General features: G+C 38.9%; 1 protein-coding gene across 1 annotated transcript; it reads right to left on the bottom strand.

Moving 5' to 3' along the window:
- Positions 1-52,165: 52,165 nt before the first annotated feature.
- Positions 52,166-140,454, bottom strand: ENPP3 (ectonucleotide pyrophosphatase/phosphodiesterase 3). The gene is made up of 25 exons (XM_061428000.1): positions 140,301-140,454; positions 134,126-134,201; positions 119,417-119,539; positions 117,529-117,654; positions 113,837-113,897; positions 108,662-108,759; positions 102,884-102,963; positions 100,976-101,095; positions 100,324-100,433; positions 98,799-98,864; positions 98,080-98,152; positions 86,936-87,044; positions 85,483-85,611; positions 85,073-85,104; positions 83,875-84,002; positions 77,691-77,757; positions 76,497-76,584; positions 74,504-74,682; positions 72,553-72,604; positions 70,709-70,863; positions 63,978-64,113; positions 61,464-61,541; positions 60,705-60,837; positions 58,892-59,048; positions 52,166-52,452 (listed from the first exon to the last, which is right to left on the bottom strand). Exons 1-25 carry the CDS (start codon positions 140,376-140,378, stop codon positions 52,282-52,284), a joined length of 2,625 nt encoding a protein of 874 aa, XP_061283984.1. The 5' UTR covers positions 140,379-140,454; the 3' UTR covers positions 52,166-52,281.
- Positions 140,455-144,179: the final 3,725 nt, after the last annotated feature.

The raw sequence follows: 144,179 nt of genomic DNA, 5'->3' as shown, positions 1-144,179 counted from the left end.
CCATCCACATGAAACCCACAGGCACAAGAAAGCGTACTTGCAATGCAAGCTCTGGAGTATGTACTGAAGCCCATGGCAGCGAAAGAGAAAGAGACCAGGGATGTACAGCTGGCTTCTAGGAACTGAATAAACAAAGTGATGGGGTGAAATAAAAGTCCAGCCATATCTTCAAACTGTATTTCTGCAACTCAAAGAATGCTAAATAAGCGTACTGGAAAGTTTAACAAGCCAATTAAAAGACAGAATGAACTGTGACATTATGGTTCCAATAGAAAAATTTGTAAAAGCATTGTTGTGTGTAAATATTCTGTTTAGAAAATTATTTCAATGGGGAAAGGGTGCTTTCAAAATCTTCATTGTCCAAATTCATTTTAAGAAATTAAATGTAACAATGGAATGGTATTCAGTCACAAATCTCAAACTTTCTATGCGGATCTAATATCAAGTAATTCTGAGTCCTTGCGGTTACCAAATTGAGAATCAAAATGGAAATCAACTTTACTCTAGCAGAAAAATAATTATCCAGAGATCCCTATATTATTGAGATTATCATACTTTATTCTAAAGAAAAATGAAAGCCTTGAACTTGCAATTTCTATTAAAGTGTTCAAATTAAAAAGAACAAAATCAAACTTTTCCCCAAAAATGTATGAATAATTAACTTTGCTTACTTCTAGTCATATATTCTTAATTTTGGAAACCCTGATAAGAACTGGTAAAATTTATTCTAAAATTTTATTAATAAAATCAAAGTGAATATATGTTTAATATGCATGATTACTAACTAGAAAGATTATTTACATATTTTTGCATCTGAAAATTTGTTGATTTATTCTTTATTGATACACATTCACATGTCCACATACACACATGTATCTTTATATCTTCATATTTGTATATTGCACAACTATAGGCAAGAATTCAACTATAAGAAAGAACATATTTGAAGGAGCAAGTAACTTTTAACTTCTTAAGTCACAATCAAGTTTGCAACAAACTGGAAATAATCAGCAAATAGATCTGCTCTGGAATGGAAACCAGCAATAATAATGTTAACTATCATTTTATTAAATGCTGTCACATACTGGTCACAGTTCTGGAGACTTTAGTCATTCATTCACTTTTTTACCTATTTATTCATTTACCCACAGAATATTTGTTGAATCTCTCTGAGTCAAGAGTTATTCTAGGCTCAGGATATACGGGGAAGAGTCTATCAGCCTTCTCAAAGAATTTGAGTCTAGAGAAGGGAGATAGATATTAATCAAGTTAGTGCTGAGAACTGGAAGAAAAAATGATAATAAACACTGTGGTAAAAAAATATATATAGTATAAGAGGGCAGAATATATAACTGGAATGTCTGACTCAGTCTGCAGTAGGAATGGATCAATCTGTAGCAGCTTGTAGTCAGCAAAGGATTCCCTGAGGAAGAAATGCTTGCACCAAGGTTTGAAAGATAAGGAAGAGGTATTAATAGAGAGGAGACCACAGATCTAGATGACTTTGAAACATGGCTTTTGTTGGTTGTGTAAGATCTGTGTATAGGAAAAAATGAGATAGATTGACTATGAGTCATAAACTGGAAACTATTTGGACATCAGTTCCTAATCCACCAGTTTTGTGGATTCTCTTCTATACATGAGAATAAACCAAGATCCCCCAATATTGCCAGAAACTTTTTGGGAAGCACTGGAATTGACAAGGTTAAAAAAAAAAGCTTAAAAGGGATAATAACAATAATATACATTTGAAATGTAATTCAGGTATGTACATTTTGAACATAGGAAATGGTAAATTAGGAAATAGATTCAATGTATTTTTTGAAAATAAGGGATATCCCATTATATATGAAGGAATACATCTGAAAGGATAGCCAAGAAGAAAGCAAGTCACAGAATGATGCTGAGGAAGGATATTTTTTGTTTTAACTTCTGAGACACTGTAAATAGCAAGTGATCTATAATAGCTTATGAATGTCATGTCTTTTCTCCTCAATCATATACAGTTACACTTGCAAAGATATTTTGTCAGAATGCAAGTTGACAAAACGAAAAAATACTGCATAAATATTCATCCTGGTTATTTTTACACTTTCTTCAGAGTAGAGATATTTGAACCTTTTAAGTCACAAATTATAAAATGTGTCATAATTTTATGTCCGTAAATGTTATGTCTTTCAAGACGGGGTACGAGGACTCTGTGGGTCACAAGGTTAGCCTTGGTCTGTCTATACACAGGGAAGCTTGGAGCAGAGGCTGCCAGGTGAGCAGAATGGATGGCCCTGTGCTCTAGCAGGTGCTGTTCTGGAAACACGGGATAGTACTCGCAAGCAGAGATGAAAAGAACTTTAAGGATTCACTCAAGCATGCTCTCCCACTCCCTGGCTGTAAGCCATGACTGGGACTGGCTGGGAAACAGCTGCTGGTAACAGACCTGTCTGGCAAACAGTTGAGAGATGCTTTGTTTGAGCAAAAGCTTCAAGCTACTGATATCCCTAATAGACATAGATACAAGTCCAGTGTTATTTGCTCAGTTGTGTCTGACTCTTTGCAATCTCATGGACTGTAGCCCACCAGGTTCCTCTGTCCATGGAATTCTCCAGGCAAGAATACCAGAGTGGGTAGCCATTCCCTTCTCCAGGGGATCTTCCCAACCCAGGGATCAAACCAAGGTCTCCTGCATTGCAGGCAGATTCTTTACCATCTGAGACACCAGGGAAGCTCTTTAGTTTCTAAAAGTCCTGGCAAACGGAACTTTACCTAGAGTAAATGAATCTGCTCTGACTTAAGCAGTACATAAGTGTCCCAGTTCCCAACCCTAGCCTCTCAATTTAACAGTAATAATAGCCTACTATAATTCTGGACACTGTCATAAATGGCTTCAGTTCAGTTCAGTCGCTTAGTCGTGTCCGACTCTTTGCAACCCTATGAATAGCAGCACGACAGGCCTCCCTGTCCATCACCATCTCCCGGAGTTCACTCAAACTCACGTCCATTGAGTTGGTGATGCCATCCAGCCATCTCATCCTCTGTCGTCCCCTTTTCCTCCTGCCCCCAATCCCTCCCAGCATCAGAGTTTTTTCCAATGAGTCAACATTTCGCATGAGGTGGCCAAAGTACTGGAGTTTCAGCTTTAGCATCATTCCTTCCAAAGAACACCCAGGACTGATCTCCTTTAGAATGGACTGGTTGGATCTCCTGGCAGTCCAAGGGACTCTCAAGAGTCTTCTCCAACACCACAGTTCAAAAACATCAATTATTTGGTGCTCAGCTTTCTTTACAGTCCAACTCTCGCACCCATACATGACCACTGGAAAAACCATAGCCTTGACTAGACGGACCTTTGTTGGCAGAGTAATGTCTCTGCTTTTGAATATGCTGTCTAGGTTGGTCATAACCTTCCTTCCAAGGAGTAAGTGTCTTTTAATTTCATGGCTGCAGTCACAATCTGCAGTGATTTTGGAGCCCCAAAAAATGAAGTCTGACACTGTTTCCACTGTTTCCCCATCTATTTCCCATGAAGTGATGGGACCAGATGCCATGATCTTCGTTTTCTGAATGTTGAGCTTTAAGCCAACTTTTTCACTCTCCTCTTTCACTTTCATCAAGAGGCTATTTAGTTCCTCTTCACTTTCTGCCATAAGGGTGGTGTCATCTGCATATCTGAGGTTATTGATATTTCTCCCGACAATCTTGATTCCAGCTTGTGTTTCTTCCAGTCCAGCGTTTCTCATGATGTACTCTGCATAGAAGTTAAATAAGCAGGGTGACAATATACAGCCTTGATGTACTCCTTTTCCTATTTGGAACCAGTCTGTTGTTCCATGTCCAGTTCTAACTGTTGCTTCCTGACCTGCATACATGTTTCTCAAGAGGCAGATTAGGTGGTCTGGTATTCCCATCTCTTTCAGAATTTTCCACAGTTTATTGTGATCCACACATCAAAGGCTTTAGCATAGTCAATAAAGCAGAAATAGATGCTTTTCTGGAACTCTCTTGCTTTTTCCATGATCCTGCGGATGTTGTCAATTTGATCTCTGGTTCCTCTGCCTTTTCTAAAACCAGCTTGAACATCAGGAAGTTCACGGTTCACGTATTGCTGAAGCCTGGCTTGGAGAATTTTGAGCATTACTTTACTAGCGTGTGAGATGAGTGCAATTGTGCGGTAGTTTGAGCATTCTTTGGCATTGCCTTTCTTTGGGATTGGAATGAGAACTGACCTTTTCCAGTCCTGTGGCCACTGCTGAGTTTTCCAAATGTGCTGGCATATTGAGTGCAGCACTTTCACAGCATCATCTTTCAGGATTTGAAAGAGCTTAACTGGAATTCCATCACCTCCACTAGCTTTGTTCATAGTGATGCTTTCTAAGGCCCACTTGACTTCACATTCCAGGATGTCTGGCTCTAGGTGAGTGATCATACCATCGTGATTATCTTGGTCATGAAGATCTTTTCATACAGTTCTTCTGTGTATTCTTGGCACCTCTTCTTAATATCTTCTGCTGCTGTTAGGTCCATACCATTTCTGTCCTTTATCGAGCCCATCTTTGCATGAAATGTTCCCTTGGTATCTCCAATTTTCTTGAAGACATCTCCCGTCTTTCCCATTCTGCTATTTTCCTCTATTTCTTTGCATTGATCGCTGAGGAAGGCTTTCTTATCTCTACTTGCTAGTCTTTGAAACTCTGCATTCAGATGCTTATATCTTTCCTTTTCTCCTTTGCTTTTTGCTTCTCTTCTTTTCACAGCTATTTGTAAGGCCTCCCCAGACAGCCATTTTGCTTTTTTGCATTTCTTTTCCATGGGGATGGTGTTGATCTCTGTCTCCTGTACAATGTCACAAACCTCATTCCATAGTTCATCAGGCACTCTATCTATCAGATCTAGTCCCTTAAATCTATTTCTCACTTCCACTGTATAATCATAAGGGATTTGATTTAGGTCAGACCTGAATAATCTAGTGGTTTTCCCTACTTTCTTCAATTTAAGTCTGAATTTGGCAATAAGGAGCTCATGACATGAGCCACAGTCAGCTCCCGGTCTTGTTTTTGCTGACTGTATAGAGCTTCTCCATCTTTGGCTGCAAAGAATGTAATCAATCTGATTTCAGTGTTGACCATCTGGTGATATCCATGTGTAGAGTCTTCTCTTGTGTTGTTGGAAGAGGGTGTTTGCTATGACCAGTGTGTTCTCTTGGCAAAACTTTATTAGTCTTTGCCCTGCTTCATTCCGTACTCCAAGGCCAAATTTGCCTTTACTCCAGGTGTTTCTTGACTTCCTACTTTTGCATTCCAGTCCCCTATAATGAAAAGGACATCTTTTTTGAGTGTTAGTTCTACAAGGTCTTATAGATTTTCATAGAACCGTTCAACTTCAGCTTCCTCAACATTACCGGTTGGGGCATAGACTTGGATTACTGTGATATTGAATGGTTTGCCTTGGAAATGAACAGAGATCATAAATGGCTTACATACATTAAATCACTTAATCCTCACAAACCATGAGTTATAAGTATGTTTGTTATCATAACCATTTTATAGATAAGGAAACTGAGGCAGGGAAAAATTAACAAATTTGCCCAAGGTCAGTCAGTCAGCTTTGATTTCTAGGACCCATACTTTTAATTCCCACATTTCGTGATTCAGGTTTCTTATGCCTATTTGTTGGGTGAAAAGGGGTACCTCATTGTAGTGTTTGTTTGCATTTCTAGATAATGAGTAAGATTGACATTCTTTATATAAGAGTTTGCAGTTCTTTTTCTCTGCAAATTGACCATTCTTTTCATTAGTCCCCTTTTCTACTGGGTTGTCCTTACTGACCCATCATATAGTCAAGATTGTTTGACTTTACTTATGACTCTTGATTATGATTTTTTCTCAAGAACATATTATTTTATGTAGTCATATTTATTAATCTTTCATAATTTCAGAATTTTATATCACACTTTGACAAATCTTCCTTCTAAGCTTTCTTTTTTTAATTCTCCAATGGTATCCTAGTGATGTTTTCATTTAAGTTTTTGCATTTCACTTTTTGACCCATCTGAAATTTATTTTGGTATGAGATATGGATTCTGTTTTTCTAATGTCTACCTACTTTTTTTCCAGAACCATTTATTGAATACTCTATTTTCCCCCTATCTATTCTAGGTACCATTGCTGCTTAATAAACCACCCCCAAATTAGTAGTGCAACTAAAAAGCTTGCTATACTGTGCTCACAATTCTTTAAGTTAGGAATTCAGAAACGTCAGAGCAAGAAAGGCTAATCTTTGCTCCATAGTGTTTGAGGCCTCAGCTGGAAAGACATGAGGGCTGGGGTGACTAGACAGCTGGGGCCTGGAATCATCTGAAAGTACTTTCACACATCAGTTATTAGCTGGCGGTTAGCTGGGACATCAGCTGAGCTACTGGCCAAAATGCATGTTTGTGCTCTGTCCACGTGGGGACCTGGGCTTCTTCAGAATACTGTGTCTGAGTTCTGAGAACAAACTTCCCGGAAAAGCCAGCTGGCAGTTACTGAATTGTATGACCTGGCTTCTAAATCATGTAATGTCACTTCGACATTAGGCACAAAGCCTACTCCATGTACTGCCTAAGAAGTCAGTACAAAGTTGCCCCTCTGTCTAATACAAAAGGTGCATTCCTAGAGGAAACAACCCCCAAATGAAACAGGGAGTGGCAAAAACAGACCTTTGTAAAACTGTCAGTGTTCCAAAGCAGAATGAATGAAATCTAATGGATAATAATAATAAAAAAAAAAAAGCTTCAAGGAACAGAAACACAGACTTCACCTCAGAAGTAAAGTGTCAGTCACATTATACACACACACACACACACAAACACACCTGCTCCCAGTTCCTAGTGATAAGAGCACTAAGAGTATCTCTTGTTTTAATATTTGGTCTTTGACCCTGGGCCAGAGACAGGGTTCCTAAAACCCTCGTAAATTCCAAAGGGATAAGAATACTAGGAGCGTCTTTTGTTCTAAACAGTTAACTCTGAGTGAGCTCCTGGATGGGGGCTTATCATCAGAAGGACCAAGCTGTGATTAGAAGCTCGAAATTTTCAGCCCTCCCCTCGTCACTTCTTCAGAAGGGAAAAGAGCTAGAGATGAAGTTAATAATTGATCATGCCTAATGTGAGGAAGCTGCCATAAAAATCCCAATAGTACAAAGTTTAGGGAGCTTCTAGGTTAGTGAACTCATCCATTTTTCAGATGGCACCCCACCTCTGTGGGGACAGAAGTGCTCAGGATCCTCTCAGACCCTGCCTTATGTATTGCTTCATCTGGTTGGCTACCTGTACCTTTTATCCTATTTTTGATTAACTGGAAAACCTAAGTAAATGTTTTCCCGAGTTCTGTGAACTGATGTAGCAAATTAATCTAACCCGAGAAGGGGGCCGTGGAATCTCCAGTTCATAGCTAAGTCAGACAGAGTTTGTGGATAACCTGGGGACCAATTACTTGCAATTGACATCAAAAGTGGGGGGATTGAGTCTTGTGGGACTCAGTCCTTAACCTGTGGGACCTGACATGGTCTCCAAATAGATAATGTCAAAAGTGAGTTAAATTGTAGGAGACCCAGCTGGTGTCACAGAATTGTATGATACAAGAAAACCCCATACACAACTGGTGTCATAAGTCTTGTGAGTGCAGTAGTGTGAGTGTAGAGGAAAACCCTAGGAGGATAAGTGTAGGCTTTTCCTACATGAACATACAACAGAGAAGAAGACACAGTGGGGAGACCATCATGTAAAGATGGAGGTTGGGGTTACACAACTGGAAGCCAAGAAACACCAGCAATTGCCAGGAGCCACCAGAAGGTTGGAAGAGGCAAGGAGCATCCTCCTTTAGAGCTTTCAAAGAGAGCATAGAGCTGCTGACACTGATTGCAGATTTATAGCCTCCCAGAGCCACAAGAACGCACATTCTTATTGTTTTACATGCTAAGTAGCTTCAGTAGTCATGTCCAAGTCTTTGAAACCCCATGGACTATAACCTGTCAGGTGCCTCTGTCTATTGGATTCTCCAGGCAAAGAATACTGGAGTGGGTTGCCATTCCCTTCTCCAGATCTTCCAACCCAGGGATTGAACCCACATCTCTTATGCCTCCTGCATTGGCAGGTGGTATTCTTTACCACTAGCGCCACCTGGGAATCTCCCAAACTATCTAGTTTATGGAACTTTGTTACAGCAGCCCAGGAAACAAACACAGCAGTTTAGACCCTATATTTAGGTTTCTGAGCATTAAAGCTCACAACATCAGAGGAAAAATACAATTATTCATCCACCACCTTCAACTTTAGCTGGATCCTTAACATCAGTCAATGTACTTGAAGACATCTCTGGTGTATCAACTCCCTGCAGACCTCCTAAAGCAGCCCCCACTGCTCACTACCACATATAAACAGCAGCTGCAGTTGTAGTTATATAGTTATGACTTGTTTATGTTTGCAGTTGCCCAACCTCATCTGCCAGGCTCTTTCTGGCTTATGTAGGGGCCATCCTTTTAATTGGTCAGTAAATTAAATGTAGGCATGATAGAGACCACTACCTAGGAATCCTTTACGTCTTTAAGGGTCACACAAATTTCTGCCATTTCTCTAGCAATGTGAAATTGTTCTAGGTTCACTGTTTTGGCCAGCAGAGGCACTTTTAGAGGCTTGGACTGAGCCTTCCCACTATGCGATAGCTCTTACCAACGGGCCAAGGAATCCAAAGGAGCATTTGGATAAATGCCAAATCTGTCCACCCCAATTATACTTTCAGGGCCCGAGGGACTAAGCACTTGTCAATCCATGGGGTCCACACAAGACAGACATGAGCCAGAACTCTGTTTACCGCTAAGCCAACATGTGCCCCTAATTTAACTAGAGAGATCAGGATGAGGCCTCAGGTCTTTGACTTCAATATCAAGTCAGGTATTAGATTCAACAGTTCACAGAATGTCTGGGTGTATCCTTTTTCCAAGAGTATAATTACCTAGTAAATGGCTATAGACCCCTTTTGGAAAAGAACTGGAAAGAATCATCAATGCCTCTACCTGCTTTGGTATGGCAATGGTCCATCCTCATGGGGACACAGCCTGCCCTTGACTCAGTATGGTACAGGTCTGAAAATCAGCTCAGTTCTAGAAACTAGGTTAAGGATTGTGACATTTTATTGGGCTGTTGGCCCTCACCCTCCTAATTATCTATCCTGATTTTTTTTGTAGGTTACGTCGGACAATGCCCTTGTTGTCTGCCCAGCTGTCTTCCCCTAGGAACATCATGCTCCATTAACCTTCTTCATAGCTCTTGGTGGTTCAGGCTCTTCTACTTGCTACTCCTACAATGCTCTTCATTATGATAATCACATCTCCTTCGCTTCGGAAGGTTAAATTCCATCACATGGCTTCTGTTATCTCCATGACTTTCAGGGAGTCTAGTTCTGTAGAGCTACTCCTAACCTCTAGCCCTGGCCTTCAGAAGACAACATCACTGAGCCCCACAATAACACTGGTGCCCCCTCATCAAGTGCACCTATTGTGGGCTTGGTAAACTGCATTGTTTTGGGCCCTCCCACAGCTGGTAGGCTTTCTGGCCTTATATAGCATATCCATTCTGGCATGCCCTCTTCTGTGAGCCTCTTGACCCCCTGCTCAACCACTTACCAGGGAGTTTTGGAATTTCTACTTCAATAAGAGTGAGCCATTATTTCCCCAAAGTTTCTGAAGTCAATCCAGCAATATATTAGCATCATCCTCAGTGGACCTTCAGTTCAGTTCAGTTCAGTCGCTCAGTCGTGTCTGACCCTTTGTGACCCCATGAATTGCAGCACGCCAGACCTCCCTGTCCATCACCAATTCCCGGAGTCCACCCAAACCCATGTCCATTGAGTCAGTGATGCCATCCAGCCATCTCATCCTCTGTCATCCCCTTTTCCTCCTGCCCCCAATCCCTCCCAGCATCAGAGTCTTTTCCAATGAGTCAACTCTTCGCATGAGGTGGCCAGAGTACTGAAGTTTCAGCTTTAGCATCATTCCTTCCAAAGAACACCCAGGACTGATCTCCTTTAGGATGGACTGGTTGGATCTCCTGGCAGTCCAAGGGACTCTCAAGAGTCTTCTCCAACACCACAGTTCAAAAGCATCAATTCTTCAGCACTCAGCTTTCTTCACAGTCCAACTCTCACATCCATACATGACCACAGGAAAAACCATAGCCTTGACTAGACGGACCTTTGTTGGCAAAGTAATGTCTCTGCTTTTGAATATGCTGTCTAGGTTGGTCATAACTTTCCTTCCAAGGAGTAAGCGTCTTTTAATTTCATGGCTGCAGTCACCATCTGCAGTGATTTTGGACCAGCATTAAATCCTGTGTCAAGAGAGCAGGATCCCTGTATTGATAAACTTATATTTTATTATATCAAATATCATGCATTATATTCCATTTCACTTGATCTGGCATACTCCCAACAGTTCTCTCCTAGAGACTGCCTGCATACATTGACTAGATTCTATATTTCATCTGTTCAGTCCCTGTCCTTCCTTAGTGGGTCCAGCACCTCCCCAGCTGGATATCATGTCCCCAAGTCATGACTAGTTATCGGTCTCGCAGGCAGATAGCAAAGGAAGTGACTTCCTGGGGTGGACTTGTGTTTTCTCCCAAGGCCCTGATCAGCATCATCCTCAAGGTGGGAGTACTAGCCTTTAAAAAGAAAGAGTAAGGTGAATGTGATAGGGAGTTTGGGAAGGTCATGTGCACACTACTATATTTAAAATGGATAACTAACAAGGACCTACTGGATAGCACATGGAACTCTACTCAATGTTATGTGCCAACCTGGAAGGACATAAGGTTTGAGGGGAGAAGGGATTCATGTATATGTATGGTCAAGTCACTTTCCTGTTCACCTGAAACTATCACGACATTGTTAACTGGCTATACCCCAATACAAAATAAAAAGTCCAAGGTTTGCCAAAAAAAAAGGAAGAGTGAGATCATTCTGTAGTCCTGTTTTCCATCAGAGAACAGGTAGTTTTGAAAGGTAGAAAGACAAATTCTTTTGGAGTGGCAGGCATGGACCCAAAGCAGAATGTAGACATATCATATCAAAAAATTGTTATTTAATCATTCTGATCATCTCTGCGAAGAGGATGAAACTACACATCACATTTTGAAGAAACAGAAGGAAAAGTCATTGCTGAGTCAGGATGCTTGTACTGTTGTCTAATTGCTAAGTCTCCTTAGCTGTTGTCTGACTCTTTTGCAACCCCATGGACAGCCCACCAGGCTCCTCTGTCCATGGAATTTTCCAGGCAAGAATACTGGAGTGGGTTGCCATTTCCTTCTCCAGGGGATCTTCCTGACCCAGAGATTGAACACCGGTCTCCTGCATTGGCAGGCAGATTCTTTACCACTGAGTCACCAGAGAAACCCATGCCTATATTACTGCTTCAGTATTTCACATACTTTTTCATGATACCATTTCTACAATATGCTAAAGACATGCTAAGTACTTAGTTGTCCATCTGTTTATGTGGAGCCCAGAGTAGACACAAAAGCTATTAAAAATAGTTGTTTCTCAGGATTTAACCTGTTTGGAAAATCTGCTTCCTAAATATATTTACTCATACAACTTCCTCTGTTAGTTGCAGATATTTTATTAAAAGATTTTTGTCTAGAGAAAGGGAAGGGGACATGTATGATTAGGTTGTGCCCAATATCCATGGATCTCAAGCAGACTGCACTCAAATATGATTGTTTTGAAGAGTCTGCAGCTGTTTTTAAAGGTGGTTAACATCATTTCGTGGTGAGAAAAGGCTTTGGAAATCAGAATATCTTTGTTGAAGTCCTCATTTCTCTAATGACTGGATGACCCTAGCGAAGTTATTTAACTTCTATCTGTTCTGGCTTCCACATTTTAAGAATGAGGGTAATAATACTATCTGATAACCTCAAAAAATGCTGTTTGAAATATTAATTAAGATTCTGAACCTGAAACACTTTGTAAATTTTAAGGGACCTCTAGGGCCGGTGATACTGTTTCTGTTGTAATTACTATGGAGTAGTTACAAACCAAAGGTGAACTATTTATTCCTAAAGGGTGAATTTGTCTCTTTAGGGTTGGCAGTTTGTATCCTCTAAAATTCCTAAGATTTTACTTTTTTAGTTTCAAACTAAATAAGTATTGGCAAACATAACTTGTAAATATTGTATGTTTTAAATTAATGTTCATTTCTAATTTCATACCATGACTGTTTGAAAACAGGCTTTTTTTACTCTGAAAAAATATCTATGGGTTATAACCCCAGAGAAGGCAAACTGGTTTTTCTTAATTGTTTCAAAGGACATTCTATCCCGAGGTGATAAAGTGTAAATTTGTAGACATGTTTGAGGATCCAAAGTAAATTTCTAAATATATAGAACTCTATGCAAAAAAACTATCCTTTTATTTCAAAGTAAAATTTGAGTTTAAATGTAAAAGTCACTGTGATTTAAAAAAAATAAAGTCTGTAGTGAGATAAATAGACATGCCTTTCCTCTGCCCTCCCCCAATTATAAAGAACTTCACTTCTAAAGACTTGTTTGCTGGTTAATATTACTTCTTTTTGACCCATCATGGACTATTCTTACTCCCTTGAGTCTGTAATTCCAAGATGACAGCAGTTTTCAGGTAATAAGCAACATGCAAATATCCTTTCATAAGGAAGATTGTGGATATTCCCTGATCCTCTTTCCCCTAACTTGATATCCCTTGTTGCCTTCTTTCCAAGGATGTTTTATTATTTAATTATATATATATATAAAATTAGACATAATAATACAAAGATATTATTATCATGAAAACCTAAAGATTTTGCTGACTTTCAGCTATTCTTTGGCTGAAAGAAGTAGTAGAAAAAAGTCTCTGAGAGCTATCATCCTGTTAAAGAAACAGCATTTTGAAATGATTCTCCTACGTGTATAATCAGCTTACAATGGGAAATAAGCTCATTAAAAAATAATCACCTGGCTTGCAAAGCGTTCTGTTTCTAAATTTTCCACCAGTATTAGAACCGATCTATGCACAAGCTTCAAATTTGGAAACCATCCACTTTATTCCTTAAATAGCAGGCAAACTAGAATGGAAGAAAGAAAATATGCTTATCAAATGGAATTATTCCAATTGACTGTTCCCCTTAATCAAGTCATTGGGATAACTGCCAAATTCATTCCCTTGGATGGATCTCACACACTCCTAATAGAACCAAAATGTCAGGAGGTTTTATAAAGTTGAACCCTCTGTAGAGAAGGAAAGTGGACAATTCCAGTAAGTCTCTACCTGCCAATCCCCACCTCCAAGCCTCAGGATAACCCCTGGCAAGATCACCCATACTTCAGACCAGAAATCTTCCATGGATTATATAAGACTACTTAAATATAATTTTACACTTGGAAAATCAAATAAAAATGATTATTCTGAAATATTAAGTTATGTTTTGTTCATTTTATTCATTGGAAGGACTGATGCTGAAGCTGAAGCTCCGATACTTTGGCCACCTGATGTGAACAGACTCATAGGAAAAGACCCTGACGCTAGGAAGGATTGAAGGCAGAAGGAGAAGGGAATGACAGAGGATGAGTTGGTTGGATGGCATCACCGACTCAATGGACATGACTTTGAGCAAACTCCAGGAGATGGTGATGGACAGGGAAGCCTGGTGTGCTGCAGTCCGTGGGGTCTCAAAGAGTCAGACACGACTGAGTGACTGAACAACAACAGTTGTTTACTTAAGGGTTTCCCTGGTGTCTCAGTGGTAAAGTATCTGCCTGCCAATAAATGCAAGAAACGCAGTTTCGATCCCTGGAGTAGGAAATGGCAGTGCACTCCAGTATACTTGACTGGGAAATCCCATGCATGATAAGTCTGGAAAGCTACAGTCCATGGAGTCACAAGAGACCACTTAGCGACTAAACAACGACAACTTTGTTCATTTGTTTTTCAAGGGGGGCACAAATTTTAAAATGTTGGAACACTGTCCAGACATTTTCCTCTTTTCTGCTCTTTGTGAAAATTTGCATGACTCTCATGCCAGAGCTAAGATTTGTACTGACAGTAGGTGTCAAGGAGACCACTAGCTTCCCAGAGGGCAGAAAAGAGAAATCCAGCCTCCACCACTGCCCTAGCCCAAGGCACAAATGCCTGTGTCTGTTCTCAGCCTCACCTTCCTCAGTCAGCCTTCCTGTAGAAACTGTAAACCCAATACCCAAGGATCACAGATGAAGCTTGAGTTGTGTGCCTGGAGAGTGAGCTGATGGAGCTCTGTGTGAGAGTTTGAACACAAGGAAGGTTGCTATCCCGGGTAGAGCAATTTTCTCCACACCAGTCTCCTGGGAGAGAAGTAGGGTGGAAGAAGAGAAGGGGAAGCCTGCCCCACATTTATCAATATAGGCTTGCTTATTGCTTTTTGCTAAGTAACCAAAGAAACCAGACTTCATTACTACAACTGGAAAGTATTTTTCATGATTAATGCTTGTTAGTCTCCAACTCTTGGAATACAGCTCTGTTGGTGAGAGTGCACTAATAGTTCTCAGAAAAGCCATGAGCAAATTTGAAATCACATGTACTGGAACAATCAAGAAATGTTGTGATGCTTACATTTTCTTATGGAGAAATAAAGATGAAAGTCAGAAAAAAAAAAAAAGAAAGTTTACCAGAGTAACCAATGGGAACTGGCCCCCAAAATGATGAATTGGCTAGCTTTCTATACCTAAGATTTACTAAATATTTATATTTCTTCTTGATCAGTGGTAATTCCAGAAAAGTGAAATCTCAAGCTTGTATGGTCTCTATATTCTCTAATTAAAAGTGTAATACCTACTCTACATGGATCAATCTTTCCAGGACCCTGAGGGTCCTCAGCCTTAGGAAGCAAAGATCTGGAGGTGTAAGCAAGGCTGACTGCATCTTATCTTTGTGTTCACTGACAAAGACTGTGATTTCAGAAACCAAAGCCTCCAGGTGCCAGCATCCACTACCAACCAGAAATGCTGAATTACATATCGTGTTAGGAATGCCTTTGATTGGTTTTTATTTACCTATGTGTGCGCATGCATGCATGCATAGTTGCTTCATTCATATCCAACTCGTTGAGACCCTATGAACTGTAGCCTGTCAGGCTCGTCTGTCCATGGAATTTTCCAAGCAAGAATGCTGGAATGTGTTGCCATGCCCTCCTCCAGGGGATCTTACTGACCCAGGGATCGAACCTGCACCTCCTGTGTCTCCTGTATTCCAGCTCAGTTCAGTTCAGTTCAGTCGCTCAGTCGTGTCCAACTCTGTGACCCGGTGAACCGGGAAGTCCTTATTTACCTATATCTGTACTTTATTTATCAAAATGAAAATATAATTGAGAAGGATAAAAGAATATGTTTTATTTAGCTTTTATATCTTAATGGAGAAAGATCTATGACACTTCGGGAACTAGTTCTGATAGAAAAGGAAGCAAAAGAAGATGAGGGCTGCTGCGTCTAAGTTGCTTCAGTCATGTCTGACTCTGCGACCCCATGGACTGCAGCCTACCAGGCTCCTCCGTCCATGGGATTTTCCAGGCAAGAGTACTGGAGTGGGGTGCCATTGCCTTCTCCAAGATGAGGGCACTGAGCATCTAAAATTACTGTGGCAAATGAGGGTGCACACAGAGGGCACTATGGCCTCTGAAATCAGTTTGTGTATTTATTTGCAAGCCTCATTCTATTGAACCTATCCCTGCCAGCATTCTCCCTTTAGGATAGCATTATCCTAGATATCCAGATATTATCTGGATAAAAAAAAGATAGAAACTAGTAAGTAGATAAACCAAATTCCTGCATCTGATGAGGCAAGTGGAACAATTTCAAACATCCCTAGGTCAACAGGAACAAAAAACTCCAGGGTAAGTAGCCAGGCACCCCTGGAAAAGGTGTTACGGAGTGCACACATGGAAAAGCTCTAAGAATACACACAGCTTTGGCTTAAAATGATGATTATAATACAAAAGTACACAGGTTGCCCTGGTTTCTGCTGCCTTTTAATGTTCTCTCTGCTCTCCCGAGGGCTTCCCTGGTGGCTCAGATGGTAAAGTGTCTGTCTGCAATGCCGGAGACCGGGGTTCGATCCTTGGGTTGGGAAGATCCCCTGAAGAAGGAAATGGCAGCCCACTCCAGTATTCTTGCCTAGAAAATCCCATAAACGGCAGAGCCTGGTAGACTACTGTCCATGGGGTCACAAAGAGTCGGACACGACTGAGCGACTTCACTTCACTTCTGCTCTCCTACCATCCTAGGTTATCATGTCCACACTCTGACAGCCTGTCATATCCTCCAACCCCATGACCCTTGGGTTCCTGGATTGTTTTCAGGGTTCTGTTTTCAAAAAACTGTTCTCTTACTTAATATCAGTGACAAGTTGGCCCAGGAGTTGTCAGTAGACATCTAATCTACTTCTAATGTAGAGTTAGGAGGTCAGAAATGTGTTTAATCTCACCAGGCCCATCAGATCATCTCAGGCCCTTATTCTTCCCACCTCATGGTCAATCTTCCCACTTTGCTACCTATTTGAATCTCTCTGAATCTCTACTTTTACCATCACCACCACCATCAAGATCCTTACACCCTTTTTTATGGACACCCATCCATGTATAAGAGATATTGGGGGCCTGCTACATGGCCGGCACTGGGAATGTAGCAGTGACTTTAAGTGAGACAAATCCCTGCCTTCCTGTCACTTACAGTTTCATGGGGGGAGGCAGGCAGCACAGAAAATAAATACAATATCTAGTATACTAGTAAGTGGTCAAAACTATAGATAAAAATAAGCAAGGAGAGAGATGTGGCTGAAGTTTTAACCATAGTGGCCAGGAAAGTCCACACAGAGAAGGTGACAATTCAGTAAAGACTTGAAGGAGGAGAGGAAGAATACTTGGGGATGATTGTTGAAGGAAGCCACATGGCTACAGAAGTTGGTGGGGATTTGTTTGCTGTGGAGTTTTTAGTCAATTAATTCAAGATCAAAGGAAGTATACCGGAGGGCTCACAATCAGAGGCAGAGGCATTTTTCAGCCATGTCACTAAAAATATTGAGGTGAGATAATGACCCACAGAATATGGGAAAGGCAATGATGAATTCTGAAAGGACACAACCGGCTCTCATCCACTGCGAGGTGTCCCCAGTGTCTAAATCCCATCACAGTAATATTGCATACAATTTCTCTGTATTAAAAGCAACTATTTAGAATACTTCCTCTTTAATGAGATGCTGTGACAAGTATATATTCTTTATATGTATTACTCCATAAAAATGTCTGATATAATCTAGTATTATGCCATTTATAGATGAAAAAATTGATGCTTAGAAAGTTTCACTGTGTTGTTATGTGTCACTGCCAAAGGCACATATTTTCACTCACTCTGCAGAGGAAAGCATGGAGAACTAGTAAAATATACTCAGATCTTAGGAAGCAATATGTAGACTAGTGTCATTAGATCTATCTGTGATATTTAATCTAGTTTATTCCCTGATAGATATCTCTGATGGATGAGGGATATACTCCTTTAAGAGCTGGGTGTAGCTCAGGAAAACTTAGGAAATCTTGGGCTGTTCAAATTTTACAGCCCCACTGATTGGCCTGAAATCCTTTAAAAATAGATACAGACAGGCTATCTCACTTTTTCCATATCTGACTCCAGTTTCAACCAAGAATGTCAGAATGGTGTGCTCCAGGAAAAATCATGGAAATAAGCTAAACGAACTGGGATACTCCCAGGTACCCGGTTGTCCTGCTGGAGCTCACGCAGCCCTGCTCCTCTGGGATTTAACTTCATCTTCCTCATCTAAGGATGAGAAATTCAGAAAGGTCTCCAAGAGATGGGGCAACTAGGAGAAATTCCTTTCTGCAACCTCAACAGAGAGAAGAGTGGCTCTGAGACTCCAGAAAAAGCTCCCCCGAGGACACTGGTGAATCCAAGGACACATTGTTTACTTTCCTCATGGCTGGGTCCCTCAGGAGCACAGAGTGCCAAGTATCCAAACTCCCATGGTTTCTGCATAAAGATTCTCCACCTATTTCTCCCCTACTGTTTCCCTATTCTCTTATTTCATGGCCAACTACTTGAATCCATCACATTTACATAAAGTAAATCTTTACAAGCTTGTACATTCTAGAATACTTCTGATTTACTTATTTGCAATTTCTGTGAATCTTATTAATGTTTTTCCTTGAAATACACTGTCATTTCAGACATGTCATCTCACTTGAAGAGAACAATTGATCATATACATGTATTTTTTAAATTATATACTTAGATATGTAAGCATTTAATATACATGTATTATTGTATAAACTATAATAGTCACATAGCCTGATGCCTCAAACTGTTTGAAATCTCACATTTAAGACAAATACAGTTTCTGATAAGATTATTTTTTTATTCTTGAATGAAAGTTGTAGATACAGCTAGTAAAATAGCACAGTAGTAAGATTTGAAATTTTTTTTTAATTTTTTTTTCTCTTATTTCCAAATATTTGCAGATCAAAATCCCTCTCCTAAATTCATTCTTTTAACAAATATCAATTCATTCAACAAATACTGGGTGGTTGAAATTTGCCTTGAAACCTATCACCTGCCAGGCACTAGGCTAAGCTATGGAAATAGCATGACTAAATGAGCATCAACAAAGGTGATCCCTGCCCTCCTGGAGTTTAGAGTCTAATGAAGGTGCTAATCAATTAATCACACCAATGGCATAAGTAAAAGCACATAAGGATTATGAGGGAAAGATATCCAGAGTTCACCAACAATTCAAATCATTTATGTGGTAAATAACTTTTATCAATGAACTGTGCTGTGATGTGTATAAAGTGACAGAGAAGTACCCAAAGAGTTACTCGACTACTGCGTTTAGCTGTCTAATCAACGTCTGAAACTCAAGGTCAAAACTAGGCTCCTGTTTACTCCCTAACCTTTTCTGTTTTAGTTAATGTCAACTTGATCCTTTCAGTTGCTTGGGACAAATACTTTGGTGTCGTCTTGACTTTTCTTTCTACTTCAATCCTTGTGTCTAACCCTTTAGCAGATCTGTGCCTCCATTTTCAGAATATTAATACATGCAAAATCTGACCACTTATTCCCTCAACTGATCCCACTGACATCTGGACTGTCAGAATACAAGTGATAGTAAATCCAGCAACACCTCCTAAATGGCCTGCCTTCTATATTTTCCCCATAAACAGTCTATTCTCAATATGGATGATGTAATGACCCTGATCAAAGTTAAGGCAGAATGTACCCTGCTTCTGCTTAAAACATTCCAGTGCCTCCTACTCACCCATTAAATTCACAGCCCTACATGGATCCTTGTCTCCCCTCTGACCTAACCTCCTGCGCCTCTGTTCCTCACTCCCTACACTTGAACATCCTGACCTCCTCGCCAGTCCTCAGATGGCCAGACTCATCCCTCTTCTCTCACTGCTCCCCCTGCCTGGAAATCCTCTCCTTGGAGATTTGCATGGCTCCCTCATCCCTCACCTTCAAATCTTGGCTCAAATGCAACCTTTCCAGTGAGATTCACTCTCTATTCACTCTCTGTTTTACATGGCAACCTGCCCTGGCCCACACTGCCTGGAATTCCTGATTCCTCTGACTCTGACTCCTTTTTTTTTTTTTTTGTCCCAGATCTTAGCACTTGTTAACATGGATATAACTTTATTTGAAATTAATACTGTTTCTTTTGTCTGTCTCTCCCATTGGAATCCAAAACTCAAAAGGGAAGGAAGTTTTGTCTTTATTCACTGATATATCCTAAGTGGTGCTTCCCAGGTAAGCTCAGTGGTAAAGAAACCTCTAATGCAAGAGACTTAAGAGACATGGGTTCCATCCTGGGTCAGGAAGATCCCCTGGAGGAGGGCATGGCAACTCACTCCAGTATTTTTGCCTGGAGAATCCCATGAACAGAGGAGCCTGGCAGGCTACAGTCCATAGGGTCGCAAAGAGTTGGATGCGACTGAGTAACTGAGCATACACATATCCTAAGCATTTGGAACTGTGCCTGGCATTTGGTATACACACTCAATAAATATTTTTCAAATAGATAAATGGAAGTCAGTAGGCAAGGTCATGTAGTTGAAGAGTGGAGGCACTGAGGAAGCAAATCTGAGTTCTAACGCTGACTGCATTTCCTGGTTAGATGAGTTACTACTTACTCTGAAGTTTCAGTTCCTCTTACTATAATAATGTAAAAACAGTGTCAATATAAAAATTATGTATGAAGCACTCAGCGTGACATGGGTTTTATAGGTATAGTAATGACCCAGATGTTCAAGCTGGATTTAGAAAAGGCAGAGGAACCAGAGATCAAATTGCCAACATCTGTGGATCATTGAAAAAGCAGGAGTTCTAGAAAAATATCTACTTCTGCTTTATTGACTAAGCCAAAGCCTTTGACTGTGTGGATCACAATAAACTGTGGAAAATTCTTAAAGAGATGAGAACACCAAACCACCTGACCTGCCTCTTGAGAAATCTGTATGCAGGTCAGGAAGCAACAGTTAGAACTGGACATGGAACAACAGACTGTTCAACAGTCTGTTGAACAACAGACAATAGGTTCCAAACAACGACAACAGGTTCCAAATAGGGAAAGGAGTACGTCAAGGCTGTATATTGTCACCCTGCTTATTTAACTTCTATGCAGAATACATCATGAGAACATTGGGCTGGAGGAAGCACAAACTGGAGTCAAGATTGCTGGGAGAAATATCAATAACCTCAGACATGCAGATGACACCACCCTTATATCAGAAAGTGAAGAACTAGAAAGCCTCTTGATGAAAGAGGAGAGTGAAAAAGTTGGCTTAAAACTCAACGTTCAGAAAACTAAGATCATGGCATCTGGCCCCATCTCTTTAGGGCAAATAGATGGGGAAACAGTGGAGAAACAATGACAGACTTTATTTTGGGGGGCTTCAAAATCACTGCAGATGGTGACTGCAGCCATGAAATTAAAAGACATTTAGTCCTTGGAAGAAAAGTTATGACCAACCTAGACAATACATTAAAAAAGTAGAGACATTACTTTGCCAACAAAGGTCCATCTATGGTCAAAGCTATGGTTTTTCCTGTGGTCATGTATGGATGTGAGAGTTGGACTGTGAAGAAGGCTGAGCGCCGAAGAATTGATGCTTTTGAACTGTGGTGTTGGAGAAGACTCTTGAAAGTCCCTTGCACTGCAAGGAGATCCAACAAGTCCATCCTAAAGGAAATCAGTTCTGAATATTCATTGGAAGGACTGATGCTGAAGCTGAAACTCCAATACTTTTGCCACCTGATGCGAAGAGCTGACTCATTTGAAAAGACCCTGATGCTGGGAAAGATTGAAGGCAAGAGGAGAAGGGGATGCCAGAGGATGAGATGGTTGGATGGCATCACTGACTTGATGGACATGAGTTTGAGCAAACTCCAGGAGTTGGTGATGCACAGGGAGGCCTGGTGTGCTGCAGTCCATGAGGTAGCAAAGAGTTGGACACAACTGAGTAACTGAACTGACTAACTGAATGAATGACTGATTACAATATTTTTATTTGAAAACAATCAAGGCCCAAAAGACTTAGGAAAAAACTCTGACTTTCCCCCAACTGCCTAATGTAGCTAGAGGACCTATTCCAGGAAGGGGGCTGTCACCATGGTAATACTGTAGTCTGAACCAGGTGTGGTAGACATGGAAGATGTAATGAAGATGTAATGAAGCCTGTTTGTTAAATCTCTCTCTGTGGCTTATTGTCTCTGTAGGCCCAGCAAACATTTGTTTACCAAACATTTACTTCTCTATCTCTATGTGAATTTCCTTCTTCCCCTTTAAGGCCCCAAAACACTATCCCAGTATCCTCTTTTGTCTTTAGCTGAAGGCTTTCCTGGTGGCTCAGATGGCAAAGAATCTACCTATAATGCAGAAGACCTGGGTTCAATCCCTGGGTCGGGAAGATCCCTTGGAGAATGAAGTGGCAACCCACTTCAGTATTCTTACCTGGAGAATTCCATGGACAGAGGAGCCTGATGGGTTACAGTCCATGGGGTCACAAAGAGTTGGACACAACTGAGTGACTAACACACACACATGTATTACGGGGATTTACCATTCTGGCAAACAAATTTGGTGGGTTTTTTTTGTTTTTTCTCTCCCAATACTGCATGTTATTAAACTTTTGTTTGATTTTCTCCTGTTAATCTGTCTCATATCAATTTAATTCTTAGAGCAGCCAGAAGAAACTAGAAGGGTAGAGGAAAGTTTTTTCCATCCCAACCTAGGTAACAACAGCAGAAAGACACACAGTATTTCTTAAGCCATAGGCACCTAAGGACAATATAATAGTCTCATGAATAGTATTCAAAGTTAAAAAACTAGAGAAAACATGCTTGTTTCTCATGGCACATAGTGAAATGTTAACGAATTATAGAGAGAAAGCAGGAACAAAAATTTTTTTGATTTTGTTTTTTGGCTTTTTTTTGGCCGGCGGGGGGAAAGAATGAAATTCAGACCAAGTTGTGGAACAGTGGGAAGACATAGACGCCTAAGACACGTGAGATTGTGAGATAAAAAGGAATGGTGCCCTGAACCAGTTTATCCCCAAAGTAAAGTTTCTCCAGGGAAACTGCTTTTAAGATTTCTGAGCCACTTCAAACAAGTTGAAATATATTTTCTGAGAGACAGAAGAGGACAATAAAGCTGCTTTAGTTGTGTGCATGCTCAGTTGCTCTGTTGTGTCTAAATTTGTGACCCCTTGGACTATAGCCTGCCAGGCTCCTCTCTCCATGGGATTCTCCAGGCAAGAATACTGGAATGGGTTGCCATTTCCTTCTCCAGGGGATCTCCCCAATCCAGGAATTGAACCCGTGTCTCCTGCACTGGCAGGCAAATTCTTTACCACTGTGCCACCTGGGAGTAAATCGCATAAGTTTGACTTGAAAACATATACGTTAAAAATCAGTCTGAAGGAGTAACAGAAGCCAAAATAATTCATGAAGTGCAAATTCATTAATTCATTCTAAAGTCACTTACTGAGTGTTTATCATGGTCTGGGCACTCAATAAATGTCTTTTTTTTTTTTTTCAGATTTAAAAGTTATTTCATTTATTTGAAAAAGAGTTAAATTTTACTTATTAACAGACTTTAGGTAATCACTTATGGGTTTAGTTCATAGATCTATGAACTAAATGATCATCTATCTGTAAGAAATGAGTAGAGATGGAAGTTCATGTGTATATCAGAAAATCAACTTAAAGGCAAAGTCGGGATGAAGCGTTTCTATAGCACCCAAACCCATAAGTGAATAAATGTCTTTTGAATGAAAAAAAGAAAAATCCCCACCCTCATAAATAATTCTTTTTTTGGAAGCTGCTGAGTAAAGGCAATGCCATAATCAGAGCACAGCTGGATCTCCAAAAAGCATTTGACAAAGTCTTGCACAGGACACTAATAGTGGACTGAAGGGTGGAGTGTGTAGGGAGACTGTGACACGATGCAGTTCAGTAGCACCCTGAGTGAACCAGGAAACTGACTTTGATCTGTCTTGTGAAAGAAATTGTGCTCAGAGAGGATAGAAAGGCCACCTCCTGTGGAGGTCACCTCAGCTGGGTAGTGAGTTCATTTTAAGCCACCACAACTGAAATGGAAGGAAATTGTTAATCCAAGGAAACTACAAAGATACTGAGGCAGGGGTGTGTGTGCTGTGCTTAGTCACTCAGTCACGTTCAACTCTTTGAGACCCCATGGATTATAGCCCGCCAGGCTCCCTTGTCCATGGGGATTCTCCAGGCAAGAATACTGGAGAGGATTGCCATGCCCTCCTCCAGGGGATCTTCTCGAGCCAGGGATCTAACCCAGGTTTCCTGCATTTCAGGCGGATTCTTTACTGTCTGAGCCACCAGGAAAGCCCCAAAATACTGGAGTGCATAGCCTGTCCCTTCTCCAGGGGAACTTCCTGACCCAGGAATCCAACCGGGGCCTCCTGCTTTGCAGGTGGATTCTTTACCAGCTGAGCTACCAGGGCACAGCAACTCATATCTATAGGAGCAATTGAAAAGAAAATTTCAGGTGTTTGCCCTGAGAGAAAAGAGTGTTCAGGCACACATAATAGCTGCTTTATACTAGGGAGGGTGCTGCAGGGTGAATGGAATTGGAGGGGAAAAGCAGAACATTTGTGGCCCATCTCTGAGTCAGGCATTTCCCCGGGGCCTTATTCACTTAATCTTCATATTTAGCATTAAAGTGCCTGATCCCCGAGGCACACATGCAACTAACATCTCTTCCCAAGCATGTTGGGAATACTGAAAGTCATCACTTCTGTACATCCAGTCTCATCTTCCAGGGCTTTGAGTTACTGCTTTTGTAGTAACAGATTCTCATCGTCTGTAAAAGTTCCAAGCAGCTAAAGTCAGTGAAGATTCTAAACAGGGGAAAAAAGCAAACAAAAATAGCATTTTAGCCTGAAGGGCAAATGCTTAACCGAGAAGAGCTTCCCTGGTGGCTCAGTGGTAAAGAATCTGCTTGCCAAAGCAGGAGACCTAGGTGTGATCCCCAGGTGGGGAACATCCCCTGGAGTAGGTAATGGCAACCCACTCCAGTATTTTTGCCTGGGAAATCCCATGGACAGAGGAGCTTGGTGGGCTACAGTCCATGGGGTAGCAAAGAATTGGACATGACTGAGCTATTAAACAAAACCAACAAAGGTAGAGAAACCACTCCAGCCATCAGAAGTGACTTTGGAATCTGAAAGGACAGAGCTTTTGTGTGCAGCCTAAAACATAACAGTAGCAGCCCAATCTCACAGAAAACTATAGACAGGTAGCCATGAGCCTGTGCCCAAGGCACTGTTGGCAGATTTCCTAAATGGGACTTTAAAACATGGAATCTGCTTTGAAAATGAGAAAAATCAGTATGCCTGGATGGGAAAGTCAGCTGAATTTCTCCAGTTCAATAAATATTTATTTCTCAATCAGGCTTCTATTCCTTTAAAAACCTTGCTTACCTTCAAATTCATTTTTGTTTATAGAAACCCTCCTAAATAGCAATGTTCACAGAAAAAGGAATCCTTTCAGGGAAAGCTCAAAATATATGAAAAGGTTCTTTGAAAGCTATCACATTTTGAAACTGACTTGCAATGAACTGCTGCCAGCTGCAGCGATCAGTTTAAGTAGATTCAATGGTTTTTCTTTATTTTTAGTATTTAATAGCTCATTTTTTCCTGCTATCTCAAATAACCTAAATATTCTGAGCTTTCTGGTATTCCCTTTACCAGGAAACTGACAGCATTAGAAGAAATATTCTTTTTCTCTGGTAATGTTCCCAGCAGATTTCTGCACCTCTGAAGTTCTGTGGTTAAAGAACATAGATTTATAAGCATACATTTTAAGAACTAGTCAGGAAAACAGACACCCAAAACATCACCTTCAGGCAATAGTAGTGCTGTTTGAAAGAGGATGCTTTGGGAATTTGGGGTTTGGGAATAGAAAGAAGTACTTTTACCTGAAGAAATAACTGCCTAGAAGGCTCCACCGGAGGAGGTGGGATGGTCACGTTCCCCAGTGGGAAGGATTCCGGTCATAAACTCACTCCAGTCTGACCTTCTATCACCTCTCAAACCAGAATCAGGACAATCCTGAACTCCCTCACAGCTATTCTTTGCTAATGCTGAGTTTATTAAATCCTCATTATATGCCAGGCATTTAAGGACACAATTAAATTTAATCCTCTTGGTCTTCCCTGGTGGCTCAGATGGTAAAGAATCTGTCTGCATTGCAGGAGACCCTGGTAGGATTCCTGGATCAGGAAGATCCCCTGAAGAAGGGATAGGCTACCCACTCCAGTATTCTTGGGCTTCCCTGGTGGTTCAGATGGTAAAGAATTTGCCTGCAATGTGGAAGACCTGGGTTCGATCCCTGGGTTGGGAAGATCCCCTGGAGAAGGGCATGGCAACTCACTCCAGTATTCTTGCATGGAGAATCCCCGTGGACAGAGGAGCCTGGTGGGTTCGACAGTGTATGAGGTCGAAAAGAGTCCAACTGAGTGACTAAGTACAGCACAGTGACCTCTTGAAATAAGTTCTGTTTTTACTCCCATTTCACAGAGAATGAGGCTTTGAAACTCTGCTTAAACAACTGGCTGGTCAGTGGTAACAGGCTCAGAGCCCTAATCCTTGACTGTTGCCCTAAAATGCCTCTCTCTGCCTAGTTTCTTCCACGTAGGCTGGGTCTTTGGACGCCTGAATCTAATCAGCAGTGTACTAATGAAAAGGAAAATCCCAGCCAGGCAGTGAGTTAGTGGAGCCTAGAATCTCTGACCATTAGAATCAAAAAGAACCCCTTGGCAAGAGGACCAGAGAATATCACATGTATGATCAGTCATTCCAGTGGGTTCACCCCCAGCCTTGGCTTGGGAGAAGAGTTCCAGGCTGGCTGCCTAAGCCCCGAGAAAAAGAATCAAATCTTCTTCTGTTCATTTTTATTTTTACTTTTTAGGTTTCTAGGCTTTGGGAATCTGCCAGAAAAAGCCTGTGAACAGCCTTAGGAGACCTGTTTGCAGCTCCCCCTGGGAGTTGTTAGCCAAGTTTCCAAATCCGCTCCTCATCAGTGAGACCTGTCCATTGGGAGTAGCTCAAAGATACTCTTTCAACCAAGATAATTAGCTTAGCAAAAGGGAGGCATTGTGGCTTGGAGAGCTCACCATTGATTACAGGTTAAGATAAAGATTGTTCTTTCCTTTTTCCCTCCTGAGACCTTGGATGGTAAAGCACTTTTGACCTTGTGCAATAGCGATCATCTTTCCCATTGAGAATACTGTGGGGAGGAATGACAGGGAGGTGGGGAGGAGTGCGTGTCCATTGTACCACTTCTTGGCTCTCCTGTTTTCCCCATCAGCCTTCACATAACCCACAGGCATGTGGCCCTCAACAGTCACATCAGGGGAAAAATATGGCCTTCCTAAGGCCAATGACGGCCCTGAAGGGGTTCAGAATATGCCACCTCAAGGTATGCCTCTTTGACATACTGATGATTTTGAATTGAAAGTACTTGAGAAGCAGCAGGTACAGATGAGGCCCTCTGATCTTCTCTTTCTGTCTAAAAGCACAGCATAAAATTTCCCATGATGGAGGTGCCCACCCTGCACCAGGAGGAGAACACGCTCATCATCAGAGACTGATGTATCAACCAAATCTACTGAATTTTCTATTACAGGCTTCCTTGGTGGCTCAGACAGCAAAGAATCTGCCTGCAGTGCAGGAGACCCGGGTATGACCTCCGGGTCGGGAAGATCCCCTGAAGAAGGAAATGGCAACTTTACTCCAGTATTATTGCCTGGGGAATCCCATGGACAGAAGAGCCTAGTGGGCTACAGTCCATAGGGTCACAGAGTCAGACACAACTGTGTGAATAACACTTTCACTTCCATATTTTTTAACGGTCTCACAATTTGATGCCCTCCCCCAAATCCCTTTGTCTTACCACATTCCCACAATTTATCATTATTTATTTATTTTTTTGGCCATACCCCAAAGCATGAAACATTTTACTTCCCTGATCAGGGATTGAACCTGCATCTCCTGCTGTAGAAGTGCAGAGTCTTAACTGCTGGACTGCCAGGGAAGTCCCTGTCATTTTCCTTTTGAAGACACTCATGAACACATGAAAATATTAAATAAAATTTTTCTGCTTTTCTCCTGTGACTCTTTTATCAGTTTCAGTCCACAGACCCTAGGATGATAGAATAAAGCTTTTCTTCCCCTATAGCCCTCATGGAATGCATGGAAACATTTTCCCCCAAATAATTTGATGATATAAGCTAATCAAAGTGATAAAATGCCTCTTTGAAGTATTTTTATCCTTTTTTGCCTTTATGCATTCTATTTGTGATCAGTGAAGAAAGTTTAGATATATAGGTCAACAAAAAGAAAATAAGTAAAGTAACTCAAAATACCACTATCCAGAGATAATTATCATTAATAATTTTGTGCTGATTCTTCCAAGCCTTTTCTATTCAATATAGACATATATAAGTCAACTTTTTAAGAAAAGTGCGTCAAATTCTGCACATGGTTTTATAACTTGCTTTTAATTTAGCAATAGATCATTTCATATAAAAATTAAAATTTCTCTTATTTTACTGTCCTCCATATAGTTGAATAGACTTCCCAGGTGGCTCAGTGGTAAAGAATCTGCCTGCCAGTGCAAGAGACTCAGGAGACACAGGTTTGATCCCTGAGTTGGGAAGAACCCCTGGAGGAGGAAATACTCCAGTATTCTTGCCTGGAGAATCCCATGGACAGAGGAGCCTGGTGGGCTACAGTCCATGGAGTTGCAAAGAGTCTGATGTGACTAAGCAACTAACACTTTCACACTTCACAGTCCCAAGACAACCCCTTAGGAAGGTGCTGAGGCTTAGAAAGGCTAAGTGGCTTTTTGTGGGTACTCAGCTAGATAAACAGCAGAGGCAGGGCATAGTGCATGGCTTCTACCTTCCTCCTCCATCCTAGCCATGTGCCCCCAGACACTGGCAGCAGACATTGAATCTAAGGAAGATGTAAGGGAGTGTGCTGCTACGTTAAAAGTTACAGATTGTTATATAGATATATAAACATTTAGATACACACAAACACAGGCACAGACCACAATATTTAATGTATTTTTAATTCAACCATCTGGTGAACTCACCTTTGAAACTCAAAACCTGCCTCCCTATGTGTCTATCTATCCATCTATTTGGTCTCTGCCACTCAGATCTATTTTTTAAATTTCACCACATCACAAATCTTCTGGCTTCTTTTCTCTCTGTAGCTGACAGCGAAAGCTAAGGCCACCTTTCATTCATTTATATGTATATTCACCTATGTAAGTGAACCCGCTTGATGCCTTATACATGACGTACCAAAACGCCCGCAGTGTGCATACACGCACACACCTGCACTCTGAGATCGTTTTCATTCCCTCTGGCTTCTCCAGCTTACAGAGGATATCTCAATTTTTTCACTTACTCACTAACACATTATATTAAGACATTTCAAGCATACACCAGGCCCCATATCCTAACCACCTAGCTTTCACAAATCTTAACAACTTTACCTTATTTTTTTCACTTTATTAAAGAAATACAACACTAAAAATACCATGGAAGCTCTCACATACCTCTCCTTGACCCTTTCTCTTTCCCTCACTAGAAGTAACCACTAACATGGACTACATTAAATGTGAATTACTGCTTTTATTACTTATATCAATGCTCTTTAATCTTTTGTATTCTTAAAATTTCCTTTAAATGGAATTCTGGAGTATTATTCTGAAGCATTCTTTGTTCTTTCAACATTGCTTTTGAGATTTTTCTATGCTGATCGTGTAGTCATAGCTCACTGTAACTGCATTTTAGTAGGATTGTTGTATTGTACACATGTTACTATTTGTTTATACTTGCCTTTTTATGACTATCTATGTCATTTAAAAAAATTTTAACTACAAGATCTCATCTCCTGCTCCTTCAGGAAAGCTAAGCCCCTCACTCTAAGATGGGTAAACCCACCCAGGGCTGCTGCAGCACCAGCTCACACCTTCACCACTCAGGTGTTGAGTTGTCTCTTATGTTTGGACCCTAGGGATACACCTCTTAATTTTTGCAAGTTTGGCTACATATTTAAAGCATGTTTAGGGAATTTCCTGGCAATCCAGTGGCTAGGAGTCCACACTTTCACTGCTTAGAGCCAAGGTTCAATCACTGGTCAAGGAACTAAGAACATGCAAGCTTCACGGCATGACTAAAAAAAAACAGACTAAAACAAAGCATGCTTGTTGTAACTTATTCAACATATCTAGGTGTTACTTAGCAATGATGTTGTCTGGTTAGCTTGTCCTTCTTATTGCCTAAAAGGAGAAGTCACATTTTTTCTCTTTAAAGTTCCCTTCTCTTTGATTCTCCACATTCTATTGCATGTCTTCCTCTCTGCTCCTCTTCCCCTTAAACATTCTGACCCCTTTATCACTCTAATGCGTGATCATTTCCACAGATAAAACTGAAAACAATGGGCTGATGACTCACAAATCAGGAACCTAGAGTTCTCTTCTTGAGTTACAGATCTTTATATCCAGTTTTGCTTTTGTTCATTCACTCAGTCGTGTCCAACTCTTTGCAACCCCATGGACTGCAGCAAGCCAGGCTTCCCTATCCAAAGAATTCCATGTCCCATGTACATTTTGTAAAGAAATGCTTCAAGTATGATTGTGTGTGTTAGTTGCTCAGTCACGTCCGATTCTCTTTGCCACCCCATGGACTGTAGCCCGCCAGGCTTCTCTGTCTATAGAATTCTCCAGGCCATAAAACTGGAGTGGGTAGCCATTCCCTTCTTCTTCAGGGGATCTTCCTGACCCAGGGATCCAATTCAGGTCTCCTGCATTGCAGGCAGATTCTTAACTGTCTGAGGCACCAGGGAAGCCCTTCAGGTATGGTTCAGTTCAGTTCAGTCGCTCATTCGTGTCCAACTCTTTGCGACCCCATGAATCACAGCACTCCAGGCCTCCCTGTCCATCACCAACTCCCAAAGTTCACTCAGACTCACGTCCATCGAGTCAGTGATGCCATCCAACCATCTCATCCTCTGTCATCCCCTTCTCCTCCTGCCCCCAATCCCTCCCAGCATCAGAGTCTTTTCCAATGAGTCAACTCTTCACATGAGGTGGCCAAAGTACTGGAGTTTCAGCTTTAGCATCATTCCTTCCAAAGAAATCCCAGGGCTGATCTCCTTCAGAATGGACTGGTTGGATCTCCTTGCAGTCCAAGGGACTCTCAAGAGTCTTCTCCAACACCACAGTTCAAAAGCATCAATCCTGTATGGTTAAGTGGTTTTAAATAGTGCTTCTTAAAGGCAAACTTCCAGGCACCTGAAAAGAAAAAATTAGCCACGTAAAAAGATTCAGCCCCTCAGTGATCCCATTGTTTTTGATAACCTCCATCTCGAAGTAAATTATCACAGATCATAGAGCAGAAATGAAAAAAAGCAAAATATTTTAAAAATGGGTGAAGATACCAAGAATATACATTCAGAGGAGAAACCCATATGTATAAAATAAGACCCATTCTACTCTTTAATTGTTATTCTTGCTCTTAGCTTCTCTTTTTTGCCACCCACCTTCTAGAACATCTGCTTGAATATCCTGGAAGAGTGAATCACCACGTGTATAGAAACCCAGGAGTGTTAGTTTCTTGGAAGTCTGGAAGGTGACTCATATTTCATAGAGTTTGCTTTAACAATTTCATTTGCAAAAAAGTTTTCATGTTTACCCAATGTACAGACTGTTTGTTATAAAATTTAAACATAGTAAAAGAATGCATTGCTTGCTAAAGCTAAAAAGTGTTATATACTTTTTGTAGCATGAGATATTTTCCCATCACCATGTTATCTCTATATTCATCATGAAGTTGTCGCTATGTTCATTTCTTAACCATAACTATCTCAGCATTGATTATGGCAATGCTGTGTTAACAAATATCTCGAAACATACAAGGTTCAAACACACCGACTTGAGTATTTGGGATGGACACGACTGAGCGACTTCACTTTCACTTTTCACTTTTATGTGTTGGAGAAGGAAATGGCAACCCACTCCAGTGTTCTTGCCTGGAGAATCCCAGGGACGGGGGAGCCTGGTGGGCTGCCGTCTGTGGGGTCGCACAGAGTCAGACACGACTGAAGCGACTTAGCGCAGCAGCAAGCTCCTCCTTTGGAAATTCTAACACTTTCATATTTGAAAATGAATCAAGTATGAGGCAAGGAGATATAAAAAAGCCCTCCTCAGTGTTCAATGCAAAGAAATAGAGGAAAACAATAGAATGGGAAAGACTAGAGATCTTGTCAAGAAAATTAGAGATACCAAGGGAACATTTCATGCAAAGATGGGCTCAATAAAGGACAGAAATGGTAGGGACCCAACAGAAGCAGAAGATATTAAGAAGAGGGGGCAAGAATACAGAGAAGAACTGTACAAAAAAGATCTTCATGACACAGATAATCACAATGGTGTGATCATTCACCTAGAGCCAGACATCCTGGAATGTGAAGTCAAGTGGGCCTTAGGAAGCATCATTATGAACAAAGCTAGTGGAGGTGATGAAATTCCAGCTGAGCTATTTCAAATCCTGAAAGATGATGCCATGAAAGTGCTACACTCAATATGCCAGCACATTTGGAAAACTCAGCAGTGGCCACAGGACTGGAAAAGGTCACTTTTCATTCCAATCCCAAAGAAAGGCAATGCCGAAGAATGCTCAAACTACCGCACAATTGCACTCATCTCACGCGCTAGTAAAGTAATGCTCAAAATTCTCCAAGCCAGGCTTCAGCAATATGTGAACCGTGAACTTCCTGATGTTCAAGCTGGTTTTAGAAAAGGCAGAGGAACCAGAGATCAAATTGCCAACATCCGCTGGATCATGGAAAAAGCAAGAGAGTTCCAGAAAAACATCTATTTCTGCTTTATTGACTATGCCAAAGCCTTTGACTGTGTGGATCACAAGAAACTGTGGAAAATTGTGGAAGAGATGGGAATACCAGACCACCTGATCTGCCTCTTGAGAAACCTGTATGCAGGTCAGGAAGCAACAGTTATTACTGGACTTGGAACAACAGACTGGTTCCAAACAGGAAAAGGAGTTCATCAAGGCTGTATATTGTCACCCTGCTTATTTAACTTCTATGCAGAGTACATCATGAGAAACACTGGGCTGGAGGGAGCACAAGCTGGAATCAAGATTGCTGGGAGAAATATCAATAACCTCAGATATGCAGATGACACCACCCTATGGCAGAAAGTGAAGAAGAACTAGAGAGCCTCTTGATGAAAGTGAAAGAGGAGAGTGAAAAAGTTGGCTTAAAACTCAACAGTCAGAAAACGAAGATCATGGCAACTGGTCCCATCACTTCATGGCAAATAGGTGGGGAAACAGTGGAAATAGTGGCAGACTTTATTTTTGGGGGCTCCAAAATCAGTGCAGATGGTGATTGCAGACATGAAGTTGAAAGACACTTACTCCTTGGAAGGAAAGTTATGACCAACCTAGAAAGCATATTGAAAGGCAGAGACATTACTTTGCCAACAAAAGTCCATCTAGTCAAGGCTATGGTTTTTCCAGTAGTCATGTATGGATGTGAGAGTTGGACTGTGAAGAAAGCTGAGCACCGAAGAATTGATGCTTTTGAACTGTGGTGTTTAAGAAGACTCTTGAGAGTCCCTTGGACTACAAGGAGATCCAACCATTCCATCCTAAAGGAAATCAGTCCTGGGTGTTCATTGGTAGGACTGATGTTGAAGCTGAAACTCCAGTACTTTGGCCACCTGATGCGAAGAGCTGACTCATTTGAAAAGATCCTGATGCTGGGAAAGATTGAGGGCAGGAGGAGAAGGAGATGATAGAGGATTAGATGGTTGGATGGCATCACTGACTCAATGGACATGGGTTTGGGTGGTCTCCGGGAGTTGGTGATGGACAGGGAGACCTGGCGTGCTATAGTTCATGGGGTCACAAAGAGTCGGACACGACTGAGTGACTGAACTGAATGAAGATATTATCATATATTACAGTCCCAATTAACAAAGAGAGAATTCTTTGTATGTTGAATACTCCTGAATTCTCAGTGAATTAGGAGGTTTGGTTTTGTCTGAATTTCTTTGTATTCCTGAAGTCTCCTAGTGGAATTCTTCGACTTAGGCCATTTTCTGGGCAGCGAGGGTTATGGTGAGCACTACAACACAAGTGACAAGTAAGCTTACCTATTTAGTGTGCCGTAGGCCATAAATAGGAGAAGGCGATGGCACCCCACTCCAGTACTCTTGCCTGGCAAATCCCATGACGGAGGAGCCTGGTAGGCTGCAGTCCATGGGGTCGCTAAGAGTTGGACACGACTGAGTGACTTCACTTTCACTTTTCACTTTCATGCATTGGAGAAGGAAGTGGCAACCCACTCCAGTGTTCTTGCCTGGAGAATCCAAGGGACGGGGGAGCCTGGTGGGCTGCCGTCTATGTGGTCGCACAGAGTCGAACATGACTGAAGCAACACAGCAACAGCAGAAGCAGCAGACCATAAAGAATTAGACTGCTCTTTGGAAAACTTCCAAAAGGGTTGCTTTCTACCCCTGAGAAGAGTCAAATGTTTCCACTTGTGTAAAATCACATTTATTTCATAGTATAGAAAGAGAAGTAATAAAACATTGTATGTAGAGCACTCAGCTCACATACAATGGGAGACAAATAATAATCAATATACAGAATACAGCCTAATACAAGCAGCACTAGAAGGATATGCAACCAGATATTAGCAGCCATTTGCTCTGCTTGGTAAAATTGCATGTATTATCTCTTTTACAGTATTTATTTTGTATTGGAGTATAGCTGATTAACAATGTTGTGATAGTTTCAGGTGAACAGCAAAGGGACTCAGCCCTACGTATACATGGATCCACTCTCCCCCAAACTTCCCTCCCATCCAAGCTGCCACATAACACTGAGCAGAGTTCCCTGTGCTATACGTAGGTTCTTGGTGGTTATCTTTTCTAAATATGGCAGAATCATGCATTATTTCTTTTGCTTGTCTGTATTTCTTTGTTTACATTTATAGATTTATAGACTTATAGGAGAAGGCAATGGCACCCCACTCCAGTACTCTTGCCTGGAAAATCCTATGGACAGAAGAGCCTGGTAGGCTGCAGTCCATGGGGTCGCTTAGAGTCGGACACGACTGAAGTGACTTAGCATTAGACATAACATTTATAGCATTTATAGATTTATAACAAGTAAAATTAAAGTCATTTTTAGTTTTTAAGATAATATTAAATTCAATGAAAGTGTTTATTAATTCATGTCCCTTTACACCTGGGGTCGCACAGAGTCAGACACGACTGAAGTGACTTAGCACCAGCAGCAGCAGCATTACACCTGAAGTTTCCCTGTTAACTGGATGGTCCAAAATACCCATTTGCAAAATGGCTCCTAATTCTCCACTCAGAGTTTAACAAGTGTTTACATTTTTATTAGCAACATGCAGATAGATTCATAAAGCATCTATGAAAGAATGTACTTTCTCACCTAAGAAAGTAGTCCTTCTTTGCTTCAATATTTTAAGTTTAAGGAAAAGTATTAATAGCAGATAACCTAATAGTCATAATAACATTTTCAATAAAGAGATGAATCACTGCCTGAAAGTCTAAGTAACCCAGATATGCCTCAAATTCTGTGGTGGCTTCTGTTCTTACCCTGGGCCTACTCTGAAACTAAACTCAACTCTTTACTGCATTCCCCCAAAAATTCAACACGAAATTTCAATCATAAGTAATATTAATTTTACTGAAGATTTCTAGGGGAAATGAAGAAAGGAAATCACATATCAAAAAAAACTTGGCAAAATTTCATCTTCACTGCTTGCCCCCAACACTCCCTTCGGTTGTCTGTCGGTCAAAAAAATCTACTCTACTGTCTTAAATCCAGCTTTTGGGTTGTTCCAAGCAATATCCTCCACCATCAAAAGCCCTTCCCACTGAAATAAAAAAAAACAGAACAATAACTACTTAGCACCAATTAAGTCCAGTTTGTGAGTGTTTTACGTTCCATTTCAGGCAGTTTATCAAAATATTCACCCAATAAACAGGTATGTATGTGTAGTGGTGGTGAAGGTAGTGAAATTTCGTAGCTAAGAGAATATTTCCACCAGATGGATAAATATACAAAATCTTCATATATTCATAAACATATATGAATAAGTATACAATATGAAAGTCAATTCATATTGACTGCTCTCAGTCTGCTCTCAGTCTGTCCTTGTTCCAAGCTTTGGCTTCTGACAAGAAAGAGCCAGCCAACCCTGGAGCCCTTGGTGACAGGACTGGGGCCCCTTGACTTAAGTTCCCTCTACGTGAGAGCCTTCTGTGTACCCTCTCAGAAAGCACATTCAAGTGGTTTCTGAGAACACATGGAGTCTCCCAATGTGAAGTGTTTTGTAAGAAAACTATCTTAGAAACCTAAAAAAGTTTTTTTGTCTATACTTGTACAACACACTTGGCTAATCAAGATGCATTTTTCATTGGAAAAACACAGCAAACTTTGACTTTCCTTTGACATTCACGTGTCCTATTAGTGTATAAACTATATATAACATGAAGTTAGGCCAACCTACCTTGATAGCTGTCATAAATCCAAATTCAAACTTTTTCCAACTATTTACACCATCACTCAGCAACCATTTAGTAATCGCCCAGTTACTGTTTCCAAGTATGTGGGCTCTGGCTTGTAAAGTCAGAGTGGGGAAAGAGGAAAACGCAGCCTACGAAGTTTCCATCAAAGAAGTCTAAACTCCAGACATGTCTTGAGTCACTCTGACTCTACTTAGTTAATGAAATTCTATGGAAACATTTTCTACTCGTTGGCAATACTAAAACCTCCAGACCACTGGTTTCCAGCCTTATGGTACGCTGTGCTGTTTTTCCCTAATTGCTTTTTGAAACATAAGCTTGTAATTCTTCCACTTTGATCCTTGCTGTTTTGGGTGGTTTCAAGTTTTATGCTCACATATTATGTAAGTTATTCTTATTTTCAAATAAAGACAATTACAATTTTAGATTTTAATAGCTGACTTTATCATTTGCTGCTGAGTCTCAAAATCTATGTTACTCACCCTGTCTGTGGTGGCCACAGTCCATGGTTACTCCAGACATACCTAATGAATATAACTTTCCTGTAACATATCTGTGAAGGAGGAGAGTATCTTAGCCCTGGATAGCCCCCAACTCCCTCTTTGCTTGTCCTCCCCCATCCCTGTTATCATCAACATCTTATCCTCCAAACTTTACCCACATCTCAATCATCTATCATTTCTTGAGATCCTAGAAAAAATAAAGAATTGAGTGAGCTAATCTCTTAAGAATACATACAATTCAAAAGGGGCACAAAGATTCAGGTGAATTTAGCAAATCTCTGATTGGACTAGTTCAGATTCCAGAAGGAAAACATTTCCGGGCAGGGCCCTTAAAACCAGTTGGTTTCATCCTGTTGGCTACCATATGCTCTTCCGAGGGGACATCACACTGGACTGAGGGCAGCATCTAAATTCTCTGAACCTCACTTGCTTCATCTGCACCTTCTCTCAGGGTTAAATAGAAGAATGGGATTGTGTAAACATAAATAAGTAATGTTTTAAGAATACATGTGAGAACTGGTGAAATCTGAATAAGATTGGGCTAGTTAACAGTATCATACAATGGCATTTCCTGGTTTTGATATTTCACCCTAGTCGTGTAAGATGTTACCACTGGGAGAAGCTGGGTAAAGAATATACTGGACTCCTGTACTATTTTTTTAACTTCTTGTGAGTCTATAATTATTTCAAAATTAGTTTTTTTGTGTGTGAAAAAAAGTGAGAAAAGATTTTAAAGTCTTCCTAGAAAGGTACAATACATTCAAGGAATATTTAACTTTTACTTGTCTCATTTCCAGTATCTTTTATGTCCCTAAGTGCTGTGTGCATCATTTTAAAGTAATAACTACCTCCCCCATAAAACTCATTTAGCAAGAAATATCTTTAATTCCCCCCAAATTTTTTTTTTAACAAGCATGTGATTTTTCTCTTTTGCTTATTCTGAGCACAAGCCATGATCCTGATTTGCCCAAATGTGGATACAGATGAAGTGGAGAAACCAATGTTTTGCATTTTTTTATCAAATACCAAAAGAAAGACTGGTGTTTTGATGTTCAAATATAGGACTTTGCACAAAGACAACTAAACTTTTACCACAGGTTATTATTTGAGGAAACAATTATCTAAATTCTTTGATCTCCCCTTTAACATATTCAGGGACTGGTTTGACTGCCAAAACATAGAGTTTTCACTGAGGAAGTTTCAAAAGGAGAGAAGATGCTCCTTCTTGGTCTCAGTGGAATGCAGAAAGGAGGAGAAAAAGAAAGAGTGGAAGGAGCAGATGTATCAGTTTTTATATCTCTGACAGCCCAAAACATATTAGGTTCATGAGGAAATAACATGGGGTAAAGGGGGATGGTCTTGCATTTGGAACTTGGGGAGGAAGCTATCCTGAGCCAATGTGGGGCTCAGTATAGACACTGAGCAGAGTGGTAGGCAGATGCAACCCCTGAAGTTAGCTTTTCTGAACTACTCAATTTCCCCGTGGCCTGAATCCTGAGCTCAGGGCTAGCCATGTAGGAGAGGAAATCCCACAATGGGGTAGAAGACGATTTCAGGGCCAGCCAGATAGAAGGAGGATGTGGTGAGAGACTCAGAGGCTGAGGTGGCTAAGCCAAATGAATGGACCTTGAGTTCACCACTGGTAGATTTCAAGTTTGGAGATGAATAGGTCAGTTTCGTGAAAGGCAGAAAAGAATTTACTGCCAAGGCCAGAAGTTGCCAGGCAGCATACACTCTTACAGAAATAGGAGGTCAGGAATCTCTTCCCACAAGGTCACAAACTCCACTTCTTCTTTCAAACCTGGACATCAACCAAGAGAGAAAAAGAGGGAAGATGCTATATGAGAGCTAAATATTTTCATCCTAGAGTTTCTGAACACTGTGTTTCCCAGATGGGCCTAGTGGTGAAGAATCTGCCTGCCAATGCAGGAGACACAAGGGACATAGGTTCGATCTCTGGGTAGGAAGATCCCCTGGAGTAGGAAAAGGCTACCCACTCCAGTATTTTTGTCTGGAAAATTTCATGGACACAGGAGCCTGGCAGGTTACAGTCCATGGGACTGCAAAGAGCTGGACATTACTGAGCACACCGGCTTTAAACAGGATTAGACTTTGGGTTACCCACTCCAGTGTTCTTGCCTGGAGAATTCCAGGGACGGGCGAGCCTGGTGGGCTGCTGTCTATGGGGTTGCACAGAGTCGGACACGACTGAAGCGACTTAGCAGCAGCAGCAGCAGACTTTGGGTTAATTTTTTTTCCCCCTATCAGCCAGGATATGATGACTCGTCTGCACACCCGAATATAATATAGTTAGTTGTGAGTTAAATTTTTTTTAGTCTACTGTCCATGTGTCTTGTAAACTACAGACACTTTACAGGGTACCTGGGAAGCTAGAGAAAAGAAGAAAGATTAAAAGTGAGCAGAATTTGTTCTCTCTCAGATTCAAATATATGGCAGGACAAATCATATTATTACACCCTTACTTCTAAAGTCTAAGCATAGTTTAGTGTAGCCAAAGCTCTTAGCATTTTTCTAACACCAGCTTAAAAGGGCCAGAGAAGTTTAACTTAGCATTGATTGAGTCCTTATAAATAAAACATTGGTTGTTTGATGAGTAAGATTCATTTTCTTAAATTGCTAACAAGCATATAAGTAAATCATTGTGATAAATATATACACTAAAATTGCCTTAAAGACGATGCCAACAGAAGTTTTGAAGTTAAGATCCATCAGAACGGAACAAAGATCCTTTAGCCAGTCTTTCACCAACACTCTAGTTGACAGTGTAACTGAATCTTAATAATGTGTTTAATGCTACCATCTATAGTGGTTAAAAGAATTATATTTTAAAATCTGCCATTGTTTTTCATGGTCATTAAAATGCATTTTTTTCCCTACAGTCTCATTTTTAAGACTAAATTCTTTCACATTGGGATCCATAGGCTTGCTATAATTTTCAGAGCAAATATCAACCTATAAAAGAATCACTTTTCTAAGCATATTTCATGTGTTATATCATTTAATCCTTACAACAGGCATTAAATTATCCCATGTTATCAATAAAAATGAAGCACAGAGGTCTCACAATATGATACAAGAGTCCACTTTTAACGACTGTGCTGCACTTTTTCTTCCCTGTTCTTTTCCTAAAGCACTTGGCAGGTCTTTCCATGTAGTACCAGTTAATACAAATTGTCTTTGTTGTTCCACATTTACTAAAGTGTGTTCTTTAAAAAACTAGAACTATATACATAGGCTGCTGGCACTTTTTATTTTCATTACAGTTAAAGTCTCTGTTTTAAATAAAACAAATCCTTGGAGCTTTGGTGTACTAATGGGAACTGTATATATTTCCAATGAACATAGCAGTGTTTAGTGCTTTCTAAACATATAGACCATGTTATAATGGAGCTTCCCAGGTCTATTAGTTTTCTCTAGAGAAATAGAACTATTGAGATATAAAATATATATATAATATATATGTAACATATATAATAAGATTTATTGATTTTAAGGATTCAGGTCACACAATTATAGAGGCTGGCAAGTCTAAAATCTGCAGAATGAGCCAATACCTGTGGAAGAACCAATATAGAGTTCAAGTCTGAAGAGCTGATATTGTGGATGAAGTCTTAAGGCAGTCTTCTAAATTCCCTCTTGCTTGAGGACATTAGACTTTTGTACTATTCAGTCCATCAACTGATTGGATGAGGCCCACCACATTATGAAGAGTAGTCTGCTTTTCTCAAAGTCCATTGATTTAAATGGGTCAAAAACACCTTTACAGAAATACCCAGAATAGACTCAGGAAAGCTAATGCATAAAACTAACTGTCACACTTGCAGATTAGGATTCCACAGAAGTCACTTTAGAAAACATTGTCCTGGCTGGATTATCAACTCCTTAAAGGTAAGATGTGGGTCTTTAAATTTTTATAACCTTCAATTTCTTGATTAATTGATAGCAAAATATTGTAATAATGGTAAACGGAATGAACACTGTGCTTAGAATAAAAAAACACAGAGTCCAGTCTGACTCAGCATTCTAGTAACTGTGGTCTTGAGGAAACAATTCAACTTCTGCTCCCACCAGGCTTGTTATATGTGAACTGTAAGTAATCATAACTGTGAGAAGATATGTGAAAGTGTTTGGAACATACACTTATGAATTTAAAAATGTTTCATAAATTAAACAATTAAAACTCCATGACAAATGATAACTACATGACAATACCAAATTATATCTCTGAAAATCAATATACTTTATGGTTTTTTTTTTTGTTATTAATATTTATTCATCTTGCTTTTTAGCCAAAAATGAAACACTTCATGTTATTTTAGTGTTACCAAAAAGGGGTATGGGTTAAACCATATAAAATTGTCAATGTTTAGCAATTTTTGAGTTAAAAGAATGGCAATTTCCTTTGGTTTATCCTAATACCCAGGTGGGCTTCCCAGATGGCACTAGTGGCAAAGAACTGCCTGCCAATGTAAGAGACATACATCTTCCTGGGTTGGGAAGAGCCCCTGGAAGAGGAAATGGCAACCCACTGCAGTATTCTTGCCTGGAAGAATTTCATGGACAAAGGAGCCTGGTGGGCTACTGTCCATGGCGTCGCAGTGAGTCAGACACCACTGAGCAACTCAGTATAGCACAGCACAATACTGTAATATGAATAGGTGGTAAATGCAGGTTATACTTGACGTTTGGCTCACAGACTTGTTATTGCTAACTGGAACTTGATAGACCCCATTCATTATTGTCTCTGCTTACAAGACGGTTTTGTTCTGAGACAGAATGACTCAGATTATCAAAAAGAACCACAAGAAAAAAATTTTGATCACTTTTTTGAATTGGCTGCAACTTAAAAAAAAATCTCCTTTATCTAGTTTTTTATTCTTTTGTGTTATCTCAGAAAACAGTTTGAGAGGCCTGAGGGAATAAGAAATCTTTCTTAATAGTCATGCTGGCTTCCCATTGTTAATTGAAAAAGAAAAATTATTGGAGTATAGTTGCTTTACAATGTTGTGTTACCTACTGCTCCTTGAACACACCAGGCACATGACTTCACAGCTTCCCCCATCTATCTGCCTGCCTAATACCTCATCTCCCCCAAATCTCTATTAGATATCACTTTCTCAAGGAGGCTTACCCTAACCACCCTATTTATTACTTTTAGCAAACTATCCTCCACATTTTCACAACACATTGTCCTGGTCCTTTTTTATTCTGCTTTATTTTTTTCTTTTTATCTATAGCATTTATCTAACATATAATTTTTTTTCATTTAATTTTCTCATTTGTTGTATCTATTTTTTATTGTTTTTCTTCCTCTCTATAAACTTCTCAAGAGTAGGAATTTGTCGATTTTGTTCACTGATTATCTAAAGCCATGGAACAATGTCTGGAACCTAGCAGGAGCTCAATTAACATTAGTTGAATAAATAGGTTTGATGAGAAGACCCGAAATAGGCAGGACATGTGGTTAATGAATAGGAAAAAGTAGTTGTTTCCAGAATCAAGAGACAACAAGAGAGGAAGACATTTAGTATCAAAGTCATTGAATAAAGATTTGAGTCTAAATTTTTGTTCTTAATTTGTGGAAAACTCTGCTTACATGCTATAAGAGCATGAAGTCACAATCTGAGGGGATAATTGATGATGAAATCATCAGAATAAGCCCATTTTCTGAAATGAGATCCAGACAGATCAGGAGGTAATATATGAATCTATTGCCAAAGTCAGTTGACTGGAGTCACTGTGGACAATATTTCCGGTTTTTTCTGTATCCCAGAGTAACAGGATTAACCGTGCCATCTTCCTTTTCTTTTGCCCTTAAATTGCTAATGTGGCCATAACTTATAAAAATATTCTTGGGCCTAACGGGTGAATAAGGACTGTAATAGAGGCAGACCAAATTTAAAGATCAGGGCAACCACAAACCATGATGGAGATGCTATGAATGTGACTAACTCATTCTGGCAGGAAATATAGGAGTCAGCCCTCCAAATCACAGGGCAAAGGTCAACCTGGACACCAATTCACAAATTTGAGTCACTGAAATTGTACCTAACCCTAAGTGAAGCAGAAGCAATTGCCTGGTTCATTCAAAAAGAGTGTTTTCTGTACAATTGAGAGAGGGTGATGCTACCATGGTACAGCCTCAGTTGCATGTATTCTAGATCTGGAAACATATTAAACCCCTACAATGACTCTATGAGGTAGGTACTAAAAACTCCCCTTTTACAGAAGAGAAAACTAAGAAAGCTTTTCTTAGTTTAAGAAAGTTGTAGGTTTAAGAAAACTGCTCCAGGTCACACAACTGGGAAACCAAAATTTAAACCTTGATGTCTGTAAATTAGGAACGCATGGTCTGTTATCAACTCAATACCACCTCATAACACAACGGACAAGAGATTATTCCTTGGAAGACTATTATAAACAAACTTTGCAATAACACATTAAATAGAGAAGACACTGCAAATCATTAGGCAAAATATCTTAATTTTAGAAATAGGAAAAATTGTTTAAGGTCTTTGTTTATTCCTTGGAGATATAGAACATTATTTTTTATTGGGTCCCTGATGGTTCAGACAGTAAGGAATCTGCCTGCAATGCAGGAGACTCAGGTTCAATCCCTGGAGAAGGGAATGGCTACCCACTCAAGTATTCTTGCCTGGAGAACCCCATGGACAGAGGAGCCTGGTGGGCTACAGTCCACGGGATCACAAAAAGTCAGACACCACTAGCAAAGCACACACATTCTTTAGTGGAGTGAGCCATGTAAGATGGACTAGCTGGCCTCTTTAGATTTCTTCTACACCTATACATCTTTAATTTACACAGTGAGAAACATAGTATCCTAGAATAACAGAACCAGCCTAAGTCTGGTGTGGTAATTTACTAGTTGTTATTCAGCTATGTTTATAATGTGGATTTGGGACAATTCAGAATTACACGAATCTTCTGTCATTGGAAGGCTGAGGTTTGTTCCCGTCTGGAAGTTTGTGCGAGCGTGAGTCCACTGATTGAGGGAGTGATTGTGGTCTGCCAAGAGTCCTGTGTAAAAAGGAAGTAGTTTCTTCTAACAGCCTTGTTTGTGTTTTTGAGAACTGTTTCAGTTTATGTCCTGTCTCCATTCCCAGGCCCAGCCCTCTCAAAGTAAACAGATGACAAGCCCTGGTGGTAGAGAGTGGTGATGCAGGGGTGGAGATGGAGGTGGAGGAAGGAAAGAGATTTCCCTAGGGCAAGAAGATTTTAAAGGAACCCATATGTAGTTGGGAAATAACCTCAAGTGCCAAAACCAGATGGGATTTAAAAAATCAAGATCAGTCAAATCTGTAAGTGTAAATATAGGCTGCTAGAAACTTCACGTATTTATTCTAAATGATCAAACACCGGATATTCTTATACTAAACTCCAGCTAAACTAATGGCTAAAGATGAATTCTTGGCACATACGTAGGTGCACCACCTCATCCTGTTTATCTCCACCCCTCTGTTTCTACTTGCCCAGAAAACTCATTTGTTTCTGATGCTTTATGGAAGAATAGACCCTGAGCTCCCTTAATTCAAACTATATCACTAAAAACTCTGAGAGGTTACAAAGAAGGAAAGAAAGAGAGAGAGAGGAAGGGAGAAAGAAAGAAACAAAAATAAGGAGGAAGAGAGAAAGGCACTGAGAAAATAAATTTCCAGAATCTTAACTAAATCTGGAAAATTAGCCAAACTTTAAAATTTCCCTTCTTTCCAAGTCTGCTCCCAAGACCTTAGCTGACCCCACTTGAGTTAGAATGTTCTCTTCTGAAAACAAGAATTAATTGCAATCCTTGATTCAGTAACACTGGAACTCACAAAAAGGTCCCTCTTATATGCCTGTCTACCAAAATACATATAATTTAAAATAGCAGTAATATGAGGTGCCTCTATTTAAAAGCAAGCAATTCTGTAGTATTAAGGTATCAATTATATACAAAGGACTTGTCAAAAATTTAGTTGTGCACGTTTCCATGTGAGTAGAATAAAAAGGAAAGACAATTGCATCACCTGGGAGATGATATAGTTCTATTGTGCAAAAGTCAAAAAATAACTGGAAGACTTGGGGTGATGATTGGCCATGAATACTAACATGGATCCCGACTATACCCCCCTGCTGCTGCTGCTGCTGCTGCTGCTGCTAAGTCGCCTCAGTCGTGTCCGACTTTGTGCAACCCCATAGACGGCAGCCCACCAGGCTTTCCTGTCCCTGGGATTCTCCAGGCAAGAACACTGGAGTGGGTTGCCATTTCCTTCTCCAATGCATGAAAGTAAAAACTGAAAGTGAAGTGGCTCAGTCGTGCCCGACTCTTAGTGACCACCTGGACTGCAGCCTACCAGGCTCCTCCGTCCATGGATTTTCCAGGCAAAAGTACTGGAGTGGGGTGCCATTGCCTTCTCCGCCTAAGGCTCCATTAATTCTCAGCTACACATTGTGGGTATCAATCTGTAAAATGTCAAGGCATTTATTGAAATACGAAGTAGCTATTTCCTGACTTACTCCAATCAGTTAAACTTTCTGTAGAAAGTTTTAAAATCTTTAAAACCTAAGTATTTACCTGAAAGCTTTGAAATTCCCCTGAGGAAAAAAAATCTGATGCTGAACCAAAGTAATGTGGATTGACATTTCCCCAAATGCCATGTTCAAATACTACATTCAAAGGAAAGCTATGTCCAGGTGTCATGAATGAGTAGAGTTTGTTATAATCATTGGTTGATGTGACTATGTGTGATTTTAATGTATTTATAATATAGTTTATATGTAAATATAGTTTATATACAAAATAGTTATATATGTAGTTAAATAGTATATATATATGCATGTAGTTTGGATAGTGTTACAATGAGTATGTGCTTTTTATGATTTAGAAAAAATAAATCTTTGCTTTTCTGATGGAGGAAAACTACATCTCTAAGTTCAGATTTTGATGTACCAATTTAGGAAATAAAGTTGTGCCAATATAGTACTTCTATTTAAAAAAAAATAAAGCTGCCATATATATGCTTACCAACTTCGAGAAATTTTTACAGAAAGATACACTTTGAACAAAATTACATGTGGATTCTCTAATGGCTCCCCTGGTGGCTCAGGTGGTTAAGAACCTGCCTGCCATGCAGGAGACCCAGATTCAATCCCTGGAGAATAGAATGGCAACCCACTCCAGTATTCTTGCCTGGAGAATCCCATGGACAGAGGAGCCTGGCAAGCTACAGTCCAGAGGGTCGCAAAGAGTCACTGACTGACTGTTAGTCAGACACTAACATATAACACATACTCGTGTGGATTAAGTTATTCACTGCAGTCTATTTGTAACTACAAAATATTGGAAACAATTAAAGGCTCTCACATAGGGGATTGACTTAATTAATTATGGTAGTCAACTGATCTTTGACAAAGGAGTGAATGCAATACAATGGAGCAAAGCTAGTGTTTTCAACAAATGGTGCTAGAACAAGTGGACATCCAAGTGCAAAGAAAAAAAAAGTTGATCTAGACAGAGACCTTACATCTTTCACAAAATCGGCTCCAAATAGATCATAGACATAAATGTAAAATACAAAATTATAAACTCCTAGCACAGAGCATAGCAGAAAACCGAGATGACCTTGGGTATGGTGTTCAGATACAACACCAAAGGCGTGATCCATGAAAGAATAATGTAACTATACTGAAGGGGGGAAAATTAATCCTAGTCATTTTGGGACACAGAATCTGATTATAAATTCTAAGTCTAGAGACACAAAGAACCGAAAACATTTCTTAAATTCTACTAAGTAGATTTTTTTTCTCTCAATGGTATTGGTTAGCAATTCCTTCATTTCTTATATCGTAAGATTGAGCAATGAATAAAAATACTGATGATGTTGGGAAACAAGTTTTTCATTGTTGGAGAAGGAAGACACTATTATGAAATGAGGAGTTAGAAAGGACCATGTAGTACTGAATGGTTATTGAACTCATTGCATTTTATATGTGTAATTATAATAAACGTAAAGAGACACAGACAGAGATGTAGCTATAGATTGATTGTACTTTTGTTGACTAAAGGAGCCTAGATACAGTGATGCTCAAAAATTAATTAAGACACCAGCACTGAATAAATAGAACCAGAGCTCCTTGGAGAAATGGCTGATTTCAGAGTTAGCACAGGTCATACAAGATGAGCCTAAAACATTTATTTTTGCCAAAAAGTAAGGAGTTCTTGAAAAATAATGACGTGTCAAAAGGACGTAAGAGCCTACTTATAGGCACTTACACAGGTCAAGTCTGAGGGCGATTTGAGCACCAAAATAAACAATGATTCAGTGTATTTTAATCAGTTGGAGTAAGAAAGAATCCATGAGTCTCTACAGATAAAAAAACAAATAAAAAATAAGAAGGGAACTCTTTTCCTTACAGTCAGATCAGATCAGATCAGTCACTCAGTCGTGTCCGACTCTTTGCGACCCCAAGAATCGCAGCACGCCAGGCCTCCCTGTCCATCACCAACTCCCGGAGTTCACTGACTCACTTCCATCGAGTCAGTGATGCCATCCAGCCATCTCATCCTCTGTCGTCCCCTTCTCCTCTTGCCCCTAATCCCTCCCAGCATCAGAGTCTTTTCCAGTGAGTCAACTCTTCACATGAGGTGGCCAAAGTACTGGAGTTTCAGCTTTAGCATTCCTTCCAAAGAAATCCCAAGGCTGATCTCCTTCAGAATGGACTGGTTGGATCTCCTTGCAGTCCAAGGGACTCTCAAGAGTCTTCTCCAACACCACAGTTCAAAAGTATCAATTCTTCGGCGCTCAGCCTTCTTCACAGTCCAACTCTCACATCCATACATGACCACAGGAAAAACCATAGCCTTGACTAGACGAACATTTGTTGGCAAAGTAATGTCTCTGCTTTTGAATATGCTATCTAGGTTGGTCATAACTTTCCTTCCAAGGAGTAAGCGTCTTTTAATTTCATGGCTGCAGTCACCATCTGCACTGATTTTGGAGCCCCCTAAAATAAAGTCTGACACTGTTTCCACTGTTTCCCCATCTATTTCCCGTGAAGTGATGGGACCAGATGCCATGATCTTAGTTTTCTGAATGTTGAGCTTTAAGCCAACTTTTTCACTCTCCTCTTTCACTTTCATCAAGAGGCTTTTGAGTTCCTCTTCACTTTCTGCCATAAGGGTGGTGTCATCTGCATATCTGAGGTTATCGATATTTCTCCCGGCAATCTTGATTCCAGCTTGTGTTTCTTCCAGTCCAGCGTTTGTCATGATGTACTCTGCATAGAAGTTAAATAAGCAGGGTGACAATATACAGCCTTGACATACTCCTTTTCCTATTTGGAACCAGTCTGTTGTTCCATGTCCAGTTCTAACTGTTGCTTCCTGACCTGCATACAAATTTCTCAAGAGGAAGATCAGGTGGTCTGGTATTCCCATCTCTTGAAGAATTTTCCACAGTCTATTGTGATCCACACAAAGGCTTTGGCATAGTCAATAAAGCAGAAATAGATGTTTTTCTGAAACTCTCTTGCTTTTTCCATGATCCAGCGGATGTTGGCAATTTGATCTCTGGTTCCTCTGCCTTTTCTAAAACCAGCTTGAACATCTGGAAGTTCACGGTTCATGTATTTCTGAAGCCTGGCTTGGAGAATTTGAGCATTACTTTACTAGCGTGTGAGATGAGTGCAATTGTGCAGTAGTCTGAGCATTCTTTGGCATTGCCTTTCTTTGGGATTGGAATGAAAACGGACCTTTTCCAGTCCTGTGGCCACTGCTGAGTTTTCCAAATGTGCTGGCATATTGAGTGTAGCACTTTCACAACATCATCTTTCAGGATTTGGAATAGCTCAACTGGAATTCCATCACCTCCACTAGCTTTGTTCGTAGTGATGCTTTCTAAGGCCCACTTGACTTCACATTCTAGGATGTCTGGCTCTAGGTCAGTGATCACACCATCGTGATTATCTGGGTCGTGAAAGCCAATAAATATAGGTTGAATAATGGCAGTTTTTAAAATCACCCTTTGGAACTGTCATAGTAAAAACTGAATCAAGGAAGTATTATTATTGGATACTAAAGACAGGTAAAAATTTAATGAGAAACAGGATACTTCTGGTTCTCAACTATCTCACCACAAATAACTCCCAATTTACAAAGAGTAAACACTCTCTTTGCAGAAGGAAAACCTAGTGTTCACCAACGTAACCACAGGACCAAATTTGGCCTGAGCAGTAATGGCAAAGTTGAACATCTTGTGCTCCCAGAAATGAAGCACTGAGCACGCTATCACTGAGGTAAAAAAAGTGAAAGTCACTCAGTCGTGTCCAACTCTCTGTGACCCCATACAGTCCATGGAATTCTCCAGGCCAGAATACTAGAGTGGGTAGCCATTCCCTTTTCCATGGGACTGTCCCAATCCAGGGATCGAACCCAGACCCAGATCTCCCACATTGCAGGCAGATTCTTTACCTGCAGTTGAGCTACCAGGGAAGCCCACCACTGATGTAGCATTTGCCAAAAATACAAAACATTATGAGGAAATATAGACAAACCCAAATTGAGGAGCAGCCTACAAAATAAATCAACTCTCCAAAATGTTAACATTACTTGGTAGGGGCTGAGGAAATGTTGTACCAAAGAGGAAAGAAAACTTAATGCAATGCATGATTCTGTTTGGGGCGGGGGGAGGGGTGCGGTCACAGAAAATAAAATACTTTAAAGGACATAACTGAAGATGAGAAAAAAACTAGATTTGATCTGGAAATTAAAAAATGATATTGTATCATCATTAAACTTCCTGACTGTGGTTGTACGAATGTCCTTGATCTTAGGAGATAAACCCTGAACTTTTGCTGCATAAATGGGCATGATACTCCAATATACTCTCAGAAAGTTCAGGGGAAAAATTAAAGCTATCCATAAATATACATAGTGAGAATATTAACAATTAGTAAAGATGGGTGGAGGTTATACAGAGTTCTTTATGCTATTCTTACAACCTTTCTGTGTCTTTCAAATTCTTTCTAAATAAATATTTCTTTTAATGCAACTAACTGTTGCATTACAAACAAGTTCATTATAAAAACTAGACTACACACTGAAAGTTATAAATTAGCAATTGTAAATATCCTGTAATTCCATAAATTGTTAACTCATTGTCTTTCTGTCAGAATGATTTTACACATACATGTATCTTTTTAATGATATAATGATACCAAAAAAAGTACATTACACAATCTCTGTGCAAAAATATGTGATTTTGTTTCTCTTTGTGATATTTTTATTTCTGTGTTGAGTACCCATTTAATCTGATACCGAAAACAATTTGGTTACTTTAAGAGAAATTCAGAAGTAATGAGGGCATCCAGAGTTTAAATGCAGTTCAGCACTAAACCATCCTTCACTTGTCTTGCCGCAAAGTGGGGTCTAAATTCCAGGTGGTCTTATCTGGTTTACAGGCCACGGTGGGGCAGGGGACCACTGATTGGAGGAATTCTGTGTATATACAGGGCATCAACATTTTTGACTGACACTTAGCTGGAACAATTTCCATCTTTTTGTCTTGTCTTTCAGCCTCTCTATATTGTACATTTTAAATCCAACTGTTTATGTGGTGTTAATAAAAATCCAATGATCCTAAGCTAACATTTAACTTTTAGCTATAATTAATTCAGTTGAAGTCATAATAGTAATAGTCTGATTTTTTGAAGCTCAGGCCACAAGATTTTTTTGTCACCAACAAAGCCTGTGTCCCCTGGATGAACTGGTGTATATATATATCAGAAATGAGTCTGGAACATTGCCAGTCTGCAAATCTTAAAATCTGACCAATACTATTACTTACCAAATGAATACTGGGATCTCTTTGCTTAATAATCACATTTAACAGCAAAATTCTGTAAAGTAATTATCCCCTTCAATGAAAAACAAATAAATTTTTAAAAATCACATTTTGAAAAATTAAAGACATACATATGTATAAAGTAAGTTTTTTTTTTAATTTTTGGCAATGTCAAAGGGCACAAAATAAAAATTTTATCTCCATCTCTCAGTATTAATTTGTGCCACCCTGGCTTAAGACATAAATCAAGGGTTGACAAATTGCAGTCCATGGACCAACTCTAGCCTCCATCTGTTTTTGTAAATAAAGTTTTAGTGAAACACAGTTACTCCAATTCCTTTTATGTATCATCTATGACCACTTCCTTGATGTATTAATAGAGTTGAGTAGTTGCAACATTCTGTATGGCCTAAAAACTTCTATTATCCAGCTCTTAAAGAGATTGGCTTAGACGGTAAAGAATCTGCCTGCAATGCAGGAGACACAAGTTCAACCCCTGGGTTGGGGAGATCCCCTGGAGAAGGAAATGGCAACCCACTCCAGTATTCTTGCCTGAAGAATCCCATGGACAGAGGAGCCTGGTGGGCTATGGTCCATGGGATCGCAAAGAGTTGGACACAACCAAGAGACTAACACTTTCACTTAAAGAGAAGTTTTGCCAGTCCCTTAAAAATGATAGCATACTATACATTACTATTCTACCACTCTTTGCTCTTCATTTAACAATAGTCATACCGTCATCAATATATAGACCAACTTCTTTGTTTATAGCAGTGGAATCACATTCCATTGTTTGTTTAAATAAACTCCATAATTTGCTCACCTGGGCTTACCATAAGCTCACATGGTGCTAATGGTAAAATAAAGAACTCGCCTGTCAATGCAGGAAACATGAGATGCGAGTTCACTCCCTGGGTTGGGAAGATCCCCTGGAGTAGCAAATGGCAACCCATTCCAGTATTCATGCCTGGAGAATCCCATGGACAGAGGAGCCTGATGGGCTAGTCTATAGTGTCACAAACAGTCAGACACAACTGAAGCAACTTAGCATGCATGAACATAATTTGCTCAACAAGACTTTTAGGTTATTTTCTGGTCTTTGTATGGAGAAGGAAATGGCAAGCCACTCCAGTATTTTTGCTTGGGAAATCTCATGGACATAGGAGCCAGGAGGGCTACTGTCCATGAGGTCACAAGAGTTGGACATGACTTAACAACTTAACCATCACTACCACTTGGTCTTCGTAAAAGATGATACTTTCATGCATTTGTGCAAAGCATATCTGTTGGCACCACTTTTACAAATGAAATTATTGAATGAAGGCAATGTGTATTTTTTTATTTTAATACATATTGCCTGATTGCTAAGTGTAAAAAGTTTTATAACAAAACTGATGTAGAATTGATTTGGTTCGAAAGTGAGACCTACTTCTCGTACTCTGCTTTCTATTTAGATAATGTTGGGAAGAAAAAGATAGCCAAGGATTATAAATGAGATAATAAGGAAGGAATAATGTAGCACAGTGTGTGCAAACTGTGTAACTTCAAAACATCATATTTTTATAGAAATGAAAAAGAGACAGGAATAATTAAAATTACACAACACAGCTTTTAGTAGAGTTAAGGAAAATAGAACATTTTGTTTTATGGTCTTCAACGGGAAAAAAATCATTCACAATTTGCCCAAGTTGTTTTATATATTAAGTTAAATAACAGTTTCAAATACGGGCAAATATGTCTTTAGTTGCAAAATTTCAGAGACAGGCTGTGCTTTTTCCTGATAAAAGTCAAGTCCAGTAAGAAGTTCCACATCACGCACGCGGGCGGTATGTACATTGAATCTTTCTTCAACCCAAAGAGATTCTGATTTATTTTCCTGAAACAGAAAAGCAAAGGATTATTTCCCCTGGAACATGGATTTTCATTAACAGAAAATTCTTTTATTACTTAGAAGTTGTCCCTTTTTCCTGTGGTTTTTTTGTTTGCTTGTTTTTTTCTGAGGTATATTGACATACAACATTATATTAGCTTAAAATGTCCAACTCATTGATTCGATATTTGTTCTTATGGTTTTTATTGCCTTAAATCTTAATTTGATAGAGCTAAATTTTGGTGTACGTTGACATAAAAAGAAAAATGAAAGTACAAACTATACAATAGCAAATACAGACTGCCATAAAGTAGAACCACTTTTATATTTACTTCAGATATAACTTTTTTAAAGAAATGAAACATTAAAGATGAAGTCAAGTCTTACTCAGAGGAAATCATTGTCATGAGTCAATGTGAATCCCGTCTGTGTTTTTTTAACTTTTACTGAACATCAATATAAAATATATAGCATTGATTTATGTTTTCAAACTTATATAAATGATATAAATGAGATTCTATATGTTTTCATTCAATTTTATGTTTGTAATCTATTCATAGTGAAATATCTAAATCTAGTTAAATCATCTATTTTTAGCTGTGGTTTGCGGCAGCTCAGTTAATATTTTCATTGACATATTGATAGTATTTTTGGCATTATAAATAATAGTGTCATGAATAAATTGGCACATATCTTCTATGTTTAAGAACATGAGTTTCTAGGATATATAAATGAAATTGCTGGGTCATAGAGTATATGCAACTTTAATTTTACTAAATAGTAAACCTAGCACTCTTCAAAGAGTCAGATACGACTGAGCGACTAAACTGAACTGAACTGAACACTCCTCAAAGTGCATACAACAATTTACACTTCCACTGACAGGGGAGGATAATCCCCATTTCTCCATATCCTTGCCAAACCATGTTGCAAAATAGTGCTTTATCCATATTTAAAGTTTATTACTCTGAGTATTATTGAGTGTCTTTTCAGATATTTCTTGGCCATTTGACTTTCAGTAGGTTTTTAACTAAATATAAAAAATAGCATATTGAAAAAATTATAAATAGCATAGTAAAAAAATTTTACCATAAATACTGTACATATATATATATATATATATGGGTTAGTTCAATAATTTGGAGCCATGGATTGCTATGAAATGCCTTATTCTTTATTTTTGACTTTTCTGACAGTCATATGAAGTTGCTAAATTTCTAGCTATTTTTTAAAGTAAGAAAGTTTACAAGTTCGCTAATTAGATGAGTTTGCATGGATAACTTTCAATTAACTTTAGCATACTTGTTCACTTGTTTTTTAAATATGCAAGTTTAAAATAGGCAGCTACTATTTGAGCCAGAGGAAGTATAAGAGGAAATCACTGTTTCAAACCTCTAAAGTATTTTTCCAGGTAAGATTCATGAGATGAGTTATTGTTTGTTAAATAAATATGTGATGTGCTAATTTTAACTTATATTTCTAATGGGAATCAAATTCAGTCTTTTCTTCCTGCCTTCACTCTTTAGGGCTTCCCCCATAGCTCAATTTGTAAAGAATCTGCCTGCAATGCAGGAGACCCTGATTCGATTCCTAGATCAAGAAGATCCCCTGGAGAAGCGAAAGGCCACCCAGTCCAGTATTCTGGCCTGGAGAATTCCATGGACTGTATAATCCATGGGGTGGCAAAGAGTCGGACATGACTGAACGAATTTCATTTCACTTTCTCACATTTTAGCAACATTGAATGGTTTTGATCACTTTTCCCATAAAGTTTTCTCCCATTTGGCTTTTATTGTTCTATTTTCTCCTGGCTTATTTGGTATCCATCTAACTGAATGTTTAGTGAACACCTGACAATCTTTTGTAAAACTGCAAAGAAATGATCTTAAAGAACAACATAATTATACCTAGGCAGGGGTAATACTCAAGCTATTTCATATCAGATAGTTCACCAGCACCAACCAATCTGAACAGAATTCAGCTATAGACAACTGCTCTAGCTGTACCAATGCATCCCAAAGGAATAGAAGCCTTGTGTATATTGAGTTTCTATGAACCATATTTAAATATATGCTTTTGATCACCTATTACATAAATAGAACTATTGTATACACCCCAAATAAAACTTAATTTGTAAGTTTTTGAGGTAATATCAGTTTCAGTGTTTTTCTCCCCTAACTGCTTCCTTATTCACTTATAGTCTGGTCATTGTTGGCATCACACTAATGAAACCATCTAGATGAGGATGACCTAATTTAGTGGAATTTTTGTAGCCCTTTCGCTTAGCTGTTCTGAAAGTTCCTTCTTTATCTTTCATAGCTCTGCTCCCTTATTCAATGACGCCTTCTGTTTCCTCAGCTTACTTCAGTTGTTTGCCCTCCTGGAAGAACAGACATCTGATCTTTGGGCCTCCTCTCTCTACTTTCTTCTATTTGGCAATTTCCTTTCACTCCTGTGATTTAATACAAAATCTATCTCTATAATTCTGATCTCCTCTAAGTTCCATACCTATATTGTCTTATCCCCAATTCTATTTACAGTACAATTGTATACCCCCGATTACATTTCCAGGCTTCCCTGGTAGCTCAGATGGTAAAAAATCTGCCTACAATGCAGGAGACCTTGGTTCGATCCCTGGGTCGGGAAGATCCCTGAGAGAAGGGAATGGCAACCCACTCCAGTATTTGGCCTGGAGAATTCCATGGACAGAGAAGCCTGGCAGGCTACAGTCCACAGGATTGCGAAGAGCTGGACACGCGTGAACTACTAAGCACACACACAATTACATTTCCGACATATACTAAGTTAAAACACAGATAGTCACGTGGACTTACAGCAACATTCTCATTTATCTGACAGGAATTTAATAATACAAAGTTAAGGGGAAAAAGAAAAAGAAGAAAGAGGGAAGAAATGACGGAAAAACAAAGGAAGAAAGGAAATAAGAATCAAGTTCTCTACATCAAGTGTGAGGTGGAATTGTGACTCTGCCATTTCTACAAATGGTGTCAGTTGCCTCAAACCTCTTGCAGTGTGAGTACCTCCACAGACTCAGTGAATAGAATATTTAAAAATGCAGAATTTTCATGTAGTATGACCCTTAAAGCAAGCTAACTATTTCACAATTGCACAATTAAAGCACAATTACTTGTTCTAATACTAGTGGAAGTGTTGGCGAGTTCTACATCACTCAAACAGTAAAGAATCTGTCTGCAATTCAGGAGATCCAGGTTCTATCCCTGGGTCAAGAAGATCCTCTGGAGAAGAGAATGGCAACCCACTCCAGTATTCTTGCCTGGAGAATTCCATGGACAGATGAGCCTGATGGGCAACAGTCTATGGGGTTACAAACAGTCAGACATAACTGAGTGACTAACACTTTAACTTTCTTTCCAAGGCATAACTTGTGTAGGTACTCTACTTTCTTGGTGATTTGATTCTATGTGATTTTATCTGTATACAAGATTTCACTTTATATTGACTTTACAATGTAACTCCTTCATGAAATGTGATTTATTTATAATGACCCCCATTTGCTTACTGTTTATTGAGAATTTTTAGGAGTCTATATGAAATATTTAATTTTCACAACAACTTCATTAGGGGGTGAATTGTTTCATACATTTGAGGAAAGTGACACTCAGCTGTTTCCCCAAAGAGGCCAAATCAGTAAATGAACTCAGATATTCAACTCCAAAACCCAGGCATTGGCATTCTATTCTCTACTGCAGCCTCTCAGGTATTCAACTAGTTTCTCGATTGAAGGACCACAAACAACAAATTTATCCCTCACAAAACAACTGATCATTTTCTGTATTTCTTGGCCAGTCACACCTAAATTTTCAGTTACCTGACTTTATCGTCCTGTCTCTTCCCTCCTTCATATCAAATTGACAGTCACATGTATCAATGTCACAGCCTCTCTTATAATCATAGCTTGTTTCATATTCATCATATTACGTCTCATAGTTCTGTTTATCCAACCTCATGCCCTGATTACTATCCTGTCAATTCTTTAAAATCTTGGAATATGTCCCGCTTAATGGTCTTCGTGTCTTAGTCAATAGAAATGATGCCTTATTAATTTTGAGACCGTCTCCCCTGTGGATGCACAGGAAAAGCTTTGTACCATTTGTGCTTCACCTTGAAGTGTAGGTGGAATTTTTAGCAGATAGCAAAGAAAGGCATTCTAGAAGAGAGAAGCTCATGAGCAAGGACATGGAGGTAGGGAAACCTGAGCGCTGGTCAAGTAATTTCAAGAACTTCAGTTGGCCTGGAACTTGGGTCTGCAAAGTCAACTGAGGGTAAATTGTGAAAAGCCTTAAGTACAGGCTGAGGGATTTTTGCTGTTTTTGTACAGTACTTTTATTCAGGGTAGATAGATAAGCAAAGTTTGCGGATGAGAAAATACTCGTAATGAAAAGCTAAATTTTAAGATGAGGAACTTGGTCGTAGTATACAGAGGTAAAGGTGAAAAGGACAGGAGACAATGAAACTACTTAAAATTCATTTTCAAAAGGTCCTAATAGAAGGTAATAAGGGCCTAAACCAGGGATAGCAAATAATTTCTTCTTTGCACACCCATTATGAATGGCTACCTAGAACCTCTATGATAAAGAACTATTTATTCCTGATTGAGTGGAAAAGAGTATCACACCAAGAGTATCAGTCACCAAAGTCTGCCACTAGAAGAGGAAGTGCATAATAGCAGCTTCCCCTTGTCTCAACTAAATAAACTTCTGACAAGACAAATAGGAAGAGTTTCAACTATACAACATCTCCTGATAGCTTCTTGTTTGGAAACTCTTCATGGTTCTAGGACTGTGAGTGATCCATTGCTTAGCCTCTGACCTTTGCCCTCCATTTCTAGTCAGTGAAAGCAACCATCAAACACTCAAGTTCAAATCCTATCTTCAAGACTCAACTAGAATGTTGCTTTCCTTACCAGAAAGTATTTCTCCTTTGAGATCCTACAACAATTTTACCTGTCCCTCTTTGTGCCACTTACTTTTCTTTTCTCTGTTTGACTAGGCTTCTCAGTGCTAGACTATGAGCCCCTTTTTTTTTTTTTTTTGCTATAATTCATGTCTGATTTATTTGTGTATTACCCAGAGTACACAGCATGGTGAGGGCAGTTACGTGTTCAATACCTGAAAGAATAGAGAGGAATCTCAACCTGGCCTAGAATTTAAGCTTTAATAGCCCATGGGATTTTCCATGTGAACGCCCATTTCTACAAATCAGATGTGCCTACTCTTAATTATCCTACCTACCTGCCAAAATAGTTCTCATTCCTAACTTCCCTTTTTCCTAATTGTCTACATTTAAAATCTCTAATTCAGCTTTGACTCTTCCATTTTCCTTTGGCTCTTGCATCCAGGCAGTTACCAAGTCCCTCCCTTCATTATCTCCATGGAAAAGTCTTTCTAATCTTTTCACTCTGTTCAAATGATGCCCATCTTTTAGGGCCTTACTTCCATCTCAGTTTATGTAACCATTATGGATTATTCCAGCTAGATGTGTTTCAAATTTGAAACATATAACAGTATTTGGCAATGAATCCTAACTTTGTAGTGTCTCTTACTTTCTAATTTTTAAAATAATTCTTATATGATCAAGTAACCCATTAGTGTGTCTGCATCTCATTTACATATATAATTTACATATCAAAGTTATATATGAACTCCTTGAGGGCAGAGACAATATATTCCTCCCTGGTGCATTCTAAAACGTATCTGTCATGATACTGTGCAGTTACAAGGTATTCAATATATTTGTTGAATGACTTCAGTAAAGACCAATTACCAGGATGGATATTTTTTCTATGAAGAACATATATGAAGTCAAAGTAAATATTTACATGTAATTTGCCTTGATCCACAAGATTTTGAAGTGGACTAATACATGATATTAAACAAGGAATGTCATTTGAACCAACTTATTTTGTAAATATATGTATATATTTAGGAAAAAGTATATATATACATAATATATATATATATTTTTGGACCTCACGTTTCAAGTTGATGGGATTTTTATATTTACATAGTCACTTGAGAAGCATTAATTTCATGCCAACATTGGGACAGAACCTTAAGGTATGCATTCAGAATAAAAGATTAATAAGCTACAACCCTTCCCTTATTAGTGAATGTGAGTAAAATATATCTAAACAAAATATATATGACAAGGATAGATAAACACATGCTCATGTAAGCATATGAATGTTTACATTAATATTTAAATATTCATGTTTAAATTAATGTTAATTACATAGAGATCAGTAGTCTAAGGGAAAGTTCAAAAATGAGGTCACATTTAGTACAACTCTAACCTAGGAAACACCTAAAATATGTACTGTAGTCAGAACCACTTTCTGAAAGCCCAGGTGAGCTCTGATGAATCATTTTCTCTGGGCCCAGGGCCTCTCTGGGGGCATACTCACGGGACAACTTTCCACATTGGTAGGTCGATGAGGGACGACAAAGGGTAAGACGTCCAACCACCCAGTGCAGGCATCAGGGGTTTGGCTCTGGTTTTTACAACTAGTCAACACCACGAAGTAGTGCGTTGGGATGGGAACACTGGTGTTGACTGCATAGCTAAAAGCATAATTGAAAACATTTGATGTTATTATACTTTTGCTTCTGAAGATTACAAGTGTCTATATATATATATATTTTTTTTTTTTTTAAGAAACACCAAGGTAAAATTATAGCTAAAGAAAGTAAATAAATAGAAAATATAAAATCTTATCACACATTTTTAAGCCTTATTGAGCCAGAATCAAGATTTACAGAAGTCCAAGCTTGGTCATTCTATCATGGAAAATATTAGAACACAAAGAAAAGCAAGAGCATGATATTCTGCCTCCTAGTTTTGTTGACTTTATACTTTCTAGTGACATTTCCTAATAGAGCAGGGGCTGGGAATGAAGGATCTGGGATTCCAAGACTAGCTGCACACTTCGACTAGACATTGGATGTGTACTAATCCTCTAATATTCTATGACTTTCTAAGTTTCCTCAACTTTAACACGGAGGTGATCCTGTGGTACCATTTTCACAGCATAGACAGGGATAAATTCATACAGCTGATCTGACAGTCCTTTAGTCTCAGATAATAAATATAAAAGTGCCTTTAAAAGTTTCAAGTGCAAAATAAAGGTAAGCTATTAGTGTGAGTCCACTAAAAGGAAAATGAACTGGTATAAGTACGGTATAACTGGTATAACTATGTTACTGTGATTTAGAATCAGAGCTAGACTGCCTGGGTTCTGGCTTCACTACTTAGCTGTGGAACTTTCACAAGTTTCTTAACCTCTCTGTGCTTCAGTTTCTTTTTCTAAATGGGAGCTAATGGAATCTAACATGAGGATCTTTCTCAGATTAAATAAAGTATCTGTAAATGCTTAGAAGCATACCTAGCATGGAGTAAAGTGCTATCAAAGCATTTGCTAGAATTATTAAATGGAGAAAGACAGGATCAATAAACACTGACATAAGGACAAGGCAAACAAAATTTAAAAGGTGACAAGCTTAATTAGTGGTCATAAATGTTATCTTATCAGAAGGTATAAGTAGAGATCATTGCTTTACATAGTCTAGGCTTAGACATTACCATAGCTTAGTACAGTCTATTTTGATAATAGAAAAATCATGGATGACACTTCAACTCTCTGTTCCTGTGTCCTCGATTCAGGAGTAATTCCTAGCAATCTATATGACCAGGTTTAGTACAGAAATATACAGCTTAGTTTACAAAGACAGTTGTAAATATAAAGTTTATAAAGATAAACAGGACTAGTTTTCTACAGGACACCTATAATCTCTCCTGTGAGATACTTTCATGAATCATCCACTATTTGAACTATTGGGCAATATTTTGAATAGTCACTTCTTGATTGTTTTTATTTATTGCTGAACTGGTTCTCTACTTTCTGATAGCACAGTGAGCATTCCCTACTTCCTTAGCTGCGACAAAACTGTTTTCCTTTCTCATTAGTTTAGAAATTTTCCAAATAAAAAATTTGATAAACCTTTCCTGGACATTTTTTTCTTTGCCTGTTGGTTTAAGTCTTTACCTTAAAAAAATTTTGTGAAGTCTTTTGATAGACTAGTTGAAAATAGTCAATAATTATATCTCTACATAAATATGTTATATAATAGAATACTGAGTTTTAATTTAAAATATTTAGGTTTCCCCTTATGATACCCTATTGCTAAATCAAAATGTCCATTTGGTTTCAAATTACTTACTCTGCAATTTCATCTGGAGCATCAAAATGGCCATCATAATCATAATCAAATACTGGTCCACTAACCACATTGACTCCATTTCTTTCCATGGCATATTTTACAAGAAGAACACTATGGAAGTAATTCCACATGGCTAAAAATAAAGGAATAAAGTGCTTAAAATATCTACCTTTATTGAACACGGAAATATTTTCTGTTATAAACAGGTACATTTAAATAGCATCCAATTCTACTTCAATACTTGTCAGTGGTCATTGAGGAATTCTGCAGTCTAAGCAGAAAAACTAAACAGCCACATCCATGGTAGGTTTTGTTGTTGATACAGTTGCAGTCTTGAAATTATAGTTAAATATGTCTCCAAAGGACTTCCTAGGGCTGAATTGCTTTGGAGACAGTATTAAACAATAGTCAGAACATATATACTGCTTTTTTAATTATGACTCGGGATGAACACATTTCACTTACTTATGGTGAGTATTAGAAAAATTTTATTTTGTATAGAAATAATACATTTGCATTATTACATACAATTGTATATATATAAATACAAATGTGTACAATTTTGTAAAGTTTTATTTTGTAATTATCTCCTTTAATTAATTCTTTTGTGAAAAGAATTTAAGTTACATATCCTTCCTGTTTCTATATTTAAAACATAAGAACAAAATGACTAATAACAGAAACAAATTTCAGTTAAGGATGTGTCTAGTTCATAAGTTCAAAGAGTCACTAAAATTAATAATCTAAGTATATACTTACTTTTGAATGCTTCATACATAGGGACCAAATTACTTGTAATTAAAGCATCATATTGACTATTGGAAGTTCTATTATTTGCTGCAAAACAAATAAATCTTATTAACTCCAGCTACAAAAGAAAATATAGCATTCTATATAATAGGCCTATTATTATTACATATTAATGTAACTTTATTAACACACAAAACACAGAGTCACAAAGCACTCTCTGGTAGACGTCATTCATAATTCAAGCAGTCTTATGCATCTGATACCTTGCAGACAGTTGGTGACCCTCAAGAAGATATGTCCATGTCCTATCGTCCTATCGTCTTCACAAATGTAATTAAATTAAGGCTTCAAGATAAGATTATACTGAATTTACAAAGAAAGTGAACATTTTAGTTGCTCACTTGTGCCCAACTCTTTGGGACCCACGGATTGTAGCCCACCAGGCTCCTCTGTCCATGGAATTCCCCAGGCAATAGTACTGGAGTAGATTGCATTTCCTTCTCCAGGGGATCTTCCCGACCCAAGGATTGAACCCTGGTCTGCTGCCTTGCAGCCAGATTCTTTACCAGCTGAGCCACCAGAGAAGCCCTTTAGTGACTGGTATCCTTATAAAGAAAAGGAGGGTTGAAAAGAGGAGAGATTTGGAGGAGAAGGCCATGTGAAGATGGAGGCAGAGACTGACTGATTTAGCTCCAAGCCAAGTAACACCTGGAGCCCCCAGACACTGGAAGACCTAAAGAAGGATCTTCCCCTAGATTCTCTCCCGGGAAGAGAATGTGGCCCTGTTGACACCCTGATTTCAGACTTCTGGCCTCTAGAACTTTGAAAGAATAAATAAAGCTCTGTTGCTTTAAGCCATTGAGTCTGTGGATAATTTGTTACACCAGTTTCTAAAGCAAATATAATACTGATAGGAAAGCATCATTATTGAATATACATAAGATAATAATGCTGTGATAAATAACTATTCCAAAATAAAATTTTCTTAAGAAAGAGAGTTTTAACTCAAGGAAGACTGCTGACAGCACCACAAATGATTGGCTTTGAAGACTCATGGACATGACGTCTAGCAGAGTGTGTGCTGGGTGTGTGTACTCTGGACCCAGACTCCTGGGGTTGGAATCCCAGCTCTGCTGCCCACAGCTGATCCACTTGGGCAATATGCTATGTCCCTCTGTGCTTCATTTGTCTCATAGCATCTCTCACTGAAATATTGAGAGGATTTAAATTCCTGCAAGCCTATGAGTGTTTCTTATAACACTATTTACATTTAAACTGCACTTGGCTACCTTAACTAATACTCTATTGAAAGGCCAGTGTATGGGCACCGAAAGGCAAAGAGAAGCAAGAGATTTTGGCTTTTTTCTTTAAGATTTCACATGCTGTTCACAGTCCTCAGATCCTCTATGACTTTTCTACTTTTTAAATTAAACTCTGAAAGTTGGAAAGTCAATAAACATTATCTTCTTTTCAGAGAAAATTAAGAATTTGCCCAAAATGGAACTGCTAACAGAATTTGTAATGGAAAATTAGAAGGGAGTTTCATTCTAGCCTTAATATTTTTTGAGACAAGCTGTTTAGCTTTTCATTTCATTTCCTTATCAAGGCAAACATTTATAAATCAACCAGTATCTTAAGGCTTAACAGACACTATTTTAAGGCTGAATTTAAAAATTTGTGTTGATCAAATGTTGCAACTATTTAAGATTTGTCCTAGGGTTTACATACATTAATTGTCTCTAGAGATTGTAGTAAGATACATCAGTTTATTATCCTAATTCTGCTAGGAATTTTACATCAATGTGATACTTGCTTTCATTGAGCCTTTTCTCCTCCACTGTAAGCTTCAGAATCTCTGAATTATAAATCTCTAAAGTAACCTCTTTGGTTATGGCTTCCAGAAAACCGAAGCCAAATATCTGGAGAAAACCCTTTCCCAGAAGTTAAAATTGTTGAAAATCTCTTGAGTAAATTAAGGAAATGACAACCCTTGCTGAACAGAGAAGAGATTTGAGTTTTATAAAAATCACACTAGCTTTTGCATGTTCCCAAGAGAAAAGCTTTCTGAAAAAATATTTCAAGTTCATTCAGCTGCTTAATCCACAGTTTAAAGCTGTTGGGTATACAGCGTGAGCAAAAGGCCCAAATTCCAGGCTAATTTGTCTTCATACGCACAGCTGCATTCTCCATGCAAGCCTTAGCTTGGCCAGTCATCAGGAGAAAATATTGTTTTTATAGATGCTTGTGTCCTTCTCCAAAGAGACTTCAGTTTTAAAATTAAACTTAAACCTGCCGAACTCTCTGAACATCTGGGCCAGATCAGAGCTGATGTGTGGTTCCCATTGCAAAATTTATTAGTTTTTATTATAGCTCCAGGCTGGCCCACAACCACTGGAAGCCTCCTGGGCAGCTAGTTTAGCCCAAGCAGGTAGTTTTGGTGGGGAGCATATGTTTAAGGCACATGCCCACATCCAGCTGATGAGGGCTTTCTAAGCTGCTGCTCTAAAAAAGAGTTATACAAACCAGGAGGATAGAGGAAGCCGTGGGTGATATTCTTGTCTGCTAAAGAGAAGGAACAATTCTGGCTCTCAGAAGGAGCCACCCTGACATCAGCCCGCAGACAGTCTGGGACAGTGGGAGGAAGAGGCGATGTGTCTCCCTGTTGAAAGAGAGAAGAGAAGAAAAAAAATGACGCCCACGTGTGGCTCACCCATCCCCTTATATGGTTTGTAACTTCCCTAGAATGTTTTTCATTTAACCTTTTCCTATTTTCTTAGTGAATCAGGTCTACGCAAGCGATGGAAATGGATGTCTTCAGCAATGTTTTCTTCTGTGGTTCCCTTCTGGTTAGGGACACAGGGAGGGCAAATCAAATACACTTTGGAAAGGATTATTTGCAGAATAAAACCTGAACTGAGTACAGAGAAGTAATGAGAGCTACTGCTAAAAATCCAAATCCTTTTTGGGATCTAACTTTTAGGTGGTAATTTATATTGTGCTTGCAATTAAAAATTTAAAATAAATATAAACAATTTATTTTAAAAATATAGATAGAATTAAGAATAGTATTCTTCAATTGAACAAGAACTTCTAGTTAACCTAAGATTAACTTAAAGAAGCTATAGTTGTATGAATTTACTTAATTGGGAACTTTAATAAATTTGTAGCTATGCTTTATTGATTATGAAATATAAGAATTTTTTTAAATTTTCTTTGCAACTTTATTTAGAGAATAACACAATAATTTATTTACTAGCAGGTATCCTCTAAATGTTCCACTTAAGTACTTAAGGTGATATAGTATTATATAGTCATATTTTTATTAGCAAAAAATTATGAGTATGTAAACATTTTGCTATTCATTTAAATTTTTCAGAGATTTTGATTCATAAGCTCTCTATTGCCCACTGCATACTTATTTCTTAAAAAATTATTTTGCTATTTATAAAAGAGAAGATTAAATTAAATTAGAATGCTCTTCCTCTATTCACTATATTGTGTTAAAAGCAAAAATTAGCTATGGTGTCTAACGAGGGGGTTGCAAGAGGTGGACACAACTCAGTGACTAAATCACAACTACCTCTAAAACATATGTGGTGATTATTTTATAATATAGGCATATATCAAATCATCACATTGTACACACTGTAAACTTACACAATGTTATATGTCAATTATATCTCAATAAAGTTGGGGGAAAATAAATAAAATGCACAAGATCAGTTAACAAAGGAAAAGACAAGTTACACTGTGTGCTATCCCCAAGATGAGATATAGAGCAGATAGGAGATGATGAGGGGAAGGACAGGTGGAGAACATACTGCAGTACTCCAGTTGGAAAAAACCATACAGAAGCTGAGTAATTTCTCAACTTGATTGTACACAAACATTTATCTTTGCTTCCTTCTGAAATCCTACTAAAAGAACAGTAATGATAAAGACACATAAGAGGTGATAAAATTTTTTCAGAAACAGGAAGTTAAAGAAACATATTTGTTTACTACTGTAACCTTGACTTGGTAAACCAGTGAACATTGACAACCAAGAGCCTGTGGTTGGGGAAAGCCCAAAGAAGCTGATTCTTACTGTAGAACACCAGAAGCGTAGAGCTTGGGAGTCTCCTAACGACAGGGGATGTGTGTAAATTTGGAAAGAAGAGGATAGATTGAAAGTCTGTAAAAGAGGCCAGACAGAATGTTTGCTCACTGGAGAGGTTGAACAGAAGGACAACCAGGCCAAAGCACACCTACACAGCAATGGAATTAAATTTAAAAATCTATGTACTGAACGGTAAGATTCCCTCCAGTCTCATCATCCCTGTATATGTTGATTCAGATTAGAAGTGTCCTTTCTTTGGAAAACAAACCAGCCTGAAAATAAAATTAGATACAATTGAGAGTCTCCAACAAGATGTCTGGTCCTCCTAATTAATCTATAATGAAGCCTATCAGCTGGCAAGCCCCAGCCCTGTAGCTTGGTGTCTCACCGTTAAAATGTGAGCTGACAGCCAAGGACAATCAGATATATTCAATGGGGTTGGGAAGAGAAACCAAGAAGAAAAACAGACAATGCAGAGAGTAGAAGAAAACTCTCTTCTTAGATAGATGAGTGTATATATGTTATCATAAAGAAAGAGCAGAAAGCATTTTAAAAGGAAGGAGATAATAGAAAGAGCTCTTGGGATTTAAAAGTATGACAGCAGAAATAAAATTTTCAGTAAGCTCTAGAAAATGAAATTGCAGCTATTTCCCAAAAAGTGAATTAAAAACAAGAGATAGAAGAAAGGGAGAAGCATATAAAAACATTAGAAGTCTTATATCTTATTAATTTTGAAGAAAACATATTTCTAAAATTCTAAAGCTATTCCATAATTATGCATATTATTTAGAATAAAAACATTTTGAGATGCACATTTGAGATGAAGCCTCAAATATATTTCTTCCTTTCTTAGGAAGCTCCTCAGTGATATAACCACCAATACAAGGAGCAGATTAAGAAATATGAAGGTATTTGTTTTAGATACAGTATATCCACTCTCACCATTTATTTCATTGTCCTTCTGGTGATGGATACTAGAATGCTAAAAGCATTTGTTCATATTCTTTCAAAAACATAATGAACAATTCTGAATGACCAGTTTTCTTTACTTGGTAGAAAGGGGCACATAAAGATGTTGTAGGGACTTCCCTGGTGGTTCAATGGTTAAGACTTCATGCTTCCATCACAGGGGGCAGAGGTTCAATTTCTGGTCAGGGAAGTTCTGCATGCCACTAGGTATGGCCAAAAAAAAGATGTTGCAAAGTGAGAGAACCAGGGAGACTTACAGCTAACCCAGTAAACCATATAGACACCCAGAATATTGTGAGTTGACGTTTCATCCTGCCACCTTTTCTCAGTTCCTTAGAGTTTTTTTAAGTCAGAGGATAGAAAGTCAGGAAAACAATAAATAGAACTCAGACACTGAGATGAAATCTGAACTCTCTAGCTCTCAAAATTCTTCAAGGGAAGTAGATGATGAACACAGACAGGAAAGTAAGATACTTTCATTTCTAGTCGGGCATGAATACAAAGCAGAACTTAAAAAGGGATAAAATTATTTTTATTGAAATTATAAACTCTCCTTATCTGTAGGCTGAATGTCAAAGCTAAAACATATTTTAGGAAGATGGAAGAACTGCTGTCTTGCTTTATGGTAAGAATAACAACTATACACATTTTAAAATTATCTTTCTGGTCATGTTCTTTTTTTTTTTTCTATAGGGAAAAATACTTATTACAGTTCAAAAAAAATCTTTTGCAATACACAACAATGTCCCTAGTTTTTAAAGACTCACAACATATTTGGGTCACAATTTATAATATCAGTGCTAACAAGCTTTAGAAACAAAAAAGGCTTTGTAAAAATTCCATCATTGGAAATATATACATATGTATACACATGTATGTGTGTATATGTATATGTGTATATATATATATATGTATATGTGTGTGTATATATATATATATATATATATCTCCTTTACCCTATATATATAGGCAGGGGAAGATATCTTTCAACCTGTGCTAGATTTTCTTCTCTGAAAAAGCCTTTTGACTTCATATTCAATTTCTGAATTCTATATGCTAAATAATAATTGTAATTCTTGCTATTATTTTAAATTTTCTACCTAGCAACAAAGAAAAACAAACACTTTACATCTTCCTACTGAGGAAGCACAGAAGCAAAATCCTTATACAGTCTGAGCAACCTTAACAGTTTTGAAACAATTGCTCTAGGACCTTGATTTCAAATCACAACTACTTCCCCAAAACTCTTCTGAGATAATAATAACAATTAGAAAACCCACCAAAGCCACAGAAAAACAAAAGCTCCATAAAACTTAAAAACACAAGCCAATTGGGTCCACGCTCCAAAAAGTGCTTATTTAAAGTCTGATTTTTAAAACACAGAGCTGATTTACAACATTTTTTATGTGAATCTCAAAACATCCTTGTATGTAATTATCTTGAACCACAACATACTAACAGAGTAATTTCTGAATTAGAAAGCAGAAAATTGCTAGAATTCCATCCTGTCACATGGAGGGAGAAATACACAAGCAGTTCTGTGGGACCAGTGAAAGGACAGGAACTTTGGGTAACAAAGACGCTCGTTTTAAAACAATAACAAAAAAAGAATTGTACTAAACTCCTAGTCTGAGCCCACTTAAAATCTCTCTGCCTCTGGTTTCCGCTAAAGCTCATATAAATTCAGGAATGCAAGACAGCAGGGGAAAGTATTAGAAACATAAACATTCTCCTTACCACCACATAATCCCAGGTACCTAGATTTTTCAAAAGAAAACTGACTAATAAAACTGGCCATGAACATATTGCCCCTCTCAAAATCAAAAACAACAGAAATTATTTTAAGGAATGAATAACTTCATATTTGTTTCATAATATGCTTCACAGTATGTTCACTGTATGAAAATCACAAATAAATGAACACTGTGCCTATTAAGATGTCACCATTAACCATACATATGAACTCAGGCAACTTTGTGAAATATTTGCCCATATTGGAAAACAACATGAGTGCTTGTCTACCACTGGCCACAATTAAACCATTGTCAGCAGGAGAGTTGGCGTTGAGGACACATAAAGCCTTAATTAGTTGTGGGAAAATATGCTTATTTTTCTCCAAAAATCTTGAATTGGAACAAGAAGAGTAAATAAACTGGATACCACCAATCGCTTCCTTTCCATAAAAAGAGATGGAATATCTGAACCCTTAGCAAGAACAGTAATAGTAGGGGTTTGTCATCAGAGTCTTTGTATCTAAAATACCAATTTTCTCTACAAAAATAGCTTCCTGATTATTTATCTTTCTGGTTGGGAGTCTGGTTGGAAATACTGCTTTCTCTTTAGCTCTTTAAAAATAATGGTTGGGATTAATTTATCCAGTGTATTCACTCAGTAAACATTTACTGGGCAGCTGTATGGTCCTGGGGAATGCTTTAAATAAAACCATTTCTGCCATGAATGAGTGCTTGGGTTAATTTTTGGCAGATTGATTTTTGCTTTTATTTATTTTTTCCTAATTGTTAATGAAGTTCAATTGCTTGGTCCATATCTTTTGCCCATTTATTAAGTACAATGCTTGTGATTCTCTTGTTTATTGGCAGAAATTTACTGCCTGTTCTGGATCCTAATTACTATTCTGTATACTCATCACTTATTTCTTATGGTGGTGGTTTAGTCACTAAGTTAGGTCCAACTGTTTGTGACCCCATGGACTGTAGCCTGCCAGGCTCCTCTGTCCACGGGATTTCCTAGGCAAGAATACTGGAGTGGTTGCCATTTCCTTCTCCTGTTATGGTCATCATTTGTTTCTTATATGCAATGCAAATCCATCCATAACTTAGTTTTTTGCCACACATTAATGTAAATCAATCAATTTCCTTTGAATTATTTTAGTTTTTGTTGTTATTCTATGTACTACGAATTCCTTCCTTATCCTAAGGCCATAGACATATACACAAGAGAAAATATGGGTTTGCTGTTCACATCTGGGTCTAGAATTTCACCAGTAATTTAATTTTGTATATGGTGTCAAGTAAGGAGCTGAGATTTTTTTTTCTTATGGAAGCCATTGTCCCAGTGACATTAATTGAAAATGAGTTTGCCAAATAGTAAAAAAGAAAAGAGGATTGAAACCATTGGATTCTCATCTTCAATCTGGAGAGGTCTGACTCCTATTATATTCATATAACTCTAGCCTGACTTCTTAGAGTGCTAAACCCTATAGGAGAAAATTACCTCTTAATCACATTATGTTTATTGTACCTACCCAGGTATACAACAGATAGTATAGTATTTTAAAGTAATCAAATAAATAACAAAACCTTTTATAAATAAATTACCATCACCTCTTAGGCACACCCACCAATACTTGGGAAATACCAAGTGAAACGTGTGCCTCTGTACTTCCTGTTGTTTTTCTTTGAAATCTTTTTTCTGTCCGCCATACCAGTTGGCCAACTGGCCTGTAAACACTCTGCTTTCTTCAAGCAAAACACCAAGTATCCCTCTTTTGCACTCATGTAGCACCTGCAAGAACTTGTAAGTAAAACCTGGGACACTGTCTTACAAGTCACAGGCCCAGGGGACTCCTTTAGGTCTCTCTGCTGGAAATCAAAATTCAGCATTTAAAATGTCAAAGAACTACAAATTGGGTCATTTGTAGTGATGTGGATGAAACTAGAGTCTGTCAAACACAGTAAAGTAAGTTAGAAAGAGAAAAACGAATATCATATCTTAACACATATGTGGAATCTAGAAGAATGAAACTGATGAACCTGTTTGCAGGGCAGGGATAGAGAGAGACGCAGATGTAGAGAACAGGCTTGTGGACCCAGCAGGGGAAGGAGAGGGTGGCATGAATTGAGAAGGTAGCACTGACACATATACACTACCATGTGTAAAACAGGCAGCTAGTTGGAAGCTCAACTAGACAGAAAGCTCAGCCCAGTGCTCTCTGATGAACGAGAGGGGTGGGATGTGGGGGCTGGGCGGGAGGTTCAAGAAGCAAGGGATGTATGTACACATATCGCTGATTCACATTGTGGTACAGCAGAAACTAACACAACATTGTAAAGCAATTATAGTCCAATATAAAAAATAAATTAAAAAATAGTATCACTCTGAAAGAAAAACCAAACAAACTACAATTTCTTTCCAGCCTCTGTGGACCAATGGACACAAGGACTTACTGGTTTAGGGACCGTATATGAGCTCCAAAGCGGCATCCTGAGAGTTTTGTCAAATCCACTGACATATTCCCTGTGATAAAGGAGACAGGGCTCCTTGTTCTTCTGTATAAGCCTGGGCCTCCCAAATGGCAAATTTAGTTTCTCTGTTGCTGTTACTAAAATGAAAATAACATAAAATAAAAATGTGAAATTAGCAAATGTTTCTATTGCACAGCCTGGCTCTGAGCTCTTGGCTCAGATGGTGAAGAATCTGCCTGCAATGCAGGAAACCCAGGTTCAATATCGAAGATACCCAGGAGAAGGGAATGGCAACCCAATGCAGTAAATAATTGTTGCCTGGAGAATTCCACGGACAGAGGAGCCTGTCTATGGGGTCTATGCATACAAACCACCTATCTCTGATGGATTACTATTTTCCAGGTACTCTGGACATGACTAAGTGACTTCACTCTCACTTTTCACTTTCATGCATTGGAGAAGGAAATGGCAACCCACTCCAGTATTCTTGCCTGGAGAATCCCAGGGATGGGGGAGCCTGGTGGGCTTCCGTCTATGGGGTCGCACAGAATCAGACACAACTGAAGTGACTTAGCAGCAGCAGCTGGTAACTCTTTTACTTATTTAACCTCTTTGCATCTAACAACAACCCAATGAGGTAGGTGTTATTATTCCATTCTACAAATTATGAAACTAAGGCTTAGATAAATTACTTAGCTAAACAGCTTACAGTTCACAAGACATATTTGAAGAGATAAAGCCTTAAAAGCACATACTTATAACAAAGATTAATTACTGTACTTATTGTCCTAGGAAAGAAATTGGAATTTTATTAAAAGTATGTCCTAATGTATTTATTCTTTTTTGTTTGCCATTATAATCTAGATTTCATCAAGCACTGATGGCTAAAAATCCTGCAAAGTATTTATGCCATGGAATAACAGTAGATTATAAGAAGATCATCAAAATAGCCAACATATTTACTGAACTTTTACTGTGTGAAAAGCACTGTTCTAAGTACAAACATATGTTAACTCATTTAATCTTCGTAACAGGTCTAAAAATAGCTATTTCCATTTTACAAATGACAAAAACAGACCTAGAGTTTGGTACAAGAATACTTAAAAGATAACATGTTGATAATAGTTAATAATACAGTATTTCGCATTTGAAACTGACTGAAAGCAAACTTTTTAAACCCTCATTACACGAAAAACAGTTATAACTGTGTATGGGGACAGATGTTAAATAGACTTATTGTGATGGTCATTTCACAATAAATACAAATATAAAATCATCATATTGTATACCTGAAACTACTATAATGTTATATATCAATTATATCACAATTAAAAAAATTTTTAAGTAAAAAATAAAAGGGATAACAGTTAATAATTACATTACTTCAGACCAGACACTTCTAAATTCTTTCTACTCATCCGCTCTTTTAATCTTACAGTTACATGAGATGAGTACTATTTTTATAGATGAGAAGTCTGAGATACAGAGAGGTTAAGTAATCTGGCCCAGGTTACACAGCTGGCAAGCCGTAGACACAGGACTTAAACCCAGGCAATTTGTCTTTTCACATCTAAAAAAGTGAATAGAGGACTGTAGGTGATGCACAGCCATTTCAAGGAGTCTGTCCCATCCTTGGAACCAGTGTAACTACTGCATGCTTGTGATGCTGTGATTAGATTTGTGGCATTTTTCCCTCCTGTGTACTGACAATAAAATCTTCATGGTCAAAAGAGACTGTAAGCTTATTTCAGAGAAGCCCAAAAAGACAACATGGTGTTTTGTTAGGGCTAAACAACAAAGATTTAATATAGTTTCCACTGACTTACTTTCATCTTGGGTGAGATCTAGCATTTGATTCACACGTTCAAGGTCAGAATTCTGCAAGATAATGTGGGAGATGGGGAGGAAGTGAATCAAAGTAACAATGTATGTTTTACAAGGTATCAAGACTATTTCTGTAGTAATCCCATAAATGTTTTACTACTGAACAAAAAAGTCAAACCCCACTCCAGTATTCTTGCCTGGAAAATCCCATGGACGGAGGAGCCTGGTGGGCTGCAGTCCATGGGGTCGCTAAGAGTTGGACACAACTGAGCGCCTTCACTTTCACTTTTCACTTTCATGCATGGGAGAAGGAAATGGCAACCCACTCCAGTGTTCTTGCCTGGAGAATCCCAGGGACGGAGGAGCCTGGTGGGCTGCCGTCTGTGGGGTCGCACAGAGTCGGACATGACTGAAGCGACTTAGCAGCAGCAGCAGCAGCAGCAACTTGAGTTTAAATTCCAGTTCTTTCACTAACTTAAAGATATGGAGATATTACCACTTGCAAGAATATATTTTTTTGTGTGGGAAGTTGCAAAGAAAAAATTGATAAGGCTGATCATTTTGACTATGACTGGAATCAACTACTAAGCTGGGATGACAACATCCCAGGGCTTCTTAGGTTTTAATATATGTGCATGCAACTCCCTTGAGGGTCTTCCTTCAATGCAAATTTTGGTTCTGTGTATGCCTGAGCTCAGTAGGGCCTGAGATTCTGAATCTCCAATCAGCTTGCAAGTGAAGCAGATGTTGATCCTGGGACCACACTTTGAGCAGGAAGGGACCTTCCTTACAGGGAACTTGTGTTTTACAGTCAGATAGACTGAGCTTCTGTGACATTGGACAATTCACCTAACTTTTCAGAGTCCTCTTTATTTCTAAAGAGGGGAATAAAACACCTGCTTCATAGCATTTATTATCATTACTTTAAATAGTAGTTCTACTGAGGTTATCTGGAGCAGTAGGAAACCCACACCCTTACTCTGATCTTCAGTGTAGATTAGATTTTTTGCAGGAAGCTTAGCTTTTTGTCCCTTTAAATCGTTTTTGCTTGGTAATTTATTTATGCCTTTATTTCTGTGATATAATGTTATTTTGAGGATTAGAGAATGGAAAGTCTTCCCTGTCCCCTGAATGTAAGAAACAATTCTTCCCTGAGGCAGCAACTGATTACTTAGCTTTACAACCACCCTTGGAACTTGGCATCAAGTGTACCTTGACATTCGTTCGAGCTTGATAGACTCCTGGTAACTGCACTCCAGTTCCATTCTGAAATCCCAGCCCCACCCATGTGCTCCAATTCCTACAGAGGTGTAGGGGCTTTCTCCTTGTATTTTGAGTTCCTGTTCTGATTGCTAGCCTTTGGGAGACCCCTCTTAGCACTGGAATCTCACCTTGATGGGGGTCTCCAGGAATCTGAAATCCTACTCCTGAACTAACTTTGGCACTTAACCTCTAAAAAGACCTTCCCAGTGCTGACTGTCAACCAGTGTCCAAGCATTGATCAAATACCTCCCACTGAAAACGCTAGACTTCCTGCTGATCAGACGCCATACCACCTATTCTAGTGGGTGTGTCTGATGCTAGATCTCAGTCCTTGGCCCCTCTAGATATTATTGTTCTCAAATAACCAAGTTTGACCATATGATTCTTAAGCTGTAGGAGAGAGAGTTTATGAGGGAAATCAAAGAGAGCCCCAGGATTCCACTGTTTCGAATGATCAGGGATAGATAGCCCACCATGGAGTAACAATTGCCAAATAGTGCTTTCCAGTTTACAAAACATACTCAAAAACTTAATCTTGCAATGTAGTTCTTATTTCCAGATAAAGTTCAGAGAAACCACATACTCATTTAGTAAATATCTGAGCTAAATTAGAAACCTGGTTGTTAGCTACCCTGGTTATAGATGAGCTTGCCCTTTACACTCTTATGGATCCATAAAGTTATTACTTACAGTTTGTAGTCTGGAGCATGAACATCCTAGAGTATCTGTGGGCAATGGAACAGTAAAGCCACAAACAGAAAACTTTGACAATTCCTCTGCATGGGATGGTTCATAAAAAGGGACCTTCAGAAGATGGTTTAAACTACCATGGGTACCGTTGTTTGGTGCTGGTTGAATGTGTAGCAGATCTGTTTAAAAAGTAAATTCAAAGGAGTTTTAAATTAGAAGGCAGCAACATCTATGCAGAAGATGATAGAAAGCAAACACCTGCTATTTATTTCTTTAATAAATTCTGCTGTATATGCCGTTTGGTTTACCAGCTTTCCCTTTCCTTCTCAATTTACCTACCTCGTCTTTCTAGAAAATAGAAGCAGTTGCTCTAAATGAGCCACAGGAATATTCATGAACTGTTTCTGTTCCTCCAGAGAAAAGTATCTTTGCTTAAATGGTCACTTTATGCCTTAAGCATATCATGGTTTTCTAGCATAAAAAGCTCTGAGAAGGCAATGGCACCCCACTCCAGTACTCTTGCCTGGAGAATCCCAGGGACGGGGGAGCCTGGTGGGCTGCCGTCTATGGGGTCTCGCAGAGTCGGACACGACTGAAGCAACTTAGCAGCAGCAGCAGCAGCAGCAGCATAAAAAGCTATACTTTCAGTAAGAACAATTTTGTGTGCTTAGTCGCTCAGTTGGGTCCAACTCTTTGCGACCCCATGGACCGCAGCCCATCAGGCTCCTCTGTCCATGAGATTCTCCAGGCAAGAATATTGGAGTGAGTTGCCATTTCCTTCTCCAGGGGGTGTTCCTGACCCAGGGATTGAACCCAGATTGAATCTTCATTGCAGGCGGATTCCTTAACTTCTGAGCCACCCTTTCAGTAAAAACAAGTTTAAAGAAGTTAAATAATTTATAATATTACTTATAGTATATTTACTTAGTTATAGGAAAGTTCTCTAAGTACAGATACTTTTAAAGTAATAAACTGGTGAACTGTGCTTAAAATAATTTTCCCTATAAAAACAGAACATACAAATCTTGCAAAGGTATGTTGATACCCTTGTACGTGGCTCCTGCTGAGGCCCCCAAAGAGATCTCTCCTAGAACTGCCATCCTCTCTTTTTCCTTTTAAACCCTCCCTAAAAAGGGCCAGCAGCCCTGACCACAAACTCAGCCTTGGGAACCAAGACTTTAAGTTGTTAAGGCTACAACACATTCTTTTTAAATGGATAGTCTTTGGTATCTAAGTCACATTCAATTACCACAAGCCAGTGGCAAGATTAATAAGAGTGACAATTGGGAGCAAATTTGTTAACGAATTCCTAAAGTGAAAGGTGAAATTGCAGCTTGTTCATTGTCTTGCTAAGTGGTTCGTGGTCTGAGGTAAGCATACCAGCAGGAAGGTGGGTTAGATTCCCCAAACTCTAGTTCTTTAAGGTTTTTAACATTGAGTGTAATAAGTGCTGATCCACCAGGACTTTTTTTTACCTCCTTTTATTCCAGAAGCTTTCTGTCTGTAATCACAAGAAAATACTTCTGTTTTTAGGTGTGCTATTCCTGTTTTGAGAAATTGGAAGTGTAATTTTATTTATCTAATCTCTATCAAATTTTCATATAGTAACTAACAGAAAAGTTGGTCTCCAAGGGCTGTTGTTGTTTAGCCACTCAATCGTGTCTGACTCTTGTGACCTCATGGACTGTAGCCCGCCAGGCTCCTCTGTCCATGGGATTCTCCAGGCAAGAATACCGGAGCGGGTTGCCATTTCCTTCTCCACTCCCAAGGTCTAGTGTTTATCATTACTTAAAAAAACCTCACACTTATAGCTGAATAATTCTGATTAATAAATATTTCTCCCTCGTCTTTTTCTACTTTCTGTCTTCTTAAGGCAGAGCATCTACTTCTAGGACATCACCTAGAAGTGATATCAGCATATCACCAACTTCAAAATTCATATTTTTGAAACTCAATTCATATTTGATTATTGAATTTATATAGATATACTTACCACATAATAGGTTATAGACTTCAATGTTGTCAAATGGTTCAACTTCAGTCTTCTGTTTAAAACTGGGTCCATGTGCCAAAAAGATAGCCTAGGCATTAAAAGTCCAGTTATTAAATGCCATGTAAACTCAAAAACAGACAAGAGATATGATTTAACAACTCTTCTATTCATATCTTATTGCTCTGTAAGGAATGCTTTCCATACTTTTTTTTTGCTGTATGTTTTTTTATTATTGAAGTATAGTTGCTGTACAATATTATATAAGTTACAGGTGTACAATGGAGTGATCACAATTTTTCAATATTCTATTTATAGTTGTAATAAATATTGGCTGCTTTCCAGATTTGAAAATGATTTTTGCATCATTTCTACCTATGATATTGTACTAAGTGCAATCAAGTATAATCTATACTGTGTTTATTTCTAAATCCACCTACTTCCATAGCATCTCCTATGTCAACAAACCAGGATAATACAAGTAATAGTGGACAATTAATGCCAGCACAGTTCTACAATATCTGGATGATAGAAATTAGAAATTTATCACACAAATCATATATTCTTTTATACTCCTTTCATATCATCATTCATATATATTACTACTACATGACAAAAAATGTTGAAATTTCTAAGCATTGAATTTTTGTACAACTTATATTTGCTCACTGATTTCTCAAATTCATCTCTCATTTACTTTTAGGATAAAGAGACCTAAATATTTTTATTTATGTTTAGCTGATTTTGTGTGTTAGTCACTCAGTCATGTCCAACTCTTTGTGACCCCGTGGATTGTAGTCTGCCAGGCTCCTCTGTCCATGGGATTCTCCAGGCAAGAATATGGAAATGGGTTGCCATTTCCTGCTCTAATTAAAGGTAACTTAATTACATTATGTCTAACAGATCTAATTGTTTTAGAATATAAATAACTAGAAGAACAGAATCAAACATGGGTAAGCAATTATTTTCAGGTGACAAGAATACAAATATACACATATATATTTTCCCAAGATAATCAGCAAAGCATATTGCTTTGTTATGCCAATTGTCTATATCCACCTGTTAGAATGAAAACTTCACGAGGGCAGAGGTCTTTAGCTGTGTTGTTCACAAATGTATTCAAGAGTCCTAAACATTGTCTGCCACAAAGTAGGTGTTCAATAAATATTTGTTTTAAAAAAGGCAATAAGTTGTTACCTCCATGCTCTTAAACTCATTGTCATAACCATGGTTGCCTCCTCCACAGTATGAATATGCTCTATTCCTATAAAAAAAAAATATTATTACACTGTGATCAGTCTATTTTGATATGAGACCTTATTGCAAACTGAGCTTTCTAGGTTTTGATGTGGTTTCTGCTTTTATATAAGTAAAATTTTCTGTCAACAATAGCGTAAACATATTTACTTTCATGCTCAAATTCACAGCCACAGAGGAACAAAGAGAATGGTAGGAAAGAAGGAAGGAGAATTCCAGCATCTATAAATAGAATTTAAAAATGTTTGACTCTTAAACATTAAGAGAAAGATAAACAAAGTCACATATTTTTATAAAATTTGTCTTCAGGCTTACTTGAGTGTTTACACAGCCATGTCTGTGTGATTAAGATTAATTTCATTAATATATTTCTTTAAGCATTTCAGCACTTTAAAAATGTATCTTTGGAATTGGGGGGAAATATCAATTTTATGGCTGGTATGTCTAGGGAAATAATATGAAAATATGGATAGAGAAAACTCAGGGTAAGTTCATTATAACATTTGAGCAGGAAAAGCCAGTATATTCTTTAAATTCAGAGTTTATATTTAACTTTTGGGATTTTCTTCCATAGGAGGTTGTTCTATTACTTGAAAGACTTTTAAAAGTCAATTCATTTGTATTTTGCTTACATTTTCACATTTTAATCTTTGAATTGAGCAATATTAGCAATTTTATTGGAGAAGGCAATGGCACCCCACTCTAGTACTCTTGCCTGGAAAATCCCATGGATGGAGGAGCCTGGTAGGCTGCAGACCATAGGGTCGGGAAGAGTCGGACACGACTGAGCAACTTCACTTTCACTTTTCCCTTTCATGCATTGGAGAAGGAAATGGCAACCCACTCCAGTGTTCTTGCCTGGAGAATCCCAGGGACGGGGGAGCCTGGTGGGCCGCCGTCTACGGGGTCGCACAGAGTCGGACACCACTGAAGTGACTTAGCAGCAGCAATTTCATACTTGAAAATAAAATAGTGATAAATGAACCTAAATTATTTAAAGCAGTAAAGAATGAGATGAATGACATCACCAATTTAACGGACATGAACTTGGGTAAACTCTGGGAGATAGCGAGGGACAGGGAAGCCTGGTGAGCTGCAGTCCATGGGGTTGCAAAGAGACACAACTTAGCGACTGAACAACAACAATTTTATACTGGTTCAAATTAAGTGTGCATGTTGAATTGCTTTAGTCATGCCTGACTCTGCGACCCTATGGACTGTAGCCTGACAGGCTCCTCTCTCCATGAGCTTCTCCAGGCAAGAATACTGGAGTGGGTTGCCGTGCCCTCCTCCAGGGGATCTTCCTGACCCAGGGATTGAACCCTGGTCTCATTATGTCTCCTGCACTGGCAGGTGGGTTCTTTACTACCAGCGCCACCTGCAAAGCCCTCAAAGTAGGCCCCCAAGGGAAAATGTCAACTGTATCCAAACTTGGGCTTTAAAAGACTTCTCCCCACGCAAAGAGTCGGACAGGACTGAGCGACTGAACTGAACTGAACTGAACCCCATGGGCAAACACACACACACACATTCACTCACATACACAGTGTTTTGGTTATTTACATTGTAGCCTTAAGAACAGGCTTTAATTTAGTGTCTTAAAAATACTCAACTTTTTAAAAATTCATAACTGATTCTCACTCATTTTACATAAAAAATAAAAATAAATCACAAAATAAAAATAAATCTTAATTCTAATTCTATTAAAATTATGTCATCTTAATTCTAATAATTAATTAGAAATAAAAATTAAAATTAATGTCATCTAATTCTAATAAAATTGTTGGTAGAAGGTAAAACTTGTTTTAAAAAATATTTTTATCCTTATTGAATAAATATTTGGTTTTCCTAAGATTATTGGAACTATTTGATTGAGGTGAATTCAGTTTTAAATTCTGTGTGGCAAGTTAGAGTATTCATGAATGAAAGAAAGAAAAGGTCTTTTGAACCAAGTCATTGATAAAATTTTCTAAAATTGATCCTTTATTTATTTTTCTGTTTTCAGAAAAAAAAAATCTAGTTTTTGTTTGTTTGTTTTTATAGTTCCAACTCCTAATCCAACTCCATTAGTAAAACATTAGTATTACAAAACTGCATTTGGAAGCAAAAGACAAAAATAGTGTTTGAAAAACTCTATTTTCTATGGTTTTCCAAATGAAAACTTTAGAAATTTGTTCTCCTAATTACTCATGTTCAAGTGTTCCAAACACTAATTTGGCTCTGGAAATTACATATGGAAAAATGGAAGCTGGCACTTGGGTGATTTTATCTTTCAAAATTTAGCTCAAATTCCAAGTACTATCTAAAATCTCTTGGAGCAAATTCTCTTTTCTCTTCTCTGTGTTTAATTAACAAAGTCAAAATCAAGGCCCCATTTCTCTGCCACAGCTGGATAACAACAAAGATGGACACTGAGCAAGACCTCTCCTGATACTCAATTAGTTACCAAGTCCTATCTTCCTCTGCCATATCTGTCACTTTCCCTTCACTTTTCTTTTCTGTTCTCACTGTTCTGTGCTATGATGGATCTGACCTGAACTGGTTATCCTGACTCTGAACTTCAGAATCTTCCATATAACACACACATACACACACACACCCAAATGTATTTAACACTATATACCCCTGCTGGAAATGGAAACACATGTTTTAATGAGTACAAATGTGAGACAGAATAAAGTGAGCCAGTAACTTCCTGGAAAATCTAAGTCATAAGTTCACCATACATATTTGCCCAGTAGTGTGCTAAGTGACTAGTTTTACCATCCCCCATGGCTCCATAGCTTCCCTTGGGGCTGTCATCATGCTGAAGAATGGGTTATGACCTGTGGTGGCTCAGGTAGTAAAGCATTTGCCTGCAATGCAAGAGACTTTGGTAGGGTCTCTGGGTCAGGAAGATCCTTTGGAGAAGGGAATGGCTACCCACTCCAGTTTTCTTGCCTGGAGAATTCCATGGACAGAGGAGCCTGGTGGGCTACAGTCCATGGGGTCACAAAGAGTCAGACACGACAGAGCTACTAACACTTTCACTTTTCTAACTGGCCTCCATGCTACTCACTTGACCATCCTCCTCCATAGGGCAGCTGGAGTGAGCTCTCTGAAATGCAAATCCCAATCTATTCACCTTGAGCCACCTTCTATCTCCGAGTGGTCTCCTACTTTCTTCACAAAGTCACATTCCTTAGTCATGACAAATAAGGCCCTTTGTGCAGAGGTCAGCTTTACTCACTAGGCGCTCTAGCAATATGGATCTACTTTCAACTGATGGAGTCTGATCCTTCTGCCTGGAAACCTGACACTATCTTTCTACCTTCCTTTGCCCCAGAACTCCTACTGGCTTAAAAAAAAAAAAAAAGTACTCCACTCCTCTGAGCTGAGCAATCAGAGAAAGAAGCACCTCTGAGAAGTCACAAGCTGCCAGTGCTCAAGGCTTGGCAAGCAGATGAGTGCCTTCCAGCAAGGAAACTGGGTCCTTCTCCTCCTATAAACACAGCCTGTCAAGGCTTGTTGAGCTGAGCAAGGGTTTGATTTCCCCTCTCACTCATCTTCTGGGCTGAGTGTCTCTGTACAATGCTCAGATTGACAACTGCCTGGGCAAACCTGCTTGTGTCACAGCATGTAGCCTAACCCATCTTGAGTCTTCAAAACCCAGAGCAGAAGTCAGGCCCTCCAGAAAGTGTTCTCTGACATTCTCTGGCATTTGTACCCGCAGTGTGAAATCACTCTTTTTGTTTCCTTGTGCCTTGTCCTTGATCCCATTGCAACAGTTGCTACACCTGATTATAACTGTTGCCATCCTCTCTGCCTGGGTGACTATCCTTAGTGGGGACTGTGTCTATCTCCACTGTGAGAAAGGTGCCTGGACTTACTGATGATTTGTCAGTTTCCATTCATAAAATAAAAAGCTATTATTCATATTATCTAAAAGGGAACTTTAACATTACTTCAACTAGTTTCAAATAACTGCTAAGTCGCTTCAGTTGTGTCCGACTCTGTGAGACCCCATAGACGGCAGCCCACCAGGCCCCGCCGTTCCTGGGATTCTCCAGGCAAGAACACTGGAGTGGGTTGCCATTTCCTCCTCCAATGCATGAAAGTGAAACGTGAAAGTGAAGTCGCTCAGTCGTGTCCGACTCCTAGCGACCCCATGGACTGCAGCCTACCAGGCTCCTCCGTCCATGGGACTTTCCAGGCAAGAGTACTGGAGTGGGGTGCCATTGCCTTCTCCTTCAAATAACTGGGTTCCTCCAAAGTAGTAAAATCTAAAACATTTTTAAAAGGGCAAAACAAGGAGGAGAAGGAGGAACATAGCTTATATTAAATGATGAAATTTGCTATAATTTTCAAAAATGGAATCTAATCTCATCAAATATTGAACATTATAACTAAAGATGACGTATTTTAACTTAGAAAACAGGTAGCCTGAGCTTCATGTGTTAAGAGCTGGAGATAGAATAACCCCAAGATCTAATCAGGTGAGACTTTCCTGTTGCTCTGGTCAGGGCTGTGGTCAACAATTCCTCTGACGTAAGTTAGTTTACTTTGTGTTCACATAGCAAGAGAATAGCAAAACCAGGTTCATGATGTGTTGCAGCTGAGAAAATGAAGCCTTGGCATATTAATATGTCCAAGTTCTCACAACTTGAACTCTGGGGCTGCTGCTCTGTTTATATCTCATTGCTTGCTAGTAAATGTACAAAGCTCACAATTTGCGACTGAGTAATAAAGACTGAAAGCCAGAGGTATTACCGTGGCTGGACTCTCCTTCCAGAGCCCATAGTCCATGCTGTCAAACCCATGGGCACTTTCTCATGTTGGACTATTGGTCTCCTAATTCATATCCTTATACCATTTGATCTCATATCCTTAACAGTAAATATTTGGAGAACTCACATTTATATATTACAAACCCACACTACTAAAAACTTATAATATAACAGAAGTAAAGCTTAATCATGTTCATATATTTTAATCTTTTTTTTTTTTTTTTAGAGAGAATGCTGTCCTAAGCCACAGGACAGCTCACTGAGCCGAAGGTGCTCAAACTTCAAGAAGAAAGGCTAGTGCCATCTAGTGGCTTTATGTTAAACTGCACTCTCTCTGGCCGAGTGGTGCTCTGCTTGGCTTTCCTGTTACCTCAGAGGATAGACTCTAGTACATCTTCAGTTCCTCATTCTGTACACATTTATATTAGAGCCCAACTTCTTCTCTTCCTTCATCTCCTCTTCCTTTATTAAACATATCTTTCAGCTACGGTATTTTCCTTTATTTTCCTCTGTATTATGTAACATACAAATAAGATAGGCCAGAAAACATAATATGAACCTGATTCCACGTATATTCACTTATACATATGGGAAAAATGCTGTAATAAAATACAAAAAGTAGGGAATGTGAGATAGGGAATGTAAACTACCAGATAGGGTGTATTTATTTGTGTACTGGCTTATTATCAGACTTCTCCACTTGACGAGGAGGGATGGAATGATTTCTGTATCCCAAAAGCCTAGAACAAGGTTTGGTACACACAGAGAAAGCACAAATAAAATTTTGCCGAATCAATTAATTAGTTTGTTATTTGGGGATGCAATTATGGTTTATATTTTCTTAAAACAGACATATTTTGCAGATGTTCAATGATCAATGTGAATCACAATTGTAACTAGAAAAAAAAAAGTTGTAACTAATTGGTTAGCTTGGCCTTACAGACATAAGCATGCTCTTTCAGAGAAACCACAAAGATGACAAAGATCTTAGAGAGCCATCTAATCATTTACTCATTACCAGCCTGTGAGACAACTAATATCATTTTTATATCCTGTCTGCCACCTAACAGAGACCACAGTGGAGACTGAGAACATGCTGGTACCAATAATCTCTGGAACAATTGATAAATAGTCAGCCTTCTTCCTCATTCTTATCTACATTGTGAAGATTAGGATGCTAAGGCTGGCAACCTAGTAACAGTCATTTCATACACAGAAGTGCTAGATAGCATATAAAAGATCAAGAAATTATCATGCCCAGGAAGATTCATGTGATTATAATAACAGGATAAGGTCAAGGAAATTTATTATGAAAGATGATTGTTAAAAGTATTATGAGAAAAATTAGACACACAAACCTCACAGCCTGCCACTGTCGATCCACCAAAAGATTGACTTTGTCAATTCTGACATTTTTGGCAAAATGTAGGCGTTTTGGCAAATCAGGACTCAAATAGGGCTTGAAATGCTGATCAGGTTTTCGGCACTGAAAAAGAGGTAAATTATTTCTTCATGACACCTATAAAATGGGAAAACTATGCATAAATGTAATGGATTTCCAAATCCCTTTGCACCTCTGGGATTATTAGGCATTTGCCCTTCCTCATCTCACCAACAGGACTTCTTAAGGGAAAACAATGGGTGGATTTAGAGTCTGTATATTAAAAATTCACTACACCGCCCCTCCATCAGCATGGCTACACTACAGGTAAACCCTCACTAGCAGGGGTAAGAGGACCCCTCATGCTTATTCAAGATCAGGATATTAGGTGTAAGAGAAAAAAGGAGTGATTAACATAAAGGCATTTCTGCTTAAGCAGTCATTCCTACTTCAAATTTGCAGTGTGTCCCAGGTTATAGTAACTATTCTTTCCCTAGTGTTTCTTTATCTTCAATCACTCGCATTTTATTCTGTTTTTACTATAATTGCATATTACCTATATGTAAATAAATCTAGCCCCACCCCAAGCAATGGTAAACTTATAAATCCATATAAATAGATATATATTTGCAAATATACTTTAAACACAGAATTATTAAAACCACTACACACTCTCCAGAAGTGGTGAACTTCACCTTGAAAAATCCCAATTGCTTTGAGCTATCTAGAATTTGCCCTGCTTTTACAACCTGAGATGCAAGAGCCAATTAAAAGCAGTTTCAATTATATTTAAAGAAATGACTGCTCTTAACTGTATAAAAAGATCTATAAAATCCATGATTTGCTATTTCCTGATATTAAATCATACAAAAAATGTGAAAAATGGTGTTGCCCAAAACTCACTAGCCTAGATCCTTTGAATGAAACATCAGCCCATTCAATTTAGAAGTCAGTGAAACTGGTACCAAAACAAATTTCCTATAGTGGTGTCAATTTCAAAACAAAAACAGCTAAAGTAAAAGCAACTGACAGGAATATAAAAAATTGTTGACTGAGGTTTAAGAAATAAATTACAAATGGTTTGGACTAGAAAATATAGAATACAATTTTCTTGAAACCCAGATTAAAGACATTGCATTAATCTAAATATATGTATTAGGAGGCAGTATACTTACACTGAGGTTCCTAACAATTTCTTCAGAATTAACTGTTTGAAAAGAAAAACAAATAAGTCATATTACAATTGAAACTTGACAACTATAAAATTAAATAATTCAGATGAATTGACATAGCTTATTAATGACTATGATCTGATACAATTAAATAAAAAGTATTTTAAGCAAAGAATTATTTTAGTATTTAAGAATGGAGTGGAATATATTTTAACCTAACAATATTAGATATTACCATAGACTTTATCAACAGACTGTATTTAAACATGGGAGTTTCTTATTTACTTCTGTGCGGTCTTCCCAAGAAGTCAGAAGAGGGGGCCTGGTAATACCTGAATTCTCAGAATTAGGGGCCTATATTATTTGCTTTTAGTTTAACCATTATTCTTCTATTTGGGCATCTTCACACTCACAGGTAAAAAAATCCTGAGGTATGTTACGAGTCCTGATGCGGGGGGCGGGTCCTTCAAACATGTAGAAGTTTATACTGGGAAAATAATCAGCCATGTATTCCAGTTTGTCACAATAGGTCTGATCCATTCCTGAATTTAAAAAAAAAATGTCCACTGACTGTATAAGATGGTAACAATTGATTGTCTCTGATCAGGTCAAACAGCAGATATTTTATGTTACATATATCAAACCAAGATTTTGAGAAGCTTTACAGTTTACCCAATTACTTCATTCTAAATGGCAGGCTTTGGAAGTCTTGGTAGTAGAAGAGAAGAATCAGGTTTATAAGAAAGAATGGATAGGAATTATAAACAGATCACCTGTTCAATGTAGATCAGTTAATTTTGAAAAAGAATGTTCTCTATAGAGAGCTAATTTATAAAATTTGATTTGTACATAAGGCAAGATGAAATACTTTCATCCAAAGTATAGCATACATTTTTATAAAACAATAAAATAAGTAGGAGAACAAAGTTTAAAGAATATTTATTTTTCATAAGGGTTTTATTTAAATATATATGAGCAGCATATATTCCTAAAAAGATTTGTAGTTAACTCTTTTTTTTATTTGAAGATTTTTCAGACTCAGTCCATACTTTTCCTTGTATTATTTTTATTTACTTCATTATTTGTATGTTTTATAATTTCTTTTAACAAGATATGTATTAAAACATTTCCCTTAACTTTAGAGCAATTAGAAACTCTTTAATTACTATGTTTCACATCATCTTGATGTCCTAAGATATAAACAGAAGTTCTATAGACATGCTCCTTTTCATCTTCTTGTCCCTCTAGGCCACCCCATCCAGAAAAGATCCACCTCTCCCTTATGTACTTCCTCACACACCATATCGAGGAAACTTCTCGGCATTGAGTTAGCACTTTAAAAATATTTGTTGAATGAATGAGTACTTTAAAAATGAGGTTGCAGAGGGCGTGGCAGCATCTCACCTCCTTACACATTCAAGTTAACTGAAATGGAAAGCTAACCTCAAGTCGAGAAATGTGGAGTGCTAGGACTTTGGAGAAGTCTATTCACGTGATTCAGAAAAAATACGCAGAACATCGTAAAGCTAGCCAACACAGTCAATTGAAGCCAATCTATATGAAAGAATCATTTACTGAAAAAAGAGGCACTTTTTGTGATTGAATAACAGCCCAACTGTATCCCTATAGAGCTCTAACTCCATCTTTACAGAAAATGAAATGTATGGATACAGTTTTCAGAATGACTGTTAGAATAATTGAACTTAAAGTATAAATTTTAGTCTTCTAGTCACAGCCTACCATTTTTAGTGCATTCAAGAGCTTCTAGGTCTAGAAATACAGACTCTAAAATTCCTTATTATATTTGTGTGCTCCCCAAAGTGATAAGATAGAATCAATGATAAAATATGATTTAAAAAAGCATACCATGGTCAGCCAAAAGGATTATATTGACACAATTGACTAAGTTTCTCTGCTTTAGGCCTTCCATTAACAATCCAAAAGTTTTATCTACCAACTGTAAGGCTTGAATTACCTAAAAAGAAAAAAAAAATTGAAGTTAAGATTGTCTTCATGAATTGAGGCTTAATTAATTAAATTATTATCTAACGGAGTAAAAATTAAATACATTTCCTTCTCTGAAATTGTTGGATTTTGTATAGGATATCAGAGCCCAGCACCCATGCTACATGTACAAAAGACCAATTCCTTATATTCCTATAGACAAAAAAAAATTAAGGCATTTTCCATAAGACAGAAGACTAGGCAATAAATATCTGAGAAAAAGTATTCAACATCAACAAACATTGTTCAACTGCAAATATTTTCCTGATTGTGTCCAATGCTGGGTAGTAGAGTTGGTAGACACTTCCATAGGAGCCCAAATGGTTGCACATGTTCTAGAAGACCGTGTGACAATGTGTAGCCAGAGAGTTGGAAAGGGGTGTAAGTTGTAACCTAATAATACTGTTCCTGGGTGTTTATCTGAAGTAAACAGAGTGCAAATGGAGATTTACACGCAAGGCCAGTCATCACATTATTTATTTACAATTTAAATACAAGAAAAAAAAATTATGCCACATCCTTCAGTGGGCATACTCAATAACCACTAAAAAAAAAAAAAAAAAAAAACATAGGAAGACAATCACAATACAATGTTACATAGAAAATGTTAAAATCAAACTATATACACACTCATACATATTGCATAATGCAATTTTGTTTTAAAACATGTTTAGTGTTTCATAGTAAAAGCACACGAAGAGGAAACCAAGATAAAATATCAGATCAGAACAGATCAGTCGCTCAATCGTGTCTGACTCTTCGCGACCCCGTGAATCGCAGCACGCCAGGCTTCCCTGTCCATCACCAACTCCCAGAGTTCACTCAGACTCACGTCCATCAAGTCAGTGATGCCATCCAGCCATCTCATCCTCTGTCGTCCCCTTCTGCTCCTGCCCCCAATACCTCCCAGCATCAGAGTCTTTTCCAATGAGTCAACTCTTCACATGAGGTGGCCAAAGTACTGGAGTTTCAGCTTTAGCATCATTCCTTCTAAAGAAATCCCAGGGCTGATCTCCTTCAGAATGGACTGGTTGGATCTCCTTGCAGTCCAAGGGACTCAAGAGAGTCTTCTCAAACACCACAGTTCAAAAGCATCAATTTTTTGGTGCTCAGCCTTCTTCACAGTCCAACTCTCACATCCATACATGACCATAGGAAAAACCATAGCCTTGACTTGACGAACCTTTGTTGGCAAAGTAATGTCTCTGCTTTTGAATATGCTATCTAGGTTGGTCATCACTTTCCTTCCAAGGAGTAAGTGTCTTTTAATTTCATGGCTGCAGTCACCATCTGCACTGATTTGGGAGCCCAGAAAAATAAAGTCTGACACTGTTTCCACTATTTCCCCATCTATTTCCCATGAAGTGGTGGGACCAGATGCCATGATCTTCGTTTTCTGAATGTTGAGCTTTAAGCCAACTTTTTCACTCTCCACTTTCACTTTCATCAAGAGGCTTTTGAGTTCCTCTTCACTTTCTGCCATAAGGGTGGTGTCATCTGCATATCTGAGGTTATTGATATTTCTCCCGGCAATCTTGATTCCAGCTTGTGTTTCTTCCAGTCCAGCGTTTCTCATGATGTACTCTGCATAGAAGTTAAATAAGCAGGGTGACAATATACAGCCTTGACGTACTCCTTTTCCTATTTGGAACCAGTCTGTTGTTCCATGTCCAGTTCTAACTGTTGCTTCCTGACCTGCATACAGATTTCTTAAGAGGCAGATCAGGTGGTCTGGTATTCCCATCTCTTTCAGAATTTTCCACAGTTTATTGTGATCCACACAGTCAAAGGCTTTGGCATAGTCAATACAGCAGAAATAGATGTTTTTCTGGAACTCTCTTGCTTTTTCCATGATCCAGCAGATGTTGGCAATTTGATCTCTGGTTCCTCTGCCTTTTCTAAAACCAGCTTGAACATCAGGAAGTTCACGGTTCACATATTGCTGAAGCCTGGCTTGGAGAATTTGGAGCATTCCTTTACTAGCGTGTGAGATGAGTGCAATTGTGCAGTAGTTTGAGCATTCTTTGGCATTTCCTTTCTTAGGGATTGGAATGAAAACTGACCTTTTCCAGTCCTGTGGCCACTGCTGAGTTTTCCAAATGTGCTGGCATATTGAGTGCAGCACTTTCACAGCATCATCTTTCAGGATTTGAAAGAGCTCAACTGGAATTCCATCACCTCCACTAGCTTTTTCGTAGTGATGCTTTCTAAGGCCCACTTGACTTCACATTCCAGGATGTCTGGCTCTAGGTCAGTGATCACACCATCGTGATTATCTGGGTCATGAAGATCTTTTTTGTACAGTTCTTCTGTGTATTCTTGCCACTCTTCTTAATAACTTTTGCTTCTGTTAGGTCCATACCATTTCTGTCCTTTATCGAGCCCATCTTTGCATGAAACGTTCCTTTGGTATCTCTGATTTTCTTGAAGAGATCTCTAGTCTTTCCCATTCTGTGGTTTTCCTCTATTTCTTTGCATTGATCACTGAAGAAGGCTTTCTTATCTCTTCTTGCTATTCTTTGGAACTCTGCATTCAGATGTTTATATCTTTCCTTTTCTCCTTTGCTTTTTGCTTCTCTTCTTTTCACAGCTATTTGTAAGGCCTCCCCAGACAGCCATTTTGCTTTTTTGCATTTCTTTTCCATGGGGATGGTCTTGATCCCTGTCTCCTGTACAATGTCACGAACCTCATTCCATAGTTCATCAGGCACTCTATCTATCAGATCTAGGCCCTTAAATCTATTTCTCACTTCCACTGTATAATCATAATAACAAGGTACTATTAACAGTGGTTGTCTCTGAATAGTGAATTGGAGTTCATTTTTATTTTGTTTGTATTCTTTCATGATTTTAGATTTTTTCTACACTTTATAAATATAGTATATTGAATTGACTTAAGATTTAAGTGAATAAATTTTTAACTAACATGACTTCATTATTTTTTTCAGTAAATAGAATGTATAATAGCAATGGATTGGGAAACTGACTGCATTTTTTTTTTTTGAGAAAGAATTTTACAAGCCAATTACTATTAGTGCACTATCTAATGAAATTCTCTAAGTAAATATTCATGGATGGTGCTATTGGAATTTCCAGTTATAGAGACCAGGAAACTTGAGGTTTAACTTAAAGATCTAGAACAAGTTAATGTTTCTCCATCTGTTTTGCCTCTTCTTAAATTTCACATGAGGCTTAGTCTTAATCCTTCTGTTCTCCTGCTTCACTCTTTCTTTCTTTAGGACATCTCCTCTTCTATGACTGTCTATATGCTGCTAAGCAGTCTGATCTTCATCTCCTTTGAGCTCTAAATCCACATTTGCAGTTGCCTTCTGGACATCTCCATTTAGACATCACAGGCATCCCAATTACAAAATAATGTCCTCTAAGAAGATCCCCTTCAGTGGCCTTACTGGAATGAACCTGCCTGCTTATGCTAGAAATCTGAAACTCTCCTACCCCATCACCTGTCTCACACAAAGTCATATGAAGTCTATCTCTTAATCTCAAACACATCTTCTTCTATCCACAATGGCTGTCACTATCATGGTCCAAGTCACTACCATCTCTTTCTTGAAATGTTGCAAAGTCTAACTCATCTCTCCCTACTTTCCCTTGCTTCCTTTAACCCATTCCTCTTACACAGTAAAAGTGGTATTTAAATTCACATAAATCTGATCAGGTCCTTCCCTGATTAAAATGCCTCAATATTTTCATTGCATATTTTATGGCCTAGAAGAACTTGCAAGATTTGGTGCCTGCCTCCTGTTATAGGTTTCCCCTTAGCCCTCTCCCCTAGTTCATAGTGCTCCAGACATTAGTGGGAGATGGTTCTCCTTCGGCATCCACATAGCACCTGGCATAGAGCAGTACATGGTAGGAGGTAGCTGCTATTATTATTTTTACCGTCATCATATTGCCTATGTGTCTAGCCACCTATCCATTTGTCTGTCCATCCATTGCTCATTTTATGTTTTCTTCTAATGTGCTCAGCTCCTCCCTTAATCAGGCCATTTGTAAACTTTTTTTCCCTTTTGTTATTCAGAGAACGTTCTAACCAGCCTTAACCCAGACTACGTTAACCCCTCAAGATCTCTCAGGAAATCCTGATCTGTTCCTTTGAAGTACTTGTCCAAATTATACTCAAAATTTATTTGGATACTGAACCAGAGTGCTGTATAGAAGAAAAAGGTATGGTGCCTAATGTCAGCCATAGGGATCAGACAAATGCAGATTAGAGCTGTTGTTTAGTCGTTAAGTCATGTCTGACTCTTTGTGACCCCATGGACTGTAGCCCACCAGGCTTCTCAGTCCATGGAATTTTCCAGGCAAGAATACTGGAATAGGTTGCCATTTCCTACTCCAGGAGATCTTCCTGACTCAGGGATAGAATCCGTGTCTCTTGCATTGTCAGGTGGGTTCTTTACCACTGAGCCACCTTGGAAGCCTCAGATTAGAGTATCTCTCTGGATAACAATTAAAATGGAAAAGAAGAAATGGTGAATATGTTTTAGATAGTTACTAAGCCTCTTGGAGAGCACAAACAGAACCTTGTGCTCATCAGGACCCAGGAGAAAGGAGCAGTGATCCCACAAGAGACTGATCCAGACTTGCCTGTGAGTGTCCAGGAGACTCCAGGAGAGGTGTGGGTCGGAGGTGGCCTGATGCAGGGTTGGGGGCACTGAGTGTAGCAGTGCTGCATGCGACCTTTTGAAAGAGGTCACCATTATCTTCATTACCTCCACCATAGTTTGGCCCCAGGTAAATAAGAGGGAGGGAACACAGCCCCACCCATCAACAGAAAATTTGATTAAAGATTTACTGAGCATGGCCCAGTCAATGCAAAGAAATAGAGGAAAACAACAGAATGGGAAAGACTAGAGATCTCTTCAAGAAAATTAGAGATACCAAGGGAACATTTCATGCAAGGATGGGCTTGATAAAGGACAGAAATGGTATGGACCTAACAGAAGCAGAAGATATTAAGAAGAGATGGCAAGAATACACAGAAGAACTGTATAAAAAAGATCTTCACGACCCAGATAATCACGATGGTGTGATCACTGACCTAGAGCCAGACATCCTGGAATGTGAAGTCAAGTGGGCCTTAGAAAGCATCACTACGAACAAAGCTAGTGGAGGTGATGGAATTCCAGTTGAGCTCTTTCAAATCCTGAAAGATGATGCTGTGAAAGTGCTGCACTCAATATGCCAGCACATTTGGAAAACTCAGCAGTGGCCACAGGACTGGAAAAGGTCAGTTTTCATTCCAATCCCTAAGAAAGGAAATGCCAAAGAATGCTCAAACTACCGCACAATTGCACTCATCTCACACGCTAGTAAGGGAATGCTCCAAATTCTCCAAGCCAGGCTTCAGCAATATGTGAACCGTGAACTTCCTGATGTTCAAGCTGGTTTTAGAAAAGGCAGAGGAACCAGAGATCAAATTGCCAACATCTGCTGGATCATGGAAAAAGCAAGAGAGTTCCAGAAAAACATCTATTTCTGCTGTATTGACTATGCCAAAGCCTTTGACTGTGTGGATCACAATAAACTGTGGAAAATTCTGAAAGAGATGGGAATACCAGACCACCTGATCTGCCTCTTAAGAAATCTGTATGCAGGTCAGGAAGCAACAGTTAGAACTGGACATGGAACAACAGACTGGTTCCAAATAGGAAAAGGAGTACGTCAAGGCTGTATATTGTCACCCTGCTTATTTAACTTCTATGCAGAGTACATCATGAGAAACGCTGGACTGGAAGAAACACAAGCTGGAATCAAGATTGCCGGGAGAAATATCAATAACCTCAGATATGCAGATGACACCACCCTTATGGCAGAAAGTGAAGAGGAACTCAAAAGCCTCTTGATGAAAGTGAAAGTGGAGAGTGAAAAAGTTGGCTTAAAGCTCAACATTCAGAAAACGAAGATCATGGCATCTGGTCCCATCACTTCATGGGAAATAGATGGGGAAACAGTGGAAACAGTGTCAGACTTTATTTTTCTGGGCTCCCAAATCAGTGCAGATGGTGACTGCAGCCATGAAATTAAAAGACGCTTACTCCTTGAAAGGAAAGTGATGACCAACCTAGATAGCATATTCAAAAGCAGAGACATTACTTTGCCAACAAAGGTTCGTCAAGTCAAGGCTATGGTTTTTCCTATGGTCATGTATGGATGTGAGAGTTGGACTGTGAAGAAGGCTGAGCGCTGAAGAATTGATGCTTTTGAACTGTGGTGTTGGAGAAGACTCTCTTGAGTCCCTTGGACTGCAAGGAGATCCAACCAGTCCATTCTGAAGGAGATCAGTCCTGGGATTTCTTTAGAAGGAATGATGCTAAAGCTGAAACTCCAGTACTTTGGCCACCTCATGTGAAGAGTTGACTCATTGGAAAAGACTCTGATGCTGGGAGGTATTGGGGGCAGGAGCAGAAGGGGATGACAGAGGATGAGATAGCTGGATGGCATCACTGACTCGATGGACGTGAATCTGGGTGAACTCCGGGAGTTGGTGATGGACAGGGAGGCCTGGCGTGCTGCGATTCATGGGGTCGCAAAGAGTCAGACACGACTGAGCAACTGAACTGAACTGAGCATGGCCCTGAGCATCAGAACAACAACAAATTTCCCCTTCAATCAGTCTCTGCCATCAGGAAGCTTCCATAAGCCTCTTTCCTTCTCCATCAGAAGGCAGACAGACCGAAAACCACAATCACAGAAAACTAAGCAATCTGATCACATGGACCACAGCTTTGTCTAACTCAATGAAACTAGGAGTCATGCTGTGTAGGGCCACCCAAGACAGATGGGTCATGGAGTGTTCTGACAAAACATGGTCCACTGGAGAAGGGAATGGCAAACAACTTCAGAATTCTTGTCTTGTGAACCCCATGAATAGTATGAAAAGGCAAAAAGATAGGACACTGAAAGATGAACTCCCCAGGTTTGTAAGTGCCCAATATGCTGGAGATCAGTGGAGAAATAACCCCAGAAAGAATGAAGAGACAGAGCCAAAGTGAAAACAACACCCAGTTGTGGATGTGACTGGTGATGCAAGTAAAGTCTGATGCTGTAAAGAACAATATTTTATAGACACCTGGAATGTTAGGTCCATGAATCAAGGCAAATTGGAAGTGGTCAAACAGGAGATGGCAAAAGTAACATCAATATTTTAGGAATCAGTGAACTAAAATGGACTGGAATGGGCGAATTTAACTCAGATGACCATTATATCTACTACTGTGGGCAAGAATCCCTTAGAAGAAACAGAGTAGCCATCATAGTCAACAAAAGAGTCTGAAATGCAGTACTTGGATGCAATCTCAAAAATGACAGAATGATATCTGTTAGTTTCCAAGGCAAACCATTCAATATCACAGTAATCCGAGCCTATGCCCCGACCAGTAATGATGAAGAAGCTGAATTTGAATGGTTCTATGAAGACTTGCAAGACCTTCTAGAGCTAACACCCAAAAAAGGTGTTCTTTTCATTATAGGGGACTGAAATGCAAAAGTACAAAGTCAAGAATACCTGGAGTAACAGGAAAATTTGGCCTTGGAGTACGGAATGAAGCAGGGCAAAGGCTAATAGAGTTTTGCCAAGAGAACGCACTGGTCATAGCAAACACCCTCTTCCAACAACACAAGAGAAGACTCTACACATGGACATCACCAGATGGTCAATACCGAAATCAGATTGATTATATTCTTTGCAGCCGAAGATGGAGAAGCTCTAGATAGTCAGTGAAAACAAGACAGGGAGCTGACTGTGCCTCAGATCATGAACTCCTTATTGTCAAATTCAGACTGAAATTGAAGAAAGTAGAGAAAACCACGAGACAATTCAGGTATGACCTAAATCAAATCCCTTATGATTATACAGTGGAAATGAGAAATAGATTCAAGGGATTAGATTTGATAGAGAACCTGAAGAACTATGGACGGATGTTCATAACAGTGTAGAGGAGGCAGGGATCAAGACCATCCCCAAGGAAAAGAAATGCAAAAAAGCAAAATGGTTGTCTGAGGAGGCCTTACAAATAGCTGTGAAAAGAAGAGAAGTGAAAGGCATAGGAGAAAAGGAAAGATATACCCATTTGAATGAAGAGTTCTAAACAATAGCACAGAGAGATAAGAAAGCCTTCTTCAGTGATCAGTGCAAAGAAATAAAGGAAAACAATAGAATGAGAAAGACTAGACATCTCTTTAAGAAAATTAGAGATACCAAGGGAACATTTCCTACAAAGATGGGCACAATAAAGGACAGAAATGGTAGGGACCTAACAGAAGCAGAAGATATTAAGAAGAGGTGGCAAGAATACACAGAAGAACTATACAAAAAAAGATCTTCACGACCCAGATAATCATGATGGTGTGATCACTCACCTAGAGCCAGACATCCTGGAATGTGAAGTTAAGTGGGCCTTAGGAAGCATCACTACAAACAAAGCTAGTGGAGGTGATGGAATTCCAGTTGAGCTCTTTCAAATCCTAAAAGATGATGCTGTGAAAGTGCTGCACTCAATATGCCAGCAAATGTGGAAAACTCAACAGTGGCCACAGGACTGGAAAAGATCAGTTTTCATTTCAATCCCAAAGAAAGGCAATGCCAAATAATCCTCAAACTAGCACACAATTGTACTCATCTCACACGCTAGTAAAGTAATGTACTTCAACAGTACATGAACTGTGAACATCCTGATGTTCAAGTTGGATTTAGAAAAAGCAGAAGAACCAGAGATCAAATTGCCAACATCTGTTGGATCATTGAAAAAGCAGGAGCGTTCCAGAAAAACATCTACTTCTGCTTTATTGACTACCCCAAAGCCTTTGACTGTGTGGATCACAATAAACTGTGGAAAATTCTGAAAGAGATGGGAATACCAGACCACCTGACCTGCCTCCTGAGAAATCTGTATACAGGTCAGGAAGCGACAGTTACAAGTGGATATAGAACAACAGACTGGTTCCAAATAGGGAAAGGAGTACGTCAAGGCTGTATATTGTCATCCTGCTTATTTAACTTATATGCAGAGTACATCATGAAAAACGCTGGGTTGGATAAAGTACAAGCTGGAATCAAGATTTCAGGAGAAATATCAATAACCCCAGATATGCAGATGACACCACCCTTATGGCAGAAAGCGAGGAAGAACTAGAAAGCCTTTTGATGAAAGTGAAAGAGGAGAGTGAAAAAGTTGGCTTAAAACTCAACATTCAGAAAACGAAGATCATGGCATCCGGTCCCATCACTTCATGGGAAATAGATGGGGAAACAGTGGAAACAGTGACAGACTTTATTTTGGGGGGCCCCAAGATCACTGCAGATGGTACTGCAGCCATGAAATTAAAAGATGCTTGCTCCTTGGAAGGAAAGTTATGACTAACCTAGACAGCATATTAAAAAGCAGAGACATTACTTTGCCAACAAAGGTCTATCTAGTTTAAGCTGTGGTTTTTCCAGTAGTCCTGTATGGATGTGAAAGTTGGACTATCAAGAAAGCTGAGTGCCAAAGAATCGATGCTTTTGAGCTGTGGTGTTGCAGAGGACTCTTAAAAGTCCCTTGGACTTCAAGGAGATCCAACCAATCCATCCTAAGGGAAATCAGTTCTGAATATTCTTTGGAAGGACTGATGTCGAAACTGAAACTCCAATACTTTGGCTACCTGATGTGAAGAACTGAGTCATTTGAAAAGAGCCTGATGCTGGGAAAGATTGAAGGCAGGAAGAGAAGGGGACATCAGAGGATGAGATGGTTGGGGGGCATCACTGATTCAATGAACATGAGCTTGAGTAAATCCCTGGAGTTTGTGATGGACAGGGAAGCCCGGTGTGCTGCAGTCCATGGGGTCACAAAGAGTCAGACTCGACTGAGGGACTGAACTGAACTGAACTGAAGCCATTCACTCTTAGAATAACCTGATTAAGTTTTGAATTCTGTGAGTCAAGGGTGGCATCGAAATATAAAAGGGGACTAATGGGTTCCATGGGCTTTCCTGGTGGCTCAGTGGTAAAGAATCTGTGAGGCCAGTTAGAAGCTGCAACAAATGTGGATTCAATCCCTGGGTCAGGAAGAGACCCTGGAGTAGGAAATTGTAACCCACTCTACTCTTCTTGCCTGGGAAATCCTATGGACAGAGGAGCCTGGTGAGCTACAGTCCATGAGGTCGCAAAAGAGTCAGACATAGCTGAGCAACTAAGAAAAACAATGGGTTCAAAGTGGTCAGACTTGAGCGTGGCTTATATTAGAAATCACTTTGATTTAATGAGAAGGAAAAAGAGGGTTATTTCTAACCAGCAGCTAAGTCACACTAGCAAAATAAACACACTTGCATTCCAACTAAGGACAACCTTGATGTGATTCTCCGTGGGGTAGGGAGACACCATGCTCACGGGATCTTTACCCCTTTACATTGTGTCTAGGACAATGCAGGCTCGAGTGGGTTTTAGAAGAGAATCAGCTTGTTTAAAAAATCATACTTAAGGACTATATTTCTGTAGTAAGTACAAAATGGTTTAGATAATGAAGAGACAAGTATTGAAGAGTCTACTTTAATTGTAATGGGGGTTTAGACAGGGAATTACTCTTCCTGATCAGTAATATATCATCTAATTATATGAATTCTTAGGGAACTGTGGTTTGATTGACAGCTGGATAGTCCACAATGGACTTCCAGGTGACATGGCTTGAAATGGGGTGCATTAACATATTGACACACAGGATCTAGCCTTGATGTTCTTGTTACATGAAGTAACAACACAGCATCTAAGTATTCAATAAATGTTATCAAATTAATCAAGATGTGGTTAATAAGACAGATATTCTTTTCAGACTTTTAACTATTTTGTGGCTAATAAAGCAGATAATTTTTTATATTTTTAACTGTTTTTATGTCTTCATATATATATCACATACACTTGTACTCAGTGGAAATTAAAGAATAGCATTTCATGTTGTGGGTGAAGTTCAGATGAGTTTACCTTTATTTAAAAAAGAAAAACTTACTCCGGCACTGACTGGTCCATAATTGTGTCCTTGAGAATCAGGTTCTTCCACGTATATGGTGTAAAAATCAGGTCTAGAGTAAAATCGAAACGGAGAGAGACGTTATCCATTTGGAATAGAGGTACCTGTTGGATCTGGCAGACTTGTGGATCTGGAACTTTGTGGCAGCTTCCTCCTCTTTTCCTCTGGTCTTTCCTTATCTTCCTGGAGAAGGCAATGGCTACCCACTCCAGTATTCTGGCCTGGAGAATTCCATGGACTGTATAGTCCATGGGGTCAAAAGAGTCAGACACAACTGGGTGACTTCCCCTTTCACCTCCTTCTCTTCATCCAGGCCCAGTGGTTCCACTTGGCCTTGGCAGGAACAGTGGTCCAGCAGGAAATAAACAAGACCTTCCAGGGTGTAAGCACTGGTCTGACTCAGTTCTGAAAAATCTGTCCTGTTCTTGCTGTTAAGGCCTCTCTTGATGTGCTTCAGCCTTTGTGTTTCCTGGTTTATGACTTTTACCGACCCTTTGTTCTGCCACACAAGTTCTTTCTTTAAATGCCTAGTTATAGGAATAATTCTTGAAAAATGCCCATAAAAAGGAAATGCCAAGTTTTGTTTTGTTTTTGTGTTTTTTTTTCTCCAAAAATAGTCATTTAAAGTCAAGAAATACTTTCACTTTATTCCCACAGATATCCTGCTGAGCCAGCACTTCCCTGACACTAAGTATTACCTTTCAGCTTTGGGTAGGTCCAGCCACTTTAACAATGTAAAGATCCTCTCTTCATATGTGACACTTCTGAAATGAAAAGTAAAAATAACTTTAAAAAATTCATCGACTCAAGGAGAACTTCATTATATTCCTACTCAAGAAGGCAGATTGATATTTTCGGATGCTTCTTTTGTGTTCTTATACTATAAGAACACTGAAAGGGATTTAATATTACTTGAACAGATTCCTGTTTTCAACACCTGTACAGAGATACTTGTGCCTTGATATAGATTGTGTATTGCTTTCTTTCCTTCTCATTCATCTCTCCTTCACTGTTACTCCAATTAAAATAAAATTGTTTTACATTAGTTACTATTCATCCATTCAATTTGCTTATTTTTGTTCACTTCATTCATTTGTGCAGTTCTGTGTACTATCTATTGTCAGCCATAATTTTGTTCCTTTTAAGTGGAACTTATCAGTGAGAAAACCAAAGATGCCTTCCTTCCTAGAGGTCATATTTGAGTCGAGGAAGAGAAACAATAAATAGGCCTTTGGTTGTCATTCAGTCGCTAAGTTGTGTCAGACTCTTTGTGACCCCATGAACACCAGGCTTCGTGACCCCAGGAACACAGGGAAGCACACCAGGCTTCCCTGTCCTTCACTATCTCCCTAAGTTTGCTCAAACTCATGTCCATTGAGTCAGTGATGCCCATAAATAAATTACATAGTGTATTAAAAGGTGATAAATGCTATGGGGAAAAAAAGGAAGACGAGAACCAGAATAAGGGACACTGGAGAAACTCAAGTGGGAGGATTTGAATTTGAAATCTTAGTGTGATCAGGCTAAGACAGTATTGATAAGGTAGTTTTTGAGCAACAGCCAGAAGGAGGTGAGGGAGCAGGCTATGCAGATAAATGAAGTCAGATTATATTGGGCAGAGGAACAGCCTTCTCAGAGGCCCTGCAGTGGAAGCAAGCTTGGTGTCCTGATGTACTGGGGTCACCAAAAAGGTCAGTATGGCTTGAGAAGGGTGAAAGAATGGAAAATAGTAGGAAAGGAGTCTAAGAGGCAAGGGGATAGCAGGGCTCATACCAACCAGGGCTTGTTGGCTTTATTCTGTATGAAACTGAGAGCCTTGAAAGTGAGGGGTGCAAAACAGTGTCGTATTCAGACTTGTTTTTTTAAAATAATTATTCTGGCTGATGAATTGAGAATAGATTACAGGAAACAGACATAGAAAGAGGGAGATATGTCAAAAAGCAACTGAGGTGATACAGGCAAAAGAGGAGGACAGCTCAAACCAGAGTTAGTGCTAGAAGTAATCAAAAATTCTCAGACTGCATATAGCTTGAATTAGAGGCACAAGCATTTACTGACAAACTGGATAAGGGATGTAAGAGGGAGGAATCAACATTGATTTCAAGATTTTTGGCCCAAATAACTGGAAAAATAAAATTACCATTATGATCAAGACCAAAAAACAAACAAAAAATTCAAATCATTCCTGCCTAGATGGGATTACATTTGCAGGTGTTTTCCTACCTGTTGTAAATCTTATATATGGAAGGAAAGGTGCCATTTATAGCTACATCCGATCCTGGCCAAAAGTAAGTACCAACTTTTAAACCTTGATACATTGCTGTCAGCCAGATCTATAAGAAGAGAAATTTTCAAATAAGTGGAGGTCAAGAAAATAATCAGTTTGAGTAGAAATGGCACTATTTATGAGAAACTGAACAATATTAAACCATTGAAAAATGTATTTAATTATTAAAAGGTGTTTAAATTGTTTTGAATTTGTCCTTGCAGCAGTTTTAAAAAGTTATTATCTAGGTATCCACTTCAAAAATCAAAAAACATAGGAAGGCAATAAGAAAGATCATTTTTCAAATTGGTAAAATTGTACAGTTCTTCTCTCCTTTTTAAAGATTTATAAAATATAATGAGTTAAAAAGTTAACAGATAAGCTTTCTGAGTAACTTCCAGGTTGAAATATTTATAATTCAACATCCAAGTCTCAAGGCAACTTAGGTGAACAATTATATACATTGAAAAGATTCAAATCATAATTATAAATAGTGCTGAAACACCTTCCCACCCTTAGCCCTGAGAAATTAAAAAGACAACATAAAACTCAGAGTGGAGAGAGAAGAGTGATCCATTGTCATGTGGGGAAATGGAGAATGACACATACTGGTTGCCCCTGCCACCAAGCTGGGTTATCTTTCTCCTTTGAAGAAAGTGAAAAATTCTTGTTGAGGTTTATATCATACATATTATTGTCAATGATGCCATGTGATTCTGGATATAACCCCTAAAATGATAATTTCAGAAAAAAAGATTTAAGATAATACATTAACAAAACATGCATTTAAATTGAAATAGCATAAGACCTGTAACTCTTATTGGAAAAGAAGTCATATACCTTTCAATATAAAACCCCTAGATCTGAACCCAAATACCAAATACATATATTACTATTACATATACACCAGTTCCACCATGGTCTATAGCTGCAAATGAATGATGTTAGGAAGATGATTTGTGTTGATGGTTTTAATTTTACTCTTATGGTATTAATAACTGCTAATTATAGATTCTATATTACAATAATGATTAGACACTGGTTTACTGGCAATAAGAGCAAGATACTTGTTACATAGAAGCTATTAAGTATCAGATGTTGGCCAATGGGTTAAAATGTGTTATCAGCACTCTAGAAGGAAGCCTGTCAAGTCTCTGTGCTTCTCCCTGTCATTCATCCATCAATCCAGTCATTCATTTAGTCTGGTCACAAAGACTCATTCAATCATTCCACACATTTTCACTGAATGTCTATGATACCATAGGCAATTATAACTACATTTAGATAGACTTTTAGGGTCATTATTTCAGAACATTACTATGTATATGAATATGGATACATGCACATATATAGAATATTAATAGCACTTATGCATAATCCCTTATTTATATAGACATATGGTGGTGCTAGTGGTAAAAAAAAATTCCACCTGCCAATGCAAAAGATATAAGAGATGTGGGTTCAATCTTGAGTGAGGAAGATCCCCTGGAGTAGAAAATGGCAACCCACTCTAGTATTCTTGCCTGGAAAATTCCACGGATAGAGGAGCCTGGCAGGCTGCAGTCCATGGTGTTGCAAAAGAGTTGGACATGACTTAGCGACTAAACAACAACATACGTATATATGTATGAGCACACACACATATATGTATTATATATTATGTATGTAGACTTATGTGTGTGTGTGTGTGTGTGTGTGTGCACACGGTGCGTGCGCTCAGTTGCTCAGTCGTGAGACCTGGGTTTGATCCCTGGGTCAAGAAGATCCTCTGGAGAAGGGAATGGCAACCCACTCCAGTATTCTTGCTTGGGAAATCCCATGGACAGAGGAGCCAGGGGGTCTACAGTCCATGGGGTTGCAAAGAGTCACGCACGATTGAGCAACTAACACACAGTAATAAAAGACTAAATGCAAAGTAGTAAAAATATAATATTCTTTGGCAAGAAAGGTTGAGGCATAGGACTCCTTAAGATGTGCCCTGAATCTATAAATATTAAAAAACTTAATCTTCCTTTGAGTTCTTTCACGTACGTCTTCTCGTACACTGAGGAGAATTCATTGCTTTATTTGCTTTATTTAAAGAGATATAGCCAGTTTGAATTCAACTATGAAACAAGAGACTTCACCAAATTAAATATAATTTTTAAAACTAGATAGGAAAGAGATTCTCCACATCAAAGTGGCTGTCTTCATACATAGCCTACCATTCCCACAGACCTTCAGATAAATGGGGGCTAATCAAAAGATCAGAGTAGAGGGTATTTCCCATGTTCCAGAGGCTATCCTGGCCTGTCACAGAGATAAATGAGCTGAGCACTGGGACACTCATTCATAGATAACTTCTCATAGCCCTGGATTGGCCTCATACTCAGACATTCCTTCCCAGCCTGAATTAAGCTGTGATCGCTACCACACATGATCCTGAATCTGTGGCTTGGCCAGCTCCTGCCTCAGCATGTCTGGTGTGGTCAGTCCCTTCGGGGGTCTGTCAGTCTTGCCACTTGATGAAGCACTTACTGTGACAATGGTATAATGATTTGGGAAGGTTTTGGTCGGATAGGCAGGTCTCAGGTATTGTGAATGAACTCCACATGTTTCTGCAACAAAGGATAGTGAGAAATTAAGACGTTGTTTCTTCCTCAGAAGTTGTTTGAATAACTAAAAATATGAACATGAAAGTTTCCCAGAGAAATAGAAAACTAACTAGGGGGTGAATTGCAGATAGAAAGAGGTTAAAATGCTGATGCTTAAAATTCCTCTCAAGGAATGACAGTTTTCAGGAGAGGAGAGTGCTAAGTCAAGGATCAGGAAAATTTTTCTGTGAAGAGCCAGATAATAAATAAATAGGCTTTGAGCAAATGGCATGGCTCTGTTATAACAAAACTGTATTTGTAGACATCAAGACAAAGAAATTTCATGTAATTTCTTTTGTGTGGCACAAGGCATTCTTTTTTTTTTCCCAACCATTTAAGAATGAAAACAATTCTTAGCATCAGCAGACCATACGGAAATAAGCAGAGTGGGTCAGATTTGGCCCACAGACCCAGATTGCTGACACCTGAGCTTAAAAGACCCTAAACTTTTAACACCGTGCCAGTTGTATTTGCGTTTGCTGTTCCTCTCTTTCTGACCTGGCTCATTAAAGTAAAATTTTCTATATAATATTTGCTTCCCAATATAACAAAAGCCAATACAACTGTCTAGATAACTGAAAAGGAATTTGACTTGTGTGAATGCACAAGCCCATGCCATGTAGTAATGTTTACAAAATTAACTTTCCACCTTATTATTTTCAGTACAGTTTCCATTTGATCAGTGAAGTTTCCTGTGCTCTGTTTTCCGCAAAGCATGGCATTAATTTTGCTTTCAGTTATTTCGTTGTTTTCATCTGTGCAATAACCTTGCTCAAGAAAGTCAGAACCACTAAGGCACATTACTATTTCCTCTGCAAGAGTGACGTATGAGACATTTTCTGTACCAAAATTCTATCACCTCTAATTCTAAAAGAGAACTTCACCATGAGAGATTCTATTTAGGTTAAAACAAAAGGTGCAAATGATTGTTGTCCAGAAAGCAACAAACTTTGCATCTGCAAATAATAAAGTTTTTCTCAAATAGGCTTGGAGTTGGTCTCCTTCCCAGCCAGGAAACCAGTATTTCCAATATGATCCAAGAATTTCCTCCTGCAGAATCTTCTTGGATCCAATATTAAGTCTACTAAATAGGACTCTGGTGGGAATGGTGAGGGTTGAAAGGTGGAGGGAAAGGAGCTTAAAAAAAAAAAAAAAACACACTACATTTCTAGCAAGTGCCCCAAGTGGTTCTGATGTACTTGAACCTGAAGCTTGCTCTAGGTCATAATGTATAATCAAAGATTAAAATAACCATTTTTCTTTTTTAGTCAATATCACCAACAAATAAACCTTGTCCTCAAATAGACAAAGATATATTTAATATGTTATGAAATCATATGATAAGAAAAATAAAATGAGATCTAATCTACTGACATAATTAGAAGAATTTAAGTGCAGAAGACAATCATACAATAAAGAGAGATAAAAGGTTTCTGCTTTTATTTCCCTGAAACATGTATAATGTGTTCAAATTCTTAAATGTGTCTAAAGGCACAGAGCATAAGATAAAAAGCAACCTAAGTTACCAGTGATATAAAAACATGACACTTTTCTAGTCTTAAACAGGACATCTACAGATCTGTGGACTATCTACAGATTCAAGCTACCATTTTTGACCACCTGCCTTTGAACAAGAGCTATTAGAGAACAGCTCATCATAAGCAAGACCTACCATCATTTCTTCCTGATCTTAATCATTTAAATTATGACTGAACAGGATAATTTTGGAAGGACGCACAATAAATTAATAAGAATAGTTGCTTCTGTAGAGAAAAAGTAGGAAGATCAGGAAAGAATCTGTTGTAACTTTCAATATCATTTTTTAAAGTTTATTATTTGCATATTTTGTTCCTTAAAAAACATCTTTTTAAAAAGAAAGTAAACCAAAAATTTGAAAACATATATGGAATAAATATATACCCATAGTAACTATAAACTATAAGAAGGAATAGAAGACTGAATTGATGAGGAGATAAAATAGCTGAAGAATGTACAGATGCAGCAAAAGCACTTCAAGGAAAGGAGTCCATGGCAGTAAACAGCTACATTGAAAAAAGAAGAAATTTTGAACAAACAACCTCATTTTATACCTTAAGGAACTAGAAAAAGAACAAGCAAACTCCAAAGTCAGCGAAAAAGAAAAAAACAATAATGCTTATAGCAGAAATAAGTGAAACAGAGAAGAGAAAAGCAATTTTAAAAATCAACAAAATTAAAGTAGGTTTTTTGAAAAGATAAAATTGACAAAACTTTAGCTACATTAGGAAAAAGAGAAGACTCCAGTAAAGTCAGAAGCCAACACTACAGAAATAAAAAGGATTATAAGAGACTATTATGAACAAATGTAAAGAGTCTCCCCACAATACAGGAGCCCTGGGGTTCAATCCCTGGGTCGGGAAGATCCCCTGGAGAAGGAAACGGTAACCCATTCCAGTATGCTTGCCTGGAAAATTCCATGGACAGAGGAGCCTGGTGGGCTACACAGATGATGGGGTCACAAAGAGTTGACACGACTGAGTGACTAACACTTCCAATGCTTCTCTAGTCTGAATTATGAAGAAATAGAAAATCTGAACCGACCAATAACAAGTAATGGAAAACTTCCTAACAGAAAAGCCCAAGATGGCTTCACAAGTTAATTTTACCTAATATTTAAAGAAGCCTATCCTTTCTCCAGAGGATCTTCCTGACCCAGGAATCGAACTGGGGCCTCCTGTATTTCAGGCAGATTCTTTACCAACTAAACTATCCGGAAAGCCCTTTAAAGATGGATTAATGCCAATATTTAAAGAAGGAAAGTGAAAAGTGAAAGTGAAATTTGTTCAGTCATATCCGACTCTTTGCCACCCCGTGGGCTATACAATCCATGGAATTCTCCAGGCCAAAATACTAGAGAGGGTAGCCTTTCCAGGGGATCTTCCCAACCCAGGGATCAAACCCAGGTCTCCCACATTGCGGGTGGGTTCTTTACCAACTGAGCCACCAGGGAAGCCCAAGAATACTAGAGTGGGTAGCCTATCCTTTCTTTGGGGGATCTTCCTGACACAGGAATAAAACCGGGGTCTCCTGCATCACAGGCAGATTATTTACCAGCTGAGCTATCAAGGAAGCCCTTTAAAGAAGGATTAATGCCAGTTCTCAAACTTTGCCAAAAAACAAACAACGAGGAGAGAATACGCTAAGATTCATTTTATGAGATTAACATTACCCTGATGCCAAAGCCAAATAAGGATACTAAAGAAAAAGAAAATTACAGGCCAATACCTTCATGAATTTAGAGCAAAAAAATTCAACAAAATACTAGTAAGACAAATTCAACAGCACATTATAAGGATCATACACCAAAGTCAAGTGAGATTTATCCCTGAGACACAAGCATGGTTACTACTAGTCTTCTCATAACCCGTTTCACATCTAACTTTCCAAGAAATCTGACTTCCAGTTCAAGACAAATTACTTCTATCTCACTTGATAGTTTGCTGATCCTGGACCTTCTTTTGTCTGTTCTCATCCACACTGAGACAAGAAAATGTTCTCACTAGAGTCCATGACCCTTTGGTAGTCACTGGTATAGCTCATGGCACTGTGGTATTAGACCATGCTCAGTCTCCAGGCAGTTTGATGGGACACTGGAGATGAAGTCCTAGACTTCCTTAAAGTGATGCCTTCTGTCACATACCTCATCTCAAGCCCACCATTCTCTGGAGGTCCTAATCCTCTTTTACCACATCTACTCTTAATTGGGCCTCCTAGAAATGAAGAGCCCATTTTGCCTTGGTGATGTCTTCACACATTAAAGAGACTATTAAACTATTACAAAATAGTTTAAATCTTCAAAAGGGAAGACTCTCAATGGCCCAATATTTCACTGGTGTCCTTTCCAACTTTCTGTGGGATGAACAAATCAAATAATTCCACTTCTAAAGGGGTTTGGTTCAGCCTGGTTAGATAAATTCCCTTTGGGACCCAGGTTTTGCTATCTAGACTACTAGAGGAAATGCAGATAAGGAAATAGAAACTGAGTGTTGTTAATTACTTTCCAGGACACAGTGACTCAGCAGCAAGTGACAAATCCTGAATTTGGAGCCAGTTCTGTCAGAGACCCAACCTCTTAATCTGTTACCTTAAGATCTGCCTCAAAGAGTGAGGAGGACGCTGAAGAGACAAAGCCCTTTGTGTTGCAGGGGGAAGTAATTTATCTTTCTACAGTCAAGGAATGTTAGTGCTGGAATTAGCAGTAGAAATAATTATGTCTAATTCTCTCATTTTCATACTGTAAAATTTTCATACTGCTCTGGGAGTTGGTGATGGACAGGGAAGCCTGGCATGCTGCAGTCCCTGGGGTTGAAAAGAGTCAGACATGACTGAGCAACTGAATTGAATCCTCTCATTTTACAAATGATGAATTTAAGGTCCAGAAAAGGTGATCAGCTTAGAGTCAAACAGCTTTAAAAAAAAATAATTTGGAGGAAAATAAAACTGTCATAAAATTTGAGGACCATGGAGGTAAAAGAGGGCCTAACAAAAGGAGGAAGTAAGAGAAGAATTGCAGAGCACTGAACAGTGTGGGCCCTGGAGCCAACCCTCTGATATTTCTTAGCTTTATGTCCTTGGCTGTTCTATTCCTCTTTTTTTTTTAATTTTTATTTTATAATGGAGTATAGTTTATTTACAATGTTGTGTTAGTTTCAAGTGTACAGCAAAGTGACTCAGTTGCACATGTATCTATTCTCTTTCAGATTTTTTTCCCATATATAGTTTATTACTCCATTCCTCTTTATTATTAACTTTATAAAATTGTGCCCTAACACAGAAGTACAACATCATGATAAAGATGGCAATAAAAATGACAATTATAGTAATAACTTAAAACCATCCAAGGTACACTATGTATATAATCTAGTGGTATTTCTATTAGGTGGGAAGTGAACATTTTACAGATGTAGAGACTGGGGCACCAATAGGGGAAGTAAGCTTGCTAGTAAGAGGTGGAGCCAGGTTCCAGGCATCTTGATTCCAGAACTGGACAGAAATACTGGACTTTTCACCTATGGTTGTTGTTGTTTGGTTGCTGTGTCCAACTCTTTGTGACCCCATGACTGTAGTCCACCAAGTTCCTCTGCCTATGGGATTTCCCAAACAAGAATACTGGAGTGGAATGCCATTGCCTTCTCCAGGGGATCTTCCCAAACCAGGGTTCAAACTCGCATCTCTTGCATTGGCAGGCAGATTCTTTACCACTGAGCCACCAGGGAAGCCCCTTCACCTATGGGAGTCTTGGTATATGCTGGTCTGTCTGGTCTCCTCAGGTTCCTTCAGATTCCTATCCTTACTGGTCATATTCACCTTGCTAAAGCCCAGAACCTAGATATGACAGGCACCATTTTTGATACATTATCTAGGAACAGATTTTCATAGAGCAAAAGTTATATTCAATTACAAAACAAACCAAAATAAACAAAAGGGTGAGTATGCTGCAAAAAAAGAAGGAGGAGCCAACAAGTGTAAAATAGATATCATAAGTGAAGTCATCAAAACTCTTGAGAGGACCTGGGCTGAGACAAATCACTAACATTAAAGGTTAAAAAGAAAGCTGCACTATTTAGAGATTAACTAACTAGTTAATCTGTCATCCATACACATCTGATTGTAGGAGGCTTACTCAGTTTATTGATGTTAGGTACTAGAGTACTCCATGTCTGTAAATATTCAGCTCTAAATCCATCCATGGAAAACAAAATAACTGGTGGCAGGTCAAACCTGAAAATAAAAAACAAAAATTTAGACCAGTATTTTGATTTTTTCAAAAAGACTCTTTTCTGTACTACTTACAATTCTCTAAATTTGAGAATGCTAAGAAAGTACGTCAGAAATAGTTCTAAGTTTTCCTTTTTCTTTTTAAATATTATTTCCCTTTACAATCAGTGTTTCCAGTACATTGTTAATCCATATAAAAATGTACAATATTTTTTTTTAAGGTGTTACATAAATTATCTGCGCCTTTCAACTTGGGAATCTACCTTCTTTTGAGTTCTAGAGTTTAAACAGTTTTGCCTAACTTTATTTCCATTTGCTCCTTGTCACTGGCTATCTGTGACACCCAAGTATACCATGTAAGAAATTTGTCTAGCCCTGAGCATTTACAATGAACAGGCAATGAGTGGAGAAGAAAAATCAGGGGCTTTGGCCTCAGCAAGACTTGAAATCTATTCTCTTCACTAACAAAACATCAACAGAAATGGAATTCTATATTGTAGACCTTTTACAATTCTGGCTTTGGCTAAAGATCCAAAAGCAATGATTCCTGAGTTCAATGCTCACACTCAAAATTATATGTTATAATTATTCTACCACTTTTTGGATACAACTATTGTTATTGTAATATGGAATTCTTGAACCCTGAAACTTATGTTTTATTGTTCTGAAGTTCTACATTTTTGAACTTTCAGGATATTAGTATTAACTTCCAAAGCATTACAATCTTATTTTAGATGAGTATGTAAGTTACAATAATGAAAGTTAACTTTGGGTTATAGCCAGTGACTATCTTTTTTTCCATCTAATATTTTTTTCACTTCTAAAATTGTATTTGTATTTTATACACACACAATTAAAGATGTATAGCTTCATAATTCTTTTCCATACTGAACGCCACTGTGTAGCCATCACCCAGATCACAAAACAGAATACTACTTAGAATCTTTCCCTCATGCTCTCATCTAGTCAAAAACTTCTGCAAACCACACCTCACTAAGATGATCAATGTCTTGACTTCTAACAGCATAAATTAGCTGTGTCTATTTTCGTACTTAGATTTATACGCAACAGAATCATACAGTGTGTATTCCACTGTGTCTAGCTGCTTTTACTTAACATTATGCTTGAGGTCCATCCATAATTTTGCCTATGGTTGTAGATCATTCATTCTCATGGCTGTCTAGAAGTCCAGTGAATGAATAAACCACAACTGACTCATCCTGTTGATGGGCATTTGGATACTTTCCAGTTTAGGGCTATTATGAATAACAGCTATGAACACAGTAACTTTGTTTTGAATTCTAAACACAGTGCATGCAAATAAGAATGGCAAAGAAATTTTCAACTCTGTGCTCAAGCAGTTTATCTATACTTTTGAATAAGAATATGTGTTTCCAAGGAATTTGGTTACAATACGTCTTTAAAAATTCTGACAAATGCCCAGTATTATCATAAAGAAAATTTTGAATGCTGTTATCAGCTAAAAACAAAAATAATTTCAGTTTCTCTCAATATGTTTGAGTAGAGCTAAAAAAATAAATTAGCATAGCCATCTATTTGCAAATTATAAAGGAAATTGTGAGGAGAGTCTGGACGATGTCCATTTGGTTTCCCAGAATATGCATTTACTGAAGAGTAACCCATTTAACAAATATCTGAGATGGGCTTTGCGTTAGATGGGCTTCCCCGATAGCTCAGCTGGTAAAGTATCCACCTGCCATGTGGGAGACCTGAGTTCAATCCCTGGGGTGAGAAGATCCCTTGGAGAAGGGAAAGGCTACCCACTCCAGTGTTCTAGACTGGAGAATTCAAGGACTGTATAGTCCATGGAGTCGCAAAGAGTCAGACACGACTGAGCGACTTTCACTTCATTTCACTTGTGCTAAAAAAGTGAAAGTGAAAGTTAAGTCACTCAGTCCTGTCCAACTCTTTTGCAACCCCATGGACTACAGCCCACCAGGCTGCCCCATCCATGGGATTTTCCAGACAAGAGTACTGGAGTGGGTTCCCATTTCCTTCTCCAGGGGATCTTTCCAACCCAGGGATTGAACCCTGGTCTCCTGCATTGCAAGCAGAGGCTTTACCATCTGAGTCTCCAGGGAATTTATCACCTGTGCTAGATACTGAGAATTAAGGAATTATAGCCTTTAACTGTGTGTGTGTGTTTAGTCACTCAGTTGTGTCTGACTCTGAGACCCCATGGACTGTAGCACACCAGGCTCCTCTGTCTGGCTTCTCCAGGCAAGAATACTGGCATGGGTTGCCATTCTCTTCTCCAGGGGATCTTCTCAACTCAGGGATCAAATCCAGTCTCCTGGATTGCAAGCAGATTCTTTATCATCTGAGCCACCAGAGAAGCCCTTATCTAGGGGATGAAATTAAGAAGTAAACAGAAGTGATTAAGGACTAGATTTAGGTACAGGATGCTATTCAAGTACATAGGTTCAGTCTTGGTAAGGTGAGAGCAGGCTCTCCAGAGGGTATGACATGTGAACTGACCCCTAAAGAACAAACAGAAATGATATGAAAAAAGAAAGGGACCAATGTTTCACTCAGAGAAAACACACTGTGCAAAAGCCCATGTGAGATAAACAATGCATACAATAACATTTATGAGTCTCAGAAACATTGGGTTAAGCAAACAGTAAAAGAAAACAAAAGACAGACTTAAAAGGATATATGGTATGAGTGTATTTACATAAAATTCTAAAACATGAATCTATGGTGATGAACAATATGAAAAGATATGACACTGAAAGATGAACTCCCCAGGTTGGTAGGTGCCCAATATGCTACTGGAGAACAGTGCAGAAATAACTTCAGAAAGAATGAAGAGACAGAGCTAAAGTGAAAACAACACCCAGCTGTGGATTTCCGATGCTGTAAAGAACAATATTGCATAGGAACCTGATCTATGAATAAAGGTAAATTGAAAGTGGTCAAACAGGAGATGGCAAGAGTGAATATTGACATTTTAGGAATCAGTGAACTAAAATGGACTGGAATGGGCTAATTTAACTCAGATGACCATTATATCTACTACTGTGGGCAAGAATCCCTTAGAAGAAATGGAGTAGCCCTCATAATCAACATAAGAGTCCAAAATGTAGTACTTGGATGCAATCTCAAAAAAAACAGAATGATCTCTGTTAGTTTCCAAGGCAAATCATTCAATATCACAGTAATCCAAGTCTATGCCCTGACCAGTAATGCTGAAGAAACTGAAGTTGAATGGTTCTATGAAGACTTACAAGACTTTCTAAAACTAACACCCAAAAAAGACATCCTTTTCATTTCAGGGGACTGGAATGCAAAAGTAGAAATCAAGAGATACCTGGAGTAACAGGCAAGTTTGACCTTGGAGTACAAAATGAAGCAGGGCAAAGGCTAATAGACTTTTGCCAAGAGAATGCACTGATTACAGAAAACACCCTCTTCCAACAACACAGGGATGACTCTACACATGGACATCACCAGATGGTCAATACCGAAGTCAGATTGATTATATTCTTTGAAGCCAAAGACAGAGAAGCTGTATACAATCAGCAAAAATTATAGTGCTGGAGAAGACCTCTGAGAGTCCCTTGGATTGTAAGGAAATCAAAACAGTCAATCGTAAAGGAAATCAGTCTTTAATATTCATTGGAAGGACTGATGCTGAAGCTGAAACTCCAATACTTTGGCCACCTGATGTGAAGAGCTGACTCATTGGAAAAGCCCCTGATGCTGGGAAAGACTGAAGGCAGAAGGAGAAGGGGACGACAGAGTGTGAGATGGTTGGATGGCATCACTGACTTGATGGACATGAATTTGAACAGGCTCCAGAAGTTGATGATGGACAAGGAAGCCTGGCGTGCTGCAGTCCATGGGGTCGTAAAGAGTCAGACATGACTGAGCGACTGAACTGAACTGAACTGATGGTGATGAAAATCAGAACAGAGACATCTTTCTGGGGACATGGAAATATTCTATATATTGGAAATATTCTATATCTGTGGATTACACAGGTTTCTGACTTTCTAAAAATTATACTTAAGCATGAATACTTCAGTGAACAAGAACTACATCTCAAAAAATAAGAATGGAAAATTTGGACTGTTTACAGTGTGTAGAAAACAATCATCCAGGAATTTAAGTGACATATTGCAATTTGTGTTCAGTTCAGTTCAGTTGCTCAGTTGTGTCTGACTCTTTGTGACCCCATGGACTGCAGCATGCCAGGCCTCCCTGTCCATCACCAACTCCTGGAGTTTAGTCACAGGCAAGGACCCCAACTCAAGTCTTTTATTTTTAATTCTAAATTCTTTACTCTTCTACCTAGAAACTTCTGAAGAGGGTAGCTGGATCTGGTATAAACCAAAGTAACATGATATACAAATATACACATTATCCACACACATTTTTTTAAATGAAGTAATATTATCTAAAAATGTCTCCATCAATTCTTTCTATAGCTTGATAGTGTTTTCTCTTTTTGTCTCACTATCATGTTCCCACTGCTTGGGCGGGAAGAGTGAAGCAGATGAAGGGCAGAAAGGAATACCAGAGGCAAAGGGGAAATCCACCTTGACTGCAAGGGGACATGGGGCATACTTCAAGGGCTGGACCAAGTCCTGGGAAGGTGGGGTGAGGTGTGATGCCTCCCATGTTCATCAGCCGTGCCCATCTGACAGAGTTTACCTCATCCATTCTCCAAGGTCCACCTTTCACAGTGAGGCCTTCCATGGACAATTCTCTTCCCTTTCCCTCAGTGAGAATAAATCTGAAGGGCCAGGATGACAATGGAAAAAGAGTTTGGGCTAACCTCATTTAGATCTAAATTCTAGTTCTGATTTTTATAGGACCTTGGGATGTTACTACAAATACTTCATTGTTGTAAGATAATAACTTAATACAAGTTGCTTTGTTAACAATAAAGCAAACCAAAGTGCGTTGTGAGTTGGGAGCTACAAGAAATGTAATCTTTTATTAACTGTTTTGTTTTCAAATGTAAACATGGTGGAGGAAATTTCATCCTGCCTTAACTACATTTCCATGTGCATCTATTAAAGGAGGATAAACACGGCCATGTCCGTCTCACCCTTCTGGGCACTGAGGCTGCTGGGCTGTGCTGCAATCTTCATCCACCCATGAGGTTTCTCCTGAAAAGCATAAGATCAACATCTTTAGACAAGAAAAGAGAAACCAACATTCAATGGATATGATCTTTCCAAATGACTTAATTCATGCTACTCCAATGACAAAATTCATACAGAACGTGTTAAATACTAGTTCACATGTTGGCAAGGTCAGTGCCTTAGCAATTCGCACAGGTCAGTAATCTATACTAACAGTATCAAGAAGCCCATCTTTACCAAGAAAACAAAGGGAATTCTTTTAGCTGGAAAGGGACAATTTCTTCTTTCTTTTATTTTTTTTTTTCCAAATAATGTTTTTTCCCTGAAAGACAATGCTTTCCCAACCACTAGGGAAAAAATGAGTTTAATAAGTGAAAGTGTTAATCACTCAATCGTGTCTGGCTCTTTGCAACCCCATGGACTGTAGTCTGCCAGGTTCCTCTGTCCATGGGTTTCCCAGGAAAGAATACGGGAATGAGTTACCACTCCCTTCTCCAGGGGATCTTCCCAACCCAGGGATCAAACCTGGGTCTCCTGCACTGCAGGGAGATTCTTCACCGACTGAGCTACCAGGGGCCCTTTAATTGACATAGGTATATAGTCTAAAGAAAAATGAAAAGAAAGCATGAATAAAGGAGAAATAACCAAGGAGAATAATTGATATTGATATTAAATGGGAAAGATTGAACAAATTTTTAAGATCATAACTTAAAAATTCTCACTCCATGGATGCTTCTGTTTATGGAACATTTCAACTCATTAATGAAGTAGAAATGATCTAATATGAATGCCATCATTTGCAACTCCTAATGGACTATAGTCCATGGGGTCACAAAGAGTTGGACACAACTTAGCAACTCAGCACACATGCAATGAATCTGTGCAATCATCATACATGCCTAACATGACCAAAATAACCCCAAACAGACAGATATGCCTCTTGATGGAAGTAACACCACTAAGTGTGAAGGATACATGATAGACAGATAGGTAGACACTTGAATCTGAACAGTCCTCTAGTTCTAACTACCAGTTTGCAGGAAATATGGGAGAAGACAAAATGCTTAAGTCACAGAAGATCTGATCTGCAAATCCCAGACTGGAAAATTCTACAGAATAAATGACTCCATTTATCCAACATGTAAATTGCATGAGAGGAAGTAAAGGAAGGGAAAACCTACTTTTAAAGAACTCGAAATATATCAGCCAATTGAAATGTCTGAAATCTCTTTGGATCCTACTTGAAATAAATATTTTTTAATATCATGAAACAGAAAAATCTGAACACAGATTAGATATTTGTTGATAATATTATAATTACTGAAGACATTTTTAGATATATTGATGGTACTCTAATTTTGTTAAATGTTCATCTTTTTTAGATACATGCTAAAAATATTTATAGATGAATGATACTAACATTAGGATTTCCTTTGATGTAATCTAAAATTTTTACAGATAGGTTGGGGGTATTTTATTAAGAAAAAACTCCAAAACTTGAAAATGAGCAAAAGGATAACTGATAATTAGACTTCATTTTAATGTCATGCTGGTAATTATTATAATCTTAAAAGCCCCGCTCTGGATTGTCTGATTGCCTAAAAGTATATACCTTTATCTAGCTTATCTTTTACTATTTATTTTATACCTTAGTAAGGATAGCATTTTGGAGGAGGAAATGGCAACCCATTCCAGTGTGCTATGGACAGCGGAGCCTAGTGGAGCCTGGTGGGCTAAAGTTTGTGGGGTCACAAAGAGTCGGACAGGACTGAGTGACTGAGTACACACACAAGGATTCATTTAATCAGTAGAAAACTAATAACAGTGTAACTGATTCTTGTCTAATAGCAGGTAAATTGTCCTGTAACAAAGCAAGCCATCTGTGTCCCACCAAACATTATATCTTTAGTGATATTGTTCCAACATTCTTTCAGTTCTATGTATACTTAGTCTCTGCTCCTCTGAACCAGCTCAACACTCCAGTTGGTTATCTCCTTAATGAGTTAATGACTTTTTGATATATTTGCTTTGTATTTATTAGAGTTATATTTTTATCTTTTTTTTAAGTTATTTCTGGAAAGTGATATGGTTTAAATTTTCTGTGACATTCTTTTTTATTTTATTTATTTTAATTGGAGGCTAATTACTTTACAATATTGTATGTAGAGTCATATTTTTATCTTTTTGAAAATTTCACTGTGTCAGCATGAGACAAGATTGGTCATGAGTTGATCATTGCTGAAGAAAGGTGACGGACCTATGGTAAAAACATACTGTTCTCTTCCATCTATACATTAGAAATTAATTTTTTTTTCAAAATTCTAAACTTAAAATATAAAAGTAACTAGCTGGTTTCTTGCACAAAATTATTCAAATTCCCTCCAGCTCCTGCCTAGAGACACAATTTTGGCAAGAATCATTTACATCTGTAAAGTGCTGAATTCTTAGAGTGAGAAAACATTTACTTTTGTTTAAAAAATAAACTGAAATGATTCAGGGAACACCATCAAAGTAATTAATTAGTGGTAATGGTAAACTTCACCATTGCCTGTAACAATTGCTTTTGTTTTTGCTAAATTTAAGAAATACTGTGCAATGAATTCAGTGAGAAAATGTACCACATGACCAGAGAATCATTATTGAGATAAAAAGTTAAGAGTTATAAAATTAGGGTAGAAGGCCGGAGACTACAAAGGTCAGAGGCAGTATGGTCAGTGAATTTATTAGAGAAACAAGCAAACTGGAAACTATACTTGCTTTGTGAATTTAGATGGATTTTTAATGACACAATATTCTCTGTTAAGTACCAATTATTATTTAAAAACAGACTTACCATTTAGCACTTTTACTTTCCTTTCTGATTGCCCTTCTTAGCTGATTTTCAATTATATTTTGCATAAAAACTGATTTGTCCATTAGTGCAAAACCTATTTTCTACTAAGGGATAATAATGTTTCTACTATAACATTTTCTTCCTATTTAAAAAAAATCAAAATTCAATTTAATCTCTTTTTTGTCTAAAGATATTACACATGTTGATTATGAGAAAAGGGTTGACAGCAATTGCTTCAGCAAAACTTGAAGCAATTTTGTTGCTAAATGTATGTGTGCATTTTTCTTAAGTCTCATCAGATATTCAGAGAGATTGGTAATTTTTTTTTAATCTGCACCCCTAAAGTAGCAATGCAAGTGAAATCAGGTATTGATAAACCTGGATTCTCATCTTGGCTCTGCATGACCTCTCGCCAGTCCTAAATCAGCCCTTAAACCAATGACTTAGGACATAGTTGTCTCAACAATCCTATTGGTTTAACCAACTGCTATTTGGGCCAGAGAATCTCGTTTGCAATGTTTTAACTTTAGGATCTGCCATCCCATGTTTCAAACCACAAGGATGTCTACCATAGTCATTGGGCTGAAAAAGAGCTTGCTCTATGGACAACATGGAACGTTGAGTTTTTTCTTCTATGATATCTATGCTATGAGCTCCCTTTCTCTATCATACACAAAACACATTTCTTCTCACAGTAAACACATTGAGTCTTTTATTCCACACAGAGTGGCTAAAAATTCTTTGACTGGTTTTAATATTTGCAGCCTAGGCCAGCTCTAGGGTCACTGAACTCATGGAGGCAAAGGGGCAACACCTGCTTACCTTGGCAAACACTCTTATAGTCAGCACAGCAGTCTTTCCTCTGTAAACAGTCATCTGAGCAAGAGCAAAGGCTGGATTCCAATCTGGTCTCCCCACAGCGAAATTTATTGCATGTCCATATTTGAGCTGAAGAATTACACAATTCAGTTTTGAGCATGCAATTCTTTTAAGCATCCAATACCAAAAATATAAACTTTATGCATTTCTTCTTGTATTATCATACAGTCAAATTCTTAGTTTATCTGCATCCACAAATGAAAATACATAACACAAATGAAGGGCAATCCACCACTTTTCCTCTTTTGGCATGGGTGGCAGAGAGGAATGTAGCTTTATAAGCTGTGGTTCTGGTCTACCTATCAGGTACACCTCTGAGTTTGGAGAAACTGAACACCTGTCCTATTCCCACCCAAGGGTAGAAGAACTACCAGCCTTGAGGGACCATTGCCACCCAGGAGCAGCCTGCCCAGCCTGATCTAAGGACCGACATCAAGGAAGAGGCAGTGACAACAGAAGTAACAATAACATGGTCAGGTCTGTAAGAACACAGGCAGCCAGCGTACATTCCAGCTGACAGTGAAAGAATGGTAGATCAGCTCCCCAACGTGCCTCTGGTATTTTTCCAAGATAGGCACTTAATGTGAGATCATTTTCAGTAAATCTAGAGGAGATTGCTTCCTAAAGGGCCACCTGCCAGGAAATGGTGATTGGCATTAATGTCAGCCCTATGATCAGACAAATGCATTGGCTAGGTGACAGCTGTATGTTTCAGTCATGCAGTGTTCTTCATTCTTCATTATATATTATGTACTTAGAAAGAAAAGATTTTTAATAATGAATTAAAGGGAATACAGAGCTTATCCATACTGGGTTATCCTCTACCTCGAGCCCTTTTCAGAATAATGTAAGAAGCTCTACTGTTCTAATCTTCAATATCATTAAACCACTAGACACACCACCACCGCTTTCCTTGACTTCCTAGAAAATTAGATATCGAAAGCTAAATTGTCTCTTCCACCTCAAGAACAATGTTTCTCCCAATTAAAATAAGTAAATTTAAAAAAAAAGAACAATGTTTCTCAAGGTGTGTTCTATGGAGTACTGGCATCAGAATCACCAAGAATCACCAGCTTTCTATAGGAGTCTTATGCTCTCCAAGAACCACTAAAAATGAAATTAAATAAGATGACAAGCCATAGGAAAACTTGCCTTTGAAATGTGTATAATTTGACAGTATTTTATCTGCTGGAGACTGTTATTCCTCAACCTCAACTAAACAAAGTGTGAATTCTATCTTTAGAATACTGAAAAAGAGGACAGAGTAATGCTAGATCCTGAATACAAGGTGTTATGGGCTGAATTGTGTCCCTTCCCCAAAATGCTGAAGTCTTAACTCTCTTCCCCCATGACTACAAATGTGACCTTATTTGGAAAAGGTTCTTTGCAGACAAATTAAAATGAGGTCATTAGCGTGGGTCCCAACCCAGTGTGGCTGGTTTTCTTGTTATAAGAGGAAATTTAGACGTGAACACATGCAGAGGGAAGACTGTGAAGAAACGGGGAGATGGTCATCTGGAGATAAGGGCAGATTTTTGAGTTTTGCTGCCACAAGCCAAGGAACACCGAGGATAGCCAGCAACTTACCAAAACCTAGAAAGAGGCAAGGAACAGATTCTCCCTCACAATCTTGGAATGAACCAACCCTGCCAACACTTAGAACGTGGACTTCTAGTTTCCAGAATTTCTGTGGCTTAAACCACTCAGTATGTGGGACTTTGTTACGTCAGTCCAAGCAAACTATTAACACACAAGTGTCTGGCAAGTATTTGCATATGCATTAATGATCACACAACCAACATGCTAATAAACTTGCTCTCAGAGTTCGTACTTGATTGCACACAGGTGTCTTCAAAGTCCCAGCAGCAGTCGCCTCGGCCTTTACATCCCGCATCACACCGGCAGCCCTCTAGTCCTCTATGTGAAGCATCAAAGCATTTTTTTCTGCAGCTGCCTGTAGGGGGAAGGGATAAGGCAATCAGTGCTCAGCAGTTATCCAAAGTCTCAAAGTTTGATGGTGGAAGCACAAGAAGTACCCAGCACAGATTAGGACAGAAAAATAGATAAGTTTTATTGCATTACCTGACTCATGAGTGCAAAGTGATAAATAATGTGTAATACAATAATAATTGGCTTTTCCCCAGGACTCCAGAGAAGTCCCAGGCTCAAAGACACCAGGGGCCATTAGGAGAGGGTAGGAGGGACAAACAGAGGCTAAATGTAGTGAAATTGGTTGAAAGTCTGGACCCCATCTCCCACTTCAGAATAGAAGGCTCATAATTTGGAAGAAAGTGGGAGGAGTTGCTTTCATCACAGAGGCAGCAGACATGGAGGATAGCCACAATGACAAAAAAAGGATGAACAAGTCTTACTCTTCAATGGAACAGATGGTCACCAGACTTTTGAGTACAGCAAGATAGCATCCAACATGAAGGATCAAGACAAACAAGAGAAAAATGGAAAAATTTTGAAGAGGAAATAATGCAAGGAGTAGAAGAGTAAATTGTTACCCTGTATATTGTCACCCTGTTTATTTAACTTCTATGCAGAGTACATCATGAGAAACGCTGGACTGGAAGAAACACAAGCTGGAATCAAGATTGCCGGGAGAAATATCAATAACCTCAGATATGCAGATGACACCACCCTTATGGCAGAAAGTGAAGAGAAACTAAAAAGCCTCTTGATGAAGGTGAAAGTGGAGAGTGAAAAAGTTGGCTTAAAGCTCAACATTCAGAAAACGAAGATCATGGCATCCGGTCCCATCACTTCATGGGAAATAGATGGGGAAACAGTGGAAACAGTGTCAGACTTTATTTTTTGGGGCTCCCAAATCAGTGCAGATGGTGACTGCAGCCATGAAATTAAAAGACGCTTACTCCTTGGAAGGAAAGTTATGACCAACCTAGATAGCATATTCAAAAGCAGAGACATTACTTTGCCAACTAAGGTTCGTCTAGTCAAGGCTATGGTTTTTCCTGTGGTTATATATGGATGTGAGAGTTGGACTGTGAAGAAGGCTGAGCGCTGAAGAATTGATGCTTTTGAACTGTGGTGTTGGAGAAGACTCTTGAGAGTCCCTTGGACTGCAAGGAGATCCAACCAGTGCATTCTGAAGGAGATCAGCCCTGGGATTTCTTTGGATGGAATGATGCTAAAGTTGAAACTCCAGTACTTTGGCCACCTGATGCGAAGAGTTGACTCATTGGAAAAGACTCTGATGCTGGGAGAGATTGGGGGCAGGAGGAGAAGGGGACGACAGAGGATGAGATGGCTGGATGGCATCACTGACTCGATGGACGTGAGTCTGAGTGAACTCCAGGAGTTGGTGATGGACAGGCCTGGCATGCTGCGATTCATGGGGTCACAAAGAGTCGGACACAACTGAGCGACTGATCTGATTCTGATTCTGAGAAGAGTTAAACACACACACACACACAATTGATTGAGATGCTCAGAAAAGATATCACATTCATTAAATAAGAAGAAAACTAATTTAAAAAAGGCAAATCATGTTCAGGGTGCTCTTGGAAATAAAAAAAAAAAAAAACGTGAGAGCAGTAATGAAAAATTCAGTGGTGGGGTGTGGTAGGCAGGATTATGGCTCTCAGGAAGGTTCCCTCCCCTAATCCTTGAGACTATGAATATATCACCTTACATGGTAAAGGGGCTTTGCAGATGTAATTGAGGCTACTATTTAGTTGACCCTGAAACAGGGAGGTAGTACTGAAAAGTGAAAACAAAGAAAATAAAAATGATATTGTTAAAGAAATCATAGTAAAATTTCCCAGAATTGAAGAGCAAACATTATTACATCAAAATTATTCACCAAATTTTCACAGCAAAACTCATACCAAGGGATCAACAGGATTAGAGAGATCTGGAAAGCTCCCAGAGAAAGAGCAGGAGAAATATATAAAGGATCTTAAGTCAGAATGATATCAGAAAAGCAACACTGGGAGAAGCATAGGTCAAATGACATGCTGCTGCTGCTGCTGCTAAGTCGCTTCAGTTGTGTCCAACTCTGTGCGACCCCATAGACGGCAGCCCACCAGGCTCCCCCGTCCCTGGGATTCTCCAGGCAAGAACACTGGAGTGGGTTGCCATTTCCCTCTCCAATGCATGAAAGTGAAAAGTGAAAGCGAAGTCGCTCAGTTGTGTCTGACTCTTAGCGACCCCATGGACTACAGCCTACCAGGCTCCTCCATCCATGGGATTTTCCAGGCAAGAGTACTGGAGTGGGGTGCCATTGCCTTCTCCAATGACACCCCACTCCAATGTTGGATACATGCAATAAGTAGATAGGTGCATAAGAATAGGTGCATGCATAGCAATTAGATAGCAACAAAGGTTAGTGAGAAAGTAAGGGGAAATTTTTATATACCATTTACATAAAATGTCTTTACATTTTTACATTCATTCTGCTCCTTTGAAACATTTTCTGCACTTGACTTTCAGGACACAGCAATCACCTGGCTTCCCTCCCACATTCCTATCCACTCTTTCCTAGTCTTCTTCCTTCATCTTCCAATCCTTTAAGGCTGGCATACCCTGGTCACATTGCTTTAAATCCCACATATGATGCTGGTATTCACCGTGTTGTATGTGCAGTCAGAACTTCCCTGAATGCCAGCCTTATATATCCAACTACCTTTTGACTTTTCTACTTGGACATCTGGTAGATACTTCAAATTTCATGTATCCAAAACTGAGTTTCTGATTATTCCTCCCAAACCAACTCCTTCTATAGTCTTATCCAATCTCAATTATGGAAATTCCATATCAGGAGTTCATGCTGAAATCCTGAGGTCATTCTTGACTATTCTATTTCTTACTCCATATTCAACCTGTTGAAACAGTATATCTACTACATCAAAAGATCTCCAGATCCAAATACTTCTTCCCAGTTACAATGCTACCACCCTGGTCCAAGACATATGGCTCTTCTATATCATTGCAATAATTTTCTAACTTATCTCTCTACTTCTAGTATCACTCGGGCATTTATTCAGCAGCATGAGTGATCACACAGAAAAGCAAACAGTGGGTGGTCCTAAGATGGTGTAGGAATAGGACGGGGAGACCACTTTCTCCCCTACAAATTCATCAAAAGAACATTTGAACACTGAGTAAATTCCACAAAACAACTTCTGAATGCCAGCAAAGGACATCAGGCACCCAGAAAAGCAGCCCATTGTCTTCAAAAGGAGGTAGGAAAAAATATAAAAGATAAAAAGAGAGACAAAAGAGGTAAGGACGGAGCTCTGTCCTGGGAAGGGAGTCTTAAAAAGAGAGAAGTTTCCAAACACCAGGAAACACTCTCACTGCTGAGTCTGTGCCGAGCCTTGGAACCACAGAAGGCAACATAACTGGGAGGAAAATAAATAAATAATTAAAACCCACAGATTATGAACCCAGCGGTAACTCCCCTAGCTGAGAAGCAGCACAGACGCCTGCATTCACCACTAGGAAGTGGGGGCTGGGCAGGGAGGCACGGCTGCACTACTTAGAGTAAGGATTGGGCCTGAATGCCCCGTGGGCAATCTGAGGGAACTAACTTGGGATAGCAAACGAGATGGTGGGATAACTACCACGCGAAAAGCCCTAACCTAAGACACCACCAGGCCCGCTCACAGAACAAAGGACTGACTTAAATCCCATGGGCGGAGGAGCCTGGTAGGCTGCAGTCCATGGGGTCGCTGAGTCGGACACGACTGAGCGACTTCACTTTTACTTTTCACTTTCATGCATTGGAGAAGGAAATGGCAACCCACTCCAGTGCTCTTGCCTGGAGAATCCTAGGGACGGGGGAACCTGGTGGGCTGCCGTCTATGGGGTCACACAGAGTCAGACATGACTGAAGCAACTTGGAAGCAGCAGCAGAGCTACGTGAAAAGCCCTAACCTAAGACACCGTCAGGCCCACTCACAGAACAAAGGACTGAGCAGAGCTAGCCCGGCCTATCCCCCTGCCTGGTGACAGGCAGGCGAGGGCAGCCAGAGCTGGAAGAGGGCAATCGCAGCCCCAAAGAGGCATTATCTACCAAACTGCAAGCAGGCTTCGTTGCTAACCAAGACTTCCTGAGATTCTGGATAGTCAACATCCGTTGAGAAGGTGCCCCAGTTGCACACCCAGAAAACCAAGCAGCAGGGATGGGGGAGGTGATAAGTCGCAGCAACCGCGCTGGCCAAACACCTGGTCACCTGAGCTGCTTGGGCCTGGGAAGGGCACAAAACGCAGACCCAACCGAGTCTGCACGTCTGGGGACTACCCAAGTACCTGAACCTGAGTGGCTTAGACCTGGGAAGCACATACAACCTAGGGCCGGCCTCAGACGGTTCCAGGCCAAGAAAGCTAAAGCCTAAGCGGTGTAGATAGGGAAAGCACACATGCGGTGAGCAGGGGCAAACCCAGTGTGGCAGAGACACTGCGAGCACACACTAGTGTTATTCATTTGCAGCGTCCCTCCCTCCCCACAGCACGACTGAACAAGTGAGCCTAAAAAAGTGTCCACCACCACTCCCTTGTGTCAGGGCAGAAATTAGACACTGAAGAGACCAGCAAACAGAAGAAGCTAAATCAGAGGGAACCTCCTTGGAAGTGACAGGTGCAATAGATTAAAACCCTGTAGTTAGTACTGACTACATAGGAAGGGGCCTATAGATCTTGAGAAATATAAGCCGGACCAAAGAACTATCCGAAAATGAACTGACCCCACGCTGCCAACAACAACACCAGAGAAAGCCCTAGATATATTTTTGCTTTTTTTTACTATCATTCTTTAATTTTTTCTTTAATTTTTTTAAATTTTAAGTCCTCTATTACTCCTTTAATTTTCATTTTTATAACCTACTATTACTTTGCAACAACCCACTCCAGTACTCTTGCCTGGAAAATCTCATGGGCAGAGGAGCTTGGTGGGCTGCAGTCCATGGGGTCGCTAAGAGTCGGACACGACTGAGCAACTTCACTTTCACTTTTCACTTTCATGCATTGGAGAAGGAAATGGCAACCCACTCCAGTGTTCTTGCCTGGAGAATCCCAGGGATGGCGGAGCCTGGTGGGCTGCCATCTATGGGGTTGCACAGAGTCAGACACGACTGAAGCGACTTAGCATTACTTTGCAAAAAAAAAAAAAAAGAGAGAGAGAGACCATATTTTTTAAAGCAAACTTCATATATATATATATATATATATATATATATATATATAATAATTCTTGTGACTTTGTTTTCTTTTTTTTTTCTTTAATATTGTATTTTTGAAAATCCAACTTCTACTCCAGATTTTTAATCTTTGCTTTTTGGTATTTGTTATCATTTTTGTACCTTTAAGAACCCAATTTTCAGTACCCATTTTTACTTGGGAGTGAGATTACTGGCTTGACTGCTCTCTCCCGCTTTGGACTCTCCTTTTTCTCCACCAGGTCACCTCTATCTCCTCCCTCCCCCTTCTCTTCTCTGTCCAACTCTGTGAATCTCTTTGTGTCTTCCGGACTGTGGAGAACACTTAGGGAACTGATTACTGACTGGATCTGTCTCCTTTTGCTTCCCCCCTTTTATCCTCCTGGCCATCTCAGTCTCCTTCCTTCCTCTTCTCTTCTCTGTGTAACTCCATGAACATCTCTGAGGGATCCAGACTGTGGAGAGCACACAGGGAAGTGATTGCTGACTAGCTTGCTCACTCTTTTGATTCCACCTCATCTCATCCTGATCACCTCTATCTCCCTCCTCCCTCTTCTCTTCTCCATGTAACTCTGTGTACCTCTCCTGGTGTCCCTCAATGTGGAGAAACTTTTCATCATTCAGCTCAGTTGAGTCACTCAGTCGTGTCTGACTCTTTGCAACCCCATGAATCGCAGCACGCCAGGCCTCCCTGTCCATCAACAACTCCCGGAGTTCACTCAAACTCACGTCCATCAAGTTGGTGATGCCATCCAGCCATCTCATCCTTTGTTGTCCCCTTCTCCTCCTGCCCCCAATCCCTCCCAGCATCAGTCTTTTCCAATGAGTCAAGTCTTCACATGAGGTGGCCAAAGTACTGGAGTTTCAGCTTTAGCGTCACTCCTTCCAAAGAACACCCAGGACTGATCTCCTTTAGAATGGACTGATTGGATCTCCTTGCAGTCCAAGGGACTCTCAAGAGTCTTCTCCAACACCACAGTTCAAAAGCATCAATTCTTTGGCGCTCAGCTTTCTTCACAGTCCAACTCTCAAATCCATACATGACTACTGGAAAAACCATAGCCTTGACTAGACAGATCTTTGTTGGCAAAGTAATGTCTCTGCTTTTGAATATGCTATCTAGGTTGGTCATAACTTTCCTTCCAAGGAGTAAGTGTCTTTTAATTTCATGGATGCAATCACCATTAACCTTGATGTTTTATCATCGGTGCTGTATAGATGGAGAAATCTTGAGACTACTGTAAAAATAAGACTGAAAACCAGAAGCAGGAGGCTTAAGTCCAAATCCTGAGAACACCAGAGAACTCCTAACTCCAGGGAACATTAATAGACAGGAGCTCATCAAATGCTTCCATACCTACACTGAAACCAAGAACCACCCAAGGGCCAACAAGTTCCAGAGCAAGACATACCACACAAATTCTCCAGCAACACAGGAACATAGCACTGAGCTTCAATATACAGGCTGCCCAAAGTCACTCCAAGCCCATTGACATCTCATAACTCATTACTGGACACTTCATTGCACTCCAAAGAGAAGAAACCCAACTCCACCCACCAGAATGCTGACACAAGCTTCCCTAAGCAGGAAAACTTGACAAGCCACCTGTACAACCCCACCCACAACGAGGAAACTCCACAATAAAGAGAACTCCACAAACTGCCATAATACAGAAAGGCCACCCCAAACACAGCAATATAAACAAGATGAAGAGACAGAGGAATACCCAGCAGGTAAAGGAACAGGATAAATGCCCACCAAACCAAACAAAAGAGGAAGAGATAGGGAATCTACCTGATAAAGAATTCCAAATAATGATAGCAAAAATGATCCAAAATCTTGAAAACAAAATGGAATCACAGGTAAACAGCCTGGAAACAAGGATTGAGAAAATACAAGAATGGTTTAACAAGGACCTAGAAGAAGAAAAAAGAGTCAATATATAATGAATAATGCAATAAATAATATCAAAAACACTGAAGGGAACCAACAGTAGAATAACGGAGGCAGAAGATAGGATTAGTGAGGTAGAAGATAGAATGGTAGAAATAAATGAATCAGAGAGGATAAAAGAAAAACGAATTAAAAGAAATAAGGACAATCTCAGAGACCTCTGGGACAATGTGAAACGCCCCAACATTCGAATCATAGGAGTCTCAGAAGAAGAAGACAAAAAGAAAGACCATGAGAAAATATTTGAGGAGATAATAGTTGAAAACTTCCCTAAAATGGGGAAGGAAATAATCACCCAAGTCCAAGAAACCCAGAGAGTCCCAAACAGGATAAACCCAAGGTGAAACACCCCAAGACACATATTAATCAATTAACAAACACAAAGAAAAAATATTAAAAGCAGCAAGGGAAAAACAACAAATAACACACAAGGGGATTCCCATAAGGATAACAGCTGATCTTTCAATAGAAACTCTTCAGGCCAGGAGGCAATGGCAGGACATACTTAAAGTGATGAAAGAAAATAACCTACAGCCCAGATTACTGTATCAAGAAAGGATCTCATTCAAATATGAAGGAGAAATCAAAAGCTTTACAGACAAACAAAAGCTGAGAGAATTCAGCACCACCAAACTAGCTCTCCAACAAATGCTAAAGGATCTTCTCTAGACAGGAAACACAAAAAGAGTGTATAAACTCAAACCCAAAACAATAAAGAAAATGGCAACGGGATCATACTTATCAATAATTACCTTAAACATAAATGGGTTGAATGCCCCAACCAAAAGACAAAGACTGACTGAATGGATACAAAAACAAGACCCCTATATATGTTGTCTACAAGAGGCCTACCTCAAAACAAGGGACACATACAGACTGAAAGTGAAGGGCTGGAAAAAGATATTCCACGCAAATAGAGACCAAAAGAAAGCAGGAGTAACAATACTTATATTAGATAAAATAGACTAAAACAAAGGCTGTGAAAAGATACAAAGAAGGACACTACATAATGATCAAAGGATCAATCCAAGAAGAAGATAAAACTATTATAAATATATATGCACCCAGCATAGGAGCACCTCAATATGTAAGACAAATGCTAACAAGTATGAAAGGAGAAATTAACAATAACACAATAATAGTGGGAGACTTTAATGCCCCAGTCACACCTGGATAGATCAACTAAACAGAAAATTAACAAGGAAACACAAACGTTAAATGATACAATAGACCTGTTAGACCTAATTGATATCTATAGGACATTTCACCCCAAAACAATGAATTTCACCTTTTTCTCAAGCGCACACAGAATCTTTTCCAGGATAGATCACATCCGAGGCCATAAATCTAGCCTTGGTAAATTCAAAAAAATTGAAATCATTCCAAGCATCTTTTCTGACCACAATGCAGTAAGATTAGATCTCAACTACAGGAGAAAAACTATTAAAAATTCCAACATATAGAGGCTGAACAACACACTGCTGAATAACCAACAAATCACAGAAGAAATCAAAATATGCATAGAAATGAATGAAAATGAAAACACAACAACCCAAAACCTGTGGGACACTGTAAAAGCAGTGCTAAGGGGAAGGTTCATAGCAATATAGGCACACCTCAAGAAACAAGAAAAAAAGTCAAATAAATAACCTAACTCTACACCTAAAGCAACTAGAAAAGGAAGAAATGAAGAACCCCAGGGTTAGTAGAAGGAAAGAAATGTTAAAAATTAGGGCAGAAATAAATGCAAAAGAAACAAAAGAGACTATAGCAAAAATCAACAAAGCCAAAAGCTGGTTCTTTGAAAGGATAAATAAAATTGACAAACCATTAATAAGACTCATCAAGAAACAAAAGGAGAAAAATCAAATCAATAAAATTAGAAATGAAAATGGAGAGATCACAACAGACAACACAGAAATACAAAGGATCATAATAGACTACTATCAGCAATTATATGTCAATAAAATGGACAACTTGGAAGAAATGGACAAATTCTTAGAAAAGTACCACTTTCCAAAACTGAACCAGGAAGAAATAGACAATCTTAACAGACCTATCACAAGCACAGAAATTAAAACTGTAATCAGAAATCTTCCAGCAAACAAAAGCCCAGGTCCAGACGGCTTCACAGCTGAATTCTACCAAAAATTTAGAGAAGAGCTAACACCTATCCTACTCAAACTCTTCCAGAAAATTGCAGAGGAAGGTAAACTTCCAAACTCATTCTATGAAGCCACCATCACCCTAATACCCAAACCAGACAAAGATGCCACAAAAAAAACAAAACTACAGGCCAATATCACTGATTAACATAGATGTAAAAACCCTTAACAAAATTCTAGCAATCAGAATCCAACAACACATTGAAAGATCATACATCATGACCAAGTGGGCTTTATCCCAGGGATGCAAGTATTCTTCAATATCCACAAATCAATGTAATACACCACATTAACAAATTGAAAAATAAAAGCCATATGATTATCTCAATAGATGCAGAGAAAGCCTTTGACAAAATTCAACATCCATTTATGATAAAAACTCTCCAGAAAGCAGGAATAGAAGGAACATACCTCAACACAATAAAAGCTCTATGTGACAAACCCACAGCACATATTGTCCTTGATGGTGAAAAATTGAAAGCATTTCCCCTAAAGTCAGGAACAAGACAAGGGTGTCCACTTTCACCACTACTATTCAACATAGTTTTGGAAGTTTTGGCCACAGCAATAGGCGAAGAAAAAGAAATAAAAGGAATCTAAATTGGAAAAGAAGAAATAAAACTCTCACTGTTTGCAGATGACATGATCCTCTACATAGAAAATCCTAAAGACTCCACAGAAAATAACTAGAGCTAATCAATGAATATAGTAAAGTTGCAGTATATAAACTCAACACACAGAAATCCCTTGCATTCCTATACACTAATAATGAGAAAATAGAAAGAGAAATTAAGGGGAAAATTCCACTCACCATTGCAACAAAAAGAATAAAATACTTAGGGATATATCTACCTAAAGAAACAAAGACCTATATATATAAAACTATAAAACACTGGTGAAAGAAATCAAAAAGGACACTAATAGATGGGGAAATATACCATGTTCATGGATTGGAAGAATCAATATAGTGAAAATGAGTATACTACTCAAAGCAATCTATAGATTCAATGCAATCCCTATCAAGCTACCAACAGTATTTTTCACAGAGCTAGAACAAATAATTTCACAATTTGTATGGAAATACAAAAAACCTCGAATAGCCAAAGCAATCTTGAGAAAGAAGAATGGAACTGGAGGAATCAACCTGCCTGATTTCAGGCTCTACTAAAAAGGCACAGTCATCAAGACGGTATGGTACTGGCACAAAGACAGAAATATAGATCAATGGAACAAAATAGAAAGCCCAGAGATAAACCCACACACCTACTGACACCTTATCTTTGACAAAGGAAGCAAGAATATACAATAGAGAAAAGACAATCTCTTTAACAAGTGGTGCTGGGAAAACTGGTCAACCACTTGTAAAAGAATGAAACTAGAACACTTTCTAACACCATACACAAAAATAAACTCAAAATGGATTATAGATCTAAACATAAGACCAGAAACTATAGAACTCCTAGAGGAGAACATAGGCAAAACACTCTCCGACATACATCACAGCAGGATCCTCTATGACCCGCCTCCCAGAATATTGAAAATAAAAGCAAAAATAAACAAATGGGACCTAATTAAAATTAAAAGCTTCTGCACAACAAAGGAAACTGTAACCAAGGTGAAAAGACAGCCTTCAGAATGGGAGAAAAAAATAGCAAATGAAGCAACTGACAAACAACTAATCTCAAAAATATATAAGCAACTCCTGCATCTCAATTCCAGAAAAATAAACGATCCAATCAAAAAATGGGCCAAAGAACTAAACAGACATTTCTCCAAAGAAGACATACAGATGGCTAAAAAAACACATGAAAAGATGCTCAACATCACTCATCAGAGAAATGCAAACCAAAATCACAATGAGGTACCATTTCACACCAGTCAGAATAGCTGCGATCCAAAAGTCTACAAGCAATAAATGCTGGAGAGGGTGTAGAGAAAAGGGAACCCTCTTACACTGTTGGTGAGAATGCAAACTAGTACAGCCACTATGGAGAACAGTGTGGAGATTCCTTAAAAAACTGGAAATAGAACTGCCATATGACCCAGAAATCCCACTGCTGGGCATACACACCAAGGAAACCAGAATTGAAAGAGACACGTGTACCCCAATATTCATCACAGCACTGTTTATAATAGCCAGGACATGGAAGCAACCTAGATGTCCATCAGCAAACGAATGGATAAGAAAGCTGTGGTACATATACACAATGGAGTATTACTCAGCCATTAAAAAGAATACATTTGAATCAGTTCTAATGAGGTAGATGAAACTGGAGCCCATTATACAGAGTGAAGTAAGCCAGAAAGAAAAACACCAATACAGTATACTAACACATATATATGGAATTTAGAAAGATGGTAACAATAACCCTGCATGAGAGACAGCAAAAGAGATACAGATGTATAGAACAGTCTTTTGGACTCTGTGGGAGAGGGCGAGGGTGGGATGATTTGGGAGAATGGCATTGAAACATGTATAACATCATATGTGAAATGAAAATAAATAAATAATAATAATTTAAAAAATACAAGCCTTTTAAAACTAAAAAAAGAAAAGAAAAGCAAACAACAGCATGTCATTCCTTTACTCAAAAAACCTCCAATCAATCCCCATCACACTCAATGAAAGCTGAAGCCCATATTTTGACCTACCAACCCCTCTATGATCTGACTTTTCTTTGGTTGATCTCATTTTATGACTACCCTCCCTCTGGTCCTCTTAGTTCTAGCTCACTGATCTCCTGTTATTCTTTAAATAGAACATGCCAAGCAAGAATAACACTTGCTATTTTCTCTTGCCTAAAATGTTCTTTGTCAAAATATCCTTGTTTCTTCCCCACTTCCTTTAGCTCTTTACTCAAAAGTTATTATATACTTCTTACCTGCCCTGACTCTATATTTCATGTTCCCCTTTTCAGTTTTATTTATTCCTTAGCACTTTCTCTATCATAGTATATATAATATATATTGCATATTTTTTCCTGTCTGTATTCCATGCTAGAATGTAAACTCTTTGAAGGATTTTAGTCTGTTTCTTATATCACTATATCCCCAGTAATTATAATAGCACTGAGTACAGAGTCAGTGCTTATTTGTTGAAAACAAGTAAAAAAAGGATGTGCACAAAAGATAAAATTGTCATTCAAACTAGAAAAACTAGTTTAAAAACTCGCACTTGGAAAAAACACTGCCTACGAAAAGTAGGTCAATTAGAGCAGAGAACGGTGAAAATGATCAAGAGTTGGGGATTATGAAACAAGAGTTGTGGTGTAAGAATGAGGGGGTGACTATGTTAAGGATGCTGGAAAAGAGGGATGAGTGTTAAACGCAAATCCTCTGGGCAAGAGAGTGAGGGGAAGGATGGCATATAAGCCCTGAGGGACAGAGATGAAAGGAAGAGAATGAGGAACAATGACTCTGGGGAGCCTGTCAATAGCTGTAAAGAATGGATGGAAAGAGCTGGATTAATTGGAGATTTTGTTCAGAGATTCCTATTGCCTTTTGCAATTAAGTTATGTGATTTTTGGGAGCAAATAACCAAGAATTGATGCCCACTTTTATGCACTAACATCAGAATAATACCACCAAAATGTCCTGCCAACATTTGCTAGATCTAGGACCAGTACTGCAGCTCAGAAACACAGCAACAAAATGACCAGAAAAGATAGGCATTTTCCAGTCAATGCCCATCTCTCAGTTCCACTGTATTCCCATGTGACACTAGGGGAACTGCATGTCTGTAAATTAACTGAAAACATATTGGAAAATTGCCAGTTAACATCACCAAGGGTCTCCCAATGAAGAAGCAATAAGACTTTCTCCATTGGAGTCAAATTAGAAGCTGATCAACCAAATTAAAAAAGGAGAATAAATTATCTAACATTTGATCTCATACTGAGAGAGTCATTTCCTAGGCAGGTTGATAAAAAGTCTAGGGGTCCCCAAGGATAGAGGGGTCTGGAGTGCTCAAGGAGGAAGAAAGGACAAACTTCTTTCCCCTCTACATTCCTCAGGATTATATAACAATAATGTATCCTGCTTGAGGACAGTCTCTGGAAAAAACCTTCTGGCTAATCCTATTATCTTAAAATGTAAATTATAGGAGTAGGTCTAGTGAGGTCTTAACCTCCAGAGATTCTTTTGATTCACTGTAATAACTAATTAGAGAGTATATAATTCCATTGCTAACACTAGCAAGGGGGTGCTCTTTCTGCCCTCTTCTGATGCCTATGTCAGAAGCTTTCTCTATCTCCTTTATACTTTTTTTTTAAAGAAATAAAAATTTAACCCACCACAGGTATACATGTGTTCCCCATCCTGAACCCTCCTCCCTCCTCCCTCCCCATACCATCCCTCTGGGTTGTCCCAGTGCACCAGCCCCAAGCATCCAGTTTTTATACTTTAATAAAACTTTATTGCACAAAGCTCTGAGCGAACAAGCCTCATCTCTGGCCCAGGATTGAACTGTCCTCCGGAAGCCAAGAATCCCAACGTCTTTTCATGTGTCAGCAACAACCTTTCAATACTTTCCCTGAATAAAAGTGTCTAAACAATACATAGCAAGATTATAGTAAATGCACATAAAGTGCATTTATAGAGTCACTTATAAATGGTTTATTTACTCTTACATACTAATAGGATATGGCAAAAGACATGTGAGGTGTTTTGATATTTTGAGCCACGAATCTCCTATTTTTTCTTTGCTTCTTATGACAACAACAACAACAATAATAATAATAATAATAATTGTGAAGCTCTTACTGTGCACTCTATTTCAGGAAAGTGGCACTGCCTAACCAAGAAATAACGAGATTTCAAAGATAGGGTAATATTAACTTGATGTCAAGTACAAATGTGGTGGCTAGAGGTCCTGGGAGTGGAGCAACTAAGACTTTCAAGGCCGAGTTTATTATCTGGTATTAATGATAGAGTAGGAGTAGGGGGAGAAGGAACCTTTGATCCAGTTACCAAAGTCCTCTAGAAAGGTGATGAAAAGTAAGTGGGGAAAAACTGGAATGATATGAACCTCAAAGAAGAAGGGAGATGAGGTCAAAGGGAAAAGTCCAGAAGTGGCAATGGATAGTGCTAACCACAGGAAAATGGGGTGTGGGAGAAAGAGGAGCCTAGCAGGGGGAGAGCTATATGCAGGAGAGAGGAGGCAAGTCCAAGTTCTAACAGTGAAGGTGAGGAGAAAGAAGAAGGAAAAAAATATTCTGAGGAAATGCTGAGGAGTGTACCTTGCTCTTCTTGTTGTCTGAGTCCAGCCACCAGGCCTAATGCAAGTGACACAGCCACCAACAAAATTAGAAGAACCTGTTATAAAATTTTTAAAAATGTGATCTTTACAATTTCATTAAAATATACAAAAAACCAGATACCCTGTCTCCCCCAGTGATTGTTATAGGAGCACAGTGTGCTAGCTTTTCATGATACCAGAATTTTAAAATACCATTGATTACAGATTTTAAATTAAAATACATTAGTCCCAGTTGGTTTAACCCCAAACTGAGTTAAAGTAAAAACGAAACCAAGGGGGCCAATTATCTTTACACATTTTCCTTTCTTAGCTAGATACATGTTTGGAGATCATTTATTTAAATGATTCATTTACTTTAGTCACTCAGTCCTGTCCAACTCTTTGCAGTCCCATGGACTATAGCCTACCAGGCTCCTCTTTTCAAGGAATTCTACAAGCAAGAATATTGGAGTAGGTTGCCATTCCCTTCTCCAGAGGATTTTCCCAACTCAGGGATCAAACCCTGGTCTCCTGCATTGTGGGTAGTTTCTTTACCTTTGAGCCACAAAGGAAGCCTTATTTATTTAAAAGTATCCCAAAACTCTGAAATCATGAACTACCTCATTTCCAGGAAACAGGGTTTTTGATTGTGAGAAAATAGTGAAGATATTTCAGTCCAGTTCAGTTCAGTCGCTCAGTCGTGTCCGACTCTTTGCAACCCCATGAACCACAGCATGCCAGGCCTCCCTGTCCATCACCAACTCCCAGAGTCCACCCAAATCCATGTCCATTGAGTCAGTGATGCCATCCAACCATCTTATCCTCTGTCGTCCCCTTCTCCTCCTGCCCTCAATCTTTCCCAGCATCAGGGTCTTTTCCAATGAGTCAGCTCTTCGCATCAGGTGGCCACAGTATTGGAGTTTCAGCTTCAACATCAGTCCTTCCAATGAACACCCAGGACTGATCTTCTTTAGGATGGACTGATTGGATCTCCTTGCAGTCCAAGGGACTCTCAAGAGTCTTCTCCAACACCACAATTCAAAAGCATCAGTTCTTCTGCGCTCAGCTTTCTTTATAGTCCAACTCTCACATCCATACATGACCACTGGAAAAACCATAGCCTTGACTAGATGGACCTTTGTTGGCAAAGTAATGTCTCTGCTTTTGAATATGCTATCTAGGTTGGTCATAACTTTCCTTCCAAGGAGTAAGCGTCTTTTAATTTCATGGCTGCAGTCACCATCAGCAGTGATTTTGGAGCCCAGAAAAATAAGATCAGCCACTGTTTCCCCTGTTTCCCCATCTATTTCCCATGAAGTGAGGGATTGGGGGCAAGAGGAGAAAGGGACAACGGAGGATGAGATGGCTGGATGGCATCACCGAATTGATGGACGTGAATTTGAGTGAACTCCAGGAGTTGGTGATGGACAGGGAGGCCTGGTGTGCTGCAATTCATGGGGTCGCAAAGAGTCAGACACGACTGAGCAACTGAACTGAACTGAATTGAAGTGATGGGACTCGATGTCATGATCTTAAAAAGTTTTCTGAAAGTTGAGCTTTAAGCCAACTTTTTTACTCTCCTCTGAAGATATTTAACATATAAAAATATAATCTCCAAACAATTAACTACCAAGTTACCTGCTTTGATCTACATAGCAAAAAAATGTTTTAGGGTAATCTGGAAGTCATTGACTAAAGATTGTGTATATAATCGTTATCACCATGCTGACAAAGCTCTTCAGTGTAATGGACTTCATCCTGTGACTGAAATTAAACTGATATAAATTAAAGAGAATTCTTTTCACTGACCTCTTTCCCCATCAAGTCCAATGATAAGTATCCTGGATGATAGAGCTTGAACACACTGTTTACTTAAGTAATTAATTAGGTACACAGATTACTTATGTCAACTACAAAATGGCATCCCTGGTGGCTCAGACAATGAAGAATCTGCTTTTTGGGGAAGATTCCCCTGGAGAAGGAAATAGCAGCCCACTCCAGTGTTCTTGCCTGGAGAATTTCATGGACAGAGGAGCCTGATGGACTACAGTCCACAGGAATCACAAAGACTGAGCAACTAACACTTATACTTTTGCAAACTGGCACTTGCCAAGAGCATTGCCAGTGACTAAACGACAAGGGCATGTGCCATCTGACTCTGTGGGAGGGTGAACCCTGTGCTGCTGCAGCTGTTGATCTTTAACACCCCGTGAAGGAGTTCAGGGCGGAGTGAGGCACTCTGTGCTCCAGGGAATCTGGTGGAACAGGTCTTTAGATAGCTAGATATTTTCAGAAACTGATTTTCAGAAACACAATTCCAATCCCTGCATCTCTTCATATTTACAAAAACACTAAATCTCTTCGTGATGAGATGAGTGCCTTATGACTAACAGAAAATCTTTTGTAAAATGAGTGCTTAATAGCACTGAACTTCTCCTTCCATTCATGAAGGTGAAAGAGGAGAGTGAAAAAGCTGGCTTAAACTCAACATTCAAAAAACTAGGATCATGACATCTGGCCCCATCACTTCATGGCAAATAGATGGGGGAAAAGTGGAAACAGGGAGAGATTTTATTTTCTTGGGCTCCAAAATCACTGCAGATGGTGACTGCAGCCATGAAATTAAAGGCTGTTTGCTCCTTAGAAGAAAAGCTATGACAACCCAGACAGCACATTAAAAAGCAGAGACATTACATTGCTGACAAAAGTCCACACAGTCAAAGCTATGCTTTTTCCAGTAGTCATGTATGGATGTGAGAGTTGGACCATAAAGAAGGCTGAGTGCTCAAAAATTGATGCTTTCAAACAGTGATGCTGGAGAAGACCCTTGAAGAATCCCTTGGACAGCAAGGAACTCAAACCAGTCAATCCTTAAGGAAATCAGCCCTGAATATTCATTGGAAGGACTGATGCTGAAGCTGAAGCTCCAGTACTTTGGCCATCTGATGCAAAGCGCAGACTCATTGGAAAAGACCCTGATGCTGGAAAAGATTGAGGACAGGAGAAGGGGGCAACAGAAGATGAGATGGTGGATGGTATCACCAACTCAAACTCAGACATGAGTTTGAGAAAACTCAGAGAGATGAAGAAGGACAAGAAAGCCTGGCGTGCTGCAGTACATGGGGTAGCAAAGAGTTAGACTTGACTGAGTCACTGAATAACAACAACCCCCTTCACCAAAATCTTTTATATTGACTTTCCCCCACTGCCTCTTTTGGAGCTATCTCTCAGAGCTATCTGAGGTTCTTTCTACTGGGCTGCATCCCTCATTTTGTACCAAATAAAACTTACCTTGCAACTTTCTTTTTTTTTTTTTTTAAGTTTTAGCCGCTGCCGCCGCCCCCCGGAGCATCCCTGCGCGCGCCCGCCCCGGAGCTGCCTGCTCTCGCTGCGCGGCCGCCCCCGACCAACAGCCCCAACGCGCCGGAAGTGGCGAGCCGCAACTTTCAAGTTGTGTATTTTTTTAGGAAAAAAAATTAGGAAAATATTTTATAATGCCAATGAAATTTGTTATTTTTTTAAAATCGCTTTAATGAAAGAAAAAAGCCAGTATCAAAATTTGCTGTCGATAATAAAGACCCTACATAAGGTATAGATTTGTTTGTTTGTTTGCCTTCTGGAAATCAACTAAAAATTAACACATCTAACTTTTAAAATGGAAGTGAATTCAAGGATGGGGAAACGTGTTAAATACTATGAAAACAATTCTCATATGAAGTTTCAAAGTTAGCCCAAGGTCAGTGACCTCCAACAGGTGTTCATTCAGTAGAGAAGCTGAAGCATAAAAGTGAACATAAACAGTTATTAAATAACACCATTAGCACTTTTCCCCTTATTTTCATTCTCAAAAGCCACAGATTTAGATTAAGCCTAAAAATGTTACAAAGCAAAAATGCACTGGGAAACTTTCCTATGATGAACCTCAGGAGTCAGAGTCAGCTACATTTCAGTTTACACCCTATTTTTGGTTCTTTCACCATTCAAACTTGCTAGAAAAATAAGCAACATCTAGCTGTTTTTGTTGTTACTATAAGACTATCAGTCATGTCTGACTGTTTGTGACCCCATGGACTGTAGCCTGCCAGGCTCCTTTGTCAATGAGATTCTCCAGGCAAAAATACTGGAATGGGTTGCCACTTCCTCTTCTAGGGGATCTTCTGGACCCAGGGATCGAACCCAAGTCTCCTGTATCTCCTGTACTGGCAGGTGAATTCTTTACCACTGAGCCACCTGGGAAGCCTCAAGGGTAAGAAGGTTCATTTTCAATCTTGTATAATCATGACTCTAACTACGTAACTCTGAATAAGTTTCTTGATATTAAGGTACAAATATATCTTAAACTATCTTATGCTATCTACAAATTGTAGAGGGGAGTACTCTGAACTCCAAAAATTACCGAGAAACCAACATTTGATTTTAGCTTGACTGAATAAAGAATGCTAGAAATACAGATCGGAAAAGGCAATGGCACCCCACTCCAGTACTCTTGCCTGGAAAATCCCATGGACAGAGGAGCCTGGTAGGCTGCAGTCCATGGGGTCGCTGAGGGTCGGACACGACTGAGCGACTTTACTTTCACTTTTCACTTTTATGCACTGGAGAAGGAAATGGCAACCCACTCCAGTGTTCTTGCCTGGAGAATCCCAGGGACGGGGGCGCCTGGTGGGCTGCCGTCTATGGGGTCGCACAGAGTCGAACACAACTGAAGTGACACAGCAGCAGCAGCAGCAGCAAAAACACAGATATATTTAAAATTTCTTAATACAACTTTTACTAAAATCTAGAAATAGTAGGGTTGGAACTATGATTTTAAAATATTGAGCTTCTATTTATGTGTACTGATAAACCATTAAAAGTATACAAAGTAGGGAAATATATGATGAACAAGATTTGCTCTCAAGGAATTGATAATTCCCTGAATTTATAAGATAGGATAAGCATGATAAATGGCATAAGAGCTAAAAGTTCCCAGAATAACAAATGTCAAAATTCCCAGAAGAAAAAAAAAAAGGAATATCTTGAGAGTTCCCTTAGTTATAGTTATTGAGCTCAATACTTACACACATTGTTTCACTTACACCTCCAAACAATGTTTGCATGAAAGAGAGAATGGTGATGGCATTAAGTAAAGTTGGGAATCTAGGAGAAAACTGCAGCGCGATAGTTGTGAGAAAATCATGCAAATGATTTTGACTATAAGGTAGATGCTGGAGGAAGGGCAAGCAGGCACTTTCTAATTTAGGACTGAAACTCAGTCAGAGGTGAGAACTAGCGGCTTATGCGGAATTCTTGGTGGAGAATACACTCTTAAATCCATGAATAAGGTTAGAGTCCTTAAAGAAAAGATCTTCACACAGTGTTTGGTGAAATGCCCAAAGAGAAGAAAGATAAATAAACAAATAATTCAGATAAGGAGAAAAGTGATAAAAACAGGAATTTCAATGTCATCATGAAAGCAAGGGGAGAGAATTCAAAGTGAGAAATTACTCCACAGTATCTGTGTACTGTTGTTATGGAAACTTAGCAGGGAGAAGGACAGGGGAGAAGGATTGACTTTTGAGGAAGCAACTTCAGTGCAGCAAAAAAAAAAAAAAAAAACCAAACCTAGAGAATAAAAAATGGTTGGCTGGTGAGAAAACTGAGGCATTGAAGAGAGTCGGAAGTTTGATGGTAAAAGGAAAAGAAAATGTAATAAAATCAAGGAATGTTTTTGTTTTAGGCCAGGGAAGATCTTACGGAACAAAAGAACAAGGAAGAGAAAACAGGCAAAAGAGTCCATCCCTAGGAGTGAAGTTAAATGGCACAAAATCAAGAATTGAAAAAAGAAGACACTGATTTTAATTCCTCACCCTCTGGTCTTAACATACTGATGCACAAAGGTGACTTGGGAGATAATTATAATTATAATCATGGTAAAATCAGTGCTGCTAAGTATTTTGCCACAGATCCCAGTTTTTTAGATTGACCGAATATTAATTTGTTGCTATGCAAATTTCTTATTTGCAAAATGTGATTTAAATCCTTCACTTTGCGTTAGAGCTGTCATCAGGGATAAAACTGAACACAGTTACTGAAAACTTCATATTTAAATTGCAACGCAAACAAATACAATCCTGGAGTCATACCCCTACCTTTTGCCACAAACTACAAAGGTGAAAATATTAAAATGTACTTACAATACAAATTATTTTGTACTTCTTAACAGTATTTCTCTTAACAGGTTCTTCTGTTGATAAATTCAGTGTAGATTGCATTGTTCTGTTAGCTAGATAAACCTGTTCTACCAGAAGACAGTGGACCGATTTCCTTTTTCTAGTCTGGCAAAGAGAAACTGCACGAATTACATCACTGTGACTGGCTTTTAAATGTTTGGAAAGAGCATAGCTCTTTAATGATTGGATAGTTAAGACGGGAAAAAAAGCTGTAATAACAATAGTGTCATGAGATGAAAGTTCATTTCCTGTACACTGTAGACAACTGTTCTGTTTGTCCTTTGAAAAAATCTAATTCAGGGTCTTGTAGATTTCTTTCCATGGACCACAATGAACTACCAGGTCTTTAGAAATTCAGAAATGCACAAAACCATATCTGAATATCTTTGGCAAATGGTTCTCTGTACTGGGTAAACTTAGAATTGCCCAAAGTAGCTCTTTAATTTTAATTTTTAAATTATGAAGCCTAGGCTCCACATTGATTGAATTAAAATCTTCTGGAGTTTTGACAAAGGAAGCAGTATATTTAAATATCCTTCCTAGTGATTTTTTTTTTTAATGTAGCCAAGATTAGTCTAAACACTTTGCTTTGAGTCCTATATGCACTTTTGAATTCTCTCCTGAAAACATTCACTCTGGATTCTAATCAAACTTGCCAATTGTACATGTGTGCATGCTAAGTCGCTTCAGTTTTGTCCAATTCTGTGCAACCCTAGGGACCATAACCCTTCAGGCTCCTCTGTCCCTATGATTCTCCAGGCAAGAATACTAGAGTGGTTGCCATGCCTTTCTCCAGGGGATCTTCCTGACCCAGGTGTAGAACCCCTATCTCTTATGTCTCCTGCATTGGCAGGCAGGTTCTTTACAACTGATGCCACCTGGGAAGCCCCTACAGGACTTGAGGGACTTGGTCATCTGCTCAGATACCTTGGTGAGTGATCTCTCAGAAGTAGGATTCTGCCAGGTTTCTTAGATTCCCATAGCAAGGTATTTTGTCGTTATTGTTATGCTATGACATACTGATTATATAAAAGAAAGATTAAGCCTACATCACAATTTGTCTCAAAAGCAGTATATTCCTAGGACTTAAGTGCTGCTGCTGCATCACTTCAGTCGTGTCCGACTCTGTGTGACCCCATAGACGGCAGCCAACCAGGCTTCCCCTCCCTGGGATTCTCCAGGCAAGAACACTGGAGTGGGTTGCCATTTCCTTCTCCAATGCATGAAAGTGAAAAGTGAAAGTGAAGTCGCTCAGTCGTGTCCGACTCTAGCGACCCCATGAACTGCAGCCTTCCAGGCTCCTCCATCCATGTGATTTTCTAGGCAAAAGTACTGGAGTGGGGTGTCATCGCCTTCTCCGAGGACTTATGTACTCACCTAATAATATAAGTCTTTGTTTTTTTTCTGGGTTTCTGGGGCTTCCCTGGTGGCTTAATTGGTAAAGAATCTGCCTGCAATGCAGGAGACCTGAGTTCGATCCCTGGGTTGGGAAGATTCCCTGGAGGAGGGCACAGTAAGCCATAGTAAGTATTCTTGCCTGGGAAACGCCATGGACAGAGGAACCTGGCAGGCTGCAGTCCGTGGTGTCGCAAGGAGTTGGACACGACTGAGTGACTGAGCACATTTGCACTTAAGACTATCTAGTCTCTTTGAGTCTGGTTCTCAGTGCTCCCACATTTATCTTCCTCTCTGTTATAGTTGGCTTTGTATGTCAGCTTGGCTAGGCTATGGTAACCAGTTGTTTAATCTCCCACACTGCCAGAACACCCATTCTCCCTTCGTCCTCTCATTTCCCAAGCCCCTTCAACCTTGAGAACACAAGAAAAGACCAGACAAGGAAGTCAGGAGACCTCTGATAAAGTCTTACGTCTGTTTCAAAGTAAAGGACTCGGCATTGGATTCTTCATTTTGTAAGTTGATCTCAGATTATCTCCATGCTAATAACTGTCAGATGTTATAATGGAGAAATATCTTAGGTCTTCAGAGCTTGACGGAAGTAAGCCTCAGAGAATCTACCTGGGGCATGTACAGATGTGTACAGTAGAGATATTGGCATTGCCTAACCTCTAGTCATATTTTCTGTTATAACATTTCCCCTAACTGAATCCTAAGCTCCAACCTCTTTTGAGTCTCTCAAGTCCTGGAAACTTCCTAACAGTTCTCCTAAGCACTGGACATCAGGCAAATCCACATCTTCCATGCAGTTTAGACTTTGGACTAGACTGGAGATTAAAGTCCTGTGTCATCTGAACCTGCACTAACTTACTTGAATCTTGTTTCTGTGCAGGCGTGCCGGCTTAGTCGTATCTGACTCTTTGCACCCCATGGACTGTAGCCCACCAGGCTTCTCTGTCCGTGGAACTGGAAGTCTCACTATTCTTGCTCCCTTCATTTTAGAATAATCTCCACCTTCTGGATTATGAAAACTTCACTCTGTATGTTCTAATGCTTAGAATCCTTGTGCTCTAGAAGGCAGCTACCATTACATCGCCCACCAATCATAAATAATTTTTAAATTTTACAAGGTCCCTGCATGCACAGAATTCTGGGAATTTTCTAAAATCACAGTAAGCCCCCTGGTCAATGTGTTGGGAAAGCCCCAGGGGCCTGCCAACATCAACTGCCCTTCCTGGTTCTCCCACCTGAGCTTGGGTGGCAGTTGGACAAGCAGGACTGGGAAGGTTCAGAGAAACTAGGTACACTGAGTGTGGTGGAGGGGAGGTTTATATTAGACTCAGGTCAGCAACAGGAAAAGTCTCCCATCAAGACAGGGAGACTTCAAATAAAATAATAGCAGGGATGGATGGGCAGGTGGCCAAATTCAAGGAGGGCTTATTATTAAAAAATGCAGGAAAAGGCTAACCACATAGGCAAATGGGTTTAGGAAGCACAGATGCTAGCTTGCCCTTGGCAAGTGGAGTTCTAAAACTGGAGCTGAATCTAGAACAAGCTGTCCAGGTGGGAGTGGTGTTAGCAATGCCAAGCCAGGGCTAAGAGACAGCAGCATATAGGAAGTGACAGGTAAAATCTCACCATGGACTATAGGACCCAAGTTCTTGAAACAGAAATATTAATATAGTGACTGGGTTACTAGATATCCAAAAAAAATGACGGAAAAAGTAGAATCCATTCTTGTGGACAGATAGTATTTTACATACCTATGTGTATGATAAATTGCTTTTCAAGATGAAATACATAAAATCTCATGAAGAGTCAGCACAGATGAATACTGGAGATAAGAGTGAAAGTGTAGTTGCTCAGTTGTGTCCAACTGTGACCCCACAGACTGTAGCCCCTAGGCTCTTCTGTCCATGGCACTCTCCAAGCAAGAATATTGGAGTGGGTAGCCAATTTCTTCTCCAAGGAATCTTCCTGACCCAGGGATTGAACCCAGGTATCCTGCATGGTATGCAAATTCTTTACCATCTGAGTGACCAGGTAGAACAATTCTGAACCTCAATTAAATAAAATATTATCCCCCAACCCAAGAGGGGAAAAGCTCTATTTTATTTTCAATTGTATCAATAAAAATTTGTCAACTTTGTTTCCTCTTTTACTATATAAGTGCACACATCTTTGATTTCATGCATATACCTACATAATACCTTTGGTTATGCATCTTGGACTACAAAGCTTAAAATATTCACTAACTGGTCCTCTGCAGTTCCAAAGTCTGGCACTAATGTACTTAACCATAGAAACCCATCATTTGAATAATTATATTCATAGTCTTATCAATTGATTTCACAGTGAATAACTAAAAAACTAAAGTTTTAAATTCTGGACAACACAATAAACACTCTCGGTCTGAGTTAAAGTACCATTTGAATCAAAGCCTCTATA

This window comes from Bos javanicus, chromosome 9 (genome assembly GCF_032452875.1).
Source record: "Bos javanicus breed banteng chromosome 9, ARS-OSU_banteng_1.0, whole genome shotgun sequence".
In the NCBI taxonomy this organism is placed as follows: domain Eukaryota; kingdom Metazoa; phylum Chordata; class Mammalia; order Artiodactyla; family Bovidae; genus Bos; species Bos javanicus.
The sequence above is the reverse complement of the archived record's forward strand: the minus strand, read 5'-3'. Positions and strand labels throughout refer to the sequence as shown.

What these genes read in the sequence shown, in the direction of transcription:
- ENPP3 (XM_061428000.1), bottom strand. Translation starts at nt 140,378, where the DNA reads ATGCAATCTACACTGAATTTATCAACAGAAGAACCTGTTAAGAGAAAT. An exon ending in CTATAAGAGTGTTTGCCAAG is followed by an intron (nt 113,898 to 117,528) that starts GTAAGCAGGTGT and finishes TATGCTTTTCAG; the next exon opens with GAGAAACCTCATGGGTGGAT. An exon ending in ATATATAAGATTTACAACAG is followed by an intron (nt 98,865 to 100,323) that starts GTAGGAAAACAC and finishes TTTTCATTTCAG; the next exon opens with AAGTGTCACATATGAAGAGA.